General features: G+C 35.9%; 8 protein-coding genes, 2 long non-coding RNA genes and 3 pseudogenes across 42 annotated transcripts; 7 read left to right on the top strand and 6 right to left on the bottom strand.

Annotated features, from left to right (window-relative positions):
- Positions 1–518: 518 nt before the first annotated feature.
- On the top strand, positions 519–6,547 carry LOC147518866 (uncharacterized). Of its 11 annotated transcripts, none has more exons than XR_015214144.1 (7): positions 519–814; positions 1,159–1,290; positions 3,183–3,277; positions 3,428–3,487; positions 4,839–4,886; positions 5,261–5,323; positions 6,356–6,547. It is a non-coding gene; the product is annotated as an uncharacterized LOC147518866 (long non-coding RNA). The 11 variants fall into 11 exon arrangements; XR_015214139.1 differs by lacking the exon at positions 6,356–6,547 and adding an exon at positions 5,426–5,552 and having other exon boundaries at positions 3,178–3,277; XR_015214140.1 differs by lacking the exon at positions 6,356–6,547 and adding an exon at positions 5,426–5,552 and having other exon boundaries at positions 3,183–3,315.
- A 5,231-nt stretch (positions 6,548–11,778) lies between these two features.
- LOC147518867 (patatin-like protein 7 pseudogene) lies at positions 11,779–13,358 on the top strand (annotated as a pseudogene). The gene has a single exon (XR_015211905.1). The product of XR_015211905.1 is annotated as a patatin-like protein 7 pseudogene (transcript).
- Positions 13,359–14,529: 1,171 nt separating this feature from the next.
- Positions 14,530–20,662, bottom strand: LOC147518868 (uncharacterized). The gene is made up of 9 exons (XM_086590575.1): positions 20,437–20,662; positions 18,741–20,319; positions 18,278–18,504; positions 17,854–18,186; positions 17,042–17,288; positions 16,347–16,475; positions 16,049–16,264; positions 15,414–15,537; positions 14,530–15,051 (listed from the first exon to the last, which is right to left on the bottom strand). Exons 2-9 carry the CDS (start codon positions 20,289–20,291, stop codon positions 14,816–14,818), a joined length of 3,063 nt encoding a protein of 1,020 aa, XP_086446701.1. The 5' UTR covers positions 20,292–20,319; positions 20,437–20,662; the 3' UTR covers positions 14,530–14,815.
- Positions 20,663–21,447: 785 nt separating this feature from the next.
- On the bottom strand, positions 21,448–24,692 carry LOC147518869 (ras-related protein RABE1c). The gene is made up of 8 exons (XM_086590577.1): positions 24,282–24,692; positions 23,934–24,006; positions 23,747–23,847; positions 23,362–23,427; positions 22,929–23,026; positions 22,644–22,706; positions 22,414–22,506; positions 21,448–21,782 (listed from the first exon to the last, which is right to left on the bottom strand). The coding sequence occupies exons 1-8, from the start codon at positions 24,352–24,354 to the stop codon at positions 21,699–21,701; spliced, it is 651 nt and encodes a 216-aa protein (XP_086446703.1). The 5' UTR covers positions 24,355–24,692; the 3' UTR covers positions 21,448–21,698.
- Positions 24,693–25,176: 484 nt separating this feature from the next.
- On the bottom strand, positions 25,177–32,114 carry LOC147518870 (citrate synthase, glyoxysomal-like). Its single transcript, XM_086590576.1, is given in 14 exon segments — positions 25,177–25,429; positions 25,431–25,502; positions 26,281–26,404; positions 26,481–26,578; positions 26,823–26,943; positions 27,060–27,133; positions 27,326–27,401; positions 27,484–27,603; positions 28,056–28,165; positions 28,345–28,407; positions 30,426–30,530; positions 31,325–31,410; positions 31,493–31,673; positions 31,747–32,114. Coding segments are annotated over 14 exon segments (1,539 nt in total). The 5' UTR covers positions 31,996–32,114; the 3' UTR covers positions 25,177–25,369.
- Positions 32,115–36,427: 4,313 nt separating this feature from the next.
- Positions 36,428–39,555, top strand: LOC147518871 (protein NRT1/ PTR FAMILY 4.3-like). 2 transcript variants are annotated; one of them, XM_086594810.1, is made up of 6 exons: positions 36,428–36,461; positions 36,551–36,650; positions 36,909–37,126; positions 37,636–38,079; positions 38,202–38,329; positions 38,475–39,555. In XM_086594810.1, exons 1-6 carry the CDS (start codon positions 36,459–36,461, stop codon positions 39,373–39,375), a joined length of 1,794 nt encoding a protein of 597 aa, XP_086450936.1. In that variant the 5' UTR covers positions 36,428–36,458; the 3' UTR covers positions 39,376–39,555. The 2 variants fall into 2 exon arrangements, with proteins under 2 accessions (XP_086450936.1, XP_086450935.1); XM_086594809.1 differs by lacking the exon at positions 36,428–36,461 and having other exon boundaries at positions 36,545–36,650.
- Positions 39,556–45,822: 6,267 nt separating this feature from the next.
- Positions 45,823–47,181, bottom strand: LOC147518872 (cinnamoyl-CoA reductase 1-like; annotated as a pseudogene).
- A 4,256-nt stretch (positions 47,182–51,437) lies between these two features.
- Positions 51,438–57,652, bottom strand: LOC147518873 (uncharacterized). 15 transcript variants are annotated; one of them, XR_015211916.1, is made up of 8 exons: positions 57,442–57,650; positions 54,889–56,818; positions 54,001–54,160; positions 53,766–53,874; positions 53,336–53,490; positions 53,150–53,253; positions 52,899–53,050; positions 51,438–51,936 (listed from the first exon to the last, which is right to left on the bottom strand). It is a non-coding gene; the product is annotated as an uncharacterized LOC147518873 (long non-coding RNA). The 15 variants fall into 15 exon arrangements; XR_015211917.1 differs by having other exon boundaries at positions 53,766–54,913; positions 55,002–56,818; positions 57,442–57,651; XR_015211914.1 differs by having other exon boundaries at positions 53,766–54,160; positions 54,885–56,818; positions 57,442–57,651.
- Positions 57,653–65,834: 8,182 nt separating this feature from the next.
- Positions 65,835–87,388, bottom strand: LOC147518874 (pentatricopeptide repeat-containing protein At1g18485-like; annotated as a pseudogene).
- Positions 87,389–107,212: 19,824 nt separating this feature from the next.
- On the top strand, positions 107,213–109,923 carry LOC147518875 (protein NRT1/ PTR FAMILY 4.5-like). The gene is made up of 6 exons (XM_086590578.1): positions 107,213–107,346; positions 107,438–107,537; positions 107,725–107,942; positions 108,054–108,497; positions 108,660–108,787; positions 108,934–109,923. The coding sequence occupies exons 1-6, from the start codon at positions 107,344–107,346 to the stop codon at positions 109,814–109,816; spliced, it is 1,776 nt and encodes a 591-aa protein (XP_086446704.1). The 5' UTR covers positions 107,213–107,343; the 3' UTR covers positions 109,817–109,923.
- Positions 109,924–110,126: 203 nt separating this feature from the next.
- Positions 110,127–113,784, top strand: LOC147518876 (E3 ubiquitin-protein ligase CCNB1IP1 homolog). Of its 4 annotated transcripts, none has more exons than XM_086590580.1 (9): positions 110,127–110,267; positions 110,925–111,048; positions 111,141–111,213; positions 111,612–111,657; positions 111,740–111,770; positions 112,119–112,374; positions 112,480–112,643; positions 112,934–113,204; positions 113,326–113,784. In XM_086590580.1, the coding sequence occupies exons 2-9, from the start codon at positions 110,979–110,981 to the stop codon at positions 113,330–113,332; spliced, it is 918 nt and encodes a 305-aa protein (XP_086446706.1). In that variant the 5' UTR covers positions 110,127–110,267; positions 110,925–110,978; the 3' UTR covers positions 113,333–113,784. The 4 variants fall into 4 exon arrangements, 3 of the variants coding, with proteins under 3 accessions (XP_086446706.1, XP_086446707.1, XP_086446708.1); XR_015211921.1 differs by having other exon boundaries at positions 110,134–110,267; positions 112,920–113,204; XM_086590581.1 differs by having other exon boundaries at positions 110,134–110,267; positions 112,955–113,204.
- Positions 113,785–116,673: 2,889 nt separating this feature from the next.
- On the top strand, positions 116,674–122,957 carry LOC147518877 (uncharacterized). Of its 3 annotated transcripts, XM_086590585.1 has the most exons (5): positions 116,674–116,854; positions 116,944–117,502; positions 119,494–119,739; positions 119,845–122,459; positions 122,537–122,957. In XM_086590585.1, exons 1-4 carry the CDS (start codon positions 116,814–116,816, stop codon positions 122,455–122,457), a joined length of 3,459 nt encoding a protein of 1,152 aa, XP_086446711.1. In that variant the 5' UTR covers positions 116,674–116,813; the 3' UTR covers positions 122,458–122,459; positions 122,537–122,957. The 3 variants fall into 3 exon arrangements, with proteins under 3 accessions (XP_086446711.1, XP_086446710.1, XP_086446709.1); XM_086590584.1 differs by having other exon boundaries at positions 119,494–122,459; positions 122,534–122,957; XM_086590583.1 differs by having other exon boundaries at positions 119,494–122,459.
- Positions 122,958–124,861: 1,904 nt separating this feature from the next.
- LOC147518878 (zinc finger BED domain-containing protein RICESLEEPER 2-like) lies at positions 124,862–128,897 on the top strand. Of its 2 annotated transcripts, none has more exons than XM_086590586.1 (3): positions 124,862–124,998; positions 126,447–128,424; positions 128,531–128,897. In XM_086590586.1, the coding sequence occupies exons 2-3, from the start codon at positions 126,474–126,476 to the stop codon at positions 128,584–128,586; spliced, it is 2,007 nt and encodes a 668-aa protein (XP_086446712.1). In that variant the 5' UTR covers positions 124,862–124,998; positions 126,447–126,473; the 3' UTR covers positions 128,587–128,897. The 2 variants fall into 2 exon arrangements, with proteins under 2 accessions (XP_086446712.1, XP_086446713.1); XM_086590587.1 differs by lacking the exon at positions 124,862–124,998 and adding an exon at positions 125,225–125,663.
- Positions 128,898–140,451: the final 11,554 nt, after the last annotated feature.

Consider the following 140,451-nt stretch of genomic DNA (forward strand, 5'->3'; position numbering starts at 1 on the left):
CTGTAAATTACGAACCACTGTAACTACTCCCCATCATCATGAAATTCCTACCAACACCATTCATACACTTCTTTTTAATCTCAACCCTACATCTATGTTTGTCAGTACACGTGTTGTGTGGATTTTCATGTTCAACAACTATAAATACCCACTACATAAACTACGTCAGACCTGATTCTACTCTCCCCCAGAAATGAGAGATAGATACGTAGGCATTTTGCTCGAAATAAACTCGGTCTTTCCCATCTCCAAACCCATTCTCCCCCTAGTCTTTATATATATATATATATTATAGCTCTCCCCTCATCAATTGAGGGAGAGTTTTGAGAGTGTCCACGTGTCCATAAGTAATTACGATAAAATAGGGAACCAAAGCTAATTACGACTTGCAAAAATACAGGTCAAAGTTTAGGAAATTATACCAACAAAACAGGTATGCTAATTCGATTGTAGTGTCCACGTGTCATTACTAATTAGGAGACAATAGGAGACAAAAAAGGAAAGATACTCCTATAGGCTCTTCAATTCAAATTCAAGTAGGAAATAAAATCTTAAGGGCGCTATTACGGTGGACATAAAATAAAAGATTCTCTTGACGACTCCTTATTTCCAAAAAAGAAACTGACCTTAATCCAACAATCGTTTCATCTTCAACCAAAACCCGCCAACCCTTTTTTGTTCAATCACTCTCTCTCCATTCTCCATAGCCCTTTTTTGATGCCTTGCGAAAATCTATCTAGCCATCCTGCATATTCGGTGCATATTCGGTATCTGCTCAAGTCAATATATCTCACTTTCCATTGAAAAATAATGGGTATGTTTTTTAATTGGAATTTCTTGGTTTTGTGTATTCGTTCACTTAACTTACTTCAGTTATGAATTTGTATATATTTTATAAAGTTCTAAAATTTTTTGTTCCACCTAATTGATTTAATTTGTTGCATGTTTGATTCTTTGAGAAACTATTAATTCTACGAAGCAATGATTAATAGGTTCAGATGATGTTTTACTATCTATGTGCGAATATATTTCATTGAATTAGTATATATATAAGGTAATGGGGATAGTGAACTATGACTGGTAGAATCTTTTTCACATAAAGTAAATTGGTTGAGTCTTAGACTTGGCATCAGGTGAAGCTTTTTTTTATTTTTGTAGAATTGAAGTATTTTTTAAGCCATTTTGTTTATAACTCATGTTACGTCAAATGGATCTTCAAAGAGAACTTGGTGGATCAGTTGGCCACTGTTGAAGCTTCAGCAGGAATGAGTACTGCGATATTTGGCCAAGGTGAGCTACTAATTTATCAAACTTAAATATTAATTTTATGCTTTATTGTGTAATGCCTTGGTTCATATTATTTGATCATCCAAGCTATTAATAGAGTTTGAATTATAACATTGGCTTATTGATTTTGCTTTTAACAAGTCACGTCTTTGAACATGCTCATTGTTGTCCATGTCTAATGTATCTGTTTGAGGAATTCTATTGTTAATGCTTGGTTGTGGTACTAAGACGAGGTTGGAATATCAATATTACTCTTCTTCTTAGGCATGTGCTCACGGAGAAGAAAATAATACGAAGCAAGAAGTCATATTTTGAATAGAAAATTGATTTTTTGTCTTAAGGGAAGTGTTTCTATTGGGTTTGCATAACCAAGACTGAGTAAAAGTTTCCAGTATATCTGATCAACGTAACAACTCTCTTTTATTTGGAGCCCTTTTTTTTTTGTTATCCCTTAAGTGAGTTGCTTTCTCATTTCAGAAGGCAACGTCATAGTTTAATTGGTTGAGAGTTTTTAATCTTATATATGTGTGAACCATAAGAAATCTTGCCTAGCTTTTGGAAAATGATAAATATCCAGGCCATCCTATTAAGCTATGCTCATAGTTTGAGGTTATAATTGCATCTTATTGTATTAATGGTGTGTACGTACAAAATTGTGGTGATGTATGAAACTAAGGCTAACCAAAAGGGTTGTTCTTACCTAATATCGGAATTTGTTAAGAGGGCTTAAAAAAATGAAGCCATATATAGGTTAACATTTTCGGTTCTCCACCAGAGAGTTGGGCGGTGTCAGTGTCAGAAGACTGGGTACATGAGACATATTAGTGGGATTTTGTTGTTCATAGTGGGAGTCATGTTGTCAAGCTTAGAAACTATCATTACTTCTCTATCATTACCTCATTTATTTATTTTTCGATGAATTCACTACCTCATTTAGATGGACGATTATCTATGTTATTTGTTTGGTTTTAGTTTGTGTGCTGTGAATTTTGTTGTTGGCTTGATATATATTGTAATTAATCTTGATGCCATGGGAAAGTCTATAGAGCGGATAATGGAAATTGTGACGTAACGTCAGAGGCAGGTTAAAACACAGGTGCAAATTGAGCTTTGAAATATCACCAACCACAGTGCCTTTAGCCTTAGAATTACACTTAATTTTTCAAGCATTAGAATAAAATACAATCAGTTTTTGTTTTCCCTGGAGTTCTTGCTTATTTGAAATTTCAGGTAGGAAGCTAACCTCACAGGGAAATTTCTAGCAACTTGAAATGGAAAACATGTGAAGTAGTACATTATACAGAACGGTGTTTTATAATTTGATATCATTGTTTACCCTAAGGATTTGCCTTTTCCTTTCTAACTCTTGAACTTTTTTCATTTCATTTGCTATATATAATGGGTCTGGAATTATGTATAATTGAGTATATAATGCTAGAAATTGGTTAAGAAAGTGTGTTAAATGAATGAGGATATATTGTCCTTAGTTCTTACACCTTTTACCGATGAGCAATTATTAGGAAGTAGGTAACAACCTACCAAAACTTTTGTTTTAACAGAAAAAATGGATGTATTCATAGTTTGACATTTTGCCACGCACTATCATAAAACTCATATATTTAAGTGGGTGCAGACATGAGTCCAAAACCGAAAAGTAAGCAACGGGCAATATTATGAAATATGAATTACTCAAAAGTTTACAACGTTGTTGCTACAAAAGGTTGAGAAATGCCTTATACCAATTCCCAAAAGTCAATGATTTATTATTTCTACTAAAGTTGATACTATACATTGTTAAGAATCGGAAGTTCATGCAATAGAGTTCTGTTAGAGTTAACAATAAATGTTTTTTCCAACTATAATAGTGATGCTTACAGTTCTTCTACATAGTTCAGAGGCATTTAGATCCTGCAAAAAGAGATTGAATGGAGTATTTGGCTTATTGATCCGACAAGTAGACAGTATCTAAGTTTCACATTACTCAAAGTTGGTGAAACATTTTGAATATTGAGTCTTAGCTTATTTTTCGTAAGTTTCACATTACATTGACAATTGATTATGTGTGATTTTGATATTTATATGGTTTACCGAACCGTAATTCTTTTTTACCACTATTTACTAAGCTTATGGTTTTGTTTAGCAGCTGCTGTGAATGAATGATGGATTCAACATGGAGACAACAATAACACTCACAAAGGAGGTAAGAATTTATGTGACTCATTTGATGCCAATATATTTTGAATTGGAAATGAAGGAATGACCTTCTTATAACTCGCATATGCACTACTACTTGGTGGCCTTCTAAAACTACCCATTGTGTTGATTTAGTTCTGTATCCACTAGAACAAAAGAAAAGGAAGTCCTCTAGCTCATATCCGAGTTACCTCATAACTACTCTAGACAATCATATTGTTGCATACATCATTCAACGTGCTCTAATTACATAATCTGATTTAGTTTAGGTAGTATTGTTTTTTCTACATTTACATGACCTCTATTAAAATATTTGTTTGAAAAAAGCCTCAAGTTAGAGCTTCCGCCTAAGGCCTCGCCTTGGGTTGAGCCGGCCCTGCGCGTATGCATATTTACTTGTCTTTCATCCTTAAGGTATTGCAACCGTTTTTTTCACATGCACGACACCATTTTTTTTCTTTTATTAATTATTAATATTAATCCTCTTTTTCCCTGTCATTTTTATATATTTTTAAAAACAAGTCCTTCAGAGTTTACATTACTCGCTTATTTTATCCCTTTACTAATCTTATTTTTGTCACTCAAAAAAAATGTCGTCACTCCACTCTAGAAGGTCAAGTACGTACCTATTATTTGCTCATTTTGTAGTTATTTTTATCCTTGAGTTACTCCATGTTCTACACCTTTAAATTGCGGTCACTACTCACCTTTGGACTTTATGATCAGTGAATATTTGACCCTCAATTGGACTTGCCCACACATTAGTTGATTAGTTTAACTACTTTTTGAGATTGTTTGTTTCAGTTACTTTTAAGAGCTGATGCATGGTCCTGTTCTGCCTATGTTTGTAGTGTATTGTATTTGCTCGAGTCAAGTCTTTGTTGATTTTCAAGTGTGCAGATCCCACAAATGTTGGGCAGTTGGGCTAAATACTTATGTCTGTATTGTGTAGTGACTTGCAATAGGTTATCAATCACTTAAAAAAGATTTGGGACCCTTATCTATGCCTCATATTTGGATCAGGAGATTTGAACATAGACTACAACGTTTTGTGTTTTACACTCCTCTCCAAACAACGTTTTCTCTCATTTTTGTGTCTTATTCAGTTGTACAATGTTTCTATTGCTTTTTTGAAGATTTATTTTAACTAATTTATCATCTCAGGTTATGCTCAAGTCAGGCTACCCACAAACTAAAAACTGGATGCAAGCAACCGAGTTTTAATGTTCCTATTTCTTATAAGATAACTGCTGGCTTGCTGTTTCTTCTTCAGCCCATTAATGTAGTTTTGAATGGTTTATTTTTATAACTGGATTTATTTGATGATTGTTTTTTGTTTGTTGGTTTTTTTTTTGTAGCTGACGTTGGGGCAAGTAGTGAGGCAGAAATTGTGTGAAGAAAGAAAGGTAATTTGGTTTTTGGTTCGATTTAGTTTATTTTGGATATTGCATTGAAGAGTTAGATTATTTTTTGCCTTGATGGATGTAGAAAACAAAGAGAAATGGGTTAGTTTAGTAAGTCTAGATTGTTTTTCATTTTTGACTTCTTGATTTAAATGGATTATGTAGATTAGTCAATGCTTAAAGGAAATATGTGAGTATCATGTAAGTGTTTAATAGTGTTTGATATAGGTCAGAAACTTAGGTTACAACATTGTGTTCTCATATGAGAACAAACTAGAAAAGGAAGCTTCCACTGTGAGATTATATGAGTCATTTACAAGTTTATTTGTCTTAGGTCCTTGGCTTAAATTATGAGATACGTATTCTCTTAAATGCAGTGGATTTCCAGTTTGGCTCAAATTCATTCCTGGTATCAGTTTCAAGACAATGAGCCTTTCAAGGTTAGGTGTTTAAGACTTTAAGTTCCTTTCCCTCTCTATATATTGCTATTTTCCCCCTTTTTAATTTGGTTAACTATATGCGGTTTTACGATTATATGATAGGTTGCAATGGACAAATTTACAAAAAAAAATGCAAACATTGTGAAGGCAAAAAAGCTGTTTGAATCTCAAGGGAGAAACATCATATTTTTAAAAACCTCTTAAACTCAACCATTCCTATGAGTGTGTGTCTATAGTTTGAGGTTTTGGAACAGTGTCTTCATTAGCAATGTTTGGAATAAAGTTATTAATATTCATGTAGACAAAGTGCTGCAAAGAGATACACTTTATTTGGCATATAGGTGTGAATGCTGCAACACTCCTAACTATATATGAAAGGTACTATTCAGTGTTTCTTTAGGGCTTGGGGAAACAAGTATGGATATATATGTTTTATTGCAATTTTTATGTTGTTGCTACATAGATCCTATGATGTAACATTGTTTTCCCAACACTTGCTTTTACAATAGATCGGAAAGTTGTTTTTTCATTTAGCTAAAAGATGTTATTAGTGGCTCTAGGTATGAAAGATACAATAGCAAACCTATAGTCCTGTCTCAGTTAAATGACATAAACACCACTACCACCCTATCTTAGTTATATTGTAATCAATTTTATAAATGTTGTTTTCCTTTTTAACAATCACTACTACAATCCTCCATTTCCTATTTCTATTTATTTAATGTCTCCCTTTTTGAGTTGTTGTTAGTGCTGATTATCACAGCTTCTTTAATATTTTCGTCGTCAGACCGTTAATGAATATAGTATATCATCACACACACACACACACACACACACACACACACATATATATATATGCCTAATACATTATTTACTAGCTTGCTTATCTACTGTTGGTTACTTTTTTTACGCTATTATGTAATGCGGCTTCAGGCTTCTATAGTGTTTGCATACAAATACCCATATTCACGTGCTATTGCTTTTTCTTTTATTTACTTTCTTTAGTATCACAATTGTCTATACTGATTGTAGGTGTACATCAATTGCTATTGCTACTGATTTGTTCCTTGGATCTAATGCTACTAGAAGTCTAGATGGATTCATTTCTTGGAAGTGCATGGTCTCGACCATCTTGGCAACATCATTAAGTATTTTATGCTAAGTTTCTACATTAGTCACTTCCCATTAGAAGGCAGATACGGGGAAGCTCACGGGAGTGAATAGGCAATACAATTTGTCAAAAGTTGAATCAGCGACAAGATCTAAGCCTACACTACTTTTATTAACTATACTAATATTATGCGATATGGATTTAGGCTTCTAAGCTCCAACTCATATTCTACTTTGACTATACGAGTACATAATAGTGTTTTGATATTTCTTTCTGATGAATAAGAAGAAAAAGTTTTGTCAATTCATAGATTTTCATTTTAGTTTAGAAAGTTTTGCTCTGCCTATTAATTTATCGCTATTAGTCTGTATGTAACAACAATTAATGCAGGTGCAGCGTGTGCCATTCTTTTAGCTACTCAGTCGTCTCCCATTTTAGAATCATGGTAGGTATTGTTTATATTTTGATTCTTAGATTCTTCGATCAAATTGTTTCAGAAGCTATGCGGATTTACGTATTCTATAGTTAGAAATTGATTTTCAGATGTCAATTAATGAGGTGAATTAAGAACGCAAGCCATTCTATTTTGAAATATATGTATATGCAAGTCACTTCGAGAATAAAAAATTCTAAATTGTGGAAAGAACCTATTGGTTTAGGATCCTTTGGTAATGGGAAAAAAGTTTGTGAAATTGAGCCATTTATATCGAGATGTTGGGGTTTGGAGCTTCAATTGCTTTTAGGTCTTTCCATAGTACCATTGGTTATAGGTTGCTACTATTTATAGAACTATTGCAATTGTGTACATGCCAATTGTTGTTTTGTGCAAATTTATTAGACTAACCTCAAAGAATAGTTAACCGAAAATCAGATAATATTTAATGATCCCACATAGTGAATCATGTATAATTATTTTTTAGGTCATATTTGCATAGACACAACAGAAGAATTAATAAAAGTTGGTATTTGATAATTAACAAGAAATCGAAAACGGGATGCAAATGCACTGAACTAAAGTCAAAAAATAATAATTAGTGGGAAATCGGAAATTGGTTGCACCTGTCGTTGAACTAACCTCAAAAAATAATTGACGGGAAATCAGGAATTGGAAGCAAATACATTGAACTAACATTAAAGAATTATTAACGAGAAATCAATAACTGAATGCAAATGCATTAAACTCACCTCAAAGAATAATTAACGGGAAATCAGAAACTGGGTGCAACTGTATTGAATTAATCTCAAAGAATAATTAACAGGAAATCAAAAAGTGGTTGCAAATTAATGGAACTAATCTTAAAGAATAATTACCGAGAAATTAGAAACTGGATGCAAATACATCGAACTAACCTCAAAGAATAATTATCTGGAAATCAGAAACTGCATCTAAATGCATTGAACTAACCTAAAAAAAAATTATAAATAACAGAAAATTGGAAACCGGATGCAATTGAATGGAACTAACATCAAATAATGATTAACGAGAAATCAGAAACTAGATGCAATTGCATCGAACTAATCTCAGATAATATTTAACGGGAAATTAGAAACTGGACGAAAATGCATTTAAATAACCTCAAAGAATAATTAACGAGATATTGAAAACATGATGCAACTGCATTGAACTACTATCAAAGAATAATTAACATGAAATCGAAAACTTGATGCAAATGCATAGAACTAAACTCAAAGAATAATTAATGGAAAATCAGAAACTGAAAGCAAATTCATATATTGAAATAACCTCAAAAAATAATTAACGGTAATCGGAAACTGGATAATCTTTGATGATCCCACATAGTGAATCATGTATAATTTTTTTTATGTCATGTTTGCATGGACGCTATATACCACCTTGGATAATTAACGGAAAATCGGAAACTGGATGCAAATGCATTGAACTAACCTCAAAGAATATTTAACGAGAAATCAGAAACTGGATGCAAATGCAGCTAACCACAAATAATAATTAACGAGAAATTAGGAAACTAAATGCAAATGCATTGATCGAACCTGAAAGAATAATTAACGAGAAATTAGAAACTTGATACACAATGCACTGATCGAACCTGAAAGAATAATTAATGAGAAATTGAAAACTAGATGCAAATGCAACGAACTAACCTCAAAACATTATTGTATTATATATATTGGGAATGTCTCGACAAGTATAATTTTGTGTTAAAAATAGTGTTTATCATATCTCTTTTCGTATGATTGGGATTATTGCATTGCTATTCAAGTGGCTTCAATATGATATTCGCCTCATTGGGCATTTTCACAAAATTTCAATCAAACTTATATTATTAAACAACAAAAAGAAGTCGAAAGATTTTATCTAATGTAGGTTCTTTCTTTTTTATAGAGAGTGAGGTTTTCAGGTTACAAGAATTTTGAATGGGTGATCAATATAATATTTATATAGTTGTTAATATTTTTCATAATAATTTAATATAGCAACACCCGTTCGTAGGACGGGTTCGAAACCTATTCACATTTGTAACGCTGAACTAAATCACACCTTTACACAAGCCATTTTTCTTCCAAACAAAATTACCTACTATACCAGTACTGTAGTACATTCATAGTTCACTCTTAATTATTTGGTCCTAGTACAGCTATAATTAAAAGTAGCTGGCCACTCGTAATCAACAATAGCCAATAGGGAGACCCTACTTCTAGTAAAGCTTCTTAAAGGAATAACTCAACGTGATTACAATATTAATCTAATGATTAAAAGGTTAAACAGATAGGTTATAAGACTAAGTAATGTTTACATGTTGGGCTACAAAAGAACTATTTAAAAACGTTTGATAGGTTCAGTTGATTGTTGCTAAGTCTTGAAAGATAAGAAAAAATTGATGGTTCTTGTATTGCATTTCTTTCGCCGCATAGAAAAAGCAAAGCAAAGCAATATGAATCATTTTTTTTTTAATGAAAGAGGAGGATACAAAATCAAGATAAATGGTGGTCGGTAGAGCAAATGATGGTCCCAATACTAGTCGTGCTAAAGTTGCGCGCTTGGTATACTACCAAAGTCGTTGCTAGCTAGCTAGAGAGATAGTACAAAACATGTCTAGTCTATCTCAGTCTCGATTTCAAGATCGATGTCTACTTCTTGAAGGAGTTTTAAGATCCTCATTTGCATTTGTACTCAAATTTTAATTTACAATTAAAAATGGTAGGGGTCTACCTTGATAGAAAATAAATTGCCAAAACGTACAAAGAATCAAATTGAAGGAGTTTAGAAGGATTTTGTAATTATATTTAATTTCTATGAAAGGGAGAAAATAAAATTAAAAAAAAAAACATCATTGTCTTCTAGAAATTACGAAAATGTAGTTGGATTATGAGTTATGGCATCCATGCATGGCTATATAGTTCGAAGTGATATCTATACTGACCACACTCTGTCCCTCTCACATTAAGCCTCTTTCTTATCATAATCAATGATGATTTGCTCTCTTTTACTTAGTAAGTTTATACCAAGCAGCGCTGAAGAATTTTTTTGCTTTCTGGTGGGAGCAAACCCAAGATCTGTAAATTCTTGATAGAATATTTATAGAAAAAACAAAGTCGAATGAACTGAAGTAGTTGTTCATGGTATCCACACCATCAGACAAAGCAGCGTTTTCTTCTACTAAAATTGTTTAGGCAGAAGACTTAACATATAAACTAAAACCATCCCTTCCGCTATTAAACTAGTGATCAATTGTCTTACGATTGAAGATTAAATAAATCATTCTCATGTCGTAATGTTGGCTTAACAACTAATGACATGTTTTTGTGAGTTTAGATAAATATATAATGCAACTATGCAAATGGGAGCAAATCATGAAATGTCCTCCTGCATAACTTCAGAAGAAAACGCGACGTTAGTCAGGTATATTCGCACACAGGGAAAATGCTTGGTTGGCGATAGTTGCAAAAACAAAAAAAATAATACCGAAAAAGACAAGCAATCTTATCAATGATTAACGCTAAAAGTCTAAAACACAGCGGAATAAGTAACCCAATCTTATCGCCTAATCTCAGTTTACAGAACATCACTTCATTATTAAATTTTGCTGAAATTTCGATTAAGCTTCCTAAATACATAGACTACTATTCAGTCCAAGAAGATATGAGTGCGTGCAATGTTTCTAGCCATATAAGTTCTATGTACAGTGGAGAGATTCAGTTTGTTTCTGTGGTACTTACAGCTAAATCTGACGGTGTCCCAAGTTCACCCAGCATATCCAGCTGACCATATCTTAGGACTTAAATTCAATATCTTCTCAGGACAAAAGGTAGCGTCGGTGGAAATTGGAAATGTAGTGAAGCCAAGAGGGCCAAGAGGAAGATGTGAAGTATTGGTTTATCCACATTTTGGATTGATGTACTCCGGTTTAACCGCTATGAGTGTGTGGTCGACAATGCATTTTAGATACTTCCGCTGCTGGAAAATGCGGTGATTTATTTACAAATTACAGCCGGTTAAATAGTTGAGTCATTCTTCCGCGAGTGAAAGAAACCTCCCTCTTTGATGTTTAAAGGAGAGGTTCCATCCACTTATTGTGATTAAGTGTGGTTGTTAAGGAAAGCCTTTCAAATTATGGACTTCCAAAGTATGGTCTATTTTATTTTATTTTTTAGCTGGAATGGTCTATTTTAATTTGTAATTAGCACAAGACAAATTATATAATTTGGCTTCAATTATAAATTCACCTTCAAACATCAATTTCTTTGGGACCCTTTCTGATCATTTTTATTATCCACGCTCTTAACGTGGCATCAACCCTATGAAAGTTTATGAATTAAGGCACTTCGGTTCAAGTTTAAAGTACTTGTTAGATAACTAAAAAGTGTTGCACACATTTAACACGACGATGTGAACACCTTGAACGCTCAAAGAATAGCTTAAATACACACCTAGATCCCAGATTATTCCATTTGCTGCACAGATAGACCGTGAGAAGAAATAAATGTAAAATTTCAGAATCAACCAAGAAGTACAACAGAAAATAAATCTAAGTCCCAAATTAGAAGATAGCTCACTCCTCAAATATGGTTATAATTAATGATCCGTAGAAAACAGCTCTATCAAAATTGAATGAGGAAAAAAGTGAAGGCCATTGACCTTGCTAGATCCCAATGTTTTACCGTTAAGATTAGAAAGATGTACATTCGGTACGTGCAGTGTAAAAAAACACAAAAAAAAGTAGCATAAATCTGTAGGGTCAACTGACTTTCCACGAGTCCATCAATCAAATTCCTCCTTTTTCCCACTCACACGTGTGCCGAAAGACCCAAAGCCGATTAATCGCCTACAAAGGAATGTTCGTCCCATTATGCGCGCTTCCCTCTATAAAAGGGGCACCCCTTCCATTTGCTTTCAACATCCTTCACATCTTTAACTTCCTTGGAACATTCCCACTCAAAAACTATCTTTCTATCTACAATGGAAGCAACTTCAATTATGGAACAAAGTTTTGATGTTGATCAGCTAAACTATGAGATTTTCTCCCTCCTTGAGAACAAGTTTTTGTTCGGTTCGGGCTACTCGAATGATTTTCAAATCGGAAAATGTAACATTCTTGATAAGACTCTCTTAGAAAAAGTGAACCAAATGGATGCTGGGAAAGTTAGAGTACTTTCCATAGACGGTGGCGGTTCTACCGACGGAATTCTTGCTGCGAAATCACTTGTTTGTCTCGAAGAATGTCTCTGCAGAAAATATGGCAATCCTGACGCTAGGATAGCTGATTTCTTTGATGCCGCGGCAGGGTCTGGTGTTGGAGGAGTCTTGGCTGCACTTCTTTTCACTAAGGGAAAAGAAGGCCGGCCGATATACAAGGCGACTGAAGCTCTACAGTTCCTAATAAAAAATCGTAGGAAACTAGTCCCCTCCTCGTCGAAAGGACTATTCTGCAGGGGGGTATTTCGTTCTTCCAAGGTGGACAAGATATTCCGTAGAACATTTGGAGAATCTACTTTGAAAGACACTATGAAACCAGTTTTAATTCCTTGCTATGACCTCTCAACTCGTGCACCCTTCTTATTTTCGCGCGCTGATGCATTGGAGACGGACAGTTATGATTTCAAGATGAGTGAAGTTTGTGCTGCTACTTCAGCTGATCCCACTGCAGTAGGCTCATTTGAGATGTCGTCGCTTGACAAGCAAACCAAGATAGTAGCTGTGGATGGTGGCCTAGCTATGAACAATCCTACTGCGGCTGCTATTACCCATGTGTTGAATAACAAACAGGAGTTTCCGTTCTGCGACAGTGTTGAAGATTTATTGGTTGTGTCATTAGGTAATGGTTTGGCGAATTCTGGATGCCAGGATTTCACTATTTCACCAGCTAATTTTGTTAAAATTGGCGGTGAAGGCGCTTCAGATATGGTTGATGAAGCCGTTTCAATGGCGTTTGGTGGTGTCAGGGCAAGTAATTACGTTCGAATCCAGGCAAATGGATTCAACATAGTTCCTAGAAAGAGCTCAAACTCCAGTGGTATTGGAAAGAAACTGTTAGAGATAGCAGAAGAGATGTTAGCCCAGAAAAATGTCGAATCAGTACTCTTCAAAGGAAAGAAGGTAGCTGAAAACACAAATGCCGACAAGTTAGAGTTGTTTGCTGGAGCGCTAATTAAGGAGCATGAAAGAAGGAAATCAAGTGTTTTTCCCACTGTCATGTTTAAGCAATCATCACCAAGAACGTCTTCTGCTACTATATCAACGATATCTTCCTGTTAGATTCAGATTTTTTTTTAGATTTAGTGAGACGGTTTTAGAGGTCGCCGCTCTACTTGTTTGAGTAAAATCACTCGAATCAGAGCAGAGCTGAATCTATAGGAATATTCTGAGCTAGTGTGTGCATATGGTGTATTACCACAAGATGTAGCATATTGGCAATCTTATTATTGTGTCCTTTCAAGTTTCAACCACATTGTGTTTTATTAGTTGTCATACATTCTTCTTCTTCTCATCAATCAATAGGCCTATGGAAAATTTATCATGGACTATGTTATGTGAATCAAAACACTCTGTTCACCTGTTGCATTTTATGGTGGTACTCATATTCTTGAAAAAGAAAGGAAAACCCCAACATTTACAATCCTCTTGCAGTACACAAATAGGACAGAAGGATGGTTTTCTTTCTGTTTCCATCAGACAAAACTCTTCTGATTCCTTCTAATGGTTTCTTCCCTTACCCTATTGTTTAAAGCATTGATTAGGTATGATCAATTTATTTATTTCTACCTATAAGTGCTATGATGGTATCTCATCTGTCATGTCCCCCCCAAAGACCCATTACTACCATAGAATAATACACTTGCTTGGAACAGCATTATCTACACGCACATCATCTTCTTTCTGTTTTTATTTGAATAATCATACACGTACATAATCAAAATCAAATGGAACCACCTTACTTGCATGGGTATATGACTTTAGTCCATTTATCTATTTTATGAATCCTCACTCATATTTCTTCCACCAATCAAATTTTCCCCGGATGCAAGCAAAGCATCTCTGGAAAATCACATGGAAATAAAATTAACTCAAACCACTTAACTACTTATACCTCTTGATGAATGATGAGCAAACCTAAACATCCCCGTTCCTTCTCTTATACTCCTCACAAATCCAGTCCTCAGAGATCTTATACTTTTTTCTCATCTTCTCCGTGCTATATTATATCTAAAAACCAAGGATGACAAATAGTACCTGTGCCTTGAATATTAAAAAAAACCTAGAGAGTTGGAGAGACTTCACAAGTATGCTGATGTACCCCAAACTTGATTCTGGAAAGACGAGTACATCAGTACATGCGACATGGAGTCAACTGATAAAACACAAAAAATAAATACAGACCCTCTCCTGATTAAACCTTGCCGATTTTATTTTAGTATTAGTATAACTTCTTCCAGATATCATCACCTTATGAGGGAGAAAATACCTTAAAAATAACCCAAACAACATAGTGGAAAGTTATTTGGTTATTTTATATCAAGTTCTAATTTCAGGTCATCTTTCCAAAGAGTATGTCTTCAAATGGGAAGCAAGGAATACAATCATCTGTAGTTACCCACATAGTTGCAACTTGCCACAGCTCTCAAAAATCTTGTTCATTATTTCTTAATTTATGGGAAGATTCAAAATGCAGTTGCAACTGCGGATATATACTTTCACAGAGAATAAGAATAGCAATGCATAAACATCGCAAAAAGGACACATATAGATCGCTACAGAAGACAGTCTCACATAACTCAGGATAAATGTATAACTGGAAGTCAATAATTCCAATAGCAAATCATGAACGATGCGGTTATCCCTCACCTAATGCATTTTTATCTTTCATGGTTGGCTTTCAGCAAGACGCCTAAGATGCTCTTTATCATGGATAATTAATAGGCTCAGGCTGCAATGCTTTCTGCACAAGCTCAGACTGTTCTTTTCCGTGAACTTGATAGAAACCAGTAGCAGTGGCAGCTGATGGGGCGCGCCCTACATAATTGATGTCTTCCATTTTTCCTCTGCCAAGGGTCCTCATTGCAGTACAAAGTCGGGGTGCAATGTAGCTATAGGCACCCATGTTCATCGGCTCTTCCTGGCACCATACAATTTCTGCATCTGAAATAATTGAAGCACGAAAAAACACCGAAAAATGTGAGAATCCTCAATGGTTTAGCAATGAAGTCACAGTCGACTGACAAAAAGACGTAACATATGGTACTTAGAAAGTTGGGAAAGATCGTTAGCATATTTTTGCTCAAACTTTAAAACCTATGGTTCAAGAATTTGGCAAATCCACTCAAATTTGTCAAAACTCATCCATAGATAAATAACTGAGCTTTGGGAGTACTGAAGGCATCAGAGATGAGCCTGGGGTAATTGATCTTTCCTCACTACAACAACTGCCACTAGTCATCAAGCTAAATAAATAGATAGATAAAATTTGTATAAAACAAGAATATCGTTACTAAGTCACATACTTGGATACCGATTCAACTCCCGCTGAATTAGATCATATGGAAAGGGGCACAACTGTTCTACTCGGCAGATTGCAACGTCCTTTCCACTACCTTTCTTCCGTTCTTCATCGAGCTCGTAATACACCTGCAAGATAAAAGTTTGGATGACAAAAGTGGAATTTTGATTCCGAAGTTTTTACAGTTTTACGCCTCGAAAAGATTTTACTAAAAAACAAGATAGAGGACATATCAACATGTTCCACTCGTAGAGCCTACCCATCCCCGCCTTGGTCTCATTTAGCCCACCCCAAAAGTGAAATTTTGATAAATCGGAAAGATCATATCATCAATATATTTCATTTCTTTTACTGGACAATTTGTGATGCCTCGACTTTACTGTTTTGTAAATGATCTACCAATTGAACTATTCAATCAGATCAAATTACCTACTGGGAAATCTTATAAATGGGACACAACAATGGTATGCTCGGTTTGCAGTATGTACAGGGGGTGTATTTCAAGGTTAAAGAAACAGGTAACTTGGGCTTCTCATTCGATAAACTAAAAGAAAGTTGAAAGCAATTCCTCATCCTACTTTTGTTGTATCTGCTCTGCTGTCCGCTTAATAAAATTTCTACCTCAAGGAGAATGTTTACCTTTCCAGAGCACAAAACCAGACGCCTGATACCCTCTTCACGAGCAGAATGATCGTTCTGGTCCTTTATCAGGCGCTTGAAACGAGTTCCTTGTTTGTCAAAACCTGGGTGGCCTTGGACATCATCAAACTCCGATAAATTGGACTTGCAGTCTTTGTGACGAAGCAGATTCTTTGGAGCCATTACAATGAGTGGCTTCCTAAATTCCCTGTGTATCTGAAACACCGAAGAAAAGTAAGTCAAGAAGGAAATTGAATGAAATTTTGGTCGGAGAGTTGAATTTTATAACAGTACTAACCTGGCGTCGCAGAACATGGAAATAATTAGCAGGGGTTGTGACATTAACAACCTGCCAATTGCATTCCTGGATCTGCTTCCGAAGTGTTGGATCCATTACAGGTATAACATAGGGATTATCATCACTCATCTGCAATAAGCATGCATTAGTAGGGAAACAAAGATAAATATTTTGGAACTAGACAATATAAGCTTCTTCCTTCTTTTTCGTTTTGGTTAACAAGGATCAGTTTTTCCATGTCCGAAAAAACTCTTAAAGCACGCGTAAATATCAAGTAATTTCCAACTGTGAATGATAAAGGAGAGTCCAAAATATGATATCGTGACAAATAGAAAAGCAGAAAATGATATAGTTATAAGTAGGAAAGCATGATGAAAACAGGTCCATTCCAGAAAACCAAGAAGAAGACCAATGAAACGGATTGAAAGGTTCAAGAGAATATTATAGGACTTGACTAGAGCCAGCTCCAGATTAAGGTTAAATGGAAGCACAAACTGTTCAACTAATACTATGTTATAATTTAATATAAATCTGTATGAGTTTGTGGTGATTCCATTAACATAGCAAATTATAACAAATTAACGTATAAATGTTCCAAATTAACGTTTCACCAGTATGCAATATTAAGGTAAAGAGACCAGACATAGAGAAAAAGCAGGTAAATAAACACATAGCAGAAGACACAAATAAAATACCTGAAGGAAACGCTCTAATCTTGCACTTGAATGTTCAGGGCCTTGACCATCATAACCATGAGGAAGTAACACAACAAGCCCAGTTTGACGCAACCACTTTGATTCCCCACTGCTCAAGAACTGATCAAATATCACTTGTGCCCCATTGGAAAAATCACCAAATTGGGCTTCCCAGATTACTAATGAATTTGGATTTTCCATTGAGTAGCCCAATTCAAATCCAAGAACACCAAACTCCGAAAGAGAACTTCAGAGGAGAAAAGAGACAAATACTGAAGTTAGTTAGAATCCAGATTAATCAGAAACTGAAGATAACCAGAACAAAATATCCAGAATCAACAATTTTGAGTCCATATCTATTGCCATATATATTATATTGGTATATTAGTATACTAAATATCATAACTGAAAATAGCCAGAACCAACAATGTAGAGAAAGTTCTACACTCAGGATTCAGGAACTCCTAACCAACAGGTTCTAAGCATCCAATCACAAATATTCTTCTCAAGGGTGGATCATACCATAAATTCAAGGAATAAACTCAAATTTTCATATCACTACTTTTCAAAATTTTAGTTTATGCTGAGATGGACCAATTTTAAGAAGAAGATATCAGCTGCAAGGGTGTGTAGGACGCTGTGTGCTTCTTTAGCTCTAATATTGTAGGTGGGTTTAGCTGTTACTTCATTGTTTACTTTTGCTCTTTTTGTTTTTCTCTTTTTATTCAAGAAACAATTAACGGAAAATACTAGTGAAGAACACCATATGCAACAAAAGGTAAAAGAGACAATCTCATTGTATGCCATATTACCTGTTGCTGACAGTAAACAATTCCTCATTTTGATTCATGACAATGTGGTCCAGAGGACAATACTTCTCCCCCGTTTCTTGATCATGAAGTACAGAATGGCGATGACTAAAAGTACCTCTTTCGACATCCTGACCACTCAATCTAACGTGATTACCTTCCACCAGTAAAGTAGCAAAAGCAAGTGCTTCTCCAACTGCCCAATCAATGCCCTCCCCTGTTTCGATCATCTGAGCACGCAGATCAAAAATCTTCTTTACTGCTCTGTGAGCCTTGAAAGTATCTGGCAGGGTCGTGATTGCTTTGCCAACAGTCTTCAATATTTCTGGCTTTACACTGCAGAACAGCACAATGTTTTAGATTAGTGGTTTTAGAAGTTTGAGAAGCATGTACAAGGGGGTGAAACAAGAATACAAGGTCCACCTACCCAGTGTTTCTAACACGTGAAATCTGTTCAGGGGATTTAAACCCAGACCAATAAGCTGAAAGCCAGTCCCGTTTTTTAAGAGCATGGTCTTTGCTGTTCACAAACTCTTCATTCAGAATGGTGTTAACTTTCTTGTGTAGCTTATCAATGTCTTCTTGCGCAATCTGCCCGGTCTCCAAAAGTTTTTGTTGGTATATCTCGAGTGTTGATGGATGATTTCGAATGACCTGTTACCACGTAGGCCATAAGTAACAAGGGCATCACATGAAATAGGCTTGCTAACAGTTCACAATACTTCTAATGAGAATAAAGTCATAATCCGGGAAATACACGGGTTCTAGGAGAGACCAGTTTACTAAATATAAAGTGCCATAGGTGAAAGAGTGCGACAAATAATGGCCGAATGTGTATGCTCATCGTAACTAAAAAGTGACAAAATATGACAAACGGTAAAAGAACTCACCTTGTACATTTTAGGCTGTGTGAAGGATGGTTCGTCAATTTCATTGTGCCCAAACCGACGATAACAAACTACATCAACTACCACATCGGAGTGGAAAGTCTGGCGCCACTCCGCAGCAAGCTCACAAACATGAACAACTGCTTCTAAGTCATCACCATTTACATGAAATATTGGAGCATCCAACGCTTTAGCAACATCAGTGCAATACTGAGAAGATCTCCCAGCTCTTGGATCAGTCGTAAAGGCTACTTGGTTGTTGACGACAATGTGGATAGTCCCACCAGTTGTGTAGTTGGGAAGGGCACTTAGATGCAGAGTCTCGTAGACTACTCCCTGTCCAGCAAAGCTTCCATCCCCATGAATTAATATACCTAAATTCTTTGTCCTATCCTCATCATTAGAATAATATTGTTTTGCTCGAGTTTTCCCAAGTACCAAAGGATCCACGGCTTCCAAATGACTTGGATTTGCAACCAGAGACAGATGGATTCTCTTCCCACCCCTCGTGGGCCGATCGTAAGATGTTCCCAAGTGGTATTTGACATCACCAGTTCCTGTGTAGAGCCCAGCTTCATCACCAATAGGCTTTGTACCACCACTGAACTCACTGAAAATCTGACGAAGTGGCTTCCGTACAACATTACCAAGAACATTCAATCTACCTCTATGTGACATCCCAATAACAATGCTCTCAACCCCAAGATCTGCTGCCCTGTCAAACATCTCTTTCATACCTGGAATTAGAGTTTCACCACCTTCCAGACCAAACCGCTTTGCAGCTGTCCACTTAGTAGCTAAAAAGTTCTCAAACTGTGTGCTCCATATAAGTCTATCAAGCATAACCTCACGGCGTTGTGTGTTGTATTGTCTTGGGGTTGGTGTCTCAATCTTGTCCCTCAACCAATTACACTTGTCACGGTCTGCAATGTGCATGTACTCATACCCAATGCTCCCACAGTATGCCTGCTCAAGTCGAGTCAGGATGGATCTAAGTGTTTGGATAGGACGGTTCTCAGACAGGAACCCAGCCATTTTCCACACCCCAAGAAAGAACTCTCTATCAAGATCAGCTTCAGAGAAACCATAAAGTGCAGGGTCCAGATCTTCGGGAATAACACGTTCCTCAAGACCCAAGGGATCCAACTTGGCCTTCATGTGCCCATTAACTTGATAAGCTCTCACAAGTAACAACAATCGCATACTCTCTTGGATAGTTTGGCCCGAGATGCCAGGAGACGTGGCAGCCTGGCCGACAAAATTCCTGAAGAAATTGTCCCAAGACTCGTCCACACTGCTTGGATCATCTTCCCAAGCTCTCTGCAGCTCCTCTAAGTAAACACTGCTAGACCCATCAAGGAAACTATCAGTGAGCCTGGATAGGGGAACCGCACGAGGAATCGGTGCAGTTGCAGCTTGCGCCTTGGAATTGATTATCGTTGAGTGAAAGTATCGATTACTACTACTAACCCGTGTCCCATACGATCCCAGATGTGTCAAATTTCTCCTAGTGGCTAACTTTGCTATACTAGAAGCAGCTCTAAACCACGTCATTTCTCAATCAACTTATTCCTCAATACACCTGGTTTTCAATATTAACATTCTAATTATTATGAATAAGAATCAATCAAACAAAGACAAAATAAAATATTCCAAACTTAAAAATGATGTGATCTGCCAAATAAAAAATATAATTCACCTTATGATGATGAATAATAGAACGAAGGAGGCGGTTGAGAGATGAGAGAGAACCCTATCATCTTCTTTGTGTTTAATAAATAGAACAAGAAAAGCGTTCGGTTTTGACTAAAATTAAGAAATCAATGGTCCAGTGCCCCGCATCTTTTTACTTTCTTTTGGTCTCCCCTCTTTTTCCTCTTTTTTTTAAACATTCAAGGAAAAAAATTAAATATTTATTGATTTCCTATAACTAAGTCAATTGATTTGGGAAATAATGATTTTCGCTAAATTTGCTTTTCCTTTTACTAAATTAATTAATGTTTCTCAATTTATTTGATTTCCAATCTGGAAAAAGAAACCGAGTAGCCTTTTTAAAAAGGTGAAACTGTTTTCTACATCTTAAGGTTCCGAGTTAACCACAACCATCAGTCGCCATATATTCCTTGTTATCTGCCATGCTTTTTGGGAGGGTAGCCAATAAACTTTTCCAAGGAAATGACGATTGGTAGACAAAATCTCTAGTACGGTCTTCCCACCCAAATCCCTAACGAAAGAAAATGAAAACTTTGGTGTCGTTCAAAATTTGCACTACTCTAGATTGGTAGAACGAAAGAAACATTCTTAAAACTTTTGACCATGGACCAAAATATCGCCGATATATCCGTATATCGTTCAAAATTTTCCGACATATATCCACCGAATATAAAACTCTTTTTTTTTCCGATATATATCGGAATTTCCGATATGAAACTTTATTTATATAATCGTAGAATAATCGAGGACGACCATTTTAAAATATAAATCCGAAGAATATATCCGATATATTATATCCCCAAAAAATGGATATATCTATCCGATTCTTATAACAGGACTGGGCCTTGGCTTTGACTAGTCAACTTTCAGTCCCAAGAAAATACACAGTAATAGTGCTTCCCAGAATTCCACTATAGAAGGAATTTAGATAATTAATATTTCTCAAACTGCAAGAACTTTTTAGTGAGTATAGAGGAAAATCCTAATAAGCCTCCCATTGTACGCAACAATATTAACTTTCTGAATTCCCAAACCAAAAACAGAAGATTCCTTGAATGAGTAAGAAACTAACTTTCACACTGAAACATGTACTTGAAAAGAATAAGTAAAAGAACATAAAACCACCATCCATGCTATCTGTCTTCATAAACAGGTCACTTGGTTTTCCCAACTCGAGTTCACCATCCCCACAGCCCTTATCTATGTCTCTCTGCCTTTCACTTCCTTCTTAAACACCATATGTTTGTCTTAAGTTCCACAGCAAGCTGATTTCTGTGGGGCTTGCCCACTCCCAGAAGCCTGATCAGGTTGACTAATTTTAATAGTCTGAGGCTGCAAACATCCAACAGTAAACAAACTTAGCACTTGCCAAAAGACAGAAGAAATAACCGTAATAAGAACGATAAACATCAGTGGAAAATATCAATTATAACAGCACTAGTAACAATACCATCAGAAGTTGTTGAATCCCGTAAAATGAAGTTTAGTAATCCAATAATATATTTTTTATTGTTATTTTTGACAAGGCGTAAAGTATGTATGTAATTTCACTAAGAAAGATGGGGCAATCATGTGTTATTTCATGAAACTTGAAAAATGAGGCTCCGTGGGGAATATTCCCCCATGTGAATCAAACAAACCCCTGGTGGCATAGTTCGATCTACATTTTATTTTTCATATACTACATTTCTGCAAGTAAGAAGAAGCTCTGGAACCAACTCTATTTGGGGTATTTAGTTAGTATGTAACAGGAGACACTTCAAGGGATCTGCAAAAGCTCCAATTATGAGCAGTAATTTATTTATGTTTAACCTAAGTTATTATGAGATCCAGAGTGCAAGCCAGTTAAGATCAAGATCCAGTTAGAATTTGATAATGCTTTGGCTTTTTTGGTTTTTTTTTCAATTCTTTGTCTATATTTGAGCAAGCCACCTTGACTTAAAACAAAAGAAATATTTTATACCTCAGCCCTGGAGTCAGTTTCTGCAAGCCTCTGCTTTATGTCCCTCGCAATTGAGAAGAAAACTTCCTCTACATTTAAATTTGTCTTTGCACTCTGCAGTATATCACAAGAGAAGAGAACCACATGAATAAAAGATAACAACAAATAGATGCATCCATTTCATAAAACAAAACAAAACCGTTGACCCTCCAAATAAGAAAATTTAGTACCACATAGAGCTCTCAACTTACAGTCTCAAAGAATTTGATGCCATACTCATCAGCCAATGCTTGTCCCTTGGAAGTAGGCACAGCCTGTAACAAAATTGGAACAAAAGAAAAAAAAAAATTAAACAAACTTGAGATTTCTTATTGGAGAGACAAGAAAACATTAATCCCAAAATATGTAGAAAGAAAACTTGAAAGAAGAATGAAAACAACAAGGGGTTATCTGTGCTACTAGCTCCTTTCAATGTTACAAAGTAAAAAAAGTAACAGAGGAACTCCAGAAAGCAGATAATCAACACAGAGCCTTACCCTTTTGCTTTCATCCATGTCAGCCTTGTTCCCCACCAGTATCTTGTTGACATTGTCTGAAGCATGTTGTTCGATATTACGAATCCAGTTTCTGATGTCTGCGAATGCAAGTTATTTTACTTTATTGCACTTTTTATATATTTGGCCTACGAGAATTCCAAAGAGAGTTAAATAAAAAAAATAAAGGACAAAATTCAAAACGTATAAGAGATACACCCGAGGACAAAGCTACCCAGCAAAGAAAGGAACCTCTAAACAAAACAATTCCTTCTGTGCACAACAACAAACTACTTTTGCCGAGAGAGATCCAACCAGTGGGGGTGCATAGATTGATTATCCTCTTAAAAGGGAAGCGAGTTAAATGACCTCTTTACTTTCTACCGTAGAACAGGCTATCCATGTATCAAATAATAGTAAGAATTGGAGAACATACTGTTGAAAGATGATTCATCAGTAACATCATAAACCAGCAAAATACCCATTGCTCCGCGATAATAAGCTGTGAAAGAGAAACATCAAATTAGAAGATCTAACCAGTTACTGAAGATAATTGTATACACATGGACAAAGAATAAACATAATAAGCAGAAAACTTCTTTGGAATAAGTGATGGTTAAAATCATTGAATGCGAATGATGTTGATAATTTTTTGGCCAAGGAGATTCCCAGCCAGGAAGAAATGGAGAAAATCAACCTCTATCCCACACTTCATGCGTGATAGATGAAACGGTATAAAGGGAAGCCAGCTTCAACTGATCCAATCCACCCCTACGTAATATATAAAGCCCAATATAGTCGAAAAGGCAGACATCATCTACCTGTTGTAATTGTTCTGAACCGCTCCTGACCAGCGGTATCCCAAATCTGCAGTTTAATCCGCTTGCCATCAAGTTCAATAGTTCTTATCTTGAAATCAATGCTGCAAAATAATACATAATATATTTAAATTATATGGAAAAAGGAAAAAAATCTCTAAAGTCAAAACCCACTTTAGAAAACACTCACCCAATGGTAGTAATGAAACTGGTAGTGAAGGAGCCATCCGAAAACCGCAAAAGAAGGCAACTCTTCCCCACACCTGCAAATGAGTTTTAAGATTTGCTTATAAGAAACTAAGATCAATGAGCCTTTTTAAGTGTCAACATTTACACAAAAACTATAAGGACAATCCGACCAGGTAGGCACATTTTAACAGGAAGCATAAAATATGAAATGCCATGACATCTCAAGTGCAACTTTGGTCCAAAAAGATTATAGGGTAACAGATCTCCAATAAATAATAAATCGAGACAATTTCAACAACATTAATCGAAACAGATTGAAAAAGATCTATAAAAAAAAAAAAACAAGTACCGCTGTCGCCGATCAAGAGGAGTTTAATGAGGTAATCATAATCAGCTCGTGCTCTGGCAGGTGGTGCAGCCATTTTGGTTTATGATTAAATGAATTGGACTCCGGTTTTTCTTTTTCTTTTTTTTTTTTAAAGAAAGAGAGGAACGAAAATAAGAGAGAGAGAGAGAGATAAGAGTTTTGATCGCGTCTCTTATTAGCTAACCAAGCCGCTTCACACGCCTTTCGGTCCCGCTTGTTATATATATATATATGTCGGTACTTTCGCTTTTCGGAACATTCTATATATTTCGACACTTGTTGTAATCTCAAAAATTTAGACCTACTAATGAATCAGTATATAGAGGATGGGACGATGTTGTATATCAAGTTATCAACAAATATACTTGTGTTACTTGTGTCTGTTTTTAGGATGTTTTGGGCAATGAAGTTGGAATTCTAGTTTAGTATCACAGTGTTATTTGCAATTATTAGGAGCTTGTTTCTTCAACTATTTTCTTTTGTCTTTTTCTCCTTTACGCGTATTGATGTATCTGTAACCGATCAAGATAATTGAGTATATAAACCGGATAGTACTTGTCAAAGTTATGCCAATGACCATTTCAACTTGTGCCATTTTATCAAGGCAAAGTCGGCAAGTGGCAATACTGATTCACTTCCACCTTATCCTTTCCCTTCACCTGTCATGTCGTTATTCCATTTTTAATGAAACTGTCCATCCCAAAACCTATGGTGTATCACTAACATTTTGACAATATTATCAAAACAACAGTCTGACATAACTGTGAAAGAAAGAAGTGAGAACTCCTACAGCCAAAAACCACAGTAAACAATCGAATTATGAGAAATTTTGGACATTTCGTATCACTTCGATGAGTAAACAGATTAACAAGAGAAGTAAAGTACACATTCTTCGTTGAATTGTATTAGATAAAGATGTGCTCCCACCACTACTGTACATAGATTGAGTGTATTTATTTCAATAATACATACTTGGCAATATATTTTCAATCTATCACGATCTCAATCCTCCAGAGACGCTGTAAGGTGCATTTATTTATTTATTTCCCTATTGTCATTTTACGTATAAATTAAGCTCCACCTCCAGCTAGCCGCCGCTTTGTTGCATTTGAAACTGATACCTGACCGAGTCCTATCAGCTTCAGCTGATACCAAACGCTCATTAACAGGTGTATAATGTCGAAGCCATACACCCTTGTAGACCTATAAGATATTCACATGGACAATATCAATCATCAGCATCCCAAAATTTCAAGCAATACACAAACAAAAGTATTAAATATGCTAAGAAAAAAAAAATTCATTTCACTCTTATTATTTTTAAATCACCCTGCTGGTGTGGGGTTTCTGAAAGTCCCTAACCATATACAGATACAAAATGACACAAATTTTTTGACACAAAGATTATTATTGGGTTAACTAGTATAGTAGTATTAAACCGCCCCCCCGCAAGACGAACCAATTAGGACTTCCCCTCCACTAGACGGGAAATTAGGGTCCCCCCCCCCCCCAATACTCACAAAAAAAAGTCAAATTGGGTTGACCGTGTATTTTTTTTTGTGTATTTGGGGGGGGTGGGGTTAATACTAGTTAACCCATTATTATTTTTTACACAGATTATTATCTGTATTATTTTGTGTCAAAGATTCTCTGAAAATCCCTAACCATATTTTGACACAAAATTTGGAGCATTCTTCAATCTATTTCCTTTTAAGAGAGCTGATATGGATTGAGATTCTATTCACGGACACACTTGGGCCGTGTGTAAGAGATTCAGAGCAACATAGAAATGTCCAAGTCCAAAGAACGTAAAATTCATCATCATGCATGACAAGGAGAAAAGGAAACACAACGACAAAAACACATATGTCAAACAAAATTTCATGAAAAGAAAAGGTACGAATATTTTATCAATATCCATAGAATCATATTTTAAATTTCAATTGAGAAAAGAAGCAGACAATCTGAGCTCATAACTGACCTGCTGTGGCCTCATGATCTTTGTATCAGGATCATCTAGAGATTCCCGCCAGTGTGATAAGTATCCAGCCATGCGAGGAATAGCAAACAGAACAGGGAAAAACTCCGTTGGGAACCCCATAGCCCTGTTCATATGACCATGTGAGAGCATCAGGGGTGAAGACACTTGGAAGAGGAAGAACACAACACAACAAATTATACCTATAAATTAATCCAGAGTAGAAATCCACATTAGGATACAGCTTCCTCTTAATAAAGAAGTCATCTGACAGTGCAGCTTTCTCCAATGCAACAGCTACCTGCATACTTACATATTTAGCCAAATGAAAATAGTGATGAAAATTCAAACTTGGCCTTTAATATCATCATATGCCTAGTTTTGTTTTTTTTGGTAATATTAACAAGTTATAATCGCAGTTCTGTGATATTTCCAAGTAAGACTATCATTATTGATATAATTTTGGAAATATGTATTGGGCCTTTTTTTTTTTTTTTTAAATTATCATTAAAAGATATGTATTGGGTCTTCATAATGAGAAATACCTCAATGAGTGGATCTTTTCCAACAATAGAAAACACTTCGTCTGCCAGCTTCTTTATGACCTTTGCACGAGGATCATAGTTCTTGTAAACGCGGTGACCGAAACCTGTCAATTTCCGCTTCCTACACTCATCAAGTTTTGAAGACATGTAAGAAACAATCGAGACATACAACTCATAACATTTCTAAAAATGCTAACTTCAACGAGAGAGACAGAGAGAATAGACATAGAAAATCACCTGTTTTTCACCCCTTCAATGAACTCTGGAATATTTTCAACCACCGCAATCTCATTCAGCATCTTAAGAACAGCCTGCAGTCAAGAAAGCTACATATTAAACCATGTTTACCTACCCTTATTTCCACTAATTCATTAAGCCCAAATATTAAAAGCACAGAATGGTTACTGGTTTAAACAAGGATTCGCTCACATAGAGCGGAATTGGGTTCAAAGTTTCAAAGGAAAGATTAAATTCTACAAGATGGAGTCATGGCAGTAAAGTACCTCATTAGCTCCACCGTGAAGAGGGCCATACAATGCTCCAACAGCTCCAGCAAGAGCAGTATAGACATCTACACCGCTGCAAATCCAATGTCAGGTATCTCATACAAGCTCTAGAGGCTCCTGTATTAGCATTACAGAAAATAAGATAAGATTTATACCTAGATGAGAGATGCCTAGCAGCAGCCGTGGAGCAATTCATTTCATGTTCTGCATGTAGAACAAAGAGAACATCCAGAACACGAGCTAATCGAGGATTGGGCTTATAAGATCTGTTGCCTCTGTAACCACAACGAAATAATCACAAGCGTTAGAATATGACAATTTCCTAATAGAAATCGTGATATGATTGAATATCTAAAAGGCAGTCATTGGTAAATAGACTACGGTTTTATCGATCTATGAACCCCAAACCCATACGGCATACAACTGGGGCAATTGCCCAGAATTTGGATATAATTTCAACAATCTTTCGATCGTCAATTTCTCAAATTGCTGAGTCTAATACTCATATGAGTCATCGGTTCAAAGGATGTCGAGTTCCAGATAGCACAAATTTGAAGGCAAAGAAGGAATTACAATCAACAATAAAATCCATTGAGATGACAGCAAGACTATAAACTTAGGTTTCCTTGTTAAATGTTAACTAACTGCAAAAGACATATTTGCATAAGCATACAATGAATGTGCAATAGATACAACAGAAAAAAAGTTTCTAAACAAAAAAACTTACAGTGAATCAAGCATGTACAAGAAGTTCTCTGAATAAGAAAGATTGCTAGAAGGAAGAACAGGAGGCCTTCCTGCCATCCGCAAATAAGCTGCTGCTGCAATTGTTGGTGCCTGCAAACGCACATTTTCAAGATTGACTAATACAAAAGTAATAGAAAACTTATACCTCAGGGCTCTGGCTTAGGAATGAGGGAGAAAGAAACCTCTCAAACCAACCCGATGGAACAAACTAGGGGGAGGGGGCAAGAAAGAGAGGAAAAAAAAAGGTAATATACAATTTAAGTATTAACCTTTCCAATTATACGTGCTATTTGCTTATCTCTCACTTGCTTTGAGTTGTAAAGATCTTGACCCTGTTTCAAGAAAAACATTCATGTTAAAAAATGTTAAGAACCCTCTGACAATAGGAAACATGTCCAGAAATAATATGTGAGCAAATTACTCACTCCATATTATTCACAAAAGTTCTATTCAGGATCAGAGGATTTGGCTATTAAATTTTGGGATGTATTTTCTTCAATAATTCCAAACCTCTAAAACAGGAAACTCCTGACTTTAAGATAGTGGTTTCAAAAATTACACGTCTAAGCATGTTAAGCATGTGGTGACTTAAATGTTTGCTCACATTTCCAAATTTCTAATTGGTGTCCAAACCTAGAGTTCACTCTTTGGTACAAAGCGAAGAACCATAGATGCAGGCTAATACATATGGATGTGGCTCGAGCGCAATTCCTCCTACATATCAAGCCCAAGACCCTCTAGAAAGTTTAGTAACTTCTAATAATGCTGATGAGATCCAGTAAGCAGCACATGCTTCCTATTCTACCATCTAAAAGTTCTGATAGAAACATGGACAACGGATTTTGTATTCTAAATTCAGAAATCTTGGTTGGAAAGCTGCAGAAAGAAAAAGACTGTTTTATCACCATTTGGAATGGTCGACATCTTGAATAGCACACACAAAACTCTACTACTATGATAGGGAAAAAATTAAAGTGGAGATGGTACACGTATAGTAAACCTGCTACACCCAAGAAAAAAGATGGCACCACATACATCTAGCAAACACTTTGCTGGAAAGTAACAGAGTCACAGAATCCACATCACGCTTGCACTCCAAAAAACTGAATGTAGATTTAGGTTCAGGATATGGCAGAATGACGATTTCATAAAATCATATTATTATTTTTTTTGAAGAGATAAACAATCAATATATATAAAAACTATATAAAAGCGATAATTACAATATAGGATGAGATATCCTACTAAGAACCGAAAAACAAAGAACAACAACAAGGAAAAGCAAAAATACAACAGTGGTTAAACATCTCGGATGATATCCTCCCAAGAAAATGCAAAGGACCCGGATGGTATCTCCTTGAACTCCTTCTACCGCTTACACCAAAGGAAAAGCAATCCTTTGATGTGAAGAATCAAATGTGTAATGTCAAGGCTTCTATCCTTGAAATGTCTCCGGTTTCTTTCCAACCATAAATCTCATAGTATCGCAAAGAGAATGATACTCCACAACTTCCTCTTAGTGTGGGTGGGGGACCATAGAGTCATAGACTAGACCATATCATCAAAATATCACAAATACACCGAGGACCCACCCATGAGATTGACGCAGATTGAAGAAAATAGTTCCAAATGGCATAAAAAATTGGGCAAAGGATAAAAGTGTGAGCAACGGATTCTCTTTAATCATAGCAAAAAGGCAGAAATTGACAATAATCATTTTCCTTTTTGAAGATTGTCAATGGTTAAAATTCTACCCAAAACTGAACACCAAGTGAAAAAGACACCCGATATGGAATTCTAGCCCCCAAATGAAACTCCAATGATAGACAAGAGGTGATAAGATATGAGGTTGGTTAGGTGAGGCAAGAAGGAGAGTTGAATACCGTGATCTAACAGTAAATATACCTTTGGCATTATGGGTCCAAACCTGTTGATCATCTTCGAGAGTGATATTAGGCGGAGACTCTAATCTCGCCATCAAGGTAGCCAAATCATCAATCTCCCAGTCATTGAAAGTTTGTCTGAGATCAATGTTCCATGAGGCAGTACCATCTATCATAACAATAAAATCCCTAACCGGCTGATTCTTTCTGTCTGACATGGCATAGAAGTTACCAAAATCATATTATCACGTCATAGGAAGTTATAATCAATTCTGCATCCTGGAGTTTTATAACGGAAACTACTGGATGATGAAAGTGAAGCTAAACCTTCTTCTATTCTGATTTCGTTTTAATTTATTTTATTTTTTTTGAAAAAAAAAAGACATGCAGATGCACTCTGGAAAACAGCAAACTCTTATAAAGTAACAGGATTTTACTTATAAAGAAACTTTATGAGATGAACCTACCCTGAGAGCAGGATTGGCATCAGGATGGAAGATAGAGAGGGCACTCATTGCACTAACAAGCACACCCATTGGATGTGCATCATGAGGCATTGCCTGTATGATATCCTGTAAAACAAGCATATCGCTGCAATTAGAATAAACTTTCATTATAATTTTCATTCAATAATGAAATACATACTCAATGTGTTCACTATACAAAAAGCAAAATCAACTAAAATCTAAGTTATTCTTATCACACTAAAGCTTACTTCGTATGCAATCGTACAACAGTTACAACACAGACTTACTCCAAACTGTAATACCCCACGGATGTTTAGTGCCACATTAGATAGGAAGTTGTCCTAGATATAATGTACTGATTTCCCACTTGTGTCGAGAGGAAATCCCACACGCATGATGTGCTCGGTGACTATATTATGTTGAGTGGTTACAAATTAAGTGCGGTTCCTGGGACAATATTGACAGGTGATATGCAATTACTATTACAAAGCACCCAGCTATTATCAGAATAAAGGTCATGGGGATTCGAAAGTTGTGCACTAGCTGTTAGCCTGATCAAACACTCATTAAGGTTCAGTATCCAGGACTAACAAATGCAATATTACCAATTCTCATTTGTATGGGTAAGCTGCATGGGGTTTTTCCAGTCCATTAAAGTATAGAGTCCAGTCTCCAAAAGTTGATTCCTGATATGTCTCAGAATATTACTGAACCATTTTGTTATAAATTTCAGATGTAAGATACGGGTAAACCACTAGATTTGGGCATGTTCTTATTATTACATAATATGAGACTTTTGACGTGCACAAAAGCTTCATACTAGATACTTTAGTACAAAAAGGAACCTACATCTCAAATGACATAATGTACCCAAGTAACAAAGAAGATAATATAAGCACCAGAATTCCCTGAGGAACAGCTGAATGTTGAGAAACTGCAAACTCCCAATCCGCTAATTGGCTTTGCGATGGCAAATTTCCATACACTGAAGAAACACATAATAATAAGGATTAATAAAAACTAGTAACACCAAATAATTATAAAAAATCATAAATGTCTACACTCACTTAACAGATACGCCACTTCCAGATAGGTACTACTTTCAGCCAACTCCTCAATAGGGTATCCCCTATATCTAAGTATTCCTTCATCTCCATCAATATAACAAATTGTTGATTTCACTGGTGCAGTGTTAAGATACCCTGGATCATAACTCTTAAGCCCTTTATCATATTTCCCAGCAGTTATCTGTACCACAATACATACAATTAAAACTATATGATATAAAACATGTAAAAATTTAATCTTTAAGTTTCATCACCTTTTTAAAATCAGTAGCTTTGATAGTCCCATCTTCAGAAACATCAACTTGATACTTTTTCCCAGTCCTTTCATCAATAATAGTCAATGCCCCTTTAAGATTTCCAGGTGGTGGAATAAGATCTTGAGCTAAAACACATGATGGTTCAATTGATGATGATGATTGTAAATTATCTGAAGTAGTAATTAAATGGGATGCTAGTACTGCTAATCTTCCTCTTGCTACAATTGATGCATCTATTTTTTCCATTCTTTTTCTGTCTTGTTTTTTTTTTTTTGTTGTTGATTCGGTTTTGGTGGAAAGTTGAGTTTTAACTTTTAAGAGGGGAGCTATTTTTTTTCCTTGATTTGTGTGTAGCGGATAAGTTAGTTAAGACAAACCCGATAAGTTTGTGTCTTTCTAGGAAACAGACTTCTATAGTTCTATCACATCACGTGTGTCTTTTAGTGGGGTTGATTTTGTGCAACTTATAAAATGGTTTGCCTTGCTAGTATTTTGGATTTTCTTTTGTTCGTGATATTGGGATTAACTTGAAAAAGTAGATTACATGTGTGAATTTAATTTGGGACTAAGTTATGGATTCCTTTGTGTTGCACACATTGCATTTTACATGAGATTGGACCCTTTTTCACGTTGATTGAAAGTTTTCTATTCACTTCTATATGGGCTAAAACTTTCTTAGCTGTCTATGAGAAGCATTGGTTTGACAATAAAGCTGACCCTCCTTCTAAGACCTCTTGGTTCTGGAAAAGTATCTATAGAACTATCAGAGATATTCTCCCAAATTTAATATGGAGCATTGGGAAGGAGAAAAGGTGAATGTCATGAAACAACTTTAGATCCTCCTCAAGAATGCTCCTATTACTCTGAGGGAGATGATACCTGATAGCAGTGACAACCAACTAGGGGCAGGGTACACCCCCCATACCCCTTAGTTTGACCAAACCAAAAAAAAAGTAGGTATTACTTATATTACAAAAGCGCATGGGCTAAGAAGCAAACAAAAAATAGGGCTAATGTGTGAATTATGTGAATTGTAATAAACGAAACAAAAGCCCATATGCTGATGTGCTAATATGTGAATTCACTGAATTGTAATAAACGAAACAAAAGCCCATGTGCTAATGTGTGAAACTATGAATTGTGATGTAGTTGATGTACATACTAATAGCTCGTATATCAAAAAGGCAACAGTTCCAAAAAGGCAAAAATAAAAAATAAAATAGAAAACCCAACCGTACTGCTGCTTCTGTTTATCTCGTATTTATTCACCCATATATAAATCCAAAGAAACCCTTTCGTATCTATCAAAAAATTAAATAAATAAATAAAACCCTTCACATACTCTATTTCTAGTAACACAAATCATGTTGTTAGTGTTGAAGTATGATCCTCTTCAAAGCGAAGTCATCAAGAAACTGAAGATAGTGGTGTTGAACAACCTACGTCAAAGCGGGTTCAACATGAAAATCGTGAAGAACTTGACTTTATCTTAAATTTGAATTTACATTACTATCGCGTTGGATTATTCTATCACTGTATTGATTTGCAACTTCAAGAGTTAAACGGCCGGTTTAATGAAGCAAACACATAATTACTTCTTTGTATGACATGTCTTGATCCTTGTGAGCTGTTTGCTTCTTTCGATAAGCAAAAGTTGATCCATTTTGCTCGACTTTATCCCGATAATTTTACAGAGATAGATTATATGGAATTAGCAGATCAGCTTGAGAATTATATCATTGATGTGTGTTCCGATACTAAGTTTGGTAAAGTAAATGGAATTAACGACCTAGCCAAAAAAATAGTTGCAACGAAAAAAGACATTGTGTACCCACTTGTGTATTTGTTGATTCAGTTGGCGTTGATTTTACCTGTTGCTACTGCTACCGTGGAGAGGACATTTTTTGCTATGAATATCATAAAGAATCGTCTACGCAATCGGATGGCGGATGAATGATTGAATGATTGTTTAATAACATATATTGAAAAAGAAATTTTTGATAACATTGATACCGAGGTTTTTAATAGCATTAATACCGAGTTGATCTTGCAACGCTTCCAAAAAATGAAGATGGATGACAAAAAAGAAGGCCGCCGAGGACAACTATGAAAAAGTATTTGTTTAAATCGAATTATTTTTTTATTTTTTTATTTTGTTTATATTACATTTATTGTAATTATTTTATATTATTTTTTTTATGTTCGAAATATACTTGTTTTGTGATCGGGTTTGAATTTTTAGTTAAAAAAAAATTAGTGTATTTTTTTTTATGCTTGGCTTCTAGGTGGCTCACCCTCACTTACGTTCCTGGCTTTGCCACTGCCTGATAGACCATACCTCGAGAACCTGATGCTAGGGGATGGCAATGGTTGGGACTATCAAAAGGTGGACACTCTAAAACAAGTGGTGATCAGACCCTCTAGCCGGCAAGTGACATGACACTGTCAGATGGGTGGGAACGAGGAATGGCTTGCTTTTTGTTAATTAAGTCTACTTACCAATTTTTGAAAAGAGAGGAATGGCAAGGAGGCACCTCCTCCTTTAATTCCAAAAGCATAAAGACTCTTTGGAGGACCAGCTTATTGCTAGCAATCAAATTTTCTTATGGAAAATGTATATGAACATTCTTCCTACAAGAGATTTGTTGGCTAGGAAAAACCTTAAATGAGACTATACTTGTCCTTTTTATTGGTCTGAACCTGAAGATCTCATTCACATCTTTTTCCAATGTGAATGGATAAAGATGGTCTGGTTTGCCTCTGAGCTGGGAGCAAGAGTTGAAGAGAGGGCTGACAAGTCCATAAGGGATTGGTTGGATGTTTTCTTTGACTGGAGTCAGACAAAAGACCTGGTCTTGCAAAAAAGGGTCTACTAGCAACTATCATCTTACAAGAGATATGGGAGATGAGGAACAAAACAAAGTTTGAGGGCAAAACTCATAACAGAGATAGTCTCTTGAGGAGAGCTTATGCCAAGTGGAATAGGAGTATCCAAGCTTTCAGTGAGAATCAGGGAGTGAATTTTTCTAACTCAACTTTCTCTGAAACATGGCTAGATACAAATAACAACTCTATTTTCCCTTTGGTTGAAGTAAACACTATTGTAATTAGGTTTGATGCACTATTGTAATTAGGTTTGATGCTGCTTATTGCAGGGCTACTAGGGTTGTTGCAATAGGAGCCTTGGCATGGGATGGGGAAGGAAAGCTGGTAGGAGCAGCTACTTGAAGGTTTGAAGTTGGAAGTGCAGAGCAGGGCCCACCCTAAGTTACCAAAGGCCCAATGCAAAGTCCGCAATGTGGAGCCTATTTGTTTACTTTTTATGGGCTATTGTTTGGGGTTTTAATATCATAGTGGGCTTTGTAAGCTTAATGGGGCTTTAGTTTCGGTTTAATTTGGGGGTCCCTATGCAAGAGCTTAGACAACATAGGCCCAGGGCCGCCCCTGGTGCAGAAGAGGCAGAGATGGTGGTGTTAGAAGTTGCTGCCAAACTAGCCAAGAGTACAGAAGAGATGTCTTGTCTGTTTGAGGGAGACTGTAAACAAGTCATTCAGGAATTACAAAACTCTAGTGAAAAGAACTCTATGAACTAGAAACTAGAACCTATTAGAAGTATGATCCTGCGCTTATATAAGCCTTTAGTTTTTTGTCAGTTTCACTGGATTAGTAGACAGTTTAATGGAGAAGCTCATGACCTTGCAAAATGGGCTTTCCATAACCAGGAAGTGAGCTTTCTGCCTAGTTTTCTTTTGGATTGTAGTACTGTGCCTTTAATGTTCTAATGGCAAATACGACATGTTTCTAGTGGGAAAAAAGAAGTTTTCTATTCTACTAAATAGAATACTGTTTCAAATGCGATGAAAAAGATTTTAAGATAAATTATTCTTTTGTGTTGCGTACAGGGTTTTTTTTATGTGCATACAATCCCATACATTGCGGAATATTAGTGTCTATCTATTACCAACACAATGAGAATGCCGCGAAAATATTTTATACCCAAGTGTGTTGCATATGTGGGTTTTAATTATTTTGATAACTTGGGTATTAATAGAAGGTTTTGCATACAATCTGAGCAAGGCATTTAAACAACAACAAAAAAAATATGCAGGTCAAAACATTTTTTTTAAGCATAGATTATGAATTTCGTGTTGCATACAATATTTTTTAAAATGGCATATGTTGCAAATTGATTAAAAGAAATTTGCAATCCGTACATTTTTAAAATGCAATAGATACATCGTAAATATATGACACATAATGAAAACATATAAACTGGGAAGTGGGAACAACAGAATAAGTTAAGCATATAGATCGATTATAAATGAATAAGTGTATCAAAATCTCTGTTGTTACATGTATCATCTATACCGCAAATGTCTAAAGTATCCATATAGTGTGTTAAGGACAAGAAATGAAAAATCATTATACGAAGGATACTTTTGACATATATTGCATTGGCATAAATATATATAGCAAAATTCTTCACTTGTTTGGCGAAAACCAACTGGCTACCTTACAAAGAATATCTGTGTCACATTGACATGGCCTATCCAATTAATACCAATATTAATAACTGTAAATTCTAAAAGTAATACACAAAAGGGGTCTCATTATCAGTGAAGTTCTATTTATACCTCCAACATTTCTCTCTGTGTTCCCACCAGTCTCACCAGTTTAGCTTTCAAGGGTACTTCTAATATTCAAAAGCTATGGTAATAGCCAGTTTCTCTTCTCTCCATCTTAATTGGGTTGTTTTTCCAACATATATTTAACCTTAAACATGTTTGTTATTCCCATGCAGGAGGAGAAAGCTGAGCTCGTTGAAGGAAAGGTTGACTGGAAAGGAAGAACAGCTAGGAAACATAGACATGGAGGAATGTCTATTTCGGTTCTTATACTTGGTAATAACGTACTGCTAACTCTGCTTAATTGGCCATGTTTTATCATGGTGCCTGTTCCAAAATTAACTCATGAAACAAAACTCATAAGTTATATATATACCAGTTAATTCAGAACATGTATCAGTGGTACAGACTTTCGAAAAATTGTACTGTTAGGAAAAAGAAAGAAAGAAAGAAAGAAAGAAAGAAAGAAAGATTTGTGATTTCTAGTAAATATTTTTGGAGATGCTGACATTGGTTTTGCTTGACTTGGTGTAGCGGCTTTTGCATTTGAGAACATGGCGACCTTTGCACTCTCTGTTAACTTAATAACGTACTTCAATGGGGCGATGCACTACGATATAGCTGATGCAGCTAATGCCCTCACCAATTACCAGGGTACAAGTTACATCATCACCATTGTAGTTGCATTCCTTGCTGATACCTACATTGGAAGATTTAAAGCTACTGCTGTTGCAGCCTTTGTGGAATTTCTGGTGCGTGTTTAACTCAATGAAGTATCACGTATATATATATATATATATGGGAGGGATCCGTTTACTATGGTTTTTTATACCATAGTTTATACCACGTTCCTTTACAAGACGAGTTACGAGCCAATATTTTGCAGATATGATCTACTAACTATGGATAGCTACTCCATCAAAATTTGACTCATTTTGAAACCTCTAACCTAGTTAAAAAATGTTGCCAACTTTAAATTATATTTTTTTTAAAGGCCCAGATTCTTCAATTTTGCAATCATCTTTTAACATTGTTAAATACTATTAAATGAGATGAAATTTTGTGGAGGTGATCTTCATGGTTTGTTGGATATATCCACAAAAACTTAGGTTCTAGTTCGTCTTGTGGGTGAAGTTGTGGGGCATGGTATAAACAAACCATGGTATACTGATCCCATATATATGCACATTTGTAAAACGGTCATACCCATATCTGCGCAAGTCCATATATAAGTTCTCTCTGTTTATTTGTTTCTCCACAGGGTCTTGGATTGCTAACTATACAAGCACATTACAGCAAACTTAAGCCACCACCATGCAACATCTTTGACCGAACTGCTGTGTGTGAGAAAGTTTCTGGAGGAAACGCTGTACTTATGTTTTCTGCTTTATACTTAATTGCTATAGGCTCTGGTGGAATTAAAGCTGCTTTACCAGCCCATGGAGCTGATCAGTTTGATGAGAAAGACCCAAAAGAAGTTAGACAAATGTCCAGCTATTTTAACTGGTTCCTTCTAGCTACATCTCTTGGTGCTGCAGTTAGTCTAACCTTCATTGTATGGGTTCAAGATAATAAAGGATTCGACGCAGGCTTTGGACTGTCAACGGTCGCAATGGTTTTGGTTTTGATCGTCTTTGTGAGTGGGTTACCACGATATCGGATACAAGTTATCAAAGGAACTAACGCTCTCACAGAGATCTTTCAGGTTTGTTCCTTTTGCCAATTTTTACTGCGAATTGCTTGCTAAAAATCAATAGATGCCAGTTCTAGTCATCATTTGGATTATCAATCAAGGCTGATAAATTACTATTAACACAACTTTTGCAGGTGTATGTGGCATCTATCAGAAACAGAAAACTTACACACCCAGGAAACCCTAAGGAGCTCTACGAGATAGATAGAGACAAGGAAGCGGCAGTAGATCAAGAGTTTCTACCACACAGGAAAACTCTCAGGTACAATTTTCATCTATACAATTGCATTAAAATTGTCCTATTTTTTGTTTTCATGGTCATGTAATTGTACATCAATTATGTTTGATCAAAGATGACTTGTCCTGATCGATTCTAATGTTGAAATCTTTTTCTTGTAAATATTAAGGTTCCTAGACAAAGCAGCTATCCAGACAACTCCAGTATCTAATCCAGCGGATGTGAACCCATGGAAGCTTTGCAGAGTTACCCAAGTAGAGAATGCAAAGATCATTCTAGGCATGATTCCCATATTCTGTAGCACCATTATCATGAGCACTTGTTTAGCCCAACTACAAACTTTTTCCATTCAACAAGGCCTGACAATGGACACTCGTATCACAAATTCGTTCCACATCCCTCCAGCATCCCTTCCAATCATCCCTGTAGCATTCCTGCTTATTATTATCCCTTTTTATGATCGAATTTTCGTTCCATTCGCAAGGAAGTTCACAGGCCACACCACAGGAATAACACACTTGCAGCGAATAGGAGTCGGACTAGTTCTCTCTTCTATGTCCATGGCCTCTGCAGCACTCCTGGAAGTGAAGCGAAAGGAGACAGCAAGAAACCATGGCATGCTTGATGCAATCCCTGTGCTTGAACCCTTACCTATTAGTGTATTTTGGTTGTCTTTCCAGTACTTCATTTTTGGGATAGCAGACTTGTTTACTACCGTCGGGCTTCTCGAATTCTTCTACTCTGAGGCACCGAAGGGACTCAAGTCCCTATCTACTTGTTTCCTTTGGAGTTCAATGTCACTTGGCTACTTCTTCAGTACCATACTGATTGAAATAGTGAATTCAGCTACTAAGAACCTAACTAGTAGTAAAGGTTGGTTAGCAGGAAACAATATCAACAAGAACCATGTGAATCTCTTCTACTGGTTACTTTCCTTACTAAGCATGATCAACTTCTTCAACTACTTGTTTTGGGCTAAGAGGTACAAGTACAGGCATGCACAAGTACAAGTTCAACCTGTCGATGGCAACGAAACTAATCTCAGCGTTGTTATGCAATTCAATGACTAATGGGTGAGAGATTGTGTTACATATTTTCTATATGCATGTGTTACAAAAACTGTAAAATGTTTCTGTGAGGCACATGCCTAATTGTCGTTGTTCTCTCCATTCTTTACTCTACTACACATGAATAAGCCAAATCTTGACTGCATTGTATATTAAAGAAATTGATAAACAAATTTTATTATTGTGAAATTGATGATTAATCCCTGAAGTGAGTTTTAAATAGATAGTCCCATAAACCTAATAAGAAAACTAGAATAACAAGATATAATAATTAAATCAGCTTAAGATATTCTAGAATGTCCTAATCATCTAGATTCTAGACCATATCTCTTTTTGAGTTTCAAAGAAATAACACATAATTTGACGATATATACCGCTATTTATGTCCCACACTCCCATTAAACCCTTTGAAAAACATTCGGTATTTTAGCTGGTCCACTTTGGAATAATATTACTTACGTGGCAAATGATGTGGAAAAAATTATTGTCTACGAAGTCACTATAAAATAAAGCTTTGCCGCCAATCTCAGTTTCATTTTTTTTTTCCCGATTCATTGCAATCGCTGCATAGAGATAGAGAGAGATATTTTTAGGCTTTCGTGAAACAAAGTTTTGAGATCCTTTCTAGCTGTTTTCAGTGTGGACGTCTTCAGAGACTCCTTAACTATCATCTAATTAGTAAGCTTTATTATTATTATTTAATGTTCTAATTGAAATTCGACATCTTTACATTGTTTTCGATCGAATTGTTAGTGAAAAGAATCAGTAATTTTGGAACATTCTGAGTGATTTTCTCTGAAATTTTGTGTTCTTGACAAATTCATACTTTAGGTTGAAAATTATAGATTTTATGGTGTTCTAGATTGAATTTGGTAAGTGTGAAATTTGAGCCCAGCAGTTTCGGGCTCGACTTGTTTAAGCTCGGCTTGAACTCACTCGTTTAACTATATGAGCCGAGCTTGAGCTCAAATCTTTTACTATTTTAAAAATCCTGACCCCACCTACACTATTGACCTACACTGCTGTAATAATAATTTAATATTAAAAAAATTAGTTTTCGAACCCGTCCTACGAACGGGTAACGTTATATGATAGTATAATTTTATATTTTATATTTTATTGTAATTATTTGTAATAACGTAGATAAATACCATTATTAATTAATTATCCATAGCATATACTAAACAGTCATATCATATTTTTGAAGAGGTCATGACCTTAGTCACCAGAACGTCAAGCGGGAGCGAGAGCGAGAGTGGAAACGGGAGCACGAAAGCGCCTAAGTTGAGAAGCTCCCATTTTGAGAACGCTTATAGAGCGCCTTATATACACTAGTATAATTTATTAATTAATGAGTTACTAAATCATAAATATTAATTACTAATAATTTTTCAATTAATAAAAGAATAAAACAGATTAAAAAAAATTGATCAAGGAACTAAAGAACAAAACCGGATGCAGGGTCTTCGTTCATTAAGTAATAGAATTACTGACCATATAGTGAGCATTGCAGAACTTTAAGTTCAAAATTGAAATTGAAATTGAAAACCACTTTGACAATATTGATTGTTATTACGTAGTTATAGCCCTTTATCACATTAATTCGGCACAGAAACCAACAAGTCAACAAGAGAACAGAGAGAATACTACTGCTCATCATTCTATTACCATTTTTTTATTATTTATCTGTCTTCTCTGCTTTCTCTCTTCACCAAAAACCAGTAGCAGAAGCCATAACCATGTCATTTGTAAACCTTAAACACAAACGTCCCTCCCAAATTTTTTATCATCTCCTCGTACTACTTTTTTTGGGTTGAAATTTCTTGCAGATAGACAAAAACACAAATCCTAAAGCAGTCATTAACTTTTTTCTTTGGGGAAAGAGACGCTCTTTGTTAAGATTTTGGAAAGCACAATTTGGAAAATTGAGAGCGCGATTTCAGAATTTTGAGAGCGCGGTTTTATGGCGATTTGACTCTTAAACCGTGAGAGCGAGGTTTGAGACCGGGAACGGTGGGCACTTCGCACGGTTTGTGTGACTAAGGTCATGACTCCATGAAGAACATATATTTTAAAAGCAACCTAAAATCACTAAATAATAAACACGATAAGGAAAACCAACTAAATCAATGCTGTGTTATTCATTCGTGAGTCTAAATATTGATATCTTTGTCACCATAGAGGTTTGCATCTCACCTTTAAATCTTAGTTTTCTTGGTTGAGATTTTATATAGAACATACCAAATCTTATTATCCATATGCAATTGCACAATTTCTTGAAAAGAAGAATTGTAACACACATCTTATTAAATATTAGTTAGTAACAAAACAAACAATGCATCTTTAATGATATAATTTTAGTATACATCATTACATTAATTAAAATATCTCACCACAATTAGAATTGTGCTCTCATCTCATTTAAGGAGTGCACCAAAGAGGAACACCTCAATTTCATTGCACATTTGCAAATGCTTTGTTGCTTGCTAAAGTCCTTGAGATTCCTTGGAGCGGTCATGACAAATCTTAAAAAAAGCAAAGCAAACTCAGAGAATCTTTCAATGTATGAGTTCTATGCTTCTTGAATTTCTTTGAATAGTCTATAGGATAAGTCTTGGTGGAATTGTTTTCTTTGAAGGTAACGGTTTTGGAGTTACCTTCGAGTTGAAATTGTTCTACAGAAGCAGTGGCAAGGTGGGGCTTAGAAAAAAAAATACATTATTTTGGTCCATATATTTGCACATTGAACTCATTGGTTCCATAATTAATTGGCTCCACATTGTAGAAAATCAAATGCTCTTAAGCGTGTCTTGTAATATTCTCTTCATTGGCAAACCTCTTAGATTCTATTGCTGGTGCTCGAGTGTCCTTAAAAGAATAAAACAATTCGAATTTGCAAATCCTTTGAACCAAGCGCAAGGAGGTGCCAAGGTTGATGAAATATCCCAGTAAAACTTTTGAAGTGATTTCTTTTTCATTTGTATATAGAAAATATTTTGAGTGAAAGATCTTTCGTGAGGGGATGTGTTGGCAATATGGATGAATAAGTGTTAGCAATCAATTTTCTTAGATGTTGCAATTTCAGGATAATGGTGGAGTGGAACATGGTTGTCGACTGTCGTAGATATTCACGTGTAAGGAAATCTATTACGTCCCTTGCCATAATCCATGTCAGGCAACCATGTAATTCAGATATTTATAATCTCACGCACATGTAAAGTCCAACAGAAGTCCCAACATGAAGTAATACAATAACCAAGTAGACTATTAAATGATATAATACTCTAATAGTCTAGACAAACAAACCAAACTTAAAAAGCACTCAAATACTTTTTTTTACTACTAAATACATATCATAAGGAAGCATTCAATTTTTTTTTCGTAATACCCCATACTGACGTGGCAAAAGCATCAGGCTGTAATTTTCCATTAAATTCAGGCACGTCTAATTTAATATCACCCATATGATTCTTCTCTAAAATGCGCAATAAACGATTAATATCAAAATTACCTGGGGGGTGCTGAAAATTTCGATGCCGTGGATTTCTCTGATTTTTCCCATTGCGACGAGGTGGTGATGGACTAGATGAGAAGTTTGAAGGATCAGGTGGATCAAAATCAGGAGCAATGCGGTGGGGCTGTCGTCGATTTTGTCGTGGAGAACTTGGTGGTGAAGCTCGTCGACCACGGGCTATGGTAGCACCCTGGTGGCATCTCAAATTATGGTGGGCGTGACCATGAGGATTGGGCCTGAAAGCACGTTGTACTCGGCCTTGGGCCTGGTCTGGATAAGCCCACAGTTGGATATTAGGTGCAAAATTAGAACCTGGTCCAGTGCTAGGAGCATATTGGGTTTGGTCAGTAGAAGCCCAATTTGGGGTTTCAATCTCATGAACAGACATAAAAGGAAGAGGTCTTCTTCCCCGACGAACTGGCTGTGGAGGACGATCTGCCTTTGGAGCAAAAGCTTGATATGTGAGGTAAACTTGCTAATTTTCTTGGCGACCTCCTTGATTGCGCTGATGGTGGTGGTTGCCAACTTGATTTGAAGGAACCAAATTCAGAACTTGGCGGTGGTGAGTTCTTAGATCTTCTCCTTCTCCTTCAAAATCAAGATTTTTTGTTCTTTGTAAGTCTTTGATTTCTCTCTCTAACTCCGTGGGTGTGGTAGGGAGTTTGAATTCCACGAATAGGAGATGGTGGGTTTGATATGCTGCGATTGTGGGGGTCGGCAGCAGCCACCCATTGAGCAATACAATGTTCCGTATCGCTAGAAAATGTGGGTGAATGTGGTCTAGAAGGTGCGTGGCTACGTTGGCGAGGTGCTGGAGGGTCGCGTACATCGACATTGGAACTGGAACTATGCAAACTGTGATCACTAGGGGCATCGTCTTCATCCCTTGGCACGAGTTGCTCTTCAACAGTTGCGGTACGTCGATAATTAGGTACGAGTTTCGACAACATCTCCTTAATCTCTCGAAATTCCATCTTGCTACCTTGTAGTTCTTCTTCTACATGGTTTAGTCATGTATTTACTGCTGGTGGTCGTCCGCGTCCTCTTTGTTGAGTGTCCATGACGAGCAAACCAGGAAAAACCTAAAATTCTGATACCAATTTGATGTATATTTGTTGCGGAAGCAAGAACAATAGATACACAATGTATAAAAATACCCAAAACTAGGGTTTAATGAATAAAAATGAATTCTCTTAATTCAATAATAATAATCAAGTCTGAAAATCTTAATGTTTACATCTGCTTATATAGAAAACTAGTTAACAAATCCTAATCATAATAGAACTTGGGAAACTAAAATAGAAACTAGTCTAATTCTAATTAACTAAGGATTTAAAATAGAAGTAGAATAAAAGATAAACTATAGCTGTAGCATTATGCATGTGCTGTGCACATGATAATCTATTGCTTCCTCGCATCAGATAGCTTCTTGGATGTCCCATTGTAAAAATCCTCCAAGCTAACCTTCAATGGATACATCACATCCCCTTGCCCCTTCTCTGCCTTCGTCCTCCGTTACCAATGAAGACATTTAGCTATCACATGGGTTAACCTGGATATACGTCCTTCTGTAGTACAATATTGTAGAAGTTTAGACTTATTCTGAATACTGTATTTTAAGCAATTGTAGTTTAATGTATGCGTAATCCAGGTTAACCCATGGCAAAGAATTGAAGGACGTGTATACTTGGAGGAGTCCCACAAAACTAAATCATTAGTATCAGTGCGTATGGATGGCAAAGATTGTGATTTAATGCAGATATGAGAGAGACAAAAGGGTGGTGACAATATGATACCGTATACTCAATAACACAATTAAAATACCAACTATAATATAATCAATACAACTGATGGTTAAAATAAAAATTGAGCTTTAAGTACGTAAATAAATTTAACATGGGGGCAAGCTATCCTTAGAATTGAGTATCCTTATATTCTTTCCTAAATACATTTGCAATTCACTCCCAAAATTTATATACAACACTCAATAATAAAAGGAGAATAAAATGGAAATTGTAAATGGAGTGATTTAACTACTACTTTATAGGATTACCTCCAAAGGAATCCATATTCGGAATCATAGCGAGCTTTTTGCCCAATCACAACAGCTAAATCCACTACTGAGTTTCCTAACAATATTTCTAAATACCAATCGAGTTTCATTATTTCTAGTAATTCTGCAACAACAGCGAAGGTAAGCAAAGGGGAAAAATAAGATTGTGGAACCCCTAACCTCAAAAAGAAATCAGGGGTTTTCACAGAAATTGAGTGATGAGGATGCTAGAATTACTTGACCTATAAGTGACCTAACTTGACACTCCTAAACAAAATCAACATAGCACCAAATTCTCAATTCTTTATTAGCTAAATCAGATCTAAATGTTACATTTTCCATTCATTTCTAAAAACCCAAATATATCCTAAAAGTTCAATTTCATAAAAGTCCAATCAATTCCAATGCTAAAAAGAAATGTTAATGAAGCTGGAGAATGCGTATACTTGGATTAAACATGTTGGTTTAATTACAAAATATATATTTTAGAGAGAAAGAAGAAGACGCATACCTAGATTTAGAACGGTAGTGAGAAATGCTCCAAATGGATACACCATTATGTGTATTTCTTTTTCCAGTTCTAGCAAGCTCCACTTCTATAATATAATATAACCGAGAGTACCTGACATGGCGAGAAGTTTGAGGATCACCTCCAACCAATTAACTATTATTCTTATGAACATTAAAAAATATGTACTTGGTGCAGGGATTGTGCACGGTAAATTAACTTTGGATTTTGAGCAACTCAGATACTTGCATAGTGAGTTAGGATAGCCTTATTTTATGCAAAATTTCCGGTCGACATATTGTTACCAAAGAAAACCTATGTCTAGTTAGAATGTGTTACAATTCCTACTTCAAGTAATGTATACAGTGAAGTTGATTACTTGGGAACCTTATATGCAGGGTAAAGTTCTGCGAGTTTAGTTGCAAAGTCACTCCAGTGGTTTATGACTTTGACACACAGGTGCCTTCCTGATGCCAATAAATTTTCATATAACAGAATTTGAGCAAGGGTCTTTGACATGAACAGGTCCAATGTAAAAATGCCCATACTCTTCGGTGGAACATGTACCAGAAAGAAGTGATAAAAAACTAAACAATAATACCATATACGATAGGCGGCGTTAATTCAGATAACTTGCAATTGGTTACTCTTAACGGTCTGGCCATTGCAATCACACGTAATAGATTAGAAGTTAGAAGTTAGAACTACAATACGCTACCTTCAAGAAGGCAAAGTAGCATTATCATGCTGACATTAAGGCGTGGAGAAAGAATAGGTCCCAATACAAAGCCGGGATGGATGACTACCACATCCAAACATGTATCTTTGGCGAACTCCTACGCAGCCTTCTCCGTTGTTGTCTTACCAACCAAATTCCATATCTATTCTTCATTTGTAGAAGGCAAAAGAAATCATATGTATTGATCTATTCAACTTGACATGGTATTTTTTGTTCGATTCCTCCATATGGTTTAATATCAGTCTTTTTTTTTTCAAAAGAATAATTGACTTTACATCGTTCTGCTTGCAGTATTTGAGATCAGTACAACAATCTTCGCGTTTGGGAACATCAGCTGGTCAGTTGGGGCAAGGAATGATAGCAACTATGGATGAAGTCATCACTACTCTAGCTTTTCACTCTACACTCCTTCGCCGCATTCAATACATTCATAGTCCCTTTAATTGCCGGATCCAAAAGTTGCCTCTACCATTAATTCAAGATTGAACGAAAAACTAATTAAAATGAGTAGAAGTTTAATTGGCAACATATGCTAAGATAATCAGATTGTTTGGGAAATCGCACAATATGCACTTGCGAGATATATATGTATGCCAAATAATGTTTTTTAAGTTGTCAAAAAGTATCGAAGTTTAAAAGTTTAAAAAATCAGTGAAAACGTTAAATTTACAGTTATTTTTTTTTATGGACCATATAATGCAGTCTTAAAAAATGACGACAGGTAGCAGGCCTCCATGCAACTGTAAGGCTGGCCACATTGTGACTTTGAGGTTGGTTCGATTGTGGAACCTGTTTTGCTCTTTGGTTGTGAGGTAAGAGTAAGACTGTAAGAGTGTATAGTAAGACTCTGTACATCTGACCATCCAAGCGCTACACCCCGTGAGCCTTCTCAGTAGGCTACGCCTTAAATTTTGGCAAACCAAAACGGCATTATGTACTACTAATATACTAACCTGGGGATTAGTGACTCGATCAACGGTACATGGAGAAGCCACGTGAAAAAAAAAGTTGATTGGTCATGTTGCTCCTATTTCAATCTCATACTCCTCTCCAATTTTTTCATACAGCGAGTTACCTGTAAACACATTGTTCATTTCCCATGCCCACGTCCATTGGTTATCACTGTCTTCTCATTGAAAATTTTGTAGCAGCTCCAACATTTGCACCACACTATTGACCTCCTAATTATTAATTAATGCTTGAATATGAAGATTCCATGATACAATGTTGCCTTCACCATTCATAAAGTCCAAACTTTCTCCTCGACATTGCTTACAAATGCTTTGAAACCTCGTTTGCAAGAGAAGTTTCAAAGATACAATGCTTCTGCCGAGCGCCTTCATACCATTTCCCTTCAGCATTATCAGAAAAGTAACCGTTAGCTGGCATTGAACTACTAACTTACCAGTATAAATTATCCTACGTTCTCCTTATGTATCATATTTATGCCTTTAGAAAGGTTTATTACTAACTAACACAATCTTGCTTTCTGGTCACAGTATCTATTAGTTTGGCGCTTCCCTAGTGATACATATGTAGATTTTCAAGCCATTTGGCTGTTTCCACCTATTTTTGAAATTGCTCATGTAAGTTTGTTGAGGCCCCCACCTTTTCGGACGATGGAAAATCTACAGTGTATTGTGAGGTTTGACCAAGCAGAGTCATAACGGGTGGCAAGACTATCAAGTATCAACCAACACATTGTGAGATCTTAGGGCGAGTAATAACTTTACTTTGACTATTTATGCATTTGTATTTTGTGAAACTCATGAACATTGTAAAAATAGTGTGGCCTGATCATTAAGGATGGAAAGTCAAAGAAGAGAGTCTGTTTGGAGTTCCTGCTAGCCAGTGGATTTAAGTTTGCAACCTATGAAACAAAGGTATATATTGTACTTATTGCCCCATGCGAGTACTAGATCCGCAAGGACGTGGAACATTTTGTCCAAAACAACAAAAACTTAATTTCATAGTTCATACTTAAGATGCAAAGCAAAGTTTTGAAATAATGGCTGTCTAGTCGATTCTTTGCATACCTTTTAAATTGCTCTATTATTTTGAGGAAATCTTTTCTATGGGAATGTTGTGATTATTGAGTTTTAACTGGTTGAATGAAGGAGACGAATATGGGTTCTTTACTTTAATTTGTTTTTCCGATTTTTCCAATTTTGTTTAAGAGATCGGTTTTGGGTGTGGGGGGTGTACTAGACAGTGTGTAGTGCCCAAAACAATTACAAACTCCAATTTGGGCCGGGGTCTGCCCAACACAATTGTGTGTCTATCAATAACAGGACCCAATTCATTTCTTGTGTTATAATTTCTTCGAAATTTGTTATTTTTACCGGTAAATTGGGCCTTTTAGTCTTTTTGGATCCACTCAAGTCTATCTTTTGGATTTCCAAAACTGGATAATGACTCAATCTTATCATTCTTACTAGCCATTAAGCCCGACCTATAGTCGGGCCTGCTACCTTGATAGTCCAATATCAGCTTGAATAAATAATAAATAGTCCAAGTAAAATCCAGTAGATAGATTTATTAATATTAGGGCTATTGTTCATTTTAGACATAGGCCATGATAAAGTTGTTTAACCCATTTAATTGTGGTTGAGTCAATTTTTTTTTATGAAAATGTTTATTGGAACGATAAAATTCGTATTAACCGAAGATGTATGTGGAGTTTATAGTAAAACTAACAGTGTATCCAGGCCAAAAAATATACGAACAACGTAAAAAGTCCAAAGTCTTTTAATTATATATGTATTTTACGAAATCCCAATTTTTTTTAATAAATAACTAATGATGTATGCATGTATAAACTTGCCAAAGTCTTCTAATTATGTATGTCTTTTACAAAAGCCCAAACTTTTGCCTATAGTTGAGATTTGTTGAATGTATGTTTGTTGTTTAATAATAGAATTTTGATTGAAGTTATGTGAAAATGTTCAATGAAGAGAAGATAATATTGCGACTATTTTCAATGCAAAAGTATACTTGAACTATGTTATTTTTTTAGATTTGTTCTTTATATCAGATTTTTTTATTTTTTTATTTTTTTTAACGTGGGTTGTATACAAATGTGGACTTAAGTTATAAGCCCATTTGTTAATTTGTAATACGAAACAAATTGACGCATACATTCCAACTTTATGTATTTTACGAAAGCCCAAACTTTGGCCCATATTTGTGTCTTTGATCAGAGTATTATTTATTAAGAACTTTTTGTTCATGTATAAACTTGCACTAGAGTTTATATTGAAAACGAATAGCGTATCCAGGAAAAAAAATGTACAAAGAACTCAAAATCCCAAAGTCTTCTAATTATTTATGTATTTTATGAAAGCCCAAACTTTGGCCCATAGTCGTGTCCTTAGTAAGAGTATTATGTATTAAGAACTTTTTGTTCATGTATAAATTTGCACATGAGTTTATAGTGAAAACGAACAGCGTATCCAGCCAAAAAAATGTATGAAGAGCGTATCCCAGTTGGTGATGTCCATATTCATCCCTCTATTTGAACTATTATTACTATATATTATAGAGGCTACTATTGGTATTTAAGAAACTCATGGGGGGCAAAATAGTAAGGTTGAAGAGATTTAGAGTTACATAAAAAAATATTTTTTTACTGTTGCAGGACTGTAGATAAGAGTCGCGATTTTTATAATAGTTTAGATAAATGCTTTATCCATTCAATATTCAATGTGTGTCTATCCTCTATATCATAATGCAAGACAGATATTGTATACTAAATCACAAAGTTGGACATGGTTCATGAAAATCAAATAAAGCTTCAGGTGTGTAACCAAGTTTATTATGATAAAAAAAACCGTAGGTCCAAGATTACATTAATTACTAATACAAAGAAGAAACACGCACTGCTGCAATTTTAGATACAACCACTACTTGCTGTTTTTAAAAAAATCAAAAATTCACTCGGAAGTCTGAAAAAACAAAAAATAAATGATAAATATTAGCTAAAAAACAAACCTGGCCTTAGTATGTGGAAGTTCTTCTATATAATCTCCCCACAGACATGTTTTATTTTTCTGGAATCGACAGATGCTCATTTGAAATTGAACCTTAGACAAAGCACCAATGGTCATCCAACAACTTCCTCCGTGAAATCACTCGGAACATAAACATTGTTTGCCTTCCTAATATGCCCTAAAAGATCATTTTAAAATGTTAAAATTAAATCCCCAATACATGGATTAAATGATACAACTGAAATTGATTCAAGAAAATTGACACTTTGGAATAGACAATAAACTAAATCAAAGAGTGAAAATTGATCATGATAAAATTATCGAGTTTACCCCATTTTATAAATACGACCTAACCAAAGAAATCTTTGTATGGTCTGAGAACTTCATAAAAAGCTTCTTATAACTTTGGTTTTTCCTTTTATCATGTCGGCAGTGGAAAACAGGCCTTTTAATGGCTTTTAAATGTACGATTGCATTTAGCTGCCATAGTTGAGATAATAGCCCTTGGGTTATTCCTGAAGCTGAAGCTGCATTGCAAAATACAAAGGGATAGCCAGTGTTGAAAACACTGCCTTAAACCTAGGCAATATTTAGCCCTCCACTTCACCACCATCTAAAATGGGTTTTAAAGATACCCTGTACGTAAAAGCTCAAAACTGCTGTCATTGCATGATCACTGTGGACTATACGCATTTAACAACTATATGCTTGAAACCCTCGTAATGTAGAGACAACACCGATCGCCAAAAGTGAAGTGGACTTTGGTCAGATCAAATAATGTAAAAGTGCAACTCAACAATTTGCGCAATTTTATCTGTGAGTTTTGATTTGGCAAATTGCACCCTCTAGAATGGTAGCCCGAACAGCTGATCTCACCCTTTTCATGGAAAAAACAAATTTGAAGAGAGACTATTGATATTTGAAAGAAAGATCAACTCAGTAATCGTTAAAACCTAAAAAGACTTGGAAGACAGAAAAACAAAATCCCGTCAAATTGCACTAACAAACATTTTATTACATTTGAACAACACAGTTCGATCAACAAAATTGGGCCCAAAACAGATAAATCTCGCCGATATATCTTGGTAAATTAGTCCCGTCAAATTTCACATATATCAAACATTTTTTTTTATATCATTTGAACAATAATCACAGTTAATAACGAAATCAAAATATCAAATCCGATATATCGGCAAGATATCCGAAAAAACTTTGGACTGGTCACATATCCGCCAATATATCTCGGTTTTTGGGTGAGGGCCTTGCTTAAAAGAGTATGCTGAGCGCATATTTAAATACATAGCTTTACAGCAATAGGTTCCAACATACATACAATAAATGCACAGACAAACATTAAACAGAACATCTCGTCTAACTATTATTTATGAGACCTTCGTTCTCAGAACCATCTTATCGTCTGGGACTTTCACTTTCATCGCCCTTAAACTATACAAAAACATTTCACATTAACTGCAAGTGTGGCGATAATTTCACACCACATAAAGATATATAGTAACAGTAGAAAAAAGATAAAGTCTGCACTGAGTCCTGATCCCCAACAGTTTCTACAGTCTCCTCATCTGTCCCTCTAGGCTTTATTGAAGAGGGCAACGCCGCTTCCATTGCTTCCTGATCGGTAACATCTTCTGTAGGATCCTCATCTGTCCCTTCAGGTTTCCCTGGAGCAGGCAACATCTCAATTATCATTTTCACCAAAGCTTCATCTTCATTGCCCATACGTTGTTCACAATTTTCTACAATCTGCCAGCAAGGACACAAACATATCATAAATTTTATATGAAGACAGGGAAGGATCACAAACTCAGTGAAAGTAAGCTTCCCACATAGCTGAACACACGTAGTACACATATACACACACAACAACAACATACCAGACCATCTCTCCTATTAAATACCCTAATTTATCAACATGAAAAACCTGGTTGAATCGGATGTCCCCTAATTGGACTGGCTATGGTATAAAAAGACTTGTCAAACTTTTCAGCTTTTCAATTCTTGTTATATTTTCACGTCAGTCTCAGTAGGAATGGCAATCAAGTTAGTACTATGTCTGAATCTATGGAACATGTACTCTCTGTTAAATTTTTAGCAACCGCAAAGGCCCTGCTTATATCCAGATGGACTTCTAAAGTCTGCATTAGATCCTAATTGGTAAAATACACTATGACCTTACAATCAGATGCTTATGATGATAAACACCATTAGGAATCACTAATTAAGACTGACTTTGGCTACTTGAAACAGGACAAACAGTACTCTTTTATATAATCTACAGGTCATCGGGATTTTCTAGCCAATACAATGAATAGCTACAGATACAGTATGCTCAGCAAGTCCAAATAACATAACATAAGTTTCACCACACTCGTGTAGACAAACTTGGATCTATGAACAACTAAATTTCAAGTGACAACAATTTGAACAAAAATTGATGGCGGTTTGCTAACCTCATAACAAAGAAAGTAATTCCTTAGAACTCGACTTTTTCCCCGAGGTTATAGGAGTAAGTGGTAACTTTTGAATAAAATCAGTTGAAGTGAACGGTGAATTAGAAGTGGTCAATGCTGAACTTGAGCAATGGTGAATCAGCATATGTAGTAGCATTATGAAAATTATCTTAGTCCATAATATTGCAAAATAATAACACACTAACAAATATGACAAAAAGGAAAGAAACTTGCACACTATCAGAATTAGCTAACCGAGTCAATTTCAGTTGCTGAAGAAGGTCTGATATTAATAAGGTTAAGTTCTCAGTTTTTGCAAGATCAAATTTTATGCAACTTGTCAAAAACTCATCAATACTTTCTCTTGTTTGATTGCGAGCAGCACTTTGAACCAAATAATCATAAACCTAACATGAAAAACCATTAAAACAAACTTAATTAACAACAGAATCACAAAAAACAACTCTTATTAGTACTATTATTTGAACATAAAATCTAAAACACACCTAGAACTCAGATGGAGCTACATTGGCAATAAGTTGATGTGCCTCTAGATCGTAAAAAATCAAGAACTTTGAAATTTGTAAGTGCCCCAGCATTGGTTTGCAATCTACATGTATGTATAGATGAAACTTTGACAATTAAGCAAACTTATTAAACCACAATGAAAGTGTGCGAAAGTAGGAACATACATCTTCATAATAGCTTGTAAGGAGATCGAATATTTTGAAATCGAACCCATTAGAGGTCACATATTATGACCTTACACAAAGCACCAATGGTCATCCAACAGCTTCCTCCGTGAAATCACTCAGAACATAAACATTGCTTGCCTTCGTAATATGTCCTAAAAGATCATTTTAAAATGTTAAAATTAAATCCCCAATACATGGATTAAATGATACAATTAAAATTGATTCAAGGAAATTGAAAATGATTTAGGTTTGGGATAAGGTATGGAGTTAGAATTAAAATTGCATTTAATGGTGATCTGCAAGAATGAACTCGAATTCCCGCAAAACCATTATCACCTTCAATTGATAAACTCAGTAACAAATAGAAATTGAACAGATTGATCGCAAACATTGGTCAAACACAAATCAAACACCATAATATACTTACTTGATGCTTCGTTACGTCAGTTTGCATCACCTTTAATAATGTGTACAATAATGTCGTATTTTCACGCCCCTTTAATTCAACCAAATCCATCTATTCAACCTAGTAATCACTTTGGAATAGACAATAAATTAAACCAATGAGCGAAAATTGATCATGATAGAGTTATCGAGTTTACCCCATTTTGTACTTTATAACTCTGAATAACTTAAGAGTATACTGAGAAATAATCCATTACATTAGTTGGTGCATTCAAATTCTCTCCAAGCTAAGATTCATCATAATCCATAGGGGGACTCGAAAAACTCCTCATTTGTGCTCCTTTCTCCTTGTTCGGTTATTCATTGCTCTAGAATCCACCCGATTCAGTGATTCATTAAAAGCAAACTGCGCAAGGACTACATAAGACAACACCAAGATTAACGCATTGTTGGTATAAAGGCACAACAGTTTATTTGCTTGTTAGGGTTTCCTGTCAAAGAGGTATAGAATAGCTAAGCCAGCATAATTGCAAAAGGCAATGCCAAAAGAAATCTAAGATCTTTCTCAGTAAAATACTTGGATCTTAGACATTCACTTGATATTGGTGAAAATTAACTGTCAATTTAATTCACCAAAAAGGCACTTTCTTACTTCAAATAAATGGAAATTTGATCATAAAACTTGTGTTCCTTGGTATGCAGATTGAACTGTCTAAGAAATTATAGAATGACTAAAGTTGAAGGATCTAATAATCCTTCTTATCTTATTCCTTTAGTGAATTAGATGGTCATATGGACTATGTCCACGGCAAGCGCAAAACAGATAGAAAAAGTGCATGAAGAAAGCTAGTTCCAATAGTGACTGGACTGTATGAGCACTTAAAAATTATCGTTATCCCATATACAAAGTCTCTTCCACCCTTTATGCAACTACCAACTCCCCACACTTCCCATCTAATTCAAGAATAAGCCATTATAGACACTATATTAGTGCTAGAAGTCTTGATTGAATCCTAGCCCTTCCGATACTATCCAAAATACTAAAACCCTCCTTGTAATCAGAAGGGGCAACGACGATTGACAATCTTTTATAGAAGTCATAAAAGCCATTTAGTAAAAGTCCTATGGAAGGAGTACTCACATACCTGGCTGATGTTTAATGTGGTTGATCTGTTGGAAACCAAAACAATTGATAGTGGATAATCACTACAACATGGAGGGAGTTAGGAAATGACATGAACAAAATATGAAGTCATGCCTTGCTTAAACAATAGTGCTTATTGTGTCATGCTCTCGTGGATTACGGACCAGTTCTTGTGTCAACGTTTCCTGTCAATTTGTATCATCACATTAGGATTCAAATCCATCAGATTTCACAATTAAAATGAAGTTAAGAAAAACCTGATTTATATAAATATCATTGATATCACTAAAGTGATATTCAGTGGTAAAAAATACCTATTTGTTCAAGTTGATATCGACTTTCTCATAAAAGAGTAATAATACATACTGTAGGACATTTCAACCTAGAAGAAAAATGAAATATAACCGCATACCCCTTGCTTAGGGTAAAAATGACAATCTAATGTATTAGCTCAACCCTTCTTATATGAAAAAAAAAAATTAACCACACATGTTTATAACCACACATGTTCATATAGGATGACTCAAGTTATAATACCCTGAATATTTGCAGTGTAAAGAAGCAGCAGTATTATAAATATTTCTAATTTCCTTTAGTGTATTATTAGTAATCCTCGAGTGTCATCCACTACATATATAAATGTGGCCTCACACATAAACAAAAGTAAAGCAACTAACCCATTAGTCCAAAGCTCTTTCACTTTCTTAAATGTATTTACCTGTTGAAAATGCTCGAGGTGAATTGCTCACTGCCAAAAACACACTTGACCCTTGGATGTGAAATAAGTAAATAGATTCACATATAAGCCTTTGATCAAATAGAGAATTTTTGTTGGTTAAAATAGAGCCCAATGTGTAGACATACTTAGTTCACTAAAAGCATTAATCGAATAATAGCCGAGGATCTATTAACAGCCATGTGTGACATCGGATCTTAACAGTAACAAAAAAAAAGACAGTACGCATTAGCAACTCCTGGTAAGACAGCTGATTGTAGAAGTGGTAAAACACCCTAAACAAAATCACTCACAGATACAATGTCAACGAATTTCCAAAAGCTTGGATTGCTCAGTGATATCCTTAAACCCATTGAGACCATTTGACAAACACAGCCACCGGAAACAGATACAACAACAAAACTATACTAATACAACCATATAAATTTAGCCCATTCACTTCCTTAAAACTCTGTAAACTATGTTTCAAGTAAATGTTCCTAAGAACATAACCAACATCACTAATCAAAGGACCCCAAAGACCTTGAACATTGAATGACACTTCAGTTACAACAGCAAGTGAACAACTAAACACAATAGGAAGAATAGAAAGCCAGACACTTAACGGGTACCCTTATGTTGCCAGATACTAATGTCATACTAAAACATTACAATACTCAATAGTGGTTCTATAGTCCAATTTGAGAATGCAATGTATAAGTTGTCAAATACTAATGTCATGCTAAAACATTTACCTAAATCAAGTCAATCGCTCCTCAGAAGACACCCCCAACCATCTAGGGGAAATCGTCGAAGCTCCAAAGACCCAGTGAGCTCCCACCATTCAGAGTAGTATCCCTACTGAATAGACTATCCATTGAACCATCCTAGCTTCACTCAAGATATAAGATTTGAAGAAACTTCATCTGAGACTCAAAAGCAGATAGGGATTGTTTGAAGATTTGCATTTTCAGTTTAACATCTTAACTTCTTTCTTATTCAGAGATTTTTAGCTAAAATTAAATTCTTCTCTGCATTCGGAGAAGATACAGATGCCAGATATACCTAAATAGCTCCGTATAATTTAGTTGTCAAAAAAGAGCACCCAAGAGCCGCCCACTATGTTATGCTGCTATGATAGAGGTTAGGATTAATATAGAATCCCTGCTTAAATTGATTGTCCACTGGCCGCGGTTTGAGACCTTCATTTTGACATCTAAGAAAAAAATAAAATACATCCAAATCAATGATGGCAAATTATTGGCTCACTGGACTACTTAAGTCGGTACAAATTAAGCATGTCATTGATTGGTTGGTTGTCCTATGCCAGTAACATAAACAATATTATTATTCTGCGATTTTAGATTTTAGATTTTAAAGATAAACAATAAGGTATCATTTTCTCAAGACAGACCTGTATGCCTATCAGGTTGGAGTCGACAAATGCTCAAATTGTGAAATCATCACCTCTTCATAATCTAATTAACTTGACGTTTCTTCTACGTTATAGAACATATCCATTTGCCATGATTGTTTTTGCACATCAAATTTCAAGTATTTATAAGTGAACAACTGATCTTCAAATGAAGAGAAAAAATAGGAATTCATGCCCGAGAATTACAGTAGATATTAGACTAACAAAAATATTTAAGATGGGTTATTTAAATTTCAAGTAAATTTCCAACACTCGAGTTTCATAAATTCTTCTGCAAATGATAATTTGTACTTGAGGTAAGGAAGTCTTGAAAGGTTAGACACTAATCGTAACAAATAAATATACTCTAAATTGACAATAAGTAAAAGTAACATCATTTTTTCTGCTAAAGAAGCCCAATTCACCTGTGGACCTTCTTTTTCCTTTTGCGAATTGTAATTTTGTGATGTACTTTGACAAATCTGGTTGAGATATCTCCAGTCCTTCTGATTTCATAATTTTCAAGTATCTGTAAGAAAAACACTTAAAATGAACCAAAGCTACACTCGTATGCTGTAGAAATGAGTTTCTCAAACATTTTATTTTATTTTATTTTTGACAAATTTCCAAACCAAGAAAGACGTTGAAATCCTTAGGCCCACCACACACAATTTTGAAGTCCAACTAAATAGTAAATTTAAAATTCAACTTCAAAAAAGAAGAGTAATAATCTATATATATATATATATATATATATATATATATATATATATATATATATATATATATATATATATATAAAAGCTTTGATTCTCTCTCCTCACCATATCGCTCCATTTTGCACTTCCAACAATGTGATTGACTCCTAAAAAATCGGATGGAATAATAATTAGTGACACCTCCCCAGATTTATTTAAATCTCCCTAATCTATGCTTAATTTTATATAGACTCCTCAAATTGAAAAAAATAAAAAAACAAAATAAATAAACCTTATCCAAATTCTACCGAAATCCTAACTTTTCTCCTCAAAATTAGGATTGTCTATTTATCTTTTTCCCTTTCCCTACCAACTAAACACTAATGAATGAGAAAAAAAAAAAAAAGATGAATACACTACCTCCCCGGTTACACTATTTGTAATATGTCTATTCTTCCAATGTGCTTTTTCTGGAAAACTTTCTCTTTAACTTTACATTTAACCCTTTTAGGTGCGAGATTTGGTTTTGTACTAGACAAAGAGTTAAAGGAAGTCGCTTCCATGATGAAGTAAAGGTGCTATTGCGAGATAAAATCGGTCGAGAGAGAATCGGTCATGAAGTATGTTTGCACTCTTCCGGATGTTTAATATTGGCATGGAATGCATCGCCTATTGCTTTAAATTAAACTCCTATTGCCATTTCTGTATGTTTCATCAATAGACATTAGTTTAATTTCTTTAACTCTGTATTCTTGGCCTCTTTGCAGATCGATCTCATGATCTCTGGAAAAGAACCAGTTAAAGCGATGGCTTACATTTGTGAGTTGTAGTTATTTTGGGTTGTATTTAGTCTTCCATGTCTTCCTCATGAATCTGGGTCTCCAAATTTTGAAGACAGGTTTTTCTTTCCTCGCGTCTCTTTCTTTCTTTGGTTCTTTTATAGCCTGTTATCGTGCAGAGGTTGAATATTGTGCTTACCAAAACCCAAAAAAAAATATTGTGCTTACCTCTTGCTAGCTCACTTAGATCAAACTAACCACTTGGTTATCATAGAACAATACAATAGTCGATAGGTTTAAGTGAGAGGGAGCAGAAGTTAAGCTAGAAAGAAGGTCATAGGTAATCCGGATATGAGTTATATTGGAAGTTATTGTAAGCCAATTGAGTGGAAGATGTATGAGCCATATTGAGGCGATGGTCATGTTCACTGTCCAATAATATTTATATATTTATTTATTTATTTTTATATATTGTATTAAGAAATGTTGCTTAATACCATCCCGACTAAACGGTGTAGTAGGTGACACACCTGAGGTAGTACCGAAAGATCCTTACTCTACTGAAGTAGATGGGCAACTTGAAAATGTAAGTGGTGTAGTGGTAACCATGGAAGGACCTGACGAACAAAATGTACCCGATGAGACAACCTCTGTAGTAGTACAAAAAGAAGAATCTCATGCTGGCAAACAATTTCAGATTTCTAAATTCCTGGAAAAGCTCAATTTAAAGGTAAAGGAATGATGAGAGTCATCCAAACCAAAATGTTTAGGATAAGATTACGTAGTTGCTGATGTCTACACTTTAGAAGTCCTCTATATATGTTTTATTTTCATAACAGAGTAGTATGCTTTGATCAATGAAATCCCAACTTTATTAGTTCCAGTTCATTGTTAAGCATGACCTGAAAATAGAACTTTATTAGTTCCTGGTGTTGTGAGTGATGCTCAATTTCATGGAGTATGAATTGCATCTTCGTAAGAATTGATTTAGTAAAATAGATCTAATTTTTGTAATGAGTAGTATCTATCTATAAACCATATCAGTGAAAAGATGCCCATTGGTTTTTTTGTATTGTGTTGTTTAGTAAACTTCAATCTCATATTTCCTGGTGTTTTCTAGCATGAACTGAAATGTATGTTGGCATTGAGCATGCTAACATGAAGTTGTGAGTTGTGGTCAGTGTCATTGTCTTAACATAATGTTTATAGAATAGATACAGGATATTAAAAGATGATAATGACATGGTGTAGTGAAAAGAATGTGATGCCACTATTAGTACTACTAAATATCTATGGTACTTAGAACTACTAAAACTTAGAACATATATTTCTTCTATAGTACTACGGATTCCGTCTTCGGAAGATAAACTTGGTTATTCATTTACTAATATCTATGGTGTATGTGTATCCGTCACTATTTTCAGGAAAAAAACTGCAACGTAAGTTCTGCTCTATTTTTATACTCTTTGTATATGTACTTGGCAGTTGGTAATTTTTAGTTCTTGGGTTCTCAGTTATACTTGTAATGTATTAACAGGGATCTTTCTGAATATGCTAAACTTGAAGGCATAATTCAGCAACGCAAAAGGGAAAAAACTGCAACATAAGTTATGCTCAGGCAGTGAACAGCCAAGACGGTCTGTGAAAAGAGTAGCCACTGAACAACCTGAAACTAAGGGAAAGAAGTTTGGGTTTGGATCAAGAAAGGCATGCAATCCTGCATTTGCCGCTGTCCAGTCAAAATTTGAATAGCTGAGTTCATTTGCCACCTCAGGTAGGTCGAACAATTCTTCTCAAGTTGTGGGAGTAGAATCAAAGTTAGACAGCGTTTCATCTACCGCAGATTCTGGAACATGGAAAAAAGAGATTAGCCCAGTGGAAAATTCAGTTTCTCATGAACCAAGATTCCATATTGGGGGTTCAGATTGTGGCACTGAACTCTCTATCACTTCCACACTTATTCACCAAATAGATCTAAAGTGGTGTGGTATGGGCCTGAAACTATAGTTGCAGAAAACTTTGGTTCTAAACCACATAAAACAACTGATAATGGTTCTATCCTTAAGAGTATAGAAGTTGAAGCTAATAATAGTTCTCTTACTTCAGAGTTCAATTCACCTTACATCATGTCTCTGCAAGTACAGCTTGAGGATGTTAACAGCGAATCTGTTGAAGTAGGAATGCCTTTAATTTCCGCACCATTAGAGTAGAAGCCAGAGAGAAGTGCATCGGACATGCAAATTCAAATGGAAAATGCAGCAGATCAACTAGCATACAAGTCGTTCCCAGAGGGATCTCCTAGAAGTCACATAACTATCCAGGATTTGAATGGAACACCATCAAGTCAGGTTTCTGTGAAGGCTAAAAGGAACAAAGTGGATAAAAGCGGCTCCAGCCAAAGCAGAAAGTCATTGATAGCAGGAAAGAAGTCCCCATCAAATCCAAACCACGATTCTGGTGCAAGAAGTAGTACAGGGCAATACAGGGACTCTAAAAATGGGAAGAGACGAAACTCATTTGGCTTAACAAAACCTGGACACGTTGACCATGATCAAAGAGACAATAGTAGTTCTAAAACCCAAAACCTTTATTTCTATCCCTTGAATGTCGACTTCTTCCGGAATAGGAAGTTCTTTGCTCATAAAAAAAAACGATTCAATCGTTTCTCTCGCATTTCTCAGGTTGGTTTCTTATCACTTCTCTATACCTTTGTGGTTCTCACCTCTCTTTGCGTCATGCCTCTCTCTTCCTTTAAGTGTTTCAATTTGACGTTGATTTTTTTCTTAGTTTTTTTTTGGTTTTATGGTCACTCTGTTTGACTAAATCAGCATTTTGATTGGGCAATACAGTAAAAAGGGTTTGTAAGAATATTTATGTGTATAAACTATTTTACTATGTTCAATCTTTAAGGTTTCACAGATTCATCATCTCTTTAATCTTGGACTAATTGTATAACCATCTGTTAGTGCGCAATTTAATTACTTTGATATTTAATTTTCGTGTTTTTCATCCTTCATGCATAGTTTTTCATTGGTGGCTCTTTTGTGTCAGGTTCTTCTTTTTTTAGATGATGTCAATTGGACATGGCAAGGGGATGACATGATTTAGTGAACAAAAGTAGATTTGATAGAGGATATTCTTTAGTTTGTTAGTTATAGTTTGATAAAACGACCACAAAATTTCTTCTCAGACTTCTTTTCTAGCGTGGACGTGCATCTTCCAAAGTAAGGTAATTATTTAAGGTTGGTATATTTGAATTTGATATTGACATAATTTTGCGATATGATTTTTTTTCCCCTTGCTTTGATAAACAGGAATGATTACTGTATCATGCATGGCTATTCCAATCTAGAACTTCTAATTAGCAGGTATGTACTGATCATTGAAGAATTTTATCATCATTGAGATCATTTTTAGCTTTAATATTTGTATGGTTTTTTTTCTTTGATTTTTTTTCCATTAGCACTACTTACTGTGATTATGCCAAGTTTTAATAAATTTTTCATGTTTGACAACTTTTGTTGATTTGATAACATCAAATCAAGAGGGTTACATTCTACCAAGGATAATCGTTGTAAAATTCATTTTTGCCCAAGCTGATTGGTAGGCATATGCCAAACGGGCAAACGACAGTTAAATTAGGTAAATAATTCTGTTATAAATTGATTTTTAGCATACACTATCATACAAAATTTGTATTCATCAGCTCATTCTACCAAGGATAATCGTTGTAAAATTCATTTTTGCCCAAGCTGATTGGTAGGCATATGCCAAACGATAGTTAAATTAGGTAAATAATTCTGTTATAAATTGATTTTTAGCATACACTATCATGCAAAATTTGTATTCATCAGCTCATTCTACTAAGGATAATCGTTGTAAAATTCATTTTTGCCCAAGCTGATTGGTAGGCATATGCCAAACGACAGTTAAATTAGGTAAATAATTCTGTTATAAATTGATTTTTAGCATACACTATCATGCAAAATTTGTATTCATCAGCTTATGTGTTTTGCTAAAGAGCATTATAGATAGGTCTACCTCTAATATTTGGGCTTTGTTTGTTTCAAAATATCATATAGTTTAAAACATCCGCTCTGTCTTTGACTCGATACAATTAGTATTTTGAGGCATCTCACCTTTTGATGTCGAGGTATGGACACACACATCATTACATCATGTTTTACTTGAGGGCTTGAGGTAATGATCTATGCTTTTGAGTTGGGATAATGTTGCTTCATTTTAGCAATATAATGTAGGGTGTAAGGTGTTAGTATTTATTTCTTCATTATTACAATGCATACTCTAAAGGGAAATATATGCCCACTTTTTGTGTACCTTCTAGAGGCCCACATCCATTGATAATTCCTCCAGAGAGACAAATAATAACTATTGCCATTTGAATATTACCTCATGAAAAGGCCTATTTGGAACATTTGAACACGTCAATTTTTGGATTTTAAGAATCATATTGGGCTTGCGCAAGTTCACTAAGGATAATATATTAGATTGATGATCCATTTATATGTTATGCGTACTTGATAATGGTATTGTATGCTTCCTTATAGTCATTATAGTACCTAATGCTTACACAGATCTCCCTTCCCCTTCCGAGATTTGTTCTTACATTTGAAAAATGTGTTTAGCTATTGATGTGGTTTGCACTCCTTTACCCTTCATTTCTCCTTTACACTTTTAAATGCAATAAATTAAATAATGCGAAAAAATTGAATCTTGGACTAATTGCAATAGCTTCTGTTTTTGCGCAATTGATATACTTTGATTTTCACTTCTTTCATATTTGTCATCTTTCGTGAATGGTTTTCATTGACTCTTTTGTGTCAGGTTCTTCTTTAATATGTTAAATATTAATGTGGAAATCCACATACCAAACTCCTAAGTCCCTATCCCGAGAATCTAAAGTAAGTCATGGTTGCACAGTAAATCCACATCCCTGTTACAAATTTCAATCTACTTTAAATGAAAAGTCCTTATCGATTTCTTTAGTAAGTCAGAGTAAAGTATTGCAATTGACAATAACAATCTGAAGTCAGAAAGCCCTGAAAATCTCAAGCTTAGGTCCAACGTCAAAGCCATTTTCTTTTTCATTGTTCCCGTGGATGCAGACAATCGAATACGGCTCCATGTGCAGTTGATTTCATAACTGATATAAGTCATATTAATATAAAAAATATGGATTTCCTCCGTCTTTGGGTTTTTATTCATAGAGTTGGAAGCGGATTGTTATGTATTTATCTTATTCTCCATTACTGATTGATCTAATTAATGCACAAACATGTTGGTAATCATTGCTTGAAGATGTGTAATCTCTTCCATTTTTTTTTTGTCGTTTCCATTCCTCTTTTATTTAATTAGGAAGTTTTTGATTAAATGCTTATTTTATGTTTATGTCTTCTCATCAGTTTTCGATTCTGGCGTTTATCAATGTTTGGGTAACATCGATCTCGAATTGAAGATTTTCTTCTCATTAAACTTCTTAAATCTTATTCTTTGTTATTATTATTTTTCTAATTTTATGGCTCTGATTTTCTATGTAATATGGATAACATATAATGCCAAGTGTTGAACGGCCATTACACATCATCAACAATGAATCCCCTCGAGAATGAAAAAAGGATCGACATACCAGTATGATTAGGGATAGATATCGCTATCACCGGTATATAAACCAAACTGAAGGTACAACTCTACTACTCTGTCATGGCCTTCTTATTAAAAGATTATTTAGTTTTACTTTTTTTTTTTTTTTTTTTTTTTTTAACATGCATTTTATTTTTAAAGATTCATTATGCTACTGATGTTGGATTTCATGTAACCATAATAAAAATATTTTTTAGGGTTAAAATTGAATTAGTTAAACAGTATAAAGGTAGGCCTACGGTTGTTATAGTCTATATAAACACCTTGGTTTTTATAGTCTATAGAAACATTCTAATGCTTTGAAGCAAATGTTTGTTTCTTGACAAATTAGAAACTTAACAGCTTGGTTTTCCAAAATGCATCAGAATTGACTATTTTGTCACATTAAACCTAAATCGGTATAAGTCAAGTCAGGCAAGTTTTTTTTAATTTTCCTAATCAATTATTCACAATTTTTCGTATTAGCCGAACTTGGCCCATGGAAGGATTAATCAGTCTCCAATCCTTGCTACCCACTCAGTCCTTTCCGCCCACCCACTACAAGTGGCGAAGAGACTGGTTGGCAAGAGAACAACTTAAGATCGGCTCTTCTCTATTTTCTGCATCGCTTTCAGAGCTCAATGAGGTATCATGAATTTTTCTTTATGGTATCATGGAATTTTTTTTATAGTAGTGATTGATTGACTGAGCCAAGACTGCATCTCTTAGTCGATTTCCTGAGAGCTTATTATATAATAGCAGTCCCATTAAATTAACCTGCGCACCTTTTTTCCTGCTTATTGTCTATTCGGTGATCGAGTTCATAGGATTGCAAGGCAGCTAGCTAAATCCCCTTCTATTGTAAGTTGCAGTGGTGATAGTATTAAGAAAACTGCTGTTAAGGTTGATGTTATTTCCGAGATTGGTGGGAGGACCTTAGGAAGACCAATTTCCCTAAAGGAAGAATTTTCTTCTCCAGCTGAGATGTTTTCACAACTCGCTTGACTGCCGAGATCCCCTCAAACGTTACGGTTTGTTCCTACCATTGTTCGTTTCTTCACCGATTTGAGGAACTCAATTAGCTTGGAGTGATCCCGTTCTACAAAGTTTAAGAAGTCCGAGAAGAAAACAAAGGGTGGTGAAAGAAGTCTTAAAATTGAAAACCATCCAACGCCAAGGTCACTTCAACCGAGACAGATGACTATGTTGTTGTGAATGACTATTATTAGACCGATCGGGTAATCCAAAGTAGTCCTGAAGAACGGTTATCACACAAGAGCCGGGAGAGAAAAGTGAATACCGTTTAGTTAAGGATTGATGATCTTTGAGGGAAGTAGAGGTGACATTCAGGATTCGGAGTCGGAACAAATATGGTTGGGAAGTGTGGTTCCTCATTTTGGAAAGATTGTCAACCTATGTACAACTCACGCGGCGGCGATGAATCAAGTCGGGAATCAAAGAATTTGGATTCTGATTATAAAAGTGATGAAGGGTCGAAGAAAATAACTCTTTGGATGATATGAATGGTAGGTTAGAATCGGAGATTGTGAGAAAGATGGTGATGATGTACAAAGTAGTCCGGCTGATGTGCCTGTTGAGGACATGTTGTTTGATGATTATTATGAGCAAGATGGTGATGGCCAGAGTGATTCTTTTCATCACAGAGAAATTAATCAGCCCATCACTTCCAATTCGAAGAAGCTATCGAACACGTTGCTTCACAGTGTCAATGACTTCAGATATGTCAGTCTTCTCTGCTATCTGGGTGGTCAATGCAGATTTCATTTCCTTGAGTTTGATCTCAAATATTTTCTTCTCATTGTATTCGACCAACCCAGTCAGGCCGTCCTTGCTGAATAGAAATAGACATAACGCAACATAAAGCACAATTAAAACTCAGTATATCCAATACCACTACGACATCACATGAATAAATTACTCCATAAACTTATTAATTTTCATCTCATTGTCTAATGACTGATAATAAAGTCTGATATACTGATGTACAACCAAAAGAACCGGTTGTTTATTATGCTGCAAAGAGCAGCGTTTCGTCCAACTTTCGAGAATCCTTTTCTGCTGTAATGGTTCTTGGCACAGTCGGGCATCAGCCTTTTGAAATCAACTTGGCGAGGGAACAAATTCATCCCAAGGCGCAAGAATGGATCAGAAATGTTCTTACTAATGAATTTTGCATCCCAAGGCTATAAATGGATAATTATTATGCAAAACTTGAATGTAAAGTGTTCTCACAAACTAATGGATATCAGATTTGCAGGCATAGCCAGTACCCAATGATTCAAAAAAGAAAAAACGTGAAACGAGACTAGAGATAGAGAATGAAATCAGCCTCTCAATATTGGATAGAACAAGATATAATCCATCTCTATCTGAGTTGGATCATGCACTTTAGATGATTAAAAGATTGGAATGGGCATTTCTCCGCGATAGCGTAGGACTTGAGACAGCCTACATCACACCCAGGACCAGTTTACTAGCATATTCATCAATGCAACATCCCTCATATTTTTGGAACTACTACTCACACAGCATTTATACGAAACAGGTCGAATGCTGCAGAACCAACAAGTGTCCCAAGACCTAAGCCTACAGATCATAACAAAAGATGCACTTAGGTGCATAAACAAGATAACCAACATTTATTGAGCAGGAGAGCTAAGCTCATAAGCATACAGTGTTCCATCTGTGTCAGATTAATTGATGGGTTGCAACAGAAGATGAGTAAAAAACTTCAAAAGTTGATATTCATTTGACTTGCTTCAAAGTCATGGTTGTCCAATTATTGTGTTTGCCATGTGGTTATCAAAAAGGTTTAAAACATTAATATCATTGTACAAATTTTAAATTATTTATAGCTTGCAACTTCATAAGGCTGTTACATTTTTTCAATACAGAGGGGTATGGCCCCTTATTGATGTACTTTACCAAGCTATGAAGGTGAATAGATTCTCCATAGGTTTATATTTGTACGTTGTATTTACATCTCCTTTGATTAGTGTAGTTTAGCATACAGTATTTATGTTGTTCAATTTGGTGGATTGTTAAATTTAAGTTTGATAGCTATATATCTCACGCTTTTCTGTCCTTCATAGAAGGTTACAGTTAATGCAGTAATATCCATTTCAGTGGTGAAGTGCCAATTTGAAACATAAACTAACATTTTGGTTAATCAGGGTGGTCAGGAGCAAAACTGGCACAGCTACTCCAAGAGGCACCCGAACTTCACTGCCTGAGGAAGATCTCCTGGAATAGCAAGGAAGTATACGGTCTAATTCCCAGGCCTACATAACGACTTCTTCTACCAAAAGAATCCTATCTATACTTAACTTCCTAAACAAACATATCTAATAAGAATCCTATTAATACTAAACTTCTAATGACATAATAAAACCTAAACAACCTATATATATATATAAAATATATATATCCTCCTAACACAAAATCCTCCTAAACAAAAACAAAAACAAAGGTTTTTTTTTCTTTTAGTCTGATTTACATTAGTTTTACATATATAACTGAGTTCTTTTTCTTTTTTTCATTGCATGCAATATAAGATATTCAATCAAGGCTTCAGAAAGAGTTAACAAAAATGGATAAGGTAAACTTTCTTTTCCAATATCTTATTTAATAATTTTGTTGATTTCTCTTTTATGATTCAACTGATGATAATATTAAAGTTTAAACACATGAGATATTAGCGTAATCCTGTAACGGTTTGTTTTTTATGACTCTTTTAATTCAAAATTATATTGAACTATATTGAACTTAAGACCTGTATTAGTGTAACAACTACTCACTATCCCTCTTACCCCTCCTCTTTATAATTCTTCTCAATATTGTGAAATCAGTGGGACTGGGGGAGAGACAAGTCTCGAGTTGAAGCTATTGAGTCAATCAATCCAACACAACAATTATTGATGAAATTATATGAAATATAAGAGCAGACCAAAGGAGAACATATCAACTTTCAAATCATCCATATGCTTTAAAATTTATTTCAAGGGGGAAAGGTGTGTGTGTATAAGGTATAGTATAGTATATATATGTAACTAGAGTATAAGAAAATGCATGTTTTTATATCAAAATTATGTAATGCTGGAACCAAGTTTAGTGGTATATATATACCTGCAGTTATTCACTATAGCCCACTTTGACACACATTTGGTATCCTCCCACAAAGCCTACAAAACAGTAAAAGATCCATCAATAAAACAAAACCTAAAATTTACATGTTCTAAAAATACCAAATTACTATATGCCCTGACAATGGTGGGACTGTATATTTCTGGATAATATAAACTAATGTAATTTTTAAAATGCAGCTCATGGAGTATGAAACCAAACACAAAATTTCACTCAAGACAGCGTTGAGAGAAATTCTAATCAAGGAAAAAATCCAGGGAGAACCAGTTTACATATCAAAGATTGAAAACAACCGATACGCTGCAGATGTCATAATAGATTTGCCGATAATGAGAGAAATCTTCAAAAATCCCAATTATCCTATAAGCCAATCATTTCCGGGGACGTATCAAACTAAGAAAGTGGACTCAGAAAATGCGGCTGCAGGAAACGCTATCCGCTTCCTACAGCAGATATACAAATTTGAGGTTTTAGACATCAACCACAAAGAAGTCATTACTAAACGTGAAGAGCTACATGAAGCAAATACTAGAGAAAAACAACTTCATCAAGATATTGAAAACTTGAGAAAAGAAAATGCCTATTTGAAGTCAATAAATGAAGCATTGTTTATAGGAGGACCAAATTGGGATATGGACTACCTAAGCATCCCAAATAATTCATCAGATTTGGATGAGGATTAACATAGTGTTTTTCAAGCTGAATTCTATATTGGATGAGGATTATCACAATGTTAGATCCATCAAATTTATGTTTTTGTTTTTTCAATTTGAATTATCTATAGTTCATCATAACTTAATGAAATATTTATTTTAGGACATATACAGAGTAGTTCAAAATTTTCTTTTGATGACATTAAGAACCTGTTTTGGCTTGAATCCACCTAAGGTCATCTGAAACAAAACCTTTTGCTCCTCACGTGTTAGCCTACCCCCATATGTATGACCCCTTAAGCCAGTCTTTGCAATCATAGATACATAATTGCCAGTTTTATGTATGTATTGGTAGCATGACAGTTTTACAGATAATGGAATTAAAAATGCAAACATTATCCGCATGATAACCCGAAACCTTCGCTTCCAATCCAACCCAGCATGAACAAGATCAGGAACAGTTAACCTCCCACCAAAAATCTCATTCACAGCTACAGCTGCAGCAGCACCACTCGAGCTCAAACCACTCTCCAACCAAAAATCACATTCACATCTACAACAACCCAGCATGAACAAGATCAGGAACAGTTAACCTCCCATCAAAAATCTCATTCACAGCTACAGCTGCAATAGCAGCACTCGCACCACTCGAGACCAAACCACTCTCCAACCAAAAATCTCATTCATAGCTACAGCTATAGCAGCAACACTTGCCCCACTCGGCCCCAAACCACTATCCCACCAAAAATCTCATTAACAGCTACAGCTGCAGCAGCAGCACTCGCCGCACTCGACCCCAAACCACTCTCCCACCAAAAATCTCATTCATCGCTTTCACGGTAACGGCAAAGACTTCGCCACACTCAAACCCAAACCACTCCCTAACGGCAACCCTTTCTCAAGCGAAAGCAAGCACTCTCTTCAAACACTACTAGGTAAATTTGTAAAGGAACACACTCACTCTCTCAAGTATAGATCGAGAGTAAGACCAAATTGAAAGGAAACCTATTGTTAAGGCATATGCATTTTGTTAAGTGGGTTTCAATGGTTACAAATATGTATCCTGCAACCACAGAAGTTTAAACTGAGGGGTTGGGGAAAGACATTGCTCGAGCTACACAGTTCAAACAATACTCAGAGGAATCAAAACACACGAAACGGAAACAGCTCAGTATGAGAAGAAATAGCATAGTTATATCATCAGAAAAAAAAAATAGGTAACATTCGAAACTGACACCTCACAAACGATTTCATCAGCTTTTTACCACCTCTCAGAAAAACAATGCTTACAGTTCTCATGAAGATAAGCAATTCCACGAGCTCAACAAGCAGCAACTTTAGGCGTGGTTCACCATTCCATAACAGGCCTCCCCTAGCCTGAAAAATGTGAATGACAAAATTAACAGAAAAGCTAAAGATAAAATTCTTCAGAACACATCCATATAATCAGATAACCGTAGATATAGCTCCCACGGATATAGAATCACATCAGCCCTTCATTACGAAGATACTGAACAACCTTTGATCGTAACTCTGGAGGAATGCGAACAGGCCAGTAGTTTTTGTCAAGGCAGATTCTTTGTTGCCTTAGCTTCGAAATGGGTGAAAAAGAAACAAAGAAACAGAGTGATCCGGTGTGTCTTCAAGTCATTCAGACATGTAAGGAAAAGTTCATATATTGAAGCACCTCTTGATTTGGTAGCTTGAAAACTGCATGTTCAAAGAATATCCTAGCAGCTGAGGATCTCGAGATCCTCACCTTCACTACAAATCTATCACCACTCTGGTAGAGCACAAAACAATGTCGAGAGACAGTTAGCATCGAGAATTACGATGCTAACAAAGATGGTATGATGTTTAAAGCATTACTCTTAAGGGTCCAAGAAACTTCAGTGACATTTATGATAATGTCAAAGCTTCGCCATTATAGGCAATTGCATCTGCGCTTTTGAAAGGAAGCTGCGTGGGAAAAAGAGATAGCAATTTAAATTTGATTTGAATTTTAGATTCAATACCCGCAATTTGTTCGACCCAGGCCCAACAGTAATAATATACTTATGGGTTTCTAAACCTAATAGCTTCTACCTAATTAAAAAAAATATATCTAATTTAAAATAAGGTGATTTAGCTTTAGGACGTCCTAATAATATGGGTATTTGCGTTGGACCCAAAGTTTTACGTTTCTAAGCTTTAGGTAACCCTATCGTTAGTTAACGATTCATTTACCAAGTTTGACCGTCTATTGTGGTGTGTCTGGTGTTATGCCATTTCAAAATGCAACAATTACCCCTCACACGTTTTGCACGTGCCCACACCATAAAACTCAAAAACCAAATTTCAAAATACCCGACACGTGTCATAATCCATGCTCCTAATAGAGTGGAGGCTGCAAAAAAGGAGAACCTCGATGTTCCAAAATATCAAAATTTAAGAGATATACAAAACTAAAAACCTACGAAAAGTGAACTTCCAATCACTTAGTAAAACATAATCTATTAACCTAAAAAAAACAATTTAACTACACATATCCAAAAACTAGGTAGCCTATTTTCTTCCTCTTCTCTATTATTTACAATTATTTATTGACTTCATTTTATTATGTATATTGCAGATAATGGCGTATGAAAATTACAGCTTATGTAAAAAAAAAAAATGCTAAAGGAAATTCTAGAAGCGGGACTTAACATTCAACAAGATCCAATCTACAACACATAATTAAAGAGCGGACGATTCAAAAGCAACGTGACATTAAAGGTACCAAAGACTTATTCTTTAACAAATGAAGACGTCATAGTTAAAGAAATTGATGGAAGCCCAATATATTACATTTGCAAAAGCGGAGGATTCAAAGCACTTTTCACGCAATACGAGTTTATAAAGGATGAACGTGATATAGAAATTGAAGACTTCAATTTCAAAGAACTTATGAAGAAAAGAATAGAAGTTGAAGAAAAGCAGAATCAACTCGATATCCTCAAAAATATTATGCTAGATTGTTTGGTTGATGATAAACACAATAAAGATAAAATATATTATCTCGAAGAAAAAATTAAAGGAATGAAAGGCATGTAGAGTTCCATAATAAAGAAAAGAAAACCATGAGGATTAGTACTTTAATACCAAAACTTTATTATGTTGGTCACATAGTATTTTTTTAATGGCCGAGGTTTAACGCTTTTTATTTATGAAAGTTTGTAACTATTGAGTCCGTTAATTTTTAGTTTAAATTTATAATATTAGCACACTCGCTTTTCAAATTCGACTACTTCAAGTTATATTGTGTTCGATATCGAAAAAAATATAAGTCATTTGTCACCTTTGGAGTAGGTATTCGTATCATAGCATTGTTTCGTTTGCTGACCTTCTAAAAGAAGTGAGTAATTGTAAATAAGTGGATGTCTTGAACATTCAACAATGTAAATACTTGGATGTTGTCTTCCAAATATTAATGAGATAGTGAGTTCCCCTTCAAGATTCTAATGCCAAATACCGGATGAACTTTAAAAAAACACACAATTGGTAGTCTTGAAATAATTAGGCAAAAAGAACATTCTTAGATGTCTAGATTTTTTAGTATTATCGAGGCGGTTTTGCAACTCCATTATATAAACTCTCCTAAATCACCACATATTACCACAAGAGCACAATCGATTATGAAAATGGTGAGCTAGAAAGCATTCTTATTATAATAGCTTTGACCAAAACTGAAAGATACTTAATAAACTTGGATCAGGTTTTGACACACTTAAGTTGTGACAGGAACTGCTCTGCTCTGTACTCACTGAATTATCATCAAAATGTCTACTGCAAGCATTAGGGCTCATCTTTGCTAATAACATGTGGCAGAGACAATTTTGCTTTAGTTCTGCATAACAATGTGGTGAATATCTTTGATCTCCCCTTTCAACATGAACATTGGTTAAATAGCCATTCCTGCTCTTTGTACTCCCTCTACATTGCCCAAAATCCATTTCCACAACCTTGACATTTTCTTCAATGTGTCTATCAATGTACATGCAGAAAAATCATATTGCTGATTAAAGGGTGAATAATTTGTATTTCTTTTATTTATAAGAGAGATTCTCCCATCATAATAGTGGATATGCTCTTAAGTAGTGCAAACTATTTTCAGTAGGATGCATGTGGTCATTTTATTTATATAGAAATAATTTCATATTTGTGTTATAATTTCATATCTGAGAAATGCCAAAAATAAGTTCATATCTGTGTTATAATTACAAAGCAAATACAAGAGCTTCACCTTCATTTACAACAGCACAGTCCATATCCACATCTGTATTTAATTTAAGAGATTTAGACGTGAAATCAAGTGGTATGTTGAAATAACCCTTTCTCAAGCAAAAGTGATAGACCAGTTGACCGAACCCCAAGCATTCTCATAGCAGATATAGCAGCAATTCCAAAATTTGCTGAAATTTGGGAAACAAGAACTAAGAAAGATCAAGAAATATACTGATCTAGCACAGAAAAGCTACTTCGACACAAATTTTCATACATTTAATGACATCGGTAGGTTAAAAATCCACAGGAAGTTAAAAATTTAGTTTAACCAGTGAAAACACGAAGATATCAATAGATGCCACAAGTCTATATAGTCAATCTGAGTTTTTAACCGGTCCAAAATCAGAGTTACCAACAGGAAGATACAAAACTTCAAAACAACACAACTATCCAACAGGAAGTCAAAACCACACCTTAATAAGTTTCTTAGACAAATGAGAAAAAAGACCATACCTACCTCGACTGTTTGCTTTATTCTCTCCTATATGCAGACCACTTCAATAAGTTGGTATTGTATTCTACCCTTCCTAAACTCTGAAGTTGAGAAACCATCTGTTCGTTGCCAGCTCTCAATATATTGCTATGAATTAGCATGAGTACCTAGGTGTAAGACATTTCAATATCTCCATAAGTGGTAGCAACTCAAATTTGAATTGAATTTAAGATACAATACCCGCTTAAAACATATGTTATAATTTGTTGGGCACAGGACCCAACAGTAATAGTATACTTAGAGGTTTCTAAACCCAATAGATTCTACCTAATTAAAAAAAAAAAAAAAATCTAATTTAAAATAAAATATGGGTATTTGCATTGGACCCAAAGTTTTACATTTCTTAGCTTTAGGTAATCCTATCGTTAGTTAACGATTCATTTACCAAGTTTGACCGTCTATTGTGGTGTGTCTGGTGTTATGCCCTTTCAAAATGCAACAACTACCCCTCACACGTTTTGCACGTGCCCACACCATAAAACTCAAAATCCAAATTTCAAATTACCCGACACGTGTCATAATCCATGCTCCTAATAGAGTGGTGGCTCCAAAAAAGGAGAAGCTCGATGTTCCAAAATATCAAAATTTAAGAGATATACAAAACTAAAAACCTAGGAAAAGTGAACTTCCAATCACTTAGTAAAACATAATCTATTAACCTAAAAAAAAAAACAATTTAACTACACATATCGAAAAACAAGGTAGCCTATTTTCTTCCTCTTCACCATTATTTACAATAATTTATTGACTTCATTTTATTATGTATATTGCAGATAATGGCGTATGAAAAAATTACAAAATTTATGTAAAAAAAAAAAAATTAAAGGAAATTCTAGAAGAAGGACTTAACATTCAACAAGATCCGGTTTACAACACAGAATTAGAGAGCGGACGACTCAAAAACACTGTAACATTAAAGGTGAAGACGTCATAGTTAAAGAAATTGATGGAAGACCAACATATTCTGTTGCAAAAGCAGAGGATTCAACAGCTTTTAACACAATACAGTTTATAAATGATGAACGTGATATGGAAATTGAAGACTTCAATTTCAAAGAACTTATGAAGAAAACAATACAAGTTGAAGAGAAACAAAATCAACTCGACATCCTCAAAAATATTATTCTAAATTGTTTGGTTGATGATAAACACAACAAAGATAAAATTAAAGGAATGAAGGACATGGAAAGTTTCATAATAAAAAAAAGAAAACCATGAGGATTAGTACTTTAATACCAAAATTTTAGTATGTTAATCACATAGTATTTTTTTTAATGGCCGAGGTTTAACGGTTCTTATTTATGAAAGTTTGTCACTATTAAGTCCTTTAATTTTTAGTTTAAATTTATAATATTAGCACGCTCACTTTTCCAATTCGACTAATTCAAGTTATATTGTGTTCGATATTGAAAAAAATAAAAGTTATTTGTCACCTTTGGAGTAGGTATTTGTATCATAGCATTGTTTCGTTTGCTGACCTTCAAAAACAAGTGAGTAAATGTAATCATTACCTATCCTCCCTTACTATTATTACAAACGAATTTAGCAAAATAAGCTAACAATTAACAAATATCGATAAAAAAATAAGTGAAGAATAATAGGTAATAAGCTATTTCCATACTGCAATAAGTGGATGCCCTGAACATTCTACAATGTAAATACTGGACAGTGTCTTCCAAATATTAATGAGATAGTGAGTTTCTGCTTCAGTATTCTAATGCCAAATACAAGATGATCTTTTAATTTATTGTCTGAGTGAATATAGTTTGGAAGTAAGATTTTTGATACATAATAATAAAGTGAAAAAAATATATATAAAAACGGTCCCCGTTCGTTGAACGGGTCCAAAAATCTAGTAAATAACTAATAAAGCTAGGTCCAGTCGCCTATTACAAAACCAATAGTACTATGCTAGTTCTTCAGTAGCTAAATGGTAAAATGCCACCACAGCCAAAAGTTGGCCCTATGACGTTGATTCAATACAATATTTTGATATTTTCAGTCAAATTCAAGAAAGTTGCATGCAATAGTTTAATGTTTTTTTAAAAAGGAGTGACTTTTGCTTCTGAATAGACCCCACACGGAGCAGGAAACACCCCTCCCTTAATTATTCCCAACTCCTCTGAGGAACTAAACCGTGACATAAAACTTTAGGATAAGAAAACGTTTCAATATCACATTAAAAATATTCCAAACTCTTAATATGTACCTCCCTGAGTGGAAGTTCTCGACTCCCAGATCTTCATCCAATATAAATATGTAATCATAGATTGAGACTACATCAGGGTGAAGAAACCGCTTTGCGAACCACCTGGCAAAGAAACATAATATGCAAGATCAGGGTTTATTATTTTGTTAAGTTGACCATTAATCAAAGTGGTTTGGGCATAATTGTCCACCTCTTGATTCTGTATTAGCAGAGATTACTACTGCAGATGTTAGAGGAACGGTTTATGTTAGAATCTAATGCAAGTCCAATGGTCAGCCTAACCCTTTTATCTTCTTTTTTTTTAAAAAAAAAAAGTTTGGGCATAATGCTAATTGCATAATGCCCTGAAGCTTTCATATTCATCTCCCCAAGGAGTACTACGGATGAGTTGGAGTTTTACCATTTTGTTTGGTTATGAGCAACGATATGTATGGCCTTGATACTCCACTCAAGATCTTGCCACCTGTCCACATTGCAATCATAGTGGAATAGAATAACAGTGAAATTTTTGAAAAGAACTGAAATTTTTGAGATTAGATGAAAAATCTTTTGCTTTAAATATCTAGCACGCTGATTAAAGAAATACCTTCTGAATAATGGTGTCAACATTTTCCTTCTGTTTAATACCAGCTGAAATTGCTAGTAGATTTCGATGACTTTGATGTTCAACCTGAAATGCGAAGGTTGCACACAACATCAACAAACATAGCATAACCACCAGTGACCAGACTGGCATATCTCAGAGAAAATTGAATGTAGAAACAATATGGGAAATATAAGACTAATAAGAACGCCAACTGTAGACTGTAAAAATGTCTACCCCTGGTTACCAATACATAACTAAACAGTCCAGAGACTTCGAGGTGTCATTTGATGATTTCCATATACAGCTCAAACTATTGGCTAATGTCGGAACCCATAAAAAAAAAAGGAAAAACAGAAAACCCTTGAACTTGCATTATTCAGTGTGAGAAGACGATGAAATCTAGAAGGCTTAAAATCGCTTTCACAATCATCAAATAGGATCCCAGTATCTCTGGTCACTACTTACTCTTTATCTTCTCTATATTTAGGACTTCATTCTCAAATCCCTGTCTTCCACTTTTTCCCCGGTGAAGGTGGGAACCGAACCCAAGACCTTGGGCCCAACCTTCCAAAATTGACCAGTAGGTTACTACATAATATCTTAATATGCTATAATCAAGTATCCATTAAACTTAAGGTACTTAGGGAGAGAGAGCGAAAGAGATCCCTCAAAATGAAAAAAGACAATCCAGTCCAAAAGATAGTTTGAAACTATAGCTTTCACGATTATCAAAACAGGTCCAAGTATCTCCAACCAATACATAATAGATAAACAGAATTTGATATGGTTTAATAAAAATCCCAAGTTTACAGTAAAAAAATCTTGGATCTCGTAATGAAATGTAGATGAATCCTTAATGAAATCTTGGCTGCATGACTTTGTCTTTGTTTTCTTTTTTTTTTAAAACACAGTCATTATTCCTTTGTGGCATTGCTTCTATCTAATTTTTTAAAAAACTATAAATTTCGGTATCTGTAACCAATGTATTAGCTTGTAACATTCAAATTAGATCAATTTAATTTATACCGAGACAACAAAAAACTCGGTTCAAAAAGAATGTACTAATGCTTCTTAGCTTAGTGAACTTGATGTGTAACCGTGGTTAAATCAACTGTCCTTAATAAAAGGACGGCACCAAATTGGTAAACTATTTGAGTGAGCAAAAAATTAATATCAATCCTAAATATGATAGGTTTACACTTTAGAAAGTCTTAGATTATATATCTAATAAGCGAGCTACTTTTTTAGAGGCCAACTACATACAACAATATGAAAGACATTAATATCAACCAAACTTGACCATTTAATTATCATCTTCGTAGCACCAAACTTTCTTTTCTAACCATTTTTTTAGATCTTGCTACTCCTCGCATTTCATGAGTCGGAGAAGATGATTGTTACGCTAGGGTAAATCAAACAAACGTACCAACTCATAACACAGTAAATTGTTTAAAGGTGGTGGGAAGTACCTGATTTGTATCTCCGTTGGTTTGCTTTTTGATGTGATAGTAACACCAATGCAAACAATACAGGATAATAACTGCACAATCCTTTGTTCACCATCCACAATCCACCTTTCACTTCTATTCATAGCAACTACGATGCCACAAAAATAAATAAAGTAGAAAAATATTAATAATTATAATATCTAATGTTTACTAAAAATTGTGAATCTTGCAACTACCCCTAAAAAGAGAATTCGAATCCTAGAAAACAAAACGTTGCTGACTCATTTATAAAATACTATCAATCAATGATTAAAACCCCAATATATTCATTAAACATATATATATATATATATATATATATATATGGAACTGATGAATTACATTGAAATTTTACCTTTCTAGGTTTTCTATTTGTTGCACCCTGCTAGGTGTTTAGGATCAGTACTAAGTACTAACTGATTTCGGCTCCCAAATAATAGACCTACCTATTGCCTAATCCAATAGAAACATCTCCCCTAAGTGATCTGCAACCAAAGTATCCAAACTTCAATATCACCAAAAAAACACCGAAGAGCCAAAACTAAGTTATAAGCCACAATCTCAAATTACTTCAACGTCAGTTCATATGTAAGTTTATTCTCAAATAAAACACATTCAAAAATCGATAAGTAGAACTAATAATTGATAATTGTAACAGAACTGAAGAAAAAATACGATTATTTTAGAACATCACTCAAAGGGAAAACAATAGGTGCACGAAGAAATCAATATACCTAAGTCTCTAGTGGTGAAGCCCCATGTCCACCACTTCCAGTATTTGTGACACCTCATATTTATAGTGACCATACATGCCAAAACAATATCCTCTCGTCAAGGCACCAATTGTGGTGTCGAATCCGCCTCCAAGGGTGACGCTACCTTATGTTCTGAAACCTCTTGTAAAACTACCATCTCTGTCAATTGTGGTGCATTATGTTCCAAAACATCAATATTGCATTCAACAACTAATATAGTATTATCTGTAAATCCATGTTGTTTGAATTGTTTTTCAAATCAGATAAAGCATGGATCTGCATTAGCAATTGGTCAATAACGAATGTGGATAGATGCCTACTATTGAAGAGAAACAAAAACGAGATTAAATGCATCCAATAGAAGTGGGATCGTATAACCATTATATCAATGAGATTTGTAGAAGATGGATTTACACTTCTTATTGGTACAAAGGATTAGATATGATTAGATACAAAGGTTTCACCAATCAAGAAGGGAAGAAAACATCACCCAAATAAACATTAAAAGAATTGATAAATAAGAATTGAATGGTCACTTTACTTGTGATTAGTTTGTAGAATTTCACCAGAAAGTTATATATACGCATCCTTATCACCACTTTCCTATATACCACCATAAAAGAAAATAAATTGTAGCTTATATTTACCAAGCTATCAATCCTAAATCTGATTCATACAACTGTGTTTGTTCAAAGTTGCATCTTGGCAACATCATTTTCAGTGAGAGGCTTAGCGTCCCCAACTTTGGTCCACTATGAGATTCCAAATAAGACAACGATGGCGTGCCGAATGTATTGTTCTCGATATCCTACTATACTTTTTATTAGCCTATAGACATTACAAATGAATGTTTTGCTATGAAGTTCTCTTAACTAAATCTAATACTGCACTTTTGTGCATTGCAGTTTATGATATTTGCCAGCGGCATGATTAACGTCATCTTGTAATTGAGATTGGAGGAGGATCACCATAGCTACTTAAATCGACCAATGCACATCAAAAGGAAAAAGACAGACTTAAAACTTTAACTTAAGCCCAAAGCAACGCTAAATAAAACTGGGATACATAAGCATGAAATTAATATAGCCTAACACCACGTCACACACATGAATCTATTAAGGGATAAAAAAAGATAAATACCTAGTTCGAAAAAGAAAACCTTGTGTTGAAGGGGAGGTACCTTCGATTTATTTCAATTGGAATTGTTTAAATTGGTTAATCAAATATCACCATGAGCCCTTCCGTATTAAAGTCATCCTATGTCCCAAAGCCACGCCTCGTCAAGCCGCGTAACATACCTAATCCTCCAGAAGTGATCTGAAGCCTCATGTCCACCACCTCCAGTTAAGACACCTCATATAAATAGTGACCATATGTGCCAAAACCTCTTCTCATCAAGCCACCACCTCCACCAATTGTGGTGTCAAAGCCGCCTCCATGGGTGAAGCCACCTTACGTTCCAAGCCTCTTATAAAACTACCATCTCCACTAAATGTACGTGGTGCATATGTTTCGAAACATCCAATCACATTCCGACTAATTTATTCCCACAATTGTACATTTCCAACTCATCCATTTTCAACATCCAATGCTCTACTTGCAAAGCTAAGACCAATAGAAGCAGTGTCACCTTTGCCCCTAGCTATAGAACTGACAGTGTCTAGAAGTATGTCGGCTCCTATTATCAAATAAAACAAAGTAGTAAGACGTACAATAAACACGTTTCTTATTTCATTCGATTTTAAAAACCCTTATCAATACAATTCAACTCACCAAAATCTTTTGCAGCACAATATTGTCTGATTATTTCATTCAATTTTAAAAACCCTTATTGTCACACCCAAATACCGCGACCTATAACTTTACTCGTACTCCGACTCTCATTTTGGATCGGCTGCACCAATTAGGTTGTCTACGTACCCATTTCGGGATCAAGCCACCGTAGTTCACCTCCACTCTTTCTCTTTACCTCTCTCTCTTTCCTCCTCAGTTGCCTCCTCCTTTTCGCCCCTCATTCTATCCTTCTCTCTTCCCTTTTATATCTCTCCTTAGGTTTAACTCATGGAGCATAGTATGGTCTTGGGCCTATTATCTGGGCCCGATACATACTATAGTCCATCTAAGAAAACAGCTACTACATTTGCCCCCTCTCGGGTTCGGCGGCGATGACGATGACGGACCCGAGAAGTCTCTGAACTTCCTTGTCTCTCTCTCTGAACTCTAGATATCCACAGTATCCAGAGACTATATGTAGTCTTCTTCTCCTCAAGATGTTTCAAATCCATATACCCTGCTACTGAATTGTATGTCTGTAAAGTACTCAGTCCCGACTCTCTTTGTTTGCGAACTCTTGAACTCTGCGCTCTCATCTTTCTTGACCCTGTGACTTTGTTGGCCGCGAATTGTACTATAATCCTCCACTTGTCTCGCTCTTCCTTCATCACTACTTACACGAGTTCTCCAACCTTAGCCGATAAACTATGTGTATCTATGATCTCCGTAGATTTCCATTATATGTATGTGCACTACACCTCTTCTAACCTCTTTCCTTGATTACACTTTCTCTATCTTTCTAGCCTCTTTGCTATGGTTCTTTATGGAAATCTCCAATGATCCCGCTAGCGTCAACAATCAATAATCTCTACTCTGCGATCCCTTTTCCAATAGTCTGGGGCTGAAGAAGCCTTACTTTCGCGATGTTTTCCTTGCTAACCATCCTTGGTCGCGTGACCCGAAGTCCTTATTCTCTCTTTGTTATTAGCTCTCCTTCACAAAATTTACTACCAGTCCGCGAAGGGTCCCTTTTCCTTGGCACTCACTCTTCATAGTCAATCATCATGTCCACGAAGTGTCTTAATCCATTAGCTCTCGTTCATAGAACTCATTAGCGTATCCATGAAGGGTCTCATCCCCTTCACTCTCACTCTTCAAACTCAATCCTCAATCCTCACTACCATATCCGCAGAGAGTCTCACCTCAGCCACCTTCTCTTTTTCGTAGAACTCAGCATTGCATCCGCAAAGGGTCTCATCCCCTCCGCTTGCATTCGGAAAGTGCGAAGCATATCTAGGGACAACTCAGCTTGCCCCATGTCCATGGAGTGTCTTATCCCAGCCATAAGCTCTTCTTCACAGAACTCACTACTATGTCCGCGGAGTGTCTCAGCCTAGCCATAAGCTCTCCATCTTAGAACTCACTACCATGTCCGTGGAGTGTCTCACCCTTTTATTTCCCTTTTGTAGAACTCAGCATTGTATCCGCGAAGGGTCTCATCCCCTCTGCTTGCATTCGGAAAGCGCGAAGCATATCCAGAGATAGCTCAGCTTGCCCCCATGTCCGTGGAGTGTCTAACCTCAACTACCATCTCTCTTTCATAGAACTCACTACCATGTCCGCAGAGTGTCTCGTCCCCTTTGTTTCTCTTTCATAGAACTCAGCATTGTATCTGCGAAAGGTCTCATCCCATTCGCTCTCATTTAGAGAGTGCAAAGCATATCCAGGGATAACTCAGCTTGCCCCATGTCCGCAGAGTGTCTCAGCCCAACTATAAGCTCTCATTCATAGAACTCGCTACTATTTCTCTTTTGTAGAACTCAATAGTATTGTTCCTTTTGGATATGTAGCTTGATCCCAATTGCAATTTGGAACTCCGGCTCGCGGAGGGCTCATCCTCCCCACCCCCCCCAACTATCTCTACTCGGGAGTGGAGTCTGTTGAGGGGCAACTCAGTTTGCCCCCAAGCTTGATTTGGATCTCATGTCCACGGAGGGCCCATCCCCCCATTGTCTATGCTCTGGAGTGGAGTCTGTTGAGGGGCAACTCAGTTTGCCCCCAAGCTTGGTTCGGATCTCATGTCCGCGGAAGGCTCATCCCCCAGCTGTCTCTACACTGAATGAAAGTCTGATGAGGGGCCACTCAGTTTGCCCCTAAGCTTGATTCGGATCTTATGTCCATGGAGGGATCATCCCCCCCCCTCTCAAGCCTCGAATGGAGTCGATGAGGGCAACTCAGCCTTGCCCCCATGTTTGATTCGGACCAGGGGTCCGTGGAGGGCTCGTCCCCCGCGACTCATTTGGATAGCCCAGCGACATATCCGCGGTCTTCTCGAACCCCTCCGCTCTCCTTCGGAATGCACATCTAGGAACAGTTCAACTTGCCCCATGTTTGATTCGGACACGAGGGTCCGCGGAGGGCTCGTCCCCCCCGCACCCATTCGGATAGCCCCGCGACATATCCACGGAGGGTCTTCTCGAACCCCTCCACTCTCCTTCGGAATGCACATCCGGGAACAGCTCAACCTGCCCCATGTTTGATTCGGACACGAGGGTCCGCGGAGGGCTCATCCCCCCCCCCCCCCACACACACACACACACATTCATTCGGATAACCCCACGACATATATCTACTAAAGGTCTTCTCAAACCCTCTCGCTCTCGCCGAATGCACATCCAGAACAAAATCAACCCGCCCCATGTTTGATTCGGACATTTGGTGGTCTCATGGAGGGCTCATCCCCAAGACACTCATTCGGATAGCCCCACGACATATCCGCGAAGGGTCTTCTTCGCTCTCTTTCGGAAAGTGTAACAGTATATCCAATCGCATTTGTTGTAGTTTTGTTGTGGTACCGCAGGTCTTTCTCTTTCTCTCGGTGATAACCCGTAAAAACTCAATTAGATTTCTCTAACCTATTCTTACGGTATCAATTATTTATTTCCTACTCTCACATATAGATTTATGCAATATATAGAATATAGAATACAGAATTGTTCAACTCCTAAACTACCAAGACATAAATAGAATCCAATTAATCAAACACAAGGAAACAATGGTGAGAGCAATATTTATAGAGGTGAATTTATACTATGAAACTAATTATATGAATTTAACTTATAATAATTTAACTAAGCAATTGAATATGACTTGAATAAAATATGGAGAAGAATAGAGAAGGAATTAGGGGGATTTGATTTCACTTAGATAAATTTCTAATATGCTAGTGTAGATTATTGCAATCCTAACCAATAAAGATTAAGTAATTGATCCCTAACTATTCATGGTAATCTCTACCAACTAATAATTAGCTTGTGAGGAAGTTCAACCCATTCTCATGGCGAATCAACTAATCTACTAGAGTGAAACTCTTAAAAAGCAATAATCTAACTAGTACATCAAGTCTTCATCAAAGCTTCATCAAACCTCTCTAATGAAAGTTTAGTTAAAAATCATGAGACTATCATAAACATAATAATAAATAGAAGAAGACATCATGAAAAACTACTTTATTAAAGATACTTGAATTGAATAAACTAAATCTTTTATTAAAAGGTTCTAATGGAGGCTACAAACTAAACTAATTAACTAAACATAACTTAAACTAAAGAAGGAGAGAGAGAGAGAACCCTAATTTAAAACTAAACTAAATAGGGGAGTATCCAAGTTTTGTTTAGCCTTAAACCTTTTATATAAGAGAGGGTTATGTTTACAATTTCGTGCATGGGCTTTGGAGCCATGTTTTGGGCCATGAAATCAAGCCCAAAACCTAATTACATATGTCCAAAAAGGGTTTCTCTGCGCGAAATTACTTCAACACCCTTTTCATCCACTTTTACTATTTTGATTGGGTCAAAGCTTGGACCATTAGAAATCTCTTTCCGAGCCGGTCGTTTTGACATATAATAGGTCCAATTCCGAGGATTGAGTCCAAATATACGGCCTGCGGAAGTTCTGTTGACTTTTCTGCTATTTTTCTACCCACGTTGACTTTGACTTTTCAGCTTTAACTAGGCTTTAAAAAGGCTTTTTCTCCTTGAAACTTGGGCTTTAACCATAGAACTTCTTAGCAACCAACCTTTGCTCATTTCTCTTGCAAAAGTGACATATTTCTTCACATATTTGACTCCAAGACCTGAAATACACAAAATCACGTAAACAGTACTAACTGTTATTTATTATACACATAATTGGTCTAAATGTAATATTATTAATGGGTTAAAACTGCAGTTTTGGGCTCTTATCACTCGTCATGAGTATTTGTATATAAATATAGCGGCGGTCATATACTCTAGACAATGTACAATCTGTCTTACCCTAAAGGGTACCGCCACGTTTCTCATTCATGGTCCATGAACTCTTAGAGCGAATAGGTTCCCAGAATACCATGAGGTCTGGGGACAATCCCAATCTATCCCCACATACATCTTTACCCAGGACGGGGACAAGGCTAATTTGCCCCCAGTGTAACTATGGCTGACGGCCGAGTCGTTACTTGTTAGACTATTATGTACATGACGGTAAAATAAATGAGTTACCTGCCGCGGTGTACGCCTCTCTACATTTTTTTGTAATCGTCTTATCATCTGTGTTCAGACGCTCCAAGCCGTCGATCTCAACCCCAATCTACTGATCTCATTGTTCCTCGGTCTCCAACTTCCTCGTCATCGATGTTGTTACGTTGAATACTCTATAAAAACTAAAATCACCAATAAGACAAAGGAGGGGATTGTGTTGTCCCTTGTTAGACCCGTCACCTTTTTGGCAATACTCGGCGTAACTATCAAACCCCTTTTTAACATCCCTGCACACACCCGAGGTGGTACACCTATCTTGCTACCACCGTCCACACACTACTAGTCCGCCAATTCCCACACACTTCACCATGTAATTCAACTGTACTGCAACCAGGTGTGGTTTTGATTCCTTTTTCTTTCATCAACCTCCATACATATATCTTCTCACCTCCCTGCCTTTGCAAACAAGTTAGAGACTAACACATAGTTCTCTGCTTTATAAGGCTCCAAGTCCAGTAGTATCTCAGAAACCTTTTGTCCCAAAACCACATCGCCATGTGTTTTACAAGAACTGAGCAGTGCTCCCCAAATTCCTGCATCCGGCTTCTCTGGCATCTCCTCCAAAAGATTCAGAGCATGGTTCAAGTGCCCAGCTCGACCAAGCATGTCAACCATGCATGCATAATGCTCAAGTTTTGGCTCAATATAGCTCTTCGTCCGCATCTCTGAGAAGTACTTCAGACCCTCTCCAACTAAGCCTGAGTGACTACATGCCATCAGAAGGCTGATGAAAGTAAATTCATCAGGTTTTAATCCTTCACTTTGCATCCTCTCAAAAAGTTCTACTGCATCTTTTCCACGTCCATGAACTCCATACCTTGCAATCATCACCATCCATGAAACCATGTCTTTCTCCCTTAACTTGCCAAAGACTCTCCAAGATTGCTCAATCCAACCGCTTTTAGCATACATGTCTATGATTGAACTACTCACAAATGCATCTTCAGTGAGCTCTGCTTTTAAAGAAAAGCAGTGTACTTCTTTTCCAAGACAAAGACTTGCTAACTGTTTTGATATCCATGTTGTAAAAGACATTGTCCGCAGAGCTTAGTGACCCACGCTTTGCGTAGGCTGAAACAAATGCATTGGCAACCAAATCATCATTTTGAAATCCATTTCTAAATGCATACCCATGAATTGAAGCTCATTCACGCTTACAGCGGTTCAGACTTCTCTAAACAAGTGGGCAAGACATTCAAGAGGGTGATCACATTTGCCTTCATTGTCTCCTCCCCCTCCATCTGCATTTTCCGTAGTAAATCAAATGTTGCACCAACATCTCCTTCTCTTGAATAACCCCCAATCATGACTTTCCAAGAAACTACTTTTTTCTTACCATTTTTATCAAAGATGCTTTCGGCATCCGATATGCATCCACATTTCGCATACATGTCGACCAAAGCATTAGTCACCATCAGCTCCTAATTCAATCCCAATTTCACAGCCAACCCATGAATAACCCTTCCCATCTCCAGGTCACCTTTCCCAGCACAAACAGGTAATATCATCACCAAAGTCGCACTATCTAGTTTCAAACAGTCATTACCAACCATCATCTCTCTAAAAGCAAACAAACTATCTTCCACGAACCCACTTTCCGGAAACCCAAAAATCATCGCATTCCACGAAACCAAATTCCTCTCAGGCATAACTCAAACACTCTCACCGCCTTTTCCGCACACCCGCACTTCCCATACATTACAATCAATGCATTACAAACATACGCATCCGACTCCAATCCCATCTTCATAACCATCCCATGCACAACCATTCCCAATTCCAAACTCAATAACCCCCCACAAACCTTAACCACACATGGCATAGTATAATTATCAGGTCTAAAATCCGTAACCGTAATCAATTCACAAAACACTAAAACAGCCTCACCCCAAAGCTCATTTCTAGTATACCCATTAATAAGTGCATTCCACTGATACAAATTCTTCCTATTAAGTCCATTAAAAACAAGACGTGAATCTAAAGGTGACCCACACATTGCATACATTGTAATAACACGTGTATTAATAACATAATTATCATTAAAATGTTTAGAGCTGGATACCAGTTCATGTACTTTACGACCAAGTTCAAGATCCTTCCTTTTCCCACATACTTGTAACTGTGAGATCTGACGGCGGTGGTGTTGGTGTTTGAGTCTCTAACTCATTCAACTTATTCTTCCTCTTTAGACTAACTGTCGTTGCTTTATCTTTAACACCACCAACTTATTTTTCATTTCCCCACAGACGGCGCCATTTGTCGCACCCAAATACCGGGACCTATAACTTTATTCGTACTCCGGCTCTCATTTTGGACCGGTTGCACCAATTAGGTTGCCTACATACCCATTTTGGGATCAAGCTGCCGTAATTCACCTCCACTCTTTCTCTTTACCTCTCTCTCTTTCCTCCTCAGTTGCCTCCTCCTTTTCCCCCCTCATTCTATCCTTCCCTTTTTCCCTTTTATATCTCTCTCTTTAGGTTTAACTCATGGGGCATAGTATGGTCTTGGGCCTATTCTCTGGGCCCGATACATACTATGGTCCATCTAGGAAAACGGCTACTACACTTATCAACACAATTCAACTCACCAAAAGCTTTTACAGCACAATATTGTCCGATTCCTCAACTACTCCATATCAGCTAATTTAGTTATTTCTCCAACCTCCTCAGTCTTTACAACACTAAGTTGGTATGCTAAAAATGTTTTACAAATATTCAAGAATTCTACCTAACTTCTCTTATGCTAAAAAGGGTTTTATAAATAAAATTTTGACAAAATTAATAGAATTGCAAATTTGAATAAATAATGCTTACGGATAACTTTTCAGTTTGACTTCTTACCTGAGATCATTGCAAAACCGTAAAACATCAATCGTTAGATCATCTGAGATTGCAATCAATCCCTAAAACATCAAAAATTTAGTTAATGAAAACTAATTATATTGATATCTATTTCTCGCAAAAGTTCAATTAAAGCCAACTGCTGGTGATAATTTTACATTCCTAATTTACACCTGAAATTTAGTTTTAGCATTTGGTCTTTCTTTTAGGAGAACAAAATCAATCAATTATTAGTTGTGGCTATCTGGAATTCAGATGTAGTAGCATATGGTTCTCATAATCTGTGCTTTTGATCAAGATCTTGGAATAAAATAAGTGAATAAAAACTATAAAAAATAAATCTAGTATGTGCGTCACCAAAATAACTAATTATAGCTTTAGAACAATGCAACAAGTAGCTTTTTCACATAGTCCTATTCAACACGTGAGAGTATAACATTGTGCAATTTAAACCTTCAGCTACAATAGATTCTCAATCCTACCAAGTAGCAATAACACACAGACACAACACAATGACAAAAATGATAACAATGATCCATTTTGTTTTTTTCCTTGATCAGTATCCATATGCTTTATCAATCACCTTTGAGGCACCACTGAAACCTAATGTATTTGGACTTCCATTTCAACAAAAGATTAATTTGCAAAAAGTTAAAGAAAGCCAAATACAAAGCATTAACATGATATTGATTAGTATTGCATCTAAAATGCTTGCAGGAACAACTATAACATGATCTTAAAGCTGAATACATGCATCATATGAAAAAATTTCATACTGAATCATGAATTTAAACTCTACCCTTTAAATCACTACATAGAAAGAAAAAAAAAAAATCCAAACTCCAACTTATTGAAAGAAACCAAAATTTTTAGGGAACCAATTCCTAGTCAAAAGAAACCAAGAGTCTAATAAATTAGCTAGAGAAGGGTAAGAAATAATATAATAATTCCTCTATTGCCATATTAGCATAGACTTGGGTCTCAGACTCATTACTATTTTCTTCCTTAGCATTTAGTCAAACACCTATAAGGCAGATTAATAGGATGATTGGGGTTGCAAACCACAACAAAGAAGTTACTCCTTGTCAAGCTAGTCTTATTGTATTATGATGGTAACAAACTATCAGATATATTCTAGTAACATTACAAACTCTTCTCACTATGTGTAAAATTCGAAGCAATCTGCGTAAAGTTAGTTACATTATGAACTCTCCTCACCTGGTTAAAATAATTAGCGATCTAATCACTTAATGGTTAAGAACTTACACTCCAAACACTCTTCAATTGTGCAATTAAATTAAAATCATAGACAGGGCATGGCCATTCGCTATAGAGAAAAAATTCTCATAAAGAAGAATATAAAAACTTGGATTTCTTAAGTGAAAACTTAGAAATACCCCTCCGTAATATGTGATGGAATGAAGCAAGCAAAGTTGTTTTGAGAAATAATGGCTACAAAATAGTTTGAATACATTTTCTAGGAGGTATAGTATTCGATTGCTAATTTTACAATTCTATGAGCAAGATTGTCACAATCGAATACTCGACTTCTAGAACCTTAGGCCTATTCAATACCAGTATCCCTTCTGAATCACCAGACTTAACACATAAATATTTTGGATAGTGTAAAAGTTATATGATCTGTATTTAAAAAGAGCCTATATTTAATGTATGTCGACAGGAGTATAGTATTCGATTGCCAATTCTATGAGCAAGATTTCAAGAGGAGTTAAGGGGCTTCTACCAGAAAGAATGGGCCTCCAAGAAAACAATAATATGCAGCTAAAACTCTAATGGCTTATTCCCGTATCCTGCACCCAAAGTATTATTCAAGCAAGGATAAATGCAAAATGCTCTAAAGGCGATCTCTATTTTCCAAACAGTCATTGTGACAATAAACCGGATTTACCTTGAATTCCTCCCATTTTGTTAGGTTCATCTTTGATTTTTCAATCAGGGATCCAAAGTTGGAACAGATTCTTGTAAATCGACAAAGTCCTTTGAAGGATGCTAGCGGATCAGCAAATTCACAGCTTTCTTCATAAGCATCAAGTATAAAATTTCCTGAAATTGCAAGAAAATGCCTAAAGCCAAATCAATAGAGCTAATACTTAGGATATTTTTTCTTCAATTTTATATGTGAATAATGAACATTTCAAATAGGTAAGAGAAGACGTTAAACTATGATCAGATTCGTCATTGGTCTGCTTTGCTCATACAGTATGACTGTGTCACAAACAAAGCCTAATTATGTACATGTACACTGTGAAACTAATATTACTTGGACAAACTTATGGAACTATCAATTGAGAGTTATCAAACCTGTAATGAAATAAGACCGTTCAAAGTCCTCCTTAATGTTTTCCATGACTTGGGCACAATCAACAATGTAAGACCTATCTCCATCCAGTTCAACCACTCTATCCTGGGCTTCAACATTTGAGGTGGGTGACCAGAAAAAAGAAGTCGTAATTCCAAGAAGTTCAGAACTGTACCATGCTAAAGTAATCAACACATTCTTGTTTGATTCAGAGTCTTCATTAGTTGATGAACTACTTGTTTGTTTTTTACCATTACACTGGATTGTATAAAATTTGAGGTGAAGTGATAAAAAAGTAACAAAACGGTGTGCTGAGAAATGGTGGGAAATATTAACAAAAGCTTCCACATATGGATATTTTCACAATGTTACTATGCTACTCAATAATTAGTTTCTACACCTGCAAAACAAACCCAAGAATATTTGCATATACAACTGAAGAATCAAGTCCATAATCAAGTTTGCACACTAAGGTTTGTAAGACATGCATTATAATATCTCCGCGTAATGTATAGGAATAAAGTCATCATAAGGGAGGAGCAAAATCCCATTTATTCACAACTCAACATTGTTTCACGCATCATTTTTTTAAGAAAAAAAAAACACTAACTAGCTTAAATACAAAATTCAAACAGACACCAAACAACAAAACTTTCAATTCATTTACAAAGTAAACATCTTTCATTTCTTATTCAATTCAAAAACACAAACGCGTCAATCTAAAATAACAAAAAGATTAAGACTTTGATATAAATAGAGTGTAAGTAATCCAAGAAGACAGAAATTAATTCGAAAAGGAGAAAAAAAATCAAAATAATTGAATTGGGTAGATACCTCGAGTGTTCGACGATGATTTGCTGAAAGTAGCAGCAAGTAGAACTAAAATTTGCTGAATTTTGAGTACCCTTCGTATCCAACAGATACACCACGATGAGTTTCAATAATTCTAACAAAAACACCGAAAGTCAGGTATTTTCGGCTCGAAACCATGACCTGACGTGAAGAAAAGCTCGTAAATACCAAGTGGAAGCCGTTTGCGTCAATGTCCCATTTCAAACTTTTAGATCAGCACTCACCAGCCGCTCGATGGTGCTAAAAATCTATCCTGACCGTCCTTTGTCTTAGGTAACTTGTTATTTTGTCCTGTAGTGCTAAAAAAATCCCTATCCCTATCTTATAATATATATCTAAGTATCTAACCTCTATAGTTTTTTCTATTGCATTAGTCGTAAATCCACCCTCAGCAGTCACCACCATCATCTCTATGACCTTACACTACTATCTTTGGAAGTACTGGTTTAGGCAGGAAACACGCTAAAAGGGGGTTAATATAACTCATCAGCTTGGGGGGGGGGGTACTCAATAAAGTTATACAACCATAGCATCAATTTGCAACTAAACAATTAGAGTTTAAAGGGCATTGACAATGAACATTTAAAAAATATGTGATAAAGAAAGTAGTAGTGAAAGCATGTAATGAAGGTCTTTTGAGGCATGTTTCTAATGTGTCCAGGTAGTGGCTCATAGAATAATGACTCCCTTGGGTATACTTACCTTCAATTAAACTATATTTCTTTCCATTGGTACTGATAGGGTATCCACAGTCACTTGTGTATACTTACCTTCAATTAAACTACACTTCTTTCTATTGGTACTAATAGGGTATCCACAGTCACTCATGAAACCCAAATCATGAATTTGTTTATTTTTTGGGGAAAAAAAATACTAATTTGTGCTAGGTGGTTCCAGAGAGTGGAGAAACCAAAGGCTTAAACTATGCTCCCTATAAAAGACTTAAATTGTGGCCCCTTTGATGAATCCCATTGAAATTGAGCTCAACGGTTCTATTCACAAGGAAAAAAATCAAACAATAATTTAAAAAAGAAAAAATGGAAAAAAAAAAAAAACAGGGGCTTAACTTTAAAAACGGCATCTAATCTCTAGTAGTAACCACATCTAAATCTAATGACAGTACCATTGAAGCACCATGGTACCAAATTAAAGCCCTATATCAAACAATAAATTTCATAGTAGGATACCAATAATAAAAGAAATAACAAAAAACCATTTAACGACCAAACATTCCCATAAGGTGAAATCTATAATTCTGAAACTTTAAAAACAACTATCGATGGGAATGTCTTGAAGAATTAAAACAATTTTGATAAGAATAAAAAGAGCATATTTATCTACAAAAGATAATGGAACATGCATACTAAGTATTGGGCATATTTTTTGAAATAAAGATCTCCGAGAACAGATGACTTTAGTAGGCAATCCTAACATCAAACAATAAATGAAACAAGGGAAACGCAATCAATAAAGCACAAAACGGAAGAAAATTGATTTAACAGCCACTCTTAGTTGAATTCTAACAATTTTTAGTAAAGGAAAGCTTTAAAAGAAGGCTATGATCTATGTGCCAAGAACTAAAGCCTTAAGAAAATGGATTAAGAGGTGGCTTGAACCAATGCATTAGTAGAATCAAAATTGCCACTAATTCTATGAAAGCTACTAGAGGTAGACTTAAGGAACTGCTATAGTGTTCTTTGAATAAAGCAGCAAATAGGAAAATGTTAGTAAAGATCATAAACAAAATTGATTTTGTGAAACTTTGACACAAAAATTCAAATATTATTTCTTACTTGCTCTATTATAGGGTGTAAGCACTTGACCTGGAAGTGCTAAAGTGGGAAAGCATAACAAATTTTCTAAGAGCACGACTCGCGGTTTCTCCACTTTTCCCAGAGTTTGGCAAGATTCCAAGATCCATAGGGTTGAAAAAGTTAATCTCTAGTGCCAATGTTGATGGCTAACAGTATATAAACCTGTGATAAAGTCGATACTTGAATACTAAATGCGCTTTAAACAATATTAAGTGTGGATATGTTTTTTTTCATTTGAAGCTTGTTTATCTCTTGCGTAACAAACTTTTACCTACTTAACGGAATATCTTGTCCTTCTCAAAATGAAGAATATGGAGGGAATACATTATTAATTAAAATATAATTAGTCTGTATGCTAGGGACATAAAAGATATAGATGGTTATTCCTGCAGTAGGATTAAAAATATTTAAATACAACTAACCATATCATTAATCATAAAAAATTAATGGAGGAAGAGAAGATGTACTTTTGCATCCAAGTAAAGGGGCAATACCTATAGCTTTGTTTCTCATAATCTAGAACAGTATGGATTTTATTTGATCTGATTATTATATGGCTTTAGGTGTAAAAGTTGGTGCTTTTGTTGTCACCCACAATTACTAGTTGCAAATAGCTATCTAGATATAACCTTGAGCTAGTCACACAGAAATACTATTGAAAAACTATCTTAAATTATATAAGTTAAAAAACAGCTAATATTCTTAAACTAAAACTTTCTTTGCAAAGTTAAGCAGCGTTTGATCTTACTGCATGATTGTGAATAAGCAAACTATTTTTTCTATTTGTTTGACCATAACTGAATTACACAAATTCTTGTCGTTTAGAACCTGCAAATCAATAAATATAATTTTCAAACCTGCAACAATTAAAAAGAATAGTGACAAGTTAGAGTCGAACCACACCTTGAAATGGAGAAATTAGAGCAAAGAGAATTAATAAACCAATAACTAACTAGGTACGTGAGATTTAAAACAATTTTTGGATTTTGATTTTATCAACCTAATTAAACTAAATTTTTCTAGCTAGCTTTCAAGAATTCAATTAATGAGAAATCCTAATGGTGAATGACTTCACCCCTATTTTTAAAGAATAGATTATTTCATATATTTCCAAACATTTATTCTCTTTTCTACTTTATAAATTTCATCAAATAAACTCCAACGCTAATTTCTAATTTAATGGATGATTTTCAATAAATGCATTTTATGGACGCTAGTCACATTTTTTTAAAAGAATAAATCCTCAAATTCTTTAAGCATTATAGGAAGCTATCTAAGCATGACAAATCAACTTAAACAAATTAAAGTAGTATAAGTCATCAAGGTTAGGCAACTAAAATGTTATTGAACAAGCTTTAATAAAAATAATAATGGTGAAAGAAACTAACAATGAGAAATACCCCAATTATTATGGTGATAGAACTCGTACACATTTCGTTTCAATATTATTAAATCATATGAAGAAAATCATTGGATTCGTTAAAGATTATACTGGAGAATAAAAATTAGAAATTCAAGAAAATAAGCCTACATCTTCATGATAGGGGATTCATCTTCCACCATTAGGGTAGGGATTTTACCCCATCATGAGTTTAGAACACATAAAAAGATAAGAAGTAGATACCACCATTTCACTTGAAACTTGAATTTTTGTATTGATTGTTGATCGAGAACAAGAGAAACTAATACACACTCAAAACTCTCTCCCTTAAAACAAAATGAACTAACTAAAGAATTAGCTTGCTGTATTTTTCTTCAAGTCTGGATGTCTTCAATGCCAATTCTCTTCTCTATTTATAGCTTCTACAAAGAATATCTTGGTGCATAATATCTTCACATGAAATGGAAACAATCTTTGTGATATGGGAAGAGAATATAAGATAAAGAAATTTTGGAAATGGAATATATAAGAGATATTATCAAAACATGATGAGGGAAGGAAATATAAATTGGTAATCAAATAAAGGATAAAATGGAATGATATGATTTTGAATTATGAATGGAGTGATTGGCAAGAATATGGAAGATATGGGGAATATATATGGTGGCAAAAATATAAGGTATTAAGGAATGATTTGATAGGATAAAATCAAGGGAATAAATGATTAATGGAAATGGGGATATTTAATGGGGTGAAAATGGTAAGGATATATAGTTGTAGTTGTGATTATCCTTTCTTGATTTCCTTCCATAATTATCAATTCTCTAACATTTCCTTCCATTCTTGATAGCAGAATTTATTCTATGAGCTCTCACTTATTGATTCTTTAAATGATCCTTTTGGCTCATGGGCTCGGGCTTTGACCAACATTTTATTTCCTACAAAAAAAATATATTAAACCAAATTAATAAAACATATTTTACATTGGACTTTTCCAAAGACATGCACATATATGCAAATAAACATTTATGACCAAAAAATGTGCATAATGCCATGGAATAAAGACAAATGTATGGTTTTACATTAAAAATACGCAATTAAGCATAAATGATATTATAAAGTGCCTATAAAACTATATATAAAATATACAATTTTAGGCACTTATCAATAACTTTAGTAATATTTATGGGAAGTCCTAGTGAGGTGTTGAGCAAGCAACATAAAGGTGGGCATGAATGAAAACAGGTTGAGGCAACTACACTCTGAGATTAGGTAGTACTGACCCACATTGGAAAACTTAAATCCATATGAAGTGCAATTTGAAAAATAGAAGGCTGGGTTAACATTATCTTAATCGAAATGTGTAATGCCAAATAGTTACCTATAATTAAACAATTAACGCATCCACATTTGTGAAGCAGGGACATACATACTCGATACTATATAAAAACATCACATACATATTTGGTTATAAGTCCAAGGTCGAGAACACATACATTCAATTTTTTCTATACAATAAGATGTGTGTCACATGGATCGTACCAACACAGGCAGACACTCATCACTTAGCCTGCCCTCATATCATCTTAAATACGGAGCATCCAACTGAAAGACCAACTGGTGATGAGTAAAGGGCAAAGCATACCTTATAGATGAATATAAACTTTAAAGAGCGCTCTATAAATACTTGATCCTTCCAGTGTCATTGCGACATGCAGGATTGGATGAGTCATCAGCAGTCATTGGAAATCCTGTTATCATATAGGTTGGTGCAATCAATGAGAACGAAATTGCAATTCACCTATATATAGACTTTACCATGCCCAAAAATTGTTGGATTGTGAGGTGGGGGTGAGCAGTGGTACCATTCTCATAAATTACAGCTGCAGGATTTTTGAATTTCAATTTAACATACTCCAACAGTCGTTTATAGTCCCCAGTCCCCTCCATCATTTTTCAGCCTAGCAAAATCCTTTTTGGTAAGATGAATCCCTCCATCACTTTTTTAGCCTAGCAAAATCCCAGGTCAAGAAAAAGTCCACAAATTTTGGTTAAGATGAATTTGCTCATGATAATGTCATTTTCAAAAATCTCATCATAGAAATTGAGCAACAACAATGGTAAGTTCAAAATCATACATTTCTTCTTTTTCCGATTTTTCATCTTATATTCTTTTAGTTTTGAGCAAGAAGTAACTCCAAACATTTTTTGGGGCAAAAGAACTCAAGCAAGTTCAAGCAAATGGAAAAAAATTTTGAGCAACATCAATGGTACTAAAATTAATCAATCATCACATAAATTGAGCAACAACAATGATACCCAAATCTCTGTCAATAGAAACAAAATCATACATTTTTTCTTTTTCTAGCATTTTTCAGATCATTATATTCTTCTTCTATTCTTCTTCTTCAGAGAGATTTTGAGAGAGAGAGATTTGAAATATGTTGATCAACAAATAAGTAACTTAGTTTTGTGGAATGTCAAGAAGTAATACTGAACAAAGATGAGATGAAGTTTTTGGGGGAAAAGTCGGGACTTTTGTTTTGTTTTCTGTTTTTGTTTTTTCATTGGTTTTAATAGGGTGAGAACGGTGAACAATTGAAATTGGGAAAAAAGGGCGTAGATTTCCTTTTTTCCTGCCGAATTATTGGAAAAGCTGAGGTGTCCACCTCTGAGAAAAAAGGGGGGCTGACGTGCAGTGGCTTCCTGGGAGCATTCTCAACTACTCAGTATTCATGGTCTTTGATGACAGTGTGATCTTATTGGGGCGCTTTAGCAGCTTAATTTGACGGCCTGGTTAGACTCGCATTATTTCCCCGTAGACTATTTTGTTACATCTGAAGTTAGGTTGATTGGATTTACTTGCAAACGAGTGTATGATTTACTTACCTGCATGGTTGCATCTCAAATTGCATAGTTAGACTGCTACAGTGCTACTTACCCAAGTAACAAAGAAGGCCACCAGAATTCCCTGAGGAACAGCTGAATGTGGAGGAACACTACATTTTTGGAAAAAAAAAAAACTTTCTCGTATATGTTTACACTCACTTAACAGATACGCCACTTCTAGATAGGAACTACTTTCAGTTTTTTTTTTTTTTTTTTTTTGCTAATCGGGTGTCTGGGCTAGCTTATGCGCATCTCGACTAATTCCGTGGCCTGGTTGGAAATTCGGCCGGGTACTGCCTCGCTAACTCCTCAATGGGCAGCCTCTATATCTAAGAATTCCTTCTTTTCCGTCAACATAACAACAAATTGTTGATTTTACTGCAACAGTGATAACATACCCTGGATCATAAGGCTTAAGTCCTCTATCATATTTCCCAGCCGTTATATGTACCACAATACATACAATCGAAACTTTATGAGAAACAACGACACAAAACTAAGTGCACACGTAACTTATCGTCTAATCAGCATTACATTATATGAAAATTAATAAATGTTCATAAGACATCAAATCGTTGCACATTGCAATCATTCAAACCACCTCTAACCCTTGTTAGCAATTCGCCGAATTATTCGCGAATAATTTGCGAATCGATTTTTTGAAGGGCAAAACGTATAATACTTCCAAATATTTAAAAGATTCGCAATAATTCGCAATTTTTTGCCTTGAAACGAATAATACGGATTTTGCCAAATTTTTCAAAAATTCAAAAATTCGGCTCCAAAAAAAATAAATGAAAATTCAGTTGCGTTTTTATTATTTTTTATGTACTTTACGTTCTCACTCTTATTTTAAGTCCCTCACTCTTATATTTTTAGCGATAAATTAATCCAAAAGCTTTGTTTTTATACTTTTTGGGCAATATTTAAATTGTCATGTCATGGTGTGTGTGTGTATATTTTGAAATTTAAACGGTAATTTCAATCCAAGAACAAATAAATGAAAGTACCTATGTGGACCATTCAATTGGTTTCAATGTTTTTATAGTTAAATTGTTTAGATATGTTTGTTATGTTGTAAAGAATAACAACTAATATTAATATTTACTAATATAATATCACGAATTTTTTACTTCCGAATTTTTGCAACCAAACGTTTAAAACGCGTATTAATTAAACACCGCATAATTGCCGTATTGTGAATTTTTTACCGAATATTTGACCGTTTTTTTTTGAATCACTAAATAATTCTCAAATTATTCCCGGACCGAATTTTTGCCGTATCCCGAATTGCTAACAATACCTCTAACTCCCTTTAATTAGAATAGAATGCCATTAATATAAGCTATCAAAGTGGTGATTGTGTATCACATGTGTCTTTTAGTTGGGTTGCTTGTATGCAACTCATAAAGTGATTTGTTTGCTAGCATTTTGGATTTTTGCAGAGAAGAATTCTTTCATTAGTGTAATCATTCTATATATATATATTTTTTTATATTGGGGAATTTTGATTTAACTCTCCAAAACTACGTAGCTTTTTTACTAAACCCCATTTTAAAAATCATTTGAGTTTCCCTCCACTTTGTCAAATTTGTGTGTAACCAGAGTTGGTATTTTACATATTGTTCATTGTGCCCTTATGAAATAGCCGGTTTTTATTTTGGGGTTTTTTGACTTAACCCCCCAAAACTATTTAGCATTTTGATTTAACCCCCCATTTTAAAAATTATTTGACTTAGCCCCTCCAGTCCGGGTTACTATTTTACATTATGCCAATATAGCCCTTCTTCTTCATCAAGTCATAAACTATGGAAATTAATTCCCAAAAAATGGTGATCCAATCCCCAAAATAAGATACAATTTAAAGATAAAAGCCAACTCATACACACAATCTTTCATTCAATTACAGGCTTTACAGTGCAAATTTCTGAGTTTTATTTTGTATTAATTAGCTATTATCATCAGTATTTTAGGCTTGTATTAAAATTGCAATTTATAATTGTATTTACGTTTCTTTAAAAGTTTTTTCATAAATGTTTGTGTAGTTTTCATTTTATTATATAAGGTTTTTTATTCTTTTTTGTTTTACCATCAAAGCTGAAAGAGGAGGGAAAATAATATGAGAGAAAGAATAATATATTTGGAGTCTAACTAATTTTTCATTGTTGATATATTTTTATTATGGAAACACAAAGAAAATAAATATTTGTGGAGAAAAAAATGAAATGAATTGAAAAGATAATAAAATAAATATTTGGTTAGATTTTAACTAACTAGTGTTAATCATTAGTTAAAAAAAAATGATACGTGGATAGCTGCTTAGGAGACTTTTCATTCCTAAGCGCTCGTACTTTTGTGTTGCATGCAATGCAATTTTATGTAGGGTGCATTGTGGGATTGTAGTGTATAATCTCTTACCATGCCAATTAGAATGCAACGGAAATATTTTATGCATAAGTGTGTTAGAGCATCTCTAGGTGGTGGTATAACCTGTCAAATTCTTTAAATTTGAAGAAAAACTTTAAAATTTATCGGAATTCCATCTCTATGTGGCCTCAAATTCGGTCGCATCACCTGCTTGTTTGCATTCTTGTTCACAAATTTGGCAATTTGGATGTGGATGTGGAGCGACATTGGTAATGTCGCGCACTATTGCAAATGTTGTCGATTTTTTTTTTACTTTGACTAGCACCACGCGCCAGTGGTACTGTCGCTTTTTTTTTTTTACTTTTGGAATGGTTGCGCGCCACTCCTAATGTCGTGTGGGTTGTTTTGGATTTGTACATGTGACACTCCAACTGTCGCACGACAGTGGTAATATCACATGAGTTGTTTTTTGCTAATGGAATTTGCGACCATCTAAAGTTGGTCGAAATTTGCGACCGAATTTTTCAAAAAATTTCTTCAAATTTAAAAAATATACTACCACCACCTAAAAATACTCTTATATATATTCTTTTTAATTTTGTTGGTAACTTGCGTGTTAATCCAAAGTTTTGCATACAATCACATTTATTTAAACAAAAAAACAGGCCAAAACATTGTTTTTAAGCATATATAGATTATAAATTTGGTGTTGCGTACAATATTTTTTAAAATGCATATGCTGCAAATTGACGTAAAGAAATTTACAATTCGTACAAAGGTATTTTAAAATGCAATAGACACATCATAAGTTAGTCCTAACGTAATACAGCTAAATAAATCATAAATTTAGCTAGTTCAGGCTCCATTTTAATCTGGTTCTTTGAAAAAAGAGTTCCATTGACACTATATATTCTACCAATGGTATGTAACAAATTGCTGTTTTCATAAACTTTATTGTTTTGAACTTTTGATTTTTTGCAATAGAAATTACTGCAATGGTGTATATACTTGGATATTGAGGAGACCTGCTGGGGTCACATAGTTCGGCAGTTCAGCCGGCTGTTTCAAAATCCCAATTATATGAAAGCTGTCTTTTTTCTGAAGACATGCATCCTTGCTGCTGAAAGGAAAAAGGTGTAACTGGGTTGGATTGGAGAATGTAACCATAATAATAAGGACTTAAGCACTTGGATTGATCTATTGACATCTAGTTTAGTTTTAGTATGTGTGATGACTACAAATTGTCCAAATCACTCACAAAAATACTGTATTTTATGAAATCGTCAGTGATAGACACACTAAAACATAAATAATCTCTCTGCAAGACTTATTGGAGGACCCACTTTGAATAGTTATTTCACGTAGGAATGTATAGATAGGAGTCAAAATGGTTTATTCATGAAATTTTGTGGAATAAACTGTTGGGGTTTATACCAATACCAATTGATTCCCCCACTACATAGATAATTTGTATTTGAACACAATTCAACTCCAGACAAATTCTAAATATCAACTACAACCTATACTAACATGTCCAACTCGCTAAACAACTATTAATAACAAATAATAATGTAAAGCAGAATTAAAACAAACCACAACACAAAGATATACCGTGGTTCGGCCAATGGTACCTACTTCCACAAGAGCTAGTTCTTTATAAAGTGAGAATGAAGATTACAATCTCTCATTTTACTATCTCACCTTACTAGATCACTCTTATCTCTTTACAAGGTTGTCTCTCTGAAAAGTCTCTCAATCTTGATAGCTTTCAAGATTAGGTTTTCTCTAACTTTTGTGCTGCCTCTCGTGTGTTTGGTTTTGCCAAAAATCTAAACATATAAGCCAAAACCCGCGGTTCCGAAAAAATAGAATCCTGCCAAAATAGGCATGGGCGGGCGCGCTCGGGTCAAGACAAATCTGAGCGCAGGTCGCGCTGAAGTTACTGGAAGTCTTCCAAGGCATAAGCGCGGGTCGCGCCTTGGTCAAGACCAATCTGAGCGCAGGTCGCGCTCTGACATTTTCACGCAGAATGAACTTCGTTTTCTCTCCTTATGTGAGGGATAATGCCAACAATCTCCCCCTCCCGAACAGTGAGGGGGCTTCCTCCATGCAATTTCCAAATCAACAGGAGGAGTGTGTTGCCATTCCGGCAATAGCACAACAAACATCAAACTTACCTTTCGATAAGACTTTGGTCATCATATTCGACCCATTCTTGTCGGTATGGATCTTCTCGATACACAAATGCTTGTCTTCGAGTACTTCTCTAATCTAATGATAACGCACGTGTATGTGCTTGGATCTAGAATGAAAATTGATTCTTGCTCAAATGGATGGCGCTCTGACTGTCACATAGAACTACAAATTGTTTCTGCTTTAGCCCTAGTTCGTCGAAGAACATTTTCATCCATAGCAACTCTTTGCAACACTCAGTGACTGCAATATACTCGACTTCTGTAGTGGAGAGGGCAATACACTTTTGCAATTTTGATTACCAAAAAATTGCTCCCCCTGCAAAAGTAACCAGATAACCGGAGGTGGACTTCATCGAGTCAACATCACCTGCCATGTCTGCATCAGTGTAACCTTCAAGTAAAGGCTTACTTCCACCAAAGCACAAACACGATTTGGAAATGCCCTTGAGATATCTCAATATCCACTTAACATCTTCCCAATGCTCTTTCCCCGATTTGATAGAAAATGACTTACAACGCCCACGGCGAAATCTATATCCGGTCTTGTACATATCATTACGTACATCAAGCTGCCCACTACGGATGCATAAGGAATTTTTTCCATCTGACTCTGCTCATGCTCACCCTTTGAACACATCTCTTTGGTCATGCGAAACTGGCCACCAAGCGGACAACTGACTGGCTTCGCTTGATCCATGTTGAATCTCTTCAACACTTTCTCAATGTAGCTTTCTTGAGAAAGCCACAATTTCCCACTCTTTCTGTCACGAGTGATCTGCATCTCAAGTATCTACTTTGCTTGACCCAAATCCTTTATCTCAAATGACTTACTCAAGTCTTTCTTCAGCTTGGATATCTTGTTGATGTTTGGGTCAACTATCAACATACCATCCACATACAGCAATAACACTATGAAATCCCCATCTAGAAATCTCTGAACAAACACACAATGATCAAAAGCAGACTTCTTGTATCCTTGCTTCGCCATAAAGGAATCAAACTTTATCTACCACTGTCTCGGTGCTTGCTTCAACCCATACAAGCTCTTTATTAGCTTACATACTAGGTGCTCTTTGCCTTTGACCTCAAACCCCTTTGGCTGGTCCATGTACACATCTTCTTTAAGGTCTCCATGAAGAAAAGTTGTCTTAACATCTAGCTGCTCAACCTCTAGGTTCATACTTGCGGTCATACCCAATACCACCCGGATATAAGTCATCTTTACTACAGGAGAGAAAATCTCATCAAAGTCAATCCCTTTCCTTTGACCGAATCCCTTCACAACAAGGCGAGCTTTATGCCTTGGGTGAGGATTGTTCTCCTCATGCTTGACTTTGTATATCCACTTATTCTTGAGAATTTTTCGTCCTTGCGGTTTCTCAACTAACTCATAAGTGTGATTCTTATGCAAAGAATCCATCTCGTCATGCATGGCCTTCAACCACTTTTCTTTGTATGTACCTTCAAGTGCCTCTTCATAGTACATATGTTCTCCACCATCCGATAGTAGCATGTACGTATGTGGTGGATACCTGGTTGAAGCTAGTCTCTCTCTATTTGACCTTCTTGTCCCATCTGCTGGTGCCTCAGGAGGATGCACTTCTGCTTGCTCTGGTGGTGGTTCATGCATCTCATCTGTATCTTCTATACCAATAGGTTTTATTCCATCATGAGCAATAGGATTCTCATTATAAGCTTCAAACTCATGGTTCTCTGCATTCTTAATGCCTTCTGCACGTTCCACAGTAAGAACTTCTGGTTCTTAATCAACAAGATCATTGGTGAAAGGATGTAGCTTCTCACCCTCCTCAAAGTCTGCTATGGTTTGGTCTTCCAGGAACACAACATCTTGACTTCGGATTACCTTCTTGTTAACCGGATCATAGAGTTTGTAACCAAACTTTTCATCTCCATAACCCAGAAAAATGCACTGCTTGGCTTTGTCATCAAGCTTGGATCTCTCATCCTTTGGAATATGCACAAATGCCCTGCACCCAAATACCCTCAAGTATCCATAATCAACATCTCTGCCTGACCATACTCTCTGATAGTCACTATTCAGAGGCTTCGACGATGATAGGTTGATCACATGCACGGCTTTACGCATTGCTTCTACCCAGTAGGTCCTAGGTAGCTTAGAATGAGAAAGCATGCATCTCATCCTCTCTACAATGGTATGATTCATTCTCTCTGCTATTCCATTCTGTTGCAGTGTCTTGGGAACGGTCTGCTCATGACGAATCCCATGACTTTGACAATACTCTTCAAACGGCCCAATGTACTCACCCCCATTATCTGAGTGAATACACTTCAACAACTTCCCAGTCTCTCTTTTTCCACCATGCTGTGGAATTTCTCAAACACGCCAAGTACGTACTTCATCCTTGGTCTTCAAACTATAGGCCCATATCTTTATTGACGCATCATCAATGAAGGTCACGAAGTATGAAGCTCCCCCATGGGACTTCACTTTTGTAGGACCACATAAGTCTCTGTGCACTAGTTCAAGGACATTGTCCTTTCTGTGAGACGAGAATCTTTGGAAAGACACCCTGTGTTGCTTTCCTACCAAACAGTGAGTACATGTATTTAAATGTGGACCTTTGATGTCTGGTAAGGCCTTTTGCTTAGCAAGAACTTCCATCCCTTTTATGCCCATGTGACAAAGTCTCTTGTGCCACAATTCGGAAGAAACTTCTTCTTCTGCCGCATTCACTTCTGCTTTACACAAACTAGCCTATGTTTTGTAAAGAGAGCAAGTATTCTTCCCTCTGGCTGCTACCATGGAACCTCTGCTCAGTTTCCATACCCCGTTACCAAACGAGTTTACAAAGCCATCGTCATCTAATTTTCCAGCCGAAATTAGGCTTAGCCTAATGTCAGAGACATGTCTTACATCCTTGAGTATAAATGTGTAGCCGACATTAGTTTCTACATGAACATCACCAATGCCTATAATCTTCGAGAAGCCACTGTTACCCATCCTCACTTCACCATATTCACCACAGCTGTAGGTAATGAAAAATCCCCTGTGCGGTGTGACGTGATAGGATGCTCCTGTATCTATCACTCACTATGTATCGTGACATGAGGTACTAAGACAGCACACACTACAATCTAACACAATTCCCACTAGGTCATCGACTAGTGTGGTAGTATCTCTGCCTGTGTTTCCGTTCCTCTGCACCATGTCTTCATATACATAGTTATTATTCTCATCCCTCTTCAGTGTTCTACACTCATATCTGAAGTGGCCCTTGGTGGCACAATAGTAATATTGTCTCTCTGCCTTAGGAGTTCTAGCTTCACCCCTAGATTTACTTCTGTCATCACCTCTGGAACTAGATGGTTTTCTGCTTTTACCTCTCCCACGTTTCTCGTGAAAGGATCTCCGAGTGAGAGGAGAGCTGCCTTTGAACTCCTTCTAGTCTCCTCATTCAACAAAGACGTGGTAACCATCTCCATGGTAACAATTCCATCCTTGGGCGCTCCATGTAGAGGCGCTAATGTCTCCCAACTTTCGGGTAGAGCCTAATAGAAACAAAGCCTCAACTTCGTCTCCCAAATCAATCTTCATCAAATGCATCCGATTGATGGTATTCGTAAATTGTTAAGATGCTCGGACATTGAAGAACCTTCTTGGTACTTCGTGGTCGGAAACTTATTAACGACCGGCACTTTGTTTCCCCCCGACTTCCTCTTATAAAGGTCTTCGAGTTTCTTCCACAAGCCAAAAGTTGTAGTCTCTTGGGATACATGGTGAAAGACACTGTTGTCAATCCAGTGTCGAATGTACTCAATTGTTTTTCTGTCAAGCTTGCTCCACTCAGCCGCAGCAACCATTTCCGGTCTTTCTCCTCCATTCTTAATGGGTTGTGCCAAGTCCATACAATAAAGCAAGTCTTCCATCTTGGCTTTCCAAATGGTGTAGTTCTTCCTATTCAGACTCGTCATGCGAGTGTTCACGGAATGGTCCATTTCTACAAGTTATTTAAACTCAAATCTTCTCTCAGGAATTTTGTCAAACACCTTTCGACCAAGATTTGGATAACACTCTAGACTATTCTAACCAAGGCTCTGATACCACTTGTTGGGATTTATACCAATACTAATCGATTCCCCCACTACACAGATAACTTGTATTTGAACACAATTCAATTCCAGACAAATTCTAAATATCAACTACAACCTATACTAACATACCCAACTCGCTAAACAACTATTAACAACAAATAATAATGTAAAGCAGAATTAAAGCAAACCACAACATAAAGATATACCGTGGTTCGGCCAATGATGCCTACTTCCACAAGAGATAGTTCTTTATAAAGTGGAAAGAAGATTACAATCTCTCATTTCAGTCTCTCACTTTACTAGATCACTCTTATCTCTTTACAGGGTTGTCTCTCCGTAAAAGTTATCTCTTAATCTTGATATCTTGATAGCTTTCAAGATTGGGTTTTCTCTGACTTTTGTGCTGCCTCTCGTGTGTTTGGTTTTACCAAAAACCCAAACATATAAGCCAAAACTCGCGGTTCCGGAAAAATAGAATCCTGCCAAAATAGGCATGGGCGTGGGGCGCGCTTGGGTCAAGACCAAAATTGAGCGCGGGTCGTGCTGAAGTTACTGGAAGTCTTCCACGGCATGAGCGCAGGTCGCGCCTTGGTCAAGACCAATCTGAGCGCGGGTCGCGCTATTACATTTCCACACAGAATAAACTTCGTTTTCTCTCCTCATGTGAGGGATAACGCCAACATAAAAGCCTTGTCTATCACCCTTTTGTTTAGATCTTTAATCTCAAGGTTGTCTGTTTTTTTTGGTAATCAAACTCAATTGAGTTGATTATAAAATGCTCAAAAAAGAATCGGTCGTAAGTCATGCTTCAAGTCTAAGTTCATATAAATCGATCAAGCATGTGTTTAATATACTAATATAGTTTTTGTCCGATTTTAATTGCTATATGCATTGGATGCAGAACTGCAGAAGTGACTCTCTAGCCGCTTGAAGATGAAAACATATAAACTGGGAAGTGGGAACAACAGAATAAGTTAAGCATAATATCTGAGTATAAAAAATAAAATAAAAATAATTGGGATGAAGCTTATAGATTCTCTTTTTTCAAAATCTCTGTTGTAATGTTGTTACATGTATCATCTATACGGAAAATGTCTAAAGTATCGATATAGTGTAGATAAGGTCATAAGGAGAAGAAATGAAAAATCATTATACGAAGGCATCAAGGACAACATTAAGGGGACACTTTCAACATTGCATTGGCATAAATATATACAGCAAAATTCTTCACTTGTTTGGCTACCTTACAAAGAATCTGTCTGTCACCAAGACACGGTCCTATCGAATTAAAGAATGAATCACTCAAATTAACCAATAATAATAACTGTAAATTCTAAAAGTAATACACATTAACACACAAGCCAACAGGGGTCTCATTAGCAGTGAAGTTCTATTTATACCTCCAACGTTTCTCTCTGAGTTCCAATCAGTCTTTACCACTTTAGCTTTCAAGGATACTTCTAATATTCAAAAGCCATGGTAATAATTAACCAGTTTTTCTTCTCTCCATCTTAATTGGTCTATCTTTCCTACGTACATAACTTTAAACATGTTTGTTATTCCCATACAGGAGGAGAAAGCTGAGCTCGTTGAAGGAAAGGTGGACTGGAAAGGAAGAACAGCTAGGAAACATAGACATGGAGGAATGTCTATTTCTGTTCTTATACTTGGTAATAACTGATAACTACTAACTCTACTTAATTGCCCATGCTTTAAAATGGTGCCTGTTCCAAAATTCACTCATGAAACAAAACTCATAAGTTATACCAGTGAATATCAGAGAATATATCAGTGGTACAGACATGTAAGCTTTCAAATATCAGAGCATGCTGACATTGGTTTTGCTCGTTGGTGTAGCGGCGTTTGCATTTGAGAACATGGCGACCTTTGCACTCAATGTCAACTTCATAACATACTTCAATGGGGTGATGCACTACAATATAGCTGATGCAGCTAATGTCCTCACTAATTACCTGGGTACAAGTTACATCCTCACAATTGTAGTTGCATTCCTTGCTGATACCTACATTGGAAGATTTAAAGCTACTGCTGTTGCAGCATTTGTGGAGTTTCTGGTGCGTGTTAATGAAGTATCATGCATATACATATGCACTTATAAAACAATCTCATATATCTGTGTAAGTTAAGTCCATAAGTTATCTCTCTGTTTATTTGTTTCTCCACAGGGTCTTGGATTGCTAACTATACAAGCACATTACAGCAAACTTAAGCCACCACCATGCAACATATTTGACCGAACTGCTGTGTGTGAGAAAGTTTCTGGAGGAAACGCTGTACTTATGTTTTCTGCTTTATACTTAATTGCTATAGGCACTGGTGGAATTAAAGCTGCTTTGCCTGCCCATGGAGCTGATCAATTTGATGAGAAAGACCCAAAAGAAGTTAGACAGATGTCCAGCTATTTTAACTGGTTCCTTCTAGCTACATGTCTTGGTGGTGCAGTTAGTCTAACTTTTATTGTCTGGGTTCAAGATAATAGAGGATTCGACCTAGGCTTTGGGATGTCAACGGTCGCAATATTTTTGGGTTTGATCGTCTTTGTGGGTGGGTTACCACGATATCGGATACAAGTTATCAAAGGAACTAACGCTCTGACCAAGATCTTTCAGGTTTGTTCCTATAGCCAATTTTTACTGCGAATTGGTTGCCAAAAATCTATTAATGCAATGCATCATGTATATATTTTTCAGTTGGAAACATTCTGCCAATTCTAGTCATCATGTGGATTACCAATCAAGGCTGCTGAATTACTATTAACACAACTTTTGTAGGTGTATGTGGCATCTATCAGAAACAGAAAACTTACACACCCAGGAAACCCTGAGGAGCTCTATGAGATAGATAGAGACAAGGAAGCGGCAGTAGATCAGGAGTTTCTACCACACAGGAAAACTCTTAGGTACAATTTTCATCTATACTATGCAATTGCACTAAAATTATCTTGTTTTTTGCTTTCATGGTCATGTAATTGTACATCAATTATGTTTGATCAAAGATGACTTGTCCTTATTCTAATGTTGAAATCTTTTTCTTGTAAATATTAAGGTTCCTAGACAAAGCAGCTATCCAGACAACTCCAGTATCTAATCCAGAGGATGTGAATCCATGGAAGCTTTGCAGAGTTACCCAAGTAGAGAATGCAAAGATCATTCTAGCCATGATTCCCATATTCTGTAGCACCATTATCGTGAGCACTTGTTTAGCCCAACTACAAACTTTCTCCATTCAACAAGGCCTGACCATGGACACTCGTATCACAAACTCGTTCCACATCCCTCCAGCATCCCTCCCAATCATCCCTGTAGCATTCATGCTTATTATTATCCCTTTTTATGATCGAATTTTCGTTCCATTCGCAAGGAAGTTCACAGGTCACGCCACAGGAATAACACACTTGCAGCGAATAGGAGTCGGACTAGTTCTCTCTTCTATGTCCATGGCCTCTGCAGCACTCCTGGAAGTGAAGCGAAAGGAGACAGCAAGAAGCCATGGCATGCTTGATGCGATCCCTGTGCTTGAACCCTTACCTATTAGTGTATTTTGGTTGTCTTTCCAGTACTTAATTTTTGGGATAGCAGACTTGTTTGCTGTCATCGGGCTTCTCGAATTCTTCTACTCTGAAGCACCGAAGGGACTCAAGTCCCTGTCAACTTGTTTCCTTTGGAGTTCAATGTCACTTGGCTACTTCTTCAGCACCATACTGATTGAAATAGTTAATTCAGCTACTAAGAAGTTAACTAGTAGTAAAGGTTGGTTGGCCGGAAACAATATCAACAGGAACCACGTGAATCTCTTCTACTGGTTACTTGCCATACTAAGCATGATCAACTTCTTCAACTACTTGTTTTGGGCTAAGAAGTACAAGTACAGGCATTCACAAGTCCAACCTGTCGATGCCAAGGAAATTAATCTCAGTGTTGTTATGTAATTAGTGAAAGATGAGAACGTATGCTTTCATATAGGAAAGCAAAAACATTTGTTGTATCTCTTTTTTTTTTTTTGTTGTTAGCTATATGCATGTGTTACTTTTTTTTATGTTTCTCAATTCAACTTCAATCTCGTTGTGCATAACACATAATTCGACGATATATACCGCTATTTCAGTTCTTTAAAATTTCGGTATTTTAGCTGGTCCAGTTTGGAATAAATATTACTTACGTGGCAGATGACGTGGACTGACTAAATTGCTGTCCACGAGGTCACTATAAAATAAGGCTTTGCCGCCAATCTCAGTTTCATTTTTTTTTTTTTTCGATTCATTTCAATCACTGCAGAGAGAGAGAGAGAAATTTCTAGGGTTTCGTGAAACAAGTTTTGAGATCCCTTCTAGTTGGTTTCGCTTTGGACATCTTCAGAGACTCCTTAACGATCATCTAATTGTAAGCATTTTGTTTTTAATGTTCTAGTTGAAATTCGAGTTCTATACGTTGTTTTAGATCGAATTGTGTGTGGATGAAAAGAATCAGTTATTCTGAGTGATTTTCTATTAAATTATGCTGGTCTTGATAAATACATGTTTTAGGTTGAAATTAGAGTTTTTATGGTGTTCTAGATTGAATTTGGAATCAAGAAGAAGAAGAAATTAGGTTTTGATATTTTCGTTGAAGTTCAATATCTGTCAAATTAGCCTGCATTTTGCTTTATTTTCTTTCTTGTGTAATAATTTCTTCGAAATTTGATATTTTTACTGGTAAATTGGACCTTTTGTTGGTTTGCATCTACTCAAGTTTGTCTTTTGGATATCCAAAAATGAATAGTGACTCAATTTGAATACCTGGTTTGACTTTTTTTTTTATTGTATGAGAAAACAGTTTGATGAGTTCTGTTGTGTGAATTATCTACTTATATGACATGTTCATCTTGAAATTTATACTTGGAACTGCAAGAACAACTTTCTATTTTTAGTCATGTAGTTAATTGGGTTATTATATGCTTAGAGCAATGCTAGATTTCAGAGTAGTTGGCTTACAGCATTGGTGACATTTGGTTATTCTTGGAGTTGGATTCTCTTTGATAAAAATATCTGTTCTCTGTAGGTATCTGAAATTCAAAAAGTTACATGGAATAAGTAATTTTCCTAGAAGGCTGAAATGAGGTGTAATGCGTGTTGGCGAGAATTGGAAGGGCGTGCCGTATCAACCACCTGCGGTCACCTCTTGTGTATCCTTTTGAAGCTTAATATACTTTCTTTTGCAACTGTGGAATGTATTTTTTCACATAGGAATCAATTGATTACTTAACAAGAGGAAAAGGCACAGAAGATGCTAATAAGATCCTCAGCAGTGATGCAGCATGTCCCATTTGTGATCAAGTTCTCTCTAAAAGGTACTAACTTCTATTTTCTGTAATTTCGACAGTCTGGACTCTGGAGTTCAGAGAAAATGTCATCCAATCTAGTTGTTTCAATAGTTGCACTAAATACGTTCTTTTATTCTACAATAATTGTACAATAACAATGATAATGCTTTTCACATGATAGTAAGAGAAACTTGCTTTCTATTCTCAACCAGTGGAGTTTTCATTTCCTCCATCGCTTTAATTAAAATGTTGGACTGGTTCCATTTCCAGAAAAAATTGCATTTAGTTTATACCGCAGTAGGATTCATCTAATTTAAGGCTTTAAGCTGATACCTAAGAATTGAGAGAAGATATAGCTAACGTGGATAAAGACTTTAATAGTCTGATTATCACTTAACTTATATGCCATTCTTTACCTTTGACAGCCTGATGAAACCAGTGGACATCAATCCTAATGATGAGTGGACAAATGTAAGAAAGAACTCTTCCATATGCAACTATCTTTCCATCATTTAGTATGATACTGTGACTAGTAACGTTATTTCTGATGCAGATGGCTATGGCTGGAATTTCTCCACAGATATGTATCCTTGTCTTCATCACACATATGTTTGACATATACAAGTGTAATTGAGTCTATCATGTACAAGTCACTCAAAACATGTTTCTTTTGTTCCCGTGTAACATTATTTTTAATTAATACAAAATCACTTGGAGAAAAAAAATATATATATGTTTGACATGTTCGATTTATTGGTACCTAGTTATCTTGTCATAGGTAAAAGAATATAAATGAAGCAGTAAACAACATATATGGTGTCTCTTTTTTTTTTTTTTACCCCTTTTGGAGAATGCTTAAGTGAAATGGGTCCACAAATCAATATGGAAAAAAAAAAACCAAAGGAATTATGTCTTTCCTTGAACAAATCTAGTGATGAAGAGTGCCTATCGAAGTGTGATGTTCTTCATTGGGCAGAAGGAATTGGAGATGCAGTACAAGATGAACAAAATAGTTGCTCAATGTCGACAGAAATGTGAAGTGATGCAAGAAAAGTTCACAGAAAAATTGGAGCAGGTGCATACTGCATACCAGAAAATGGCCAAAAGGTGTCAGATGATGGAGCAGGAGATTGAGAGCCTGTCCAAGGATAAGCAAGAGCTGCAAGAAAAGTTCGCGGAGAAATCCAGGTTTATTATTTAATTTGAACCAAACCTTTTTCCTTCTTTCTTATTTGTCAAGATCACATAGTGGTGAGGTGTACCTGATCCTAAAGGTCCATTCTTCGATTCCAGACAAAAGAGAAAACTGGATGAAATGTATGATCAGTTGAGAAGTGAATATGAATCAGCAAAGCAAACAGCAATCCAGCCGGCTCGCAGTTTCTATGCAAGAGCTGAGCCTGACTTATTCTCAAGCCCTGCAAATATGATGGATAACAGAGACCGACTTCGACAAGGTATAATGTAGTAGTAATTAAAGACGTATAGCTTGTTTTTTTCTATTCAAAAAGACATGTTATAGTTATAATATTGATAAAGAGTTAAAGACCAACTTAGTGTCACAGGCTTGGAAGTGTTTGTGCATTGAAGCTAGCTTTGCTCAAATGACAAATCATTAGACAATAAGTATCATAATTTAGTATACTCTGTTCTGTCCTTTTGGGTATGCAATGCCTTGTGACACTGCGTTGAGCTTACTCAAAATGTTAAGCACTTCGACAGATATCAGTTAGTTTATTTATCGCAGATTGGTCCATTTACACTCCAGACACTCCAGGACAGAGAGAGGATATGTGGCCTATGCCAAGACAGGACAAATCAGACTCTGGTCCCTTTGATGTCTCAGCTGGCTCCACTGGAAAACAAATGCCCATTGTTGGGGATGCTGGTAACAGAAGACCAGGATCTCGTCCTCCTTTTGCTACTGGTGGAAGTAACCCCTCCATGACCTTGCGGAATCTCATACTTTCACCAATGAAGCGGCCTCAGCTCTCTCGTCCTCGGCCTCAGCTGTTTACGTAAGGCCCTTGACATTTTATTAGTAGGTTATAACGCATATTAAGGCAACATTTCAGGCTGTTGTAAATTAATTGTATTCCAGGATGGTATTGACTATGGCTCTCCTTTTCGTGTTTCCAGGTTATAGGCTTGTTAACGCTGTCGCACCAGCAGGAAATGCTGGAATATCAATTGAGACCACTAAGACAGGTCCAATTCTAATTGTTGGTTCTCCAGACCCGTTTGTAGTTTAGACTTTAGACAGCAGGAAAAGCCCAAAGTGGGACAAAGATGGAGTGCATAAATACATATAGGAGACGACACAAGCATGTTCTTCGGAAGATATATTGGACCTATAATGTTAAGGGTACCCTAATGTTTAAAGGGAATAGAGTCATAGAGGTCGTGATTAAAGTCATACTCGTTTGGTCCTAGTTCAATCGTTCATCCACATTAACAGGTAGGACCAATTTCTTCAGTGGTGCTTTAGCAGATACAAAGTACATCTGTAATTCTGTACATGGACACGTCGATTTGGCATTCTTTTTGATTTGGCATTCTTTCACATATAATAGAGTATAGATACAATGCTTGGTCGAACTGCGTATTTCTCCAATCTCTTTGGCTATACAACTCCAATGTTAGCTCCAATTTTCAGTCCAGTATTGATGTCTTGATGACATGCTCTTTAAATCCATACCGATAAAACGTCCAAAAGAACACACATTGCTCGATTCTGGAACATAGTATGTTTTATACAATTTTCATGCGAGGTCATGTAAGCTATTTTGAAACCGACTCTTAGTCACTGGTTGACATAACAACATTTCCTACGAAAAAGATATGATCCCATCGCTACTATTGCAGTCCAAGCATCAACCTCGTTAAACTTTCTCCACCCTTTGTGCAACTAGAGTACATGTCGTAATTATCTGTATCACATAATGTTTCCATGCTACCTCCTATACGTGAAATGAAGAACATAATACATAAAGATATTGGAAATTTGGAATTGAGAAGATGCTTTTGTGCGTGTTTAGTCACGTACGGATGATGACTTGGTGAAAGTGAAGGAACCATCATTTCATATATTCATGTGTACTACGAACTCAAACTCCACTTTTCATACGTTCTTCGCTAAAATCATGAAGAGTTGACAATGTCCCATACTCCCATGTCTTCAAAGTTTGAACTCCAAAGTTCACACAAACCAACTTTCTTACTGCATCTACAACTAAATTTCTTTGGTTTTGCTACCTAAATCAGCAAGTTTAACACGTAAAGAGTGCAGACATACTTATTCAAGAACTCAAATCTATATACTCCATGACTCGTATGCTTATTTCTTTATATTTCTTGCTTTAGCTCAAACTAATTGTTATACCGACACTAAAAAGGGCAATGCCAAAATACCCCCAACAAATTTTATTAGTTTGAGTGAGGAAGTAGAGTGCCAAACCTTCATCCAAATTTACTTTCTTTTAACAGCGTGTAACTTTCGTAGATACTGTTGCATGGCTAGGTATATAACCTTTACAACCTTCTAGTTCCCCTTTCAAGGTTTGAACTACAACTTTTTCCACATGTTTGATTGATTGTTATCGCTTTCATGTAAAAATATGCATAATCAGTTAACTCTAAGGGGTCTAATAGTAGGGGACAGCTACACTAACCCATGTTGTCTGCTTTATTTTTGTTTATTAGTTATAACGTACTGACACAGTTCTGTAAAAAGTTCTTACAATATCCCAACAAGATTTCCACCGTACCTCTGAGGCTGTGATTGCAGCTGCCATCTTCCCAACACCACTTTTAAGTTTCTTAATCTTGACTAATTTTAAGTAGATTATTAATTACTAATATAATGAGCAAAGCCTTGTAACTGTTGTAAGAGTTGTACCGTACAAAGTATACAACTATGCAACTCTCACGCTGTAAGATATATTTCTTGAACACGTGTGGTGATCTGACAGCATTCATAAAAGGAAATTAAAACCTTAATTATGATGCTAAGTTAAGAAAGTAATAAAAACTGTCCTTATTTTTATTTTTGGCTATGCAGCTGGCGTGATCGAAAAGACAAGGAGAGAGAACATACTAAAGAAAAAGTATCATGGAAACTGCAGAGCAAGCAGTTTGATAAACTACCGTTGGATGAATAGTGCTGCTTTTCACGCCCAACAGTATCGTACGGCTTTAAAACACTGTTAAAGCTTTTTTCACCAAATTCAGTATGTACATACCTGTCATTGTCAACAGGACAGGTGTGCTATTCTGTGGGTCCCTTTAATGGAGCGTCTGTTAAGTTTCCTCGCCTCCTTTTCTCCTGCTTGAGACTTGAGACTTGAGACTTGAGACTTGAGACCTGACTCATGTGGATGCATGGTATCAGATTGGCTCTGCTATCCGACAATGAGTTCTTAAGAGATTGCCCCCTATTTTTTCGTAAGGTTAAAACCCTAGAGGATGAGGGATAAAACCCGCAGTAGTTTTTGCCCATCAGATAGTGGTAGAAATATATTGTGGCAGACTGGCAGTAAATACCTTTGCTTGCAATTGGCATTTGCTCGAATGTCAGCGTTTTTTTGGGTGTTACGTCTTTGACATGTGATAACTCATAACTCATAATCTTGCAATATGCAAACTTCGTTACTAGTTCTTAGTAACTCAGTATTACAAAAGATAGGACTAATGATTTAGAGTTCTAGCCGATATTTAGTACACTAACAATTGAAATAGAAATATTTATGTAGTTACATATACTCCCAATTGAATAAGAATATATTTTGTTAGATAACAAATATTTTAGAGTTTTTATTTTATTCGATTTATTCAATTTGATGTGGGGCGTTGAATTAATCAAATATTATACCTAGCGATAGTTTGTTTTTTTTTTTTTTTTTTTTCATCATTCCTCTAAATAATGCATATGAATATACAGTCTTCATATCATCATATGCAATCACAAAAGCATCTAAAAAGGATGAACACCTATAATCAATCATCTTTTAAAAGTACAAATTCATACTTATTGTTGCAGCTTATAAAGATGAGAACACATGTGGTATAAAGATGAGAACATTTGTTGTCGATCGAGCCATAAGACACATCTTATTAGTTCTCTGAGAACTCGTGAAAATTAAGTCAAAGACAATTTTACAAAATAGAAAATAAAAATGACTACTTTTTTCTAGACTATCTTTCATAAAAGGCATCCGCAGTTCAGAAAGAGCGCTTGTCCCCGACTAATTTTGTAAGATTTATTAGATACTAAAAACTTAAACAAATCCAGGAGGAGGTGATCACATATTCACATCACAGTCATAACATCGCACAAAGGTTTTGTACATGCACATGACATACATACGGCGTCATTATATCCCGCCATTTCATCATAAATAATAATATTTGGGTCACTTTCTCTTCCTTCTAGCTACGCTCCCATTCATACGTCTCTTTCTGTCATAAATAAATGAGGATGAGGAAAAAAAAGACATGAGAGAGAGAAATTAGTAGTAGTACAACCACAGTGATAGAGACACAGACAAGAAGAAAAGAAATAAGAAAAAAAAACCCAAGTAAAAGCGGGAAAACCAGAAGCCACCTTAAACTTCACTCACTCTCTATCAATGGAAGCCATAGCGATTGCTTTTGAAGGTTTCTCAATTCGGTAAGTTTCTTTTTGTATACAAAATTTATTCTTTAGTTCGTTTAGTTAATTAGGTGTTTCATAGTTTAACTTAGGATGTTGTACTGCAGTGAGTACACTTCAAATATGAGAACAAAAGACGTGGATAAATGTTGGCCATTTGAAGGAAATCCAAAGGAGCTAAAGAAACAACTTGTAGAAGATTTACTTCCACCAATAACTACTCAGAAGTTTAAGTGGTGGGTAAACGAGCTAGAAAGTGCAAAGAAAGTGGTTTTAGATGGAAAAAGCGGTTTTGAAATACCAGAAGTGGTTTTGGGAAGTGAAGAAGTTGATGTGATGAATTGTCCCGTTTGTTTGAGTTTTAGTGCTTCATCTGTGAATGCTTTGAAGGTTCATGTTGATGCTTGTTTAGCTCAGACGTCGCGCAAAGAGCGAAAGGTGGTGAAGGCGAAGCAGCCGAAGAAGAGATCCATTATGGAAATATTTAAGGTTGCGCCTCAAGTTGAATCGATGGGTATTAGTGAAGATGAAGATGATGAGGAAATGAGAATTTTAGATATTATCGCCAAGGAGAAGTGGAAGAAGAAGAAGAAATGTAAAGATGTGGTGGGGATAGTAAAGAAACTAAAGAATGTAAGCAAGAAGAAATCAATTTCACTGCAAGAGGTATGTCAAATTTTATTAATTTTTTTTTATCAAGTCTTTGTTAGTTTTAATGATTCTGTTGATTAAATACTACTTTGAAAAGTGTGGTTGTTTTATTTTTTGCTGGAAATCATCAAGTTTTAGATTAAAGAGAGGAAAAGTTAAAGGAGAGAGGGGTTAGTTTGGTACAAGTTAGGTGGAAAGCAAATTGAAGAGATGGAGAGGCTTCCTTGTTTTGCCATGTTATCTTTGATGATTAAAATGCTGTTACCTTCACGGTCTCTCCATGTTTGTCTGGACCCCATTAATTGTGTTATTTGAGCTTGGACCACATGAATTGTTTGGAATGTGATTGCTTCCAGGCCATTGTAGAGAGCTTTTATTCTTCATTTGGTTGTTATTTTATGTTGGCTACTTGGCTATGTACGTGCTAAAATAATTAGTTTGGATGGGTATGTAAGCCAGTTTGGGATTGAAACAAGATCATAGATGCCTAATTGGGGGGAAGGTGTCTGGTTATTTAGGTAAACAACATACACTGCTTGAATCAAATCTGAAATCAAAATTTTATGTTGATTTTATGGGACTGTTGGTTGTTTGTTGGAAAAAGCTATATGTCAAACGAGAATAACTTCTAGAGATGGAATTTGGTTAAAATCAAATCTGAAATTGGAAATGGAAATGGTGATTTTATCAGACCTCTTGTTACTTTTTGTAACATGTGCTTCCTAAATGTTGGTAGGCATTGTGTGGGTTGTAACATGGAAGTGCCCTATTAGTGGAAAACAAAAAAACATTTCAGTAGCCTGGAAAGTTTAGTGTTGAATTATGAATGCACATATCATGGAAAGCTATGTGGTGAGCTAGGAAAACAACTAATAAGATGAAGAAACATAGGGGATGCTCATATGGCGAGTATTTTTGTGGGTAATTGGAGCATGCAAGGCGAGGTCCGTTGAGTTCTTACTTTAATCTCTAGCTGGGTGTAAAGGTCACTAAACATTATTCGGTGTAACTTGGTCATTGCCATAGTATTTAGTCCGTATTTAAAGTTTATAGACTGTGAATTGCCCAATAAGTTTTATGAAATGGTAAATATTTAATTATGCAAACCTTCTAAGCTAAGGAGGATTATCGAAGACGGTTTTATAGAAAATTGTACTTTTACCTAGTTACATTTATATATCGTCGGGGTCTGCGATTCTGCGGAACTCCAGCTTTTTGTTTGAAACAAAAAAAAATGTGAGTTGTGGTTCTGTTGTAGCTTGGAACAAAACCTTAATTTTGTCATGTAGAGTTTTTAGTAACCCTATATGGCTGATGAAATCTATATATGGTTTCTGTGGTGGCTTGATTTTCAGATCATGTGTACTTGCTTTTCTTACCCTTGGTTGCAGTATATTGCAGAACTTTTGTTTTCTTTCCCTCTTTGAACTTGGGTGAAGTTTCATAGTTTAGAGCACGCTTTCTTTGTGAAAATGTCGATCTATTTGAACTTCCATTCTGTGGAGAATGCCAATGCAAGAATTAGTATAGCTGGTCTTAATTTTGGTAAATTAACAAGCATTTGTGTTATTTTCCCTACATAGATTGTTCCTCTTGTATCCTCCTTATATCTGCTGGAACTTAATCATGTGGCTTGTTAACGCTCCCTTTTGGTGCTGAAAGATTTGCTGAAGTATCACATTTTAAATTTGTGCAGTTAAAATTTCTCCTGCCATTGAAGTGTTACCTCTTGTTGTCTGCCAAAGAAGACAAGATGAACTACATTGAATCTGGGCATTTCTCAGGACTGGCCAGAATGTGTTGCAATTAGTATAGGATTAAAAGATTAAAATTATATTAAAATAAAACACAATAAGAATATCATCTTTTAATTACAACATAAGAGCAGCTTAGTTGCTAATTAAAAGAAAAGATTTGTCTACCAACTAAAAGATGGTGGCTTAGAATGAACCTAATTTTAACTTCATTACTGTACTGATATGATATTGTTTTGCTTTTTGTCACAGGAGACAGTTCGTAAGTTCAAAGGCTCCATTCAACTAGGATTTGTTGGTAAATTGAAGTCTTCAATGAGTAGGAAGGTGGCCTCAAACACAAAATCCTTAGGCAAGCCTAATAAGTTGCGGAAAGTTCAGGCATCAAAGTTGAAGAAGCAGTATCAGGAGCCACCAAAGTGTTCAGTTCAAGGTATCTTGAAGAAACAGAAAAGCGTCGGTCCTAGTGAAACATCTTTTAGGATAGGCAACAGACAGGTTGGTGAACAAGCAAAGCCTTGCCTTTCAGTGAACAAGCATGTTCATTTTTTGGGGAATGATAGTATACTTGGCCACTCATCTCCATCAGTTGTTCATCTTCAGATGCAAGATATTTCTGAAGTGCTTTCGGATACCATGGTTACTTCCTCAATGAAACACCGGCTTGAGAAAGGGTATAATGTATCACCTGCTACAGATGAGACTATAGAGACGAATGGGAGTACCAATGATGTTGTGAATGTTATGCGTGGAGCTGGAGTCCAGTCTATGAACGAAAAAGAGTTTTTGGAAGATATTGACTGTCGCATTATTCCACCAATGTTTGGGAGTTCAAATAGGCAATGCCGAGATAGAGGAAAAGGTCTGTCAGATGAGTCTGTAAGACTAGACTGGGCTTTTCAATCTGAAGAAGAATTCCATCTGCTAAGTCATACTGATCCAACATCATCTTATGGCCCTTCATATACAGGCATTCCAAGAGCCTTCAGAACTCCAAAAGCAACGTTTAATCCCATTGTGGATACTGAAGTGGGTAGGTATACGGAGAAGGGACCAGACGCAAGAGACTTGTGTGATATTTCTGCAGTTCCTAGACAGAGATCTGCTGCAATGAGTTTTACGACGAATGTGCAGTCTTTGACATCTTCACCTCAGGTTAGACAAGTAGATAGAAGACATCCATTTTTGTCACAAAACGCATCACCGTATTTAGATAGACGTGATCTGCATTACCAGCCATATACACAACCGTCGCCTAAGGATCTACTGAAGCAGAAGAAGGTAGATGTCTACGGGGATGATGACGACTTTATCGGTTTGCCGCTTAATTCACAAGGGGAACTCATCAAGTTTCACTCAAGTGGTCAAGGAGGGTTGAATCAGCTAAAGAAACAGACTATGATGGGTGCTTCCAGCAAGTTCCCTGCTCACAATTTTATGGGGGCAAACAGTAGCTCAGATTGTTCAGAAATCAATGAAAGCTGCAATAGGGAGACAACACTTCAGAGTGATGAACTAATTTTTTTTCCGGACGTGAACTATTTAATGAAGCCTCACATGCCATCTAGACTAGGCATCACTGAGTTTCAAGGTACTGGAGGAGCGGTCCCCTGGAAAGATTCAATTATGGGTAAACATCAATCTGTGCATCAGTCGGGTTTGGACTTGAACCGGATGAATCCATCTTCTTGTGCTTGCAGTCAATATAGCCAAACTCATAGTCAGAGTGAAAAGGAAAAGATTACTTGGGCAGAGAACTTACACCATAGCTTTCTGCCAAGTAAACAAACAACAATGCGGCTGATGGGTAAAGATGTTACGGTGGGTAGGAATTACAATGAAGATTCTAATGATGGCAAGGCATGGACTGATAAAAATGTTGTTAGAGAGCATTATCCGACTATGGTCATTGAAAATTCATCACCAAGCAGAAGCAGAAATTATGAAGTAGAAGCTATCAGTAAGGCTTCATCAGCTGGAAAGTCAGAGGAGCCACGAATCCAGTCATTAGGATCCCAAGGAAATCCTACCAGATCATCCTTAATGCAGATGAGAGGTGTTGATCCTAAGTTAGGTCATGCCTACCGTCAATGGTGGCAAAACTCAATACCACAAAGTTGCGTACCCTTGACCATGGATGACCGCAGTGTTCAAATGCATCCTTTATTCTGCCCTCTTCCTTCTGAAGAGTTAAGGTGTAAGACTATGATAATGCCAGGAACGTGCACTTATGGAACAGAATCTTCACATTTCAGCTCTCAAATAAGAATGCCAACATCTTCTCAATACCCATGTCAGTGCATGTGTTTGAGTTCAGCCCGACTACTGAGTAACCAGGGTCCTGCTTGTAGTGCAGCAGGTTTTCAATTTCCTTTTGTTAGCCAGATTTGCGGAGAGTGTGTCCAGCCATCTTGGACAGAGAGTTCTTCAAAAGGTCTACCTCACTGGATGTTTAATGCCACGAAAGAAAAAGAAAGTCCGTTCACTTCTTCCCAATATGGTACATGTGCTCTTAACCATCCATACAGCACATCTCGATCAGCTATCTCATCTCCGTGCTGCACCTCAATGATTTCTCAGCCTACCTATCATTTACCTCATAGACAGAATTCATTTGCTGCATCTCTGGTTCAGCGTCCACTCTTACCCGTTCCTCCAGAATTGAGACCCAACTCTTCCAGCAATTCTAGCTATAGAAACGGGTTTCATCTAAAGGACAAAATGAAGTTGCCGATTTTTTGGCATAGAGGTCTGGATCATGTCAAGAGAACCAGAAAAAGGCCTGCAGATAAAATTGGTGCTTCAGTTAAACGCTCAAAAAAGCCTAATTTGGAAATGACAGTGGAATCAAGCACCGTGATTGACTTGGAAAAAGAAGTGAATCTCAGCGAATCTTCATTCTGTAACACAGGAAGTCCTGAACTTGATGCAAACACACCCAACGGAAGAGATGTAGAACAATCCGTTCTGGAAAATAACAAGCAGGTTGGTTTGAGACCCTCAGCTGGGGACAACAACACTATTAACGTTGAAGGTACGGAAAGACCAGGTCCAGTAAAACTGACAGCCGGAGCAAAGCACATCCTGAAACCCAATCCCCACACCGATCAGGATAATTCTAAGCTATTACATTCAACTATACCTTTTGGATCAATGATCACTTCTGCTAAAGTTTCAAATCTCCAGAAGAAAACATCAAAGATCTACAGATTCTAAGTGTAAGTGAGAATCATATAATCATTTTATCATTATAAGAAAAGCATGTATACTGAAAACACTTATTTGCATGTAGCAGGACTGTTCAAGATCATAGATGAATTCCACTTCTGCTTCAGTCTTTTGATAGAGCAAGGAACTGATTGAATGTCTCCGCCTAGTTCAGAATTGGAAATGAATTTCAAAGAAGTTTTAATATTTCTTGCGTCGCAGAGTTCAAATCTTCTCAATCTTGTTAACAGATGCATGCTTTGTCCAGGTAACCAGGAGTCCAGGAGGGTAACATCCTAGGCTCCTAGCACCTGATATACGTCAGTATGTTGAGATCTGGACAATGCTATCATCTTTTGTTGTTCTTAATGATCTCTTGTAAAATTTCACTATTTGTTCTCTCTAGAGTGATATGAATTTTTACTCGATATACATTTTAATTCCGAGAAATGTATACTATTTTTGGGGTAACCTAACCGTTTAATACATTTAAGAAGTCCTTTAATTTATGCTCTTCATCTCTTTTTGCCTAGAATGATTTAGCAGAGCATTAGCAGCTATGTTTTGGTTCCTAGTAAATTGTAATGAGCAGAAAAAAATTTGGTAAGAATAAGTTAGTTCTATCGTTCTTGTTTCTAACTAGATTGGTAGTTGATATTGTTTTGATTGAAAAAGTTTGGTGTGTCTTAAAACGGGGGGGTCAACATTGTCTTGTTCTCTTGTGTACCATTTCACTTACAATAGTTTCAAAGTTTTCCACAGAATGCTTTGGTTCAGCATAGATACCTGGATAAATTCTTTTCTAGGTTTGTTCTCTCAAGATGTAATCTAGTTAACTTCTTGACGAGATAGTAGATGGAAGGCAAAAAGAATTGCATTGAAGTGAGGAAATATGCCACGAGTATGTTGTCCCTCTTTAAGTACATTCCTAATTTCCTACGTCCTAAGTATATATTATAGACGAGTTAGTCATTTACATTGTCAGAACACATCACTAAAGCCGGAGTCTATTTCCTACGTCCTAAGTATATATTATAGACGAGTTAGTCATTTACACTGTCAGAACACATAACTAAAGCCGGAGTCTAAACGTGGTCTTACCTGTAACATTTGCATAGTTATTTCTTATAATCCGTTATGAAAATCCGCTTCGATCAGTTGTCTCTCAGGCATAGTATGTCGTATGAAAATCGGATTTTGTTTATCATTCATTAGTTCACATTTTTCAATTTTTTAAAGAAAAAAATCATTATAACAAACGTGATCACACGTTCTATATATGAATCACGAATACGTTATATGAACTCCACCACCAAAAGTGAATTTATAAAATGAATTGAGGGCTGATTTTTGGTAAAGACAGTCTTTTCATAACAGAGAATATTTTTACAAATAATCAGCTCAAACGAAAATATTTAACATTGTCAAAAGTTGTTTTGAAATTTGAAAAATATTGAATATTATATAATTTTATAACATTGTAAGTAAATTTTGATACGTCTAGACATCTTAGATGATCTATATTTTGTGAAGAACATCTCTACTAAAAAACAACTTCTAATTCATTATTTTTTATAGTAGAGTTTTTTGGAGTTCGTGGTATATATAAGTGGAATTCATATAAATGTCAATTATGATATATCATCTGTCTCATATGTATAATATATAACTTTGAATGTGTCATCTGTTTCTGATAGCAGATATGCCAATTGCTCTATGGGAGAAGACAGCCTGCGAAGCTCTAATATAGAAATTTGAGATGTCTTGAAAAATATATGTTGTAACCTAGCTCCCATGCTGCCCATGAAAATAGTGTTTACTAGGAGGTTTTGCAACTTTGAGCCTTGGAAAATGAGAATGAGGTTCTGATTATGATTAGACCGGCACTAAATCCAGTTAAGAGTGCTCTCGGTTTTGCTATTTGAGGATACGAAATTGATAGTAAAAAAAGTAAGTGTGATATTCCAGTTGTCCTGTCGTGATGAAAGGCAATTTGGTTATAAATCTAGTGACGTGGTGTTTTGAGTGGACGGGATATCCAAGTATGGTATTGAAATGTTGGAGTGCAAACAAAGCCTTTTTTATTCTCTTACTTTTCTCAGAAACATGAAGGTTTCAAGGTTGTGTCATTGTCCTAGATTTTGATATAAATAATAGTAAATAAGCTAGAAAAGTCTACTGCATGTATGTATCAATTCACCCATCCCATTCAGAGTTAAAATAATGACTGTCATCATCATCATCATCATCTATTATGAAGCCTTATTATGCTAGTCTAGTGTGTCAATTTATTACTTTATGTACGAGTGTGACTGATGCTTACAGATTTGATGCAGCCGAATAACTCATATTTGTGGCTGTAAATAGAAACGAGGCGGATGAAAATAGGCTACCCATTTACTGAATTACTAATTACTAATTACCGGGTCAACCAAATAAACCAAACCCTTATTATTGTTATCCCCATTTCCCAGTAACCGTTTCCATTTTATCTCTTTCTCTCTCTCTCTCAACCAAATTTTCTCCTTTTCTCAGCTCTTTCAGTTTCAGGTAAAATCAACTCTTACTGTAAATTTCTTATTCTTATTATTTACATGATGATGATGATACCCAAACACCCAGTTTGAGTTGTTGGTTAAATTATTGAAAATTCGGGTCAACTGGTAAATGTGTCGGATCCGGGTCGATTGTGAATTGGATCTGGATCGGGTTAGTCCAGATCCGAGTAGATGGATAGAAGAAGAGAAGGATTTCTGCAACTTGTGATTTTTTTTTTGTCCATGGATTTGTTTGTATGTTTTACTGTTTTTCAGTCAAGTGAATGACAAAATTGCCCTCGTTAGGAAATGTGTTATTTAGTTCGATCGATCTTAGGGATAGAAACTATACTTGATCATGATGACATCACCCATCATCTCTCATTTGACTTAGAGTGACCGAACAGGCCTAGGAAACTATGGTTTTCTCTTGGGGTTACTGGGATTTCTAATTCCTAGGATACCTATTTAAACACCATAAGCCTTTTTATCAAAATGTCATCGACAGAAGATGTAAAAAAAATTTGATGGAATTGCATTGCAGCTTCTTTGGAGGAGATATTGGTGAAGGGGTATGAGTTCATTTTTGCATTGACTTATAACAAAATTCCCCGATTTGACAAAGCCAGCAGTATGTGTGCTGGTCTAGCCTCTTAGCATCTCCTCAAGACTAGACTGGTAAACTTACCCATTATGACCGTGAATCTTACAGTTTGTGTATTGCTACACTAAGTTTTCTTTAAAATCCACTCGATTCGGAATTACTGTCGCATTTACTAAGTTCTTTGTAGGTAATAGGAGACTTGAATGCCAGTTGAACATATTTACTGTCGCATTTACGATTGTTTATTTTTACCCTTCTATTCTTTGAGAACACATTTAGATAATAGCTCCCATTTTCGTGAAATAAAAAGCTTTCTAGTTTGAAGTATTTCTACGCATTTTAGTCATACTTCAAGGTATAGCGCATTCTCATGTCCTCTATTTACTATGATATGATAATTATGCTGAAATCATGTCTCTCTCTCTCTCTTTCTGTTTTCTTGTGTTATGTTTTTATAGGACGTTACTTGTTTCTACTTTTGTGCTACAAAATATAAGAATTTGGTTGTGGGGTAGATTTGATGTGTTAACGGAACTTTTGAACTTTTGTGCTACAAGTGTTTTGTTGTGCTTGATACTACATACTTATCTACCGCTTTGGATTCGTCATCATTGAAGAATATTATTCTCATGGTTGCATGGAGTTTATATATTCAATCAGCAAATAGGAGTTCATAAGATAATTAAGTTTTAGGTTTTCATTTAGATTACCTTTATAAAGGTATGTGTGAGTTTTTAGCACAATATCAGTATCAACGCACTAGCACTCGTACGTCTTACCCCAATTTATCCTTAATCTACTATTGGTCTTAATTTCTTGAAACTAACATATCTGTATCTATCTTATTGTACAAGCAGATATTTGTACAACTTTAAGTTCATGTCATGGAGGTAGTGAACCCGCCTCCTCTGAAAAGGACCAAGCGCTTGACATCTGTTGTGTGGAATGACTTTGAAAGGGTTAGAAAGGGTGATGTTATGGTGGCCGTTTGTAATCACTGTAAAAAGAAACTTAGTGGGTCAAGTACTAGTGGAACCTCACATTTGAGAAATCATTTGAAGAGATGTCTCAAAAGATCGAACCGCGACATTGGCCAACAATTACTTGTAGTAAGAGAAAGGAAAAAGGATGGATCCATAGACCTTGGAAATATCAAGTTTGACTCAGAAATAAGTCAACTCGATCTCAAGGTTGAGCAGGAGCATCGTCGGTTAGATGTCAAATTTGACCAGGAGCAAAGTCGACTTGATCTTGCAAGGATGATTATTTTGCATGGATACCCATTGTCCATGGTTGAGCAGGTTGGATTCAAAAGATTTGTATCGAATCTTCAGCCCTTGTTTCAAATAATGTCGTGTGACAGTGCAAAAGGTGATTGTATGCAGATTTATGAGAAAGAGAAGCAAAAAGTTTATGAGATGCTGCATAAACTTTCTTGTAGGATTAGCCTTACTGCTGAATTGTGGACTTCTTACCAAGATAACAAATTTTTGTGCTTGTCAGCACACTACATTGATGAAGCTTGGCAATTGCGAAGAAATATTCTCAATTTCATATTGATTGATCCTGATACAGAACAATCATTCTTTGAAGCCATTGTAACGTGCCTGAAGAATTGGGATATCGACCGTAGGTTATTCTCCATAACTGTAGATAGTACTTCTAACAACGACAATGCGATCTTCAGAATCAGGGATCAGTTCTCTCAAAGCAGGTCAATTATTCGAAATGGGCAACTATTTCATGTGCGTTGTGCAACCCGCATTCTTAATCTAATTGTCGAAGACGTGCTGGAGGTATTGCAAGAGGTAACACATAAAATTCGAGAAAGTATTAGATATATCAGAAATTCAGAAGAAGTGAAAGAAAAATTCAGTGAGGTCTCTCTTCAAATCAGCCAAAAAACCTTATTGATAGATTATCCTACGCAGTGGACTTCAACATATCTTATGCTCGAAGCTGCTGTTGAGTACAGGGATGCATTTTCTCGTTTGCAAGCATGTGATCCTGGTTACAGTATGGCACCATCTGCTATTGAGTGGGAAAGAACAATTTCCCTCACCAATTATTTAAAGCTTGTTGTTGAAGTTAGTAATGTTTTTTCAGGTGCAAAGTTTCCAACTGCAAATATTTACTTTCCTGAGATTTGTGATATTCACTTAAAGTTGATTGAATGGTGCAATAGCTCAGATTCTTGCATTGGTTCAGTGGCGTTGGAGATGAAAAAGAAGTTTGATAATTATTGGAGTGCTTCAGGCCTTAATTTAGCAGTGGCAGTGGTTTTGGATCCTCGATTTAAGATGAAGTTAGTAGAATATTATTTTCATCAGATGTTCGGAACTAGTGCCTCAAGCTGCATCAAGGAGGTTTCAGATGGGATTAAAGATCTTTTCCATGAATACTCAATTCGCTCAACACTAACTCCATTTGAGCAAAGTTTGGATTGCCACTTTCAGAATTCTAGTGTGCCTAATGGTATTATACTAACTGCGAGTAATGACTCCAAGGATAGGCTAAGTGGGTTCGACAAGTATCTCCATGAAACTTCAAGTAGCCCACACATGAACTCGGAATTGGACAAATACTTGGAGGAACCTATATTTCCTAGGAACCCAGATTTTGACATACTGAACTGGTGGAAGGTTAACTCGCCTAAGTATCCCATATTATCTATTATGGCCCATGATATTTTGGGAATTTCTATGTCTATAAGAGATTCATCAGCTTCAGCATTTGATATGGGAGGCAGAGTACTTGATTTGGAACGAAGTTCACTGGATACCGATGTTCTACAGGCGCTGATATGCACCCATGACTGGCTGCAGACTGAATTTGGTCAGTTTCCTGTCTTTTTTTTTTTTTTCTTGTCTTTTTATTTTTTGCATTGGAGTACAAAAAACTTGATTTCTCGTATTGAATCAAACTTTTTCATGTGCATCAGAGTCAGAACTGGCTGCGACAAATTCTACGAGGCCTTTATTACTTACTGCAAAGTAGTTCGTGGGCAAGACTTTGGCCCCGGTTAGATCAATTCCTAGTTGATCAAGAATTGATTCTTAATGAATCCTTGATTTATAGGGTCGATGGATGTAGGTAGGGTTTCAGTTTGTGCTCAGTATGATACATTTCCTCTTCATTTCATTTGTTTGCACTATGGGGAATTGTGGTAATTGTTGTATGTTTACCTGCAGTTCAGAATTCTATTATTAACGTAAATGTAATGAGATTTACAGTGGAAAACAGTCTCTGGGTTGTTCTAATTCATGTATAATAAAATTTCGTAGGAGAAAATGAATGTTGTTTAAATATACTCTGATTTAGTCACCACTTTTACGTTTTTCCTGCTATTGTCCAGTGAATATGTATATTCTATAATTAAATGAAAGCTCAGGCTTCAGAGTAGCGGTTTATGTTTGGACTTTGGACACGATTTCTATTGGAACTTTGGAAGATCATCAGATGTAAAGTTGGAAACTAGAAAGTTTCCATTGATTTCTTATTGAAACGAACTTAAATTTGTCTCTTTCAATAGTGGTGTCGGTGAAATTTGTTATAGGATCTTAAAATGTGTTCTAGGCTTCTAGCCTTGTAGACTGTATTTGCCAACGTTTTAATAGGGTTTTAAGACATGCATTCTTAAAAATACACGACTTAAAGTACTTAACAAGGCGAAAACGAGTGGATATAATTAGAAGAAGGTTAGCTACTCGGCCGAATGAGAATACCTAAGCTGAATATTATTTACTTTGTACAAGCGCTGGGTTTGGTCTGCAATAAGCGAAAGCCCATCGACAAGGCTATATGGTCTTATTTAGCTTGGGCCCCGAATATCAGCCTCGACTTGTCGATTGTATATGAACCTGTTTTGTTTTGCTGCAACTGTTGGACAATTAGATTGCGCTCAAGTGCTCGTACATAGTTACCAATTGTTGGCTCAACTGTTGGCAATTAGGCTATTAGCCACCAATTGCTCGTACATAGTTACCATTTTTTGCTAAACTGACACAGAAAATTGACACATTTATCCAACACAATGTGATGTGGCAGATGATACATGTCTTGCATTATCGTGCTACACGTTATGTATCATCGTGATACATGTCATGTATTATTGTGTAAGAGGATATTATATGTCATATATCATGATGATACATAACATGTATCATCCACCACGTCACTGTGTCGGATGAATGCGTCAATTTCCTGTGTCAGTGTAGAATTATTATTGCTATATGCGCATATGGAACGTCAACCAAAAAGATATTTGATTTGGGGTACAGGGTAGGGATGGATTGGTTAAGGAACCGTACTAAACTCAACCCGGTGAATTTGCTGACAAATCGGAGTTCTTCGGATAAGTAATTTGCCTAGCAAACAAACATATGCCTTAACTGACAGACACCGGATCTGTTTACCGGTATTAGAGTACCAAGGATAACAACACGAATTATCAAGTGATACATTTATCATTTATGCACTATAATCCTTCGTAAATGCTATTAAAGTATTAAATCATTAGAAAGAAACCTAATACTAATCTTAAGAGCCAGATAGCCCTTAATGACCATTATTTGGTTGTAATGCTTATCTTTTTTTTTGGCTGAAGTGTACTGCTTATCTGTAACAATATTATCAGGTTGATAAACGTATGTGCAGCTTATGATCATTAGTTGAAACTGGTTATTAGCATAAATTGCTGCAAGTGTTCGAATCATATTATTTTTTTATTTTTTTTGGCTGAAGGATAATTTTGATTACGGAGCTCAAAAAATGTACAAGGAAGTAAAATAAACCGAATTAAAAATATATAGCAGGTCATTGGAATGTAATTCAAAGAGCTTTTCATGTGCGAATCATATGAGGGTATATCTACATCCAGATTATTATAAATTTGCATAGTTAATGAACTCGCAGGTTTGTGACTTTGTGTCGCAAATTTAAATATGTCTTATTACATTTTCTAAGAAAAACTCTTCATTTTCTGTGGGTGTGAACTGTGAACTGAAATTCTCCCCTCAATGTGCTGTGGACATCACAGAATAACGGTATGATAAAACGAATTCCTGAAATTCTCCTCAATGTGCTGTGGAAACGTAGGAGCCTTTGTATTTTCCTCTTTACATGATACAAGGGAGAGATGCGGCAAGCATGCAATTTAAGAGCTTGCTTCACCTGCCCACAATAAGAAAATCCAACTATCCAGGACTCTTTTTTCTTTACAGACTGTAGAAAACTCTTTACCTATGCGAACAACAAAAATATTACTTCATTTGCATGACCTTCTATTCTATTTTCCATTAATTGACTAAGGTATTAATAAAGATCACATTGGCTGCTTACCCTTACATAGTTCATGATCTCTTTTGAATTGATGTGTTACTATACTTTTAGAACCATATCCATCAGTCCCCATCTCCAACTCTTATTCCTTACCTATGGAAAACCCTCTTCAGAATAATGCTGTTAATAGGTCCCACCACAAGCACAAAAACCCACTGAGGAAAAATAGTTCATGTTCAACTCCCAAACTCCATTCCACCTCCCATTTGATAGTTACTTCCATAGTTCCATTATTGGTGGTCCAACCTTAGCGAAAGCTCATAAAAATGGACCTATCTTGTCTTTTTCTCTTTTGTGGGAGCCCACGTTGGGCATCTTATAGTGTTTTTGGTCACTTGTGCTTTTACTTGGACATTATGGATTAGTGTATATTTAGGGAATATATGATAGCAAAAGGTGAACTAAGGGAATTCATTATAAACCATTGGTACTGATTTTGCCTTATTTATGTGGAACTTCAGATGGGGTTTTTTTTTTGCTTTCTTTGGTGTGGAGTAATTTTTCTGAACTCAGATTTGTTTTTGTTCATTTTGGGTAGAAATAATACAGAACAACTATTTAGATTGCTTCCCTGAATCAATGAATGGAAAATTGGACATTGGTGTGGGGTATTTTGTTAGTATTGACTCCACATGCCAAATTAGGAATTAAAACTGAGTGTGCACATTAGCACATGTGCTGGATCCCTTCCTCACATAGAATGTCTTTTTACCAGGATCTTGTCATCTAATCCAATGGTTACATCTTAATTTATCAGGCTAAATAATATTTTACAAATGTATTTTTTTTTCGATATTTATATTTTACAAATGTATATGATGCAATGATGCATGTACCAAACTATTATGCATCCGGCGAACCTTTTGTACTCGGATGTGGTTTGATACTTTGATTGTGTTTAACAACTCAACGGATGAACAAGAGCTTCCACCATAATCAGCAATGCACTAAGGAATACAAATACTCAAAAGGGACTAGCATGTTTTCGTCAAGCAAAATTTGTCCCATGTCTGCGTGGATCAAACATTAGTCCCAACATTTCGTTGATAAAACTAGCATGTCCCTCTCGCACTCGGCGTGTCATATATAAGTCATAACTATTTCCTCCATCGATTTCAAAAAAAAAAAAAAAAAAAAAAAACAGAAAGAGGACAGAAATGCGTAGACTTGACCAAAAAACCGAAATGCGGTGACAAAATTGGCTGTGTTCATTTGTGTTTGTGTCTGTGGAATATTATTGGTGGTCCATAATAGTGAAACCCCATATCACGGACCACGTTTGTCTGGAACAACATTACTTCTGTTATTTGTCACTTGGGATTCTTAGACTAAACATGTTACATTATATATTATGGGTATAAATTGTGATTTAGAAACGTGAACAATGTGGAACGAACTACAATGTTTGATGTACTATTAGTCAACCACCACCACATGTAGTTTGTCCCAGAATATAGTTTGTGGTCTCTAAGTAAGGAGATCTTGTTGTGCTTTTGTCTTCTTTAGTCGAAGCTAAGCAAAATTGTTAAAATTCCATCGTGTTAGCTTTTGCCGAATTTAGGTAGAAACTTAAATGATCTTTTTTTTGGTAACTAGAAAGCTTAAATGATCATATGAAGTTTGTCTTGGATTATTGAGAAATGATGAAGATTAGTTTAGAACTGAATTGAACTTACATTGCGGTTTCAAAGTTGCAAAATAGACTAAAAGTCTAAAACCTACCAAATTAGAATATGAAAACCATATGAAACATGTCACATCTCATATCAACCAGAGAATCCTCGTGCACTTAACGACTGGCATGACATGTTTCTTCCTATATTTGTTCATCTGAAAATTCTACCCCACCTTAAAATTTTGCCTCTTAACATTAAGTTCATAACTCTCCAATTTCAAGTTCTATTTTTTAGAGCAAAGTTAGGGGATTAACTGAACCAGAAATTCGATTTGTCATACGGTTCACAGTTGAATTTTGACGGGTTCAGTTCTCCTAGCCTTCTTTTCTTCATTCTGAGGTAAGCCCTTGTTTAGTGTAAAATAAACCAATTTTGTAATTATGGTACCATGAAAGACGCCATTTTTGCCAACTATTGATTGTACAGATATACAAGTCATACCACTTATTGGACATTTGGTCTAACATAACCAAGACAATTTTGTTTTAGTAAATAGTGATATCTCGTCATAGATTTTAGCTTTTTGTGTGGAAGCTGTGGATCGTAAAAGGCATTTTCCAATAAAGCAAATGCATTGGTACTAAATAACCAAATGTCAGAATTGTTGGCTTATAGAATGCGAACAAGAGGCAAAACAGGATCGGAGCAACAACATTGATAGAAAGAAAAAAAAAACAGTTAATTACAAGTCCACAGAATGATGGATATATGAAAATGAAATGCGTGACAAAAAGAACAAGAGAAAAAGGGCCCAGATTGTCAGCATATACTAAGTCATTTTTTCCTAATAACATTCATTTTTTCAGAAAACAAATATCCAGATTTCAATGGAGTTTCCACAGATTAAACATGGCTCAAGTGTCTATCCTCTGTCCACCTCCAAATACCATGTTGTTCTAGTAGCCAACTTTCATAAGTGGTTAATTCATGGAAGCATTTCAAAATTATCCACATTATTTGCCTAGCTTAAAACATTTCTTCAATTATGTGAAATAAGTCGGATAGTGATGGCCGGCCACAAGGCATTTATTTAATTTGTTCTTGCATTTAAGGCTTCATCACTCAACCCCATATTCAAATTATCTAGTATTAGGTTTCACGTGGTCCCTCTGTATTAGTACCCAAAGGACATGAATTTGTACAGAGATGTGATTCTTTTTTTTTGGTTGGCATGTGTGTGTAGGTCATGAACAGGATTACAGGAATATATGTTCTTCACACTTCAGTGTCTGTGTATGAGAGATTATCATCATCTTATCTTCCATTATTCTTGTTTACCAGAAGTTTATTTGCTCTTGGTATGGTAAATTTCATATAAAGGATATTATAAAGAGATTTATCTTTTATCAGAACTTTATTGAGAGTTAGAGACACCTGCATGATGCAGTGTGACGAAGAAGTGGTGTTGTACTTGGAACCAACATTGTGGTCCTCACAACTGATTTGTAAAGATTTTGCTATTGGAATGTGATAGTGCTTTAAGCTTTGCAAATAGTAGGAAGATGTAAGTATGTAACAAAGCTCCTTTAATTTAGATCTGAAGACATGACCTCAAGGTTCGATAAAAAAAGTTCGCTCAGCATTCTCCTGTACTATTCATGGTGTGATTCGATGTATTATTCCACAAGTTTTAACGAGATCACATGGCAATATGGTAAGGATGATTTTCAAACCTATATGAATAGGCCAGATATATGTAAGATTTTATGAACTATTGGAAACTTGCTATACATCCTAAAATGAACTAAATAACATTTACTAGGAGCAAAACAGGGGTCAAAGCTTTATGTCATGATGTTTTTGCTGGCAAGAACTACTGCGTGGCGGTCCTTTAAGCCTAGGATGAACTGATGAATTACTTGGAGATGATGAGCTACAAAGATACAAGAGATTCTGTTCATTCCAAGAACACATATACATTATTCTGTCACCAACTCACACCATCATTTCGTTTATTTAGCATTTTCATAAATCTTGATAGATGCCGATTCTACAAGTAGCACTTGTGTAGAAGAACAAAATATAAATAAATTACACAAAATGCAGAATCTCATAATTCGCAAATAACTTGGTTAAGGAAAATCTGCTTTGAAATGAACAAGTTTGAGCTCAGTGATCCTAGGTATTCCTAAACCAGGATAATATTAGTGGTTTTCAACATCAAACAATTGGATGATTGGCCAAATGAAATCAGGGTTTGCTTCTTTTTTGGTGAATACGTTTAAGCTCAGTCATCCAAATTACCACAAGTTTCGATCAAACAATTAGACTTGCTCAGGTTGTTCATCTTAGCTCTATCACACAGTCAAAGGGCATAGGAGAAGATCTACGACGACATTGATGACGCACATTTAAGACAATAATGGCATTATAGCGAGGTCTTGAGCGGAAGATGCAGGAAGAGAAATAGTCACGCAAAACACTATAAAAGGAGGAGACATACCAATTCAATGGGTCTCCATCTTGATCAGGAGAGGCTAGATCCGCTCCACCTCCTCCATCTCATGAACTACGGGCTTGATTCTATTTCTATCAGAGAAGAACTAGATACGTAGGTAGCTCCACAGAACAGAGTGCATCCACATACTTCTCCACAAAGTTTTTACTACTTACAGTTGGGGAGAGCTTGTGTAGTAGAGCTAGGTGGGAATTAACGTCAGCAGGTGTAAGCAAACCTTGTAAACATTTACATCTAGTTTCATTTTTGGTAGGGTGGGCATCACATATATGCTTGTGTTGTATTCACCAGTGGCAGTTTATGAGTATCGATATACTACTTTCAACATGTAAATGAAATCCCTAGCTGGAATGTCAAAATTCTGCTGAATATTTTGGTTTTTCAAAATGGATCCGAAAAAACAGAATAGAGTCGAAATATTGATGATTTCAAAATTAATCGAAATCAAAATATGAAATGGGTCAAAATATTGTGAATTTCAGTTTTTCAGATTTCCGGAATTCCGAAATTCTGAACTATGCCTGGCCAGAGCAGCTTGACACATTATCATGCCTGTGTTCTCAAGTTTCCACTTGCATCCATTTACTGAAGTCTGATGAGCACATTTAATTGGCACTTGTGCTTAACCAAACAGCTAATCTTCACATGCATATTTGCAACAGGGAATTGAAGCAGTACAGATTACAGACACATTCCATACCCAAGTTAGTTTCTTGTCTTGGGAGGAAGGAAACACTAAGTACCCAAGCCCCACCTTGATAACTAGCACAATTCTGGCTCTCTTTTTTTTTTTTGTATTTTAAAGTTTATTATTTGAGCTATTCTTAATCCTATGTCCGTATGTTGTAACCCTGCAACTTCCATGTGAAATCTCTACCTGTGTGGCTTTCCTCCATTCTTCTATTCCTTAATAGGAGAGTTGAAATTGACAAGCGCTAATCCGTGCTACTATGTAACTTCATATGGAAACATGAGAGACCGGTGCCATTGGAATCTAACAATTTTGCTAATGGGATCCACACTCCCTTTAAGCGCAGATTTGTGTAAAACTAATTTGGACTCTTTGACATTGAGTATGGTAGCAGGAGAGATACATTAGATCAAGCATCATTATCCTAGGCTTTTAGGACCACTGGAAGCTTATATTTGAATTGATTAACGATCTGCAGTAGGTCGTCTCTGCCACGTCAAGAGATGGTCCCAAACTAGCTTTTTCAGCTTCAAATTAACTTTCTAGTTCACTATGTAGTTCAGTCTATCCCTATCAAGCAACTACCCTAATATGCACAAATATATGAATTAGGACCATTCTAATTTAAGAGGTCTGTTCGTACTGCTTAATCAAGTCAAATTTTGTGCATGGCGATCTAAACTTTTGTCGTTCTTGTCTTTTTTTCTCTTTTTCCTCCAATTTTTTCTTTTCGATTTTGAGAGTTTATCAGTATCACAACATCTTGTCTACCAATCTATACAGAGGCCATCTAATCCATATCGTTGGGAAAGGGAGTGACTCAAATTGTTCAGCAGAATCCGAACTCCCGGCCAGTAGGTACGGCCGTATAGGGGTAGACGTCACCTGAGGGTTTGGATTGGACTTGGAACAACTGTGCTTTGCTTGGATCAAGTCTTTTATGCTATTACAAAAAGGCTTTAAAGATTTAAATTAAGATCGACTGAAAGCTTTTGTTTTTGAGGCCTACATAATTTTCCTCCCCAAATTATGGTAAAAGTTGAGTTTTATATGACCAAATTGCTCATGCATAAATAGATTGTATTTGTCGCAACATATCATGTGCACAAAATAAAGGACTAACATTATACTGGTGTTCTAAAGTCTGCATAATAATGTTCATTGCGTTGGGACGGAGGGTTAAGAAAAAGGCACCTAATTCTCTATTATGCTTAATTACTCTCACTTCCAAGAGCATCTGATTACCCGTATTGGTTCATGGAGGGGAATTTGTTCACTTGAAAGAGGTAACAGGTGCCTGAGTGCCTGACTCTTACATTAATGCACGGATAGGCCTTATTACCCCCATTATTAATTTCTTTTGATTGTACCTAGCTCTAGTTGACTCAGTAGATCATCTCTATATATAGGACCAAACCCAAAAAACGAACTAGATATATAGAATGATTCTTTAAGAGTTCACTTTCCCTAATCTGTAAATTAAAGTTGTTAGAAAAACTTCAACAGAATAGCAAATCCGTTATCATTAATTTGTGGAGAGAATACTTGTCGGCACCAGCAGGCTTTATTTAGTGATTTAGTCCTATGTGACACTATCTATGCTGTTAATTAACTAGTTTGATAATACGTTTTAGTCATCCCAAATTTTTTATTGTTGGAATACCTCATCCCTTTAATCCAATCTTGAAAATATAGCTATAAAACATTATACTTGCTTCCGTTTCTCTGTCTCTGTCACTTATGTTTAGTAACATTACTCTACTTGTTCAGAGTTCAATCTCTAGTGACCATGGAAATGGTACTAAGAGTGTATATGATCTTTTGTGCCACCCATATCAATAATACGATTTACAACCTAGCTATCAATCGGTAACATTGTTATTAATTATTGATTGTTAAGAAGGATGATGGTCTCGCCTTCAAGTCTTTTGTCTAGCTAGCGCGTTGAGGAGGGTGTTCGTGGGCATGTCGAACCATGTATGTTATACCTCTCTCCAAAAATTGAGTGCCTGGTGGCTTACATCATAAACTGGATGCATTGAAGTTTATTCCTTCCCAAATCTCTAGCTTAAAATGAGATTCGGATATTCTTCTCTCATGACGCCAAATCTTCACGTAAACAATAATACGATTCCATCCTACTTGGCATAAAAAACAAAAAGCGTAAACAATATTGCCCGTCCAATATTAACCACAATTTTATTGTAATGTAAATATTTTTTGAGCAATTTGAATCCATAACCTATGAAAGCAAATTGTTAATGTAACAACCCACCTCACCCTACCATGTCAATACTGTCTCACTTAGTCACTGTGGAACTCTGACAATGTGGGGTTTTCGGACTCATGACAGTAGTTTCTCAGGCGGTCACCCATCTTCCATCTTTTGGACTACTCCTGCCTGAGCTGGCTTAACTATGGAGTTCCTACGGAATCCAACAACCAAACGATCCGAAAAAGGCCTCGACGTTAGGATTTGGTAGATCAATTACTTATAGTCAAGATCTTTGGACAGCCACCTAAACAAAGTGAGTCACATCATGGCGTAACCGTCACCTAAACCTGGGCTAGGTGCCATCATACACCCTCCTCAGGCCACTCCCAGGGGTATCACAGTTAAGGATACCTTGTTCACTGGCAAGAGGATGAAAGAATTTGTTAATCAGACATTGTTGTTGCCGTGACTACATTCAAGAGTCTCTCACCTCCATGGCAGCTGAAGAGAAGGTGGAAGGAATGTCTCAAAAGAGCCAAGTGTGTATTGGTCTCGCACATTTGGAGAGAAGCTAATATTGTACGTTGTTGACAAGGTGGCAAGGGTAGCTTTTACAAAAAATGAAAATGAGTTCTTTGAATGTAGAGGGAAGCACCATGGGTATATAAATGGGAGGCAGTATCCGATTGAATTCCCAACTAGGGCCCCGGGATTAGTCGAGGTGCGCGTAAACTGGCCTGGACACCCGTTTAGCAAAAAAAAAAAAAAAAAAGTATATAAATGGGAGGCTCTCTCCCTATCAACGCTTTTTAAGATTTGCGTGATCTAAGTACAACCATTATGGTTGAACAAGACTTTGTATTGTTTTAAGAGTCCTGATGAGGAGAGATCGATCTCTCCTCCAAATGGAGTGCGCTTCAGTAATAACCGTACGTCCAAAGTAAAATAGCTCATATCTCGAGTTACTACGTGGTTTTAACAATTAAAGGTGTCTGACGCACGCTACACACAATTGAGTTACTGATCTCTTTAATTAAAAACAGGCTTGCCCACACATTTGCAGGTGCCGACTAACAAAATCGATAAAACTTTTGGGTGATGATACCAGAGGTCTGGGGGTCGAACTCCGCCAACATCAATAAAACATGTTTGCCAATAAAAAGAAAAGGTGTCACACATAACAAAAACAATAATTCTGAGATAAAATGCAACACAACTATTCTCCCTATCTTCTCTAAATCTTATTTTTTGTTAACTTTCTCTAGCCTTGTTTTGCACTGCTTTCTATTTTCTCTCCCATGGCCAATTGTAAGCCATTCTCGACGACAATTTTCACAGTTTCGTCTCACCATGTATTATGACCAAGCTCAAATCAAATATGAAAAGGATCAATTTTGTCCAATCTAATTAATACAATCTTTCTTAAGAACAAAATAAACTTGATTAAGATATATGTGGATATTTGTAAAATTGTAAGAAGAGGAGCACTTGTTGAACAAATATCAAACTAGTCTGATGCCCCAAAAAAGTCAGAAATAAAAAAAGCATTTGTGATTCCGGCTGTAACATTAGTTTTCTTCCATCTGGTTTATGGGTTTGGCACAATGCCACGTAAGATTTGTTTGTAGTTGTTCAACCCATCCGACCAGCTGTCATTTCGGACAGTTACTAAAAGTCTAAAACAGTGCGCTCTAAATCAAGAGAGAATGATCTATCCTTATCATTTCCGCTTTGTCTTAATCTTTTTTAATATATTGTTAACTTACTGAGGAAAAAACAAAAGAGCACCTTGTTCAGCAACTCCAGAATCTCGATTGGCAAATTTAAATATGATTGCACAAATCGAAAATTTAAGTCTTGTAGAGCCCCAGATAACCAACACTTAGATATCACCAACAATGAAATATAGAATATGGAATGAGACAAGAACACGTATACCCTGATACGGTTCACTATTCTTTCCTAAAACTTACGCAAAGAATAAGGATCTACAGTCAACTATACAATGCACTGCGATTATGTTTAATTATTTCACGTTATCTTAGTATATATATTATACTTATACTCTCACCAATCTATTTTTAAAGAGTTTCGAAGTGTTTATCGATTAATTTGATTATTTTATATTAATTGAATTTTTAGAAAAGATCAAAATATATAAAGCATTAGTAACAATTCAAATTTTGATTTCCTACTGCAAATAATACAAAACAAAAGTATGTTGTTGTTGTACTATTTGATTTTATGGATCGTCATTGAAGGTAATTATGTAATTTCATAATGTTAAGGGTATGGATGTCATTTGATAACTATTAGTGGTAGCTATCGGATAGAGTTCACAAGATCATGACACATGTCCTAGATGGTTTGAATTCCAATTTTGTTTTTATCAAAGTCATATGTTATTTATGTAATTATACCTAGGAAAGAGCATTAGAGTCTTTTCATTTGTCTTGACCAAAACATTATAGTCAAACTTAGT

Source organism: Coptis chinensis, chromosome 2 (assembly GCF_015680905.1).
Source record: "Coptis chinensis isolate HL-2020 chromosome 2, ASM1568090v1, whole genome shotgun sequence".
Lineage (NCBI taxonomy): Eukaryota > Viridiplantae > Streptophyta > Magnoliopsida > Ranunculales > Ranunculaceae > Coptis > Coptis chinensis.

Coding starts and splice junctions, on each gene's coding strand:
- LOC147518868 (XM_086590575.1), bottom strand. CDS start 20,291: ATGACGTGGTTTAGAGCTGCTTCTAGTATAGCAAAGTTAGCCACTAGG. Junction 18,505..18,740: donor CACAGCCTAAAATGTACAAG/GTGAGTTCTTTT, acceptor ACGTGGTAACAG/GTCATTCGAAATCATCCATC. Junction 16,476..17,041: donor GATTAGAGCGTTTCCTTCAG/GTATTTTATTTG, acceptor TGCTTATTGCAG/ATGAGTGATGATAATCCCTA.
- LOC147518869 (XM_086590577.1), bottom strand. CDS start 24,354: ATGGCTGCACCACCTGCCAGAGCACGAGCTGATTATGATTACCTCATT. Junction 24,007..24,281: donor CCTCTTGATCGGCGACAGCG/GTACTTGTTTTT, acceptor ACTCATTTGCAG/GTGTGGGGAAGAGTTGCCTT. Junction 23,027..23,361: donor TGATGAATCATCTTTCAACA/GTATGTTCTCCA, acceptor TTGCATTCGCAG/ACATCAGAAACTGGATTCGT.
- LOC147518871 (XM_086594809.1), top strand. CDS start 36,545: ATGCAGGAGGAGAAAGCTGAGCTCGTTGAAGGAAAGGTTGACTGGAAA. Junction 36,651..36,908: donor TATTTCGGTTCTTATACTTG/GTAATAACGTAC, acceptor GACTTGGTGTAG/CGGCTTTTGCATTTGAGAAC. Junction 37,127..37,635: donor CAGCCTTTGTGGAATTTCTG/GTGCGTGTTTAA, acceptor GTTTCTCCACAG/GGTCTTGGATTGCTAACTAT.
- LOC147518875 (XM_086590578.1), top strand. Junction 108,498..108,659: donor CTCTGACCAAGATCTTTCAG/GTTTGTTCCTAT, acceptor CAACTTTTGTAG/GTGTATGTGGCATCTATCAG. Junction 108,788..108,933: donor CCACACAGGAAAACTCTTAG/GTACAATTTTCA, acceptor GTAAATATTAAG/GTTCCTAGACAAAGCAGCTA.
- LOC147518876 (XM_086590580.1), top strand. CDS start 110,979: ATGAGGTGTAATGCGTGTTGGCGAGAATTGGAAGGGCGTGCCGTATCA. Junction 111,214..111,611: donor GATCAAGTTCTCTCTAAAAG/GTACTAACTTCT, acceptor TACCTTTGACAG/CCTGATGAAACCAGTGGACA. Junction 111,771..112,118: donor TGGAATTTCTCCACAGATAT/GTATCCTTGTCT, acceptor GAACAAATCTAG/TGATGAAGAGTGCCTATCGA.
- LOC147518877 (XM_086590584.1), top strand. CDS start 116,814: ATGGAAGCCATAGCGATTGCTTTTGAAGGTTTCTCAATTCG. Junction 116,855..116,943: donor TTTGAAGGTTTCTCAATTCG/GTAAGTTTCTTT, acceptor GTTGTACTGCAG/TGAGTACACTTCAAATATGA. Junction 117,503..119,493: donor AATCAATTTCACTGCAAGAG/GTATGTCAAATT, acceptor TTTTTGTCACAG/GAGACAGTTCGTAAGTTCAA.
- LOC147518878 (XM_086590586.1), top strand. CDS start 126,474: ATGGAGGTAGTGAACCCGCCTCCTCTGAAAAGGACCAAGCGCTTGACA. Junction 128,425..128,530: donor CTGGCTGCAGACTGAATTTG/GTCAGTTTCCTG, acceptor CATGTGCATCAG/AGTCAGAACTGGCTGCGACA.